Below are 120361 nucleotides of genomic sequence, written 5' to 3'. Positions count from 1 at the left end.
GACGGCTCGGCTCGCGGCGGACGGAACAGGGCGGCGCAGGCGCTGATCCAGTTCCACCACCTCAACAGAGAAGAGACCGTGCGCGCTCCTGCAGGGGCGGTCTGCTCCAGCCTAAGAGCAGAACTGACCGCCATGCGCGAGGCGTTCGCGGCTGTGGCCGGCCTGGAGGACGGGGAGTTGGCATCGACCAAGTCGGTCCGCCTCCTCACCGACTCAAGGTCTGGGCTCCAACTACTTGGCCGCGGCCCAGCTAACCAGACCATGGCCCTGGCCGCCGAGGTGTGGAGGCTGCTGAGTGCTGAGCACCCTCACCGAGAACGGCACCGAGACGGTGCTCCAGTGGGTGCCAGGCCATGCCGGGCTGGACGGCAACGAAACCGCCGACCTCCTGGCTGGCGAGGCCACGGCGGGCGACCAAGACAGCGCACCGATCGACCTGTCGAGTGCGCGGGCCGCCGTCACGCGCCATGTCCGGGAGCTGTCGCGACAGAGGGCAACCGCTGCCCACCCGCACCCGGACCCCACGCCTGGCCACGACTCCCTGGCGCGCTGGGGTCGGTGACGCTGTCCCAGCTGAGGACCGGCACATCACCGCTGACCCGTGACACGCTCCACAAGATTGGCCCGGAAGCCGACGACGAATGCCCCGCGTGCGGGGAGCCCGACCGCGCGGCGCACCTACTGACCGATTGTCCGGCCTATGAGGCGGCCCGCCGCCGCCGCTGGGGTGTCGACCCTCGCCTGGTCGACGTCCTCGGCGGCCCGGCGACGAAGGTCGTCACCTTCATCGAGGATGTTGGGCGGACCGAGCCGCCGCTCGACCCGCCTGCGCCGCCGCCCCCCTGAGCGGGTTGGCAATGGGATGCAGAAGAAGAAGAAGAAGCAACTGCCAGCGCGCCACGGCGGCGAAGCCGAGTTCCGCCGCTGGACCGCCCGCGCAATGGCCAGCACAGACAAGAGACAACCGAATCACAACACCTACAATTACGTTATTATGGTATTGACATTGTTACAATTAACCCTGCTCTTTCGAGCGTGGATGCACGCTGAAATTGTCGCATAATTCCATGCAGCTTCCACCCTTCTGCAATACAAAGTTTGAATACAAAGTAGTCTTACAATAGGTTTAGAACTTATGTGCAGATTGTCGATGCTGGTTGACTTGATGATTGGAATTGTGTTTATCTGTTTATCTGTTTTGACTTAAATATATGGCCATGTACTATGGCCTACCTTGGGAAGTGTCTCTGATTTCAACAAAACATTTTTCATCAGGATACGCTGCAGGGTACATAGTACATACGTAGTGAAAATTTTGAGCATGTATGGGTGCGCATGTGGAGATGTAGACTGCGAATGAGACGGACTACGACGGTTTTTGAACCAATTAAATCTGATTGACAACATAATGTAGGATTAAAAACTGACTGTCAGAAGAATATTCACAGAATATTCACTTCACCCAGTACAACGAAAAGGGAAAGTCAGGAAACAGGCAGGGTACATCTCGAAGATCAATCAAATTGCAGGTGCCGATTGGTTATGGATCATTGTAGCTCAATGTACTGCCTTGTGCTGCTTTATTGATTGAAATTGCTTCCAGCTTGTATTGAAAGAAGTCATTATGGAAGAATTAAAAAGGTTCTTGAAAAATTTAAATACTTTGAATTGATATTTATGCAGAATTATACACCCGTATCATTCTTTACATGTCAATATTTGTATATTATCTAGCATATAAGAAAATAGTGGCCTCAAGTTTCTAGAAAATATCTGATTTTACTCTCAGAGCCACTGCAGATCCCTAAAAAGTTAGGAGCCGTCTTCATTATTGAATGTATAAACCCAAATAAATTATCACTGCTCAAAAGTGGAAGAAATGACAAATGAAATAAAGTTTTCCTACAGCGTTGCAATCCAGATTTCAAGATAGTGATGGGCGCACTAGAAAGCAAGTAAAAGTACTCCACAAGGCAAAAGTAAGGAACAAGAATATCCTTATACTGTTTCAGAATTCGGTAACAAACATTTTTTGTGTGTTTTAAATACCCGAACAAATCGATTCCAGAATCAGTCTTGATAATATTATATGGTTTTTGTATGGTGTTGGTGGTACTTGAATGACCAAAGTCAGTACATGTCCATCACCTTTCGATATTTCCGTGGTGCTCGTTCCCATTTCATAGCTGCTCACGGTGTTTTCTGCTGACGTCATATGGTGCTGCTCCACTAGCGCCACCATACGGCGTCAGCTGGCGAATTATCCAGTTAATACCAGAGCCCATTTACTGACGATACACATTAACTTGCACATCAACATACAATAAACTTACATGTAACGGAAGTTGGCACAGATTCAGCACAGATTCAGCACAGCACAGATTCGGTAGGGGGAAAAAAGGCCCCGGTAGAGGGAAACCTTTATGACCCGTTTCCCCCTAGAAATGACGTCACAAAGAGGTAAAAATGGGTATCAATCGAAAGCTCTCGTTTACCCAGACACAGTCCTGCAGGAAAATTCCACTTTTTTCCCATAGGAAAGTTTTTACGGGAAAATCAAAATTTTGGGTCAATGGGGGGTCCCCCCCGATTTCGTTCAAAATCGGCACACAGGTGCCCCACCACCAGCCGAGAAACTTTCCCCAAAACGGTCCCCGTTGCATTGACGTTTAAGGCCCTTAAAGCCCCGTAAACTCGTAAAAAATCCGTAAATTCGCCCTTGTACGGCCAAAAACGGGGCGCTATGGTGAAAATGGGTATCAATCGAAAGCTCTCGTTTACCCAGACACAGTCCTGCAGGAAAATTCCACTTTTTTCCCATAGGAAAGTTTTTACGGGAAAATCAAAATTTTGGGTCAATGGGGGTCCTCCCGATTTCGTTCAAAATCGGCACACAGGTGCCCCACCACCAGCCGAGAAACTTTCCCCAAAACGGTCCCCGTTGCATTGACGTTTAAGGCCCTTAAAGCCCCGTAAACTCGTAAAAAATCCGTAAATTCGCCCTTGTACGGCCAAAAACGGGGCGCTAGGGTAAAAATGGGTATCAATCGAAAGCTCTCGTTTACCCAGACACAGTCCTGCAGGAAAATTCCACTTTTTCCCATAAGAAAGTTTTTACGGGAAAATCAAAATTTCGGGTCAATGGGGGGTCCCCCCCGATTTCGTTCAAAATCGGCACACAGGTGCCCCACCACCAGCCGAGAAACTTTCCCCAAAAGGGTCCCCGTTGCATTGACGTTTAAGGCCCGTAAAGCCCCCTAGACTCGTAAAATATCCGTAAAATCGCCTTTGTACGGACAAAAAAGTGGTGCTATGGTAAAAATGGGTATCAATCGAAAGCTCTCGTTTACCCAGACACAGTCCTGCAGGAAAATTCCACTTTTTTCCCATAGGAAAGTTTTTACGGGAAAATCAAAATTTTGGGTCAATGGGGGGTCCCCCCCGATTTCGTTCAAAATCGGCACACAGGTGCCCCACCACCAGCCGAGAAACTTTCCCTAAAACGGTCCCCGTTGCATTGACGTTTAAGGCCCTTAAAGACCCGTAAACTCGTAAAAAATCCGTAAATTCGACCTTGTACGGCCAAAAACGGGGCGCTAGGGTAAAAATGGGTATCAATCGAAAGCTCTCGTTTACCCAGACACAGTCCTGCAGGAAAATTCCACTTTTTCCCATAGGAAAGTTTTTACGGGAAAATCAAAATTTTGGGTCAATGGGGGGTCCCCCCCCCGATTTCGTTCAAAATCGGCACACAGGTGCCCCACCACCAGCCGAGAAACTTTCCCCAAAACGGTCCCCGTTGCATTGACGTTTAAGGCCCGTAAAGCCCCCTAGACTCGTAAAATATCCGTAAAATCGCCTTTGTACGGACAAAAAAGTGGTGCTATGGTAAATGGGTATCAATCGAAAGCTCTCGTTTACCCAGACACAGTCCTGCAGGAAAATTTCACTTTTTCCTCATAGGAAAGTTTTTACGGGAAAATCAAAATTTTGGGTCAATGGGGGGTCCCCCCCGATTTCGTTCAAAATCGGCACACAGGTGCCCCACCACCAGCCGAGAAACTTTCCCCAAAACGGTCCCCGTTGCATTGACGTTTAAGGCCCTTAAAGCCCCGTAAACTCGTAAAAAATCCGTAAATTCGCCCTTGTACGGCCAAAAACGGGGCGCTATGGTGAAAATGGGTATCAATCGAAAGCTCTCGTTTACCCAGACACAGTCCTGCAGGAAAATTCCACTTTTTTCCCATAGGAAAGTTTTTACGGGAAAATCAAAATTTTGGGTCAATGGGGGGTCCTCCCGATTTCGTTCAAAATCGGCACACAGGTGCCCCACCACCAGCCGAGAAACTTTCCCCAAAACGGTCCCCGTTGCATTGACGTTTAAGGCCCTTAAAGCCCCGTAAACTCGTAAAAAATCCGTAAATTCGCCCTTGTACGGCCAAAAACGGGGCGCTAGGGTAAAAATGGGTATCAATCGAAAGCTCTCGTTTACCCAGACACAGTCCTGCAGGAAAATTCCACTTTTTCCAATAGGAAAGTTTTTACGGGAAAATCAAAATTTCGGGTCAATGGGGGGTCCCCCCCGATTTCGTTCAAAATCGGCACACAGGTGCCCCACCACCAGCCGAGAAACTTTCCCCAAAAGGGTCCCCGTTGGATTGACGTTTAAGGCCCGTAAAGCCCCCTAGACTCGTAAAATATCCGTAAAATCGCCTTTGTACGGACAAAAAAGTGGTGCTATGGTAAAAATGGGTATCAATCGAAAGCTCTCGTTTACCCAGACACAGTCCTGCAGGAAAATTCCACTTTTTTCCCATAGGAAAGTTTTTACGGGAAAATCAAAATTTTGGGTCAATGGGGGGTCCCCCCCCGATTTCGTTCAAAATCGGCACACAGGTGCCCCACCACCAGCCGAGAAACTTTCCCCAAAACGGTCCCCGTTGCATTGACGTTTAAGGCCCGTAAAGCCCCCTAGACTCGTAAAATATCCGTAAAATCGCCTTTGTACGGACAAAAAAGTGGTGCTATGGTAAAAATGGGTATCAATCGAAAGCTCTCGTTTACCCAGACACAGTCCTGCAGGAAAATTCCACTTTTTTCCCATAGGAAAGTTTTTACGGGAAAATCAAAATTTTGGGTCAATGGGGGGTCCCCCCCCGATTTCGTTCAAAATCGGCACACAGGTGCCCCACCACCAGCCGAGAAACTTTCCCCAAAACGGTCCCCGTTGCATTGACGTTTAAGGCCCGTAAAGCCCCCTAGACTCGTAAAATATCCGTAAAATCGCCTTTGTACGGACAAAAAAGTGGTGCTATGGTAAAAATGGGTATCAATCGAAAGCTCTCGTTTACCCAGACACAGTCCTGCAGGAAAATTCCACTTTTTTTCCCATAGGAAAGTTTTTACGGGAAAATCAAAATTTTGGGTCAATGGGGGGGTCCCCCCCGATTTCGTTCAAAATCGGCACACAGGTGCCCCACCACCAGCCGAGAAACTTTCCCTAAAACGGTCCCCGTTGCATTGACGTTTAAGGCCCTTAAAGCCCCGTAAACTCGTAAAAAATCCGTAAATCCGCCCTTGTACGGCCAAAAACGGGGCGCTAGGGTAAAAATGGGTATCAATCGAAAGCTCTCGTTTACCCAGACACAGTCCTGCAGGAAAATTCCACTTTTTCCCATAGGAAAGTTTGTACGGGAAAATCAAAATTTCGGGTCAATGGGGGGTCCCCCCCGATTTCGTTCAAAATCGGCACACAGGTGCCCCACCACCAGCCGAGAAACTTTCCCCAAAACGGTCCCCGTTGCATTGACGTTTAAGGCCCGTAAAGCCCCCTAGACTCGTAAAATATCCGTAAAATCGCCTTTGTACGGACAAAAAAGTGGTGCTATGGTAAAATGGGTATCAATCGAAAGCTCTCGTTTACCCAGACACAGTCCTGCAGGAAAATTCCACTTTTTTCCCATAGGAAAGTTTTTACGGGAAAATCAAAATTTTGGGTCAATGGGGGTCCCCCCCGATTTCGTTCAAAATCGGCACACAGGTGCCCCACCACCAGCCGAGAAACTTTCCCCAAAACGGTCCCCGTTGCATTGACGTTTAAGGCCCTTAAAGCCCCGTAAACTCGTAAAAAATCCGTAAATTCGCCCTTGTACGGCCAAAAACGGGGCGCTAGGGTAAAAATGGGTATCAATCGAAAGCTCTCGTTAACCCAGACACAGTCCTGCAGGAAAATTCCACTTTTTCCCATAGGAAAGTTTTTACGGGAAAATCAAAATTTCGGGTCAATGGGGGGTCCCCCCCGATTTCGTTCAAAATCGGCACACAGGTGCCCCACCACCAGCCGAGAAACTTTCCCCAAAACGGTCCCGTTGCATTGACGTTTAAGGCCCGTAAAGCCCCCTAGACTCGTAAAATATCCGTAAAATCGCCTTTGTACGGACAAAAAAGTGGTGCTATGGTAAAAATGGGTATCAATCGAAAGCTCTCGTTTACCCAGACACAGTCCTGCAGGAAAATTCCACTTTTTCCCATAGGAAAGTTTTTACGGGAAAATCAAAATTTTGGGTCAATGGGGGGTCCCCCCCGATTTCGTTCAAAATCGGCACACAGGTGCCCCACCACCAGCCGAGAAACTTTCCCCAAAACGGTACCCGTTGCATTGACGTTTAAGGCCCTTAAAGCCCCGTAAACTCGTAAAAAATCCGTAAATTCGCCCTTGTACGGCCAAAAACGGGGCGCTAGGGTAAAAATGGGTATCAATCGAAAGCTCTCGTTTACCCAGACACAGTCGTGCAGGAAAATTCCACTTTTTCCCCATAGGAAAGTTTTTACGGGAAAATCAAAATTTCGGGTCAATGGGGGGTCCCCCCGATTTCGTTCAAAATCGGCACACAGGTGCTTCACCACCAGCCGAGAAACTTTCCCCAAAACGGTCCCCGTTGCATTGACGTTTAAGGCCCGTAAAGCCCCCTAGACTCGTAAAATATCCGTAAAATCGCCTTTGTACGGACAAAAAAGTGGTGCTATGGTAAAAATGGGTATCAATCGAAAGCTCTCGTTTACCCAGACACAGTCCTGCAGGAAAATTCCACTTTTTTCCCATAGGAAAGTTTTTACGGGAAAATCAAAATTTTGGGTCAATTGGGGGTCCCCCCCGATTTCGTTCAAAATCGGCACACAGGTGCCCCACCACCAGCCGAGAAACTTTCCCCAAAACGGTCCCCGTTGCATTGACGTTTAAGGCCCTTAAAGCCCCGTAAACTCGTAAAAAATCCGTAAATTCGCCCTTGTACGGCCAAAAACGGGGCGCTATGGTGAAAATGGGTATCAATCGAAAGCTCTCGTTTACCCAGACACAGTCCTGCAGGAAAATTCCACTTTTTCCCCATCAGAAAGTTTTTACGGGAAAATCAAAATTTTGGGTCAATGGGGGGTCCCCCCGATTTCGTTCAAAATCGGCACACAGGTGCCCCACCACCAGCCGAGAAACTTTCCCCAAAACGGTCCCCGTTGCATTGACGTTTAAGGCCCGTAAAGCCCCCTAGACTCGTAAAATATCCGTAAAATCGCCTTTGTACGGACAAAAACGGGGCACTAGGGTAAAAATGGGTATCAATCGAAAGCTCTCGTTTACCCAGACACATTCCTGCAGGAAAATTCCACTTTTTCCCATAGGAAAGTTTTTACGGGAAAATCAAAATTTCGGGTCAATGGGGGGTCCCCCCCGATTTCGTTCAAAATCGGCACACAGGTGCCCCACCACCAGCCGAGAAACTTTCCCCAAAACAGTCCCCGTTGCATTGACGTTTAAGGCCCGTAAAGCCCCCTAGACTCGTAAAATATCCGTAAAATCGCCTTTGTACGGACAAAAAAGTGGTGCTATGGTAAAAATGGGTATCAATCGAAAGCTCTCGTTTACCCAGACACAGTCCTGCAGGAAAATTCCACTTATTTCCCATAGGAAAGTTTGTACGGGAAAATCAAAATTTTGGGTCAATGGGGGGTCCCCCCCGATTTCGTTCAAAATCGGCACACAGGTGCCCCACCACCAGCCGAGAAACTTTCCCTAAAACGGTCCCCGTTGCATTGACGTTTAAGGCCCTTAAAGCCCCCTAGACTCGTAAAATATCCGTAAAATCGCCTTTGTACGGACAAAAAAGTGGTGCTATGGTAAAAATGGGTATCAATCGAAAGCTCTCGTTTACCCAGACACAGTCCTGCAGGAAAATTCCACTTTTTTCCCATAGGAAAGTTTTTACGGGAAAATCAAAATTTGGGTCAATGGGGGGTCCCCTCCGATTTCGTTCAAAATCGGCACACAGGTGCCCCACCACCAGCCGAGAAACTTTCCCCAAAAAGGTCCCCGTTGCATTGACGTTTAAGGCCCTTAAAGCCCCGTAAACTCGTAAAAAAATCCGTAAATTCGCCCTTGTACGGCCAAAAACGGGGCGCTAGGGTAAAAATGGGTATCAATCGAAAGCTCTCGTTTACCCAGACACACAGTCCTGCAGGAAAATTCCACTTTTTCCCCATAGGAAAGTTTTTACGGGAAAATCAAAATTTCGGGTCAATGGGGGGTCCCCCCGATTTCGTTCAAAATCGGCACACAGGTGCCCCACCACCAGCCGAGAAACTTTCCCCAAAACGGTCCCCGTTGCATTGACGTTTAAGGCCCTTAAAGCCCCGTAAACTCGTAAAAAATCCGTAAATTCGCCCTTGTACGGCCAAAAACGGGGCGCTAGGGTAAAAATGGGTATCAATCGAAAGCTCTTGTTTACCCAGACACAGTCCTGCAGGAAAATTCCACTTTTTCCCCATAGGAAAGTTTTTAAGGGAAAATAAAAATTTCGGGTCAATGGGGGGTCCCCCCCCGATTTCGTTTTAAATCGGCACACAGGTGCCCCACCACCAGCCGAGAAACTTCCCCCAAAACGGTCCCCGTTGCATTGACGTTTAAGGCCCGTAAAGCCCCCTAGACTCGTAAAATATCCGTAAAATCGCCTTTGTACGGACAAAAAAGTGGTGCTATGGTAAAAATGGGTATCAATCGAAAGCTCTCGTTTACCCAGACACAGTCCTGCAGGAAAATTTCACTTTTTCCCCATAGGAAAGTTTTTACGGGAAAATAAAAACTTTCCTATGGGGAAAAAGTGAAATTTTCCTGCAGGACTGTGTCTGGGGAAACGAGAGCTTTCGATTGATACCCATTTTTACCCTAGCGCCCCGTTTTTGGCCGTACAAGGGCGAATTTACGGATTTTTTACGAGTTAACGGGGCTTTAAGGGCCTTAAACGTCAATGCAACGGGGACCGTTTTGGGGAAAGTTTCTCGGCTGGTGGTGGGGCACCTGTGTGCCGATTTTGAACGAAATCGGGGGGGACCCCCCATTGACCCAAAATTTTGATTTTCCCGTAAAAACTTTCCTATGGGAAAAAAGTGGAATTTTCCTGCAGGACTGTGTCTGGGTAAACGAGAGCTTTCGATTGATACCCATTTTTACCATAGCACCACTTTTTTGTCTGTACAAAGGCGATTTTACGGATATTTTACGAGTCTAGGGGGCTTTACGGGCCTTAAACGTCAATGCAACGGGGACCGTTTTAGGGAAAGTTTCTCGGCTGGTGGTGGGGCACCTGTGTGCCGATTTTGAAACGAAATCGGGGGGACCCCCCATTGACCCGAAATTTTTATTTTCCCTTAAAAACTTTCCTATGGGGAAAAAGTGTAATTTTCCTGCAGGACTGTGTCTGGGTAAACGAGAGCTTTCGATTGATACCCATTTTTACCCTAGCGCCCCGTTTTTGGCCGTACAAGGGCGAATTTACGGATTTTTTACGAGTTACGGGGCTTTAAGGGCCTTAAACGTCAATGCAACGGGGACCGTTTTGGGGAAAGTTTCTCGGCTGGTGGTGGGGCACCTGTGTGCCGATTTTGAACGAAATCGGGGGGACCCCCCATTGACCCGAAATTTTGATTTTCCCGTAAAAACTTTCCTATGGGGAAAAAGTGGAATTTTCCTGCAGGACTGTGTCTGGGTAAACGAGAGCTTTCGATTGATACCCATTTTTACCCTAGCGCCCCGTTTTTGGCCGTACAAGGGCGAATTTACGGATTTTTTACGAGTTTACGGGGCTTTAAGGGCCTTAAACGTCAATGCAACGGGGACCGTTTTGGGGAAAGTTTCTCGGCTGGTGGTGGGGCACCTGTGTGCCGATTTTGAACGAAATCGGGGGGACCCCCCATTGACCCGAAATTTTGATTTTCCCGTAAAAACTTTCCTATGGGGAAAAAGTGGAATTTTCCTGCAGGACTGTGTCTGGGTAAACGAGAGCTTTCGATTGATACCCATTTTTACCCTAGCGCCCCGTTTTTGGCCGTACAAGGGCGAATTTACGGATTTTTTACGAGTTTACGGGGCTTTAAGGGCCTTAAACGTCAATGCAACGGGGACCGTTTTGGGGAAAGTTTCTCGGCTGGTGGTGGGGCACCTGTGTGCCGATTTTGAACGAAATCGGGGGGGACCCCCCATTGACCCGAAAATTTTGATTTTCCCGTAAAAACTTTCCTATGGGGAAAAAAGTGGAATTTTCCTGCAGGACTGTGTCTGGGTAAACGAGAGCTTTCGATTGATACCCATTTTTACCCTAGCGCCCCGTTTTTGGCCGTACAAGGGCGAATTTACGGATTTTTTACGAGTTTACGGGGCTTTAAGGGCCTTAAACGTCAATGCAACGGGGACCGTTTTGGGGAAAGTTTCTCGGCTGGTGGTGGGGCACCTGTGTGCCGATTTTGAACGAAATCGGGGGGGACCCCCCATTGACCCGAAATTTTGATTTTCCCGTAAAAACTTTCCTATGGGGAAAAAGTGGAATTTTCCTGCAGGACTGTGTCTGGGTAAACGAGAGCTTTCGATTGATACCCATTTTTACCCTAGCGCCCCGTTTTTGGCCGTACAAGGGCGAATTTACGGATTTTTTACGAGTTTACGGGGCTTTAAGGGCCTTAAACGTCAATGCAACGGGGACCGTTTTGGGGAAAGTTTCTCGGCTGGTGGTGGGGCACCTGTGTGCCGATTTTGAACGAAATCGGGGGGGACCCCCCATTGACCCGAAATTTTGATTTTCCCGTAAAAACTTTCCTATGGGGAAAAAGTGGAATTTTCCTGCAGGACTGTGTCTGGGTAAACGAGAGCTTTCGATTGATACCCATTTTTACCCTAGCGCCCCGTTTTTGGCCGTACAAGGGCGAATTTACGGATTTTTTACGAGTTTACGGGGCTTTAAGGGCCTTAAACGTCAATGCAACGGGGACCGTTTTGGGGAAAGTTTCTCGGCTGGTGGTGGGGCACCTGTGTGCCGATTTTGAACGAAATCGGGGGGGACCCCCCATTGACCCGAAATTTTGATTTTCCCGTAAAAACTTTCCTATGGGGAAAAAGTGGAATTTTCCTGCAGGACTGTGTCTGGGTAAACGAGAGCTTTCGATTGATACCCATTTTTACCCTAGCGCCCCGTTTTTTGGCCGTACAAGGGCGAATTTACGGATTTTTACGAGTTTACGGGGCTTTAAGGGCCTTAAACGTCAATGCAACGGGGACCGTTTTGGGGAAAGTTTCTCGGCTGGTGGTGGGGCACCTGTGTGCCGATTTTGAACGAAATCGGGGGGGACCCCCCATTGACCCGAAATTTTGATTTTCCCGTAAAAACTTTCCTATGGGGAAAAAGTGGAATTTTCCTGCAGGACTGTGTCTGGGTAAACGAGAGCTTTCGATTGATACCCATTTTTACCCTAGCGCCCCGTTTTTGGCCGTACAAGGGCGAATTTACGGATTTTTTACGAGTTTACGGGGCTTTAAGGGCCTTAAACGTCAATGCAACGGGGACCGTTTTGGGGAAAGTTTCTCGGCTGGTGGTGGGGCACCTGTGTGCCGATTTTGAACGAAATCGGGGGGGACCCCCCATTGACCCAAAATTTTGATTTTCCCGTAAAAACTTTCCTATGGGGAAAAAGTGGAATTTTCCTGCAGGACTGTGTCTGGGTAAACGAGAGCTTTCGATTGATACCCATTTTTACCCTAGCGCCCCGTTTTTGGCCGTACAAGGGCGAATTTACGGATATTTTTACGAGTTTACGGGGGCTTTAAGGGCCTTAAACGTCAATGCAACGGGGACCGTTTTGGGGAAAGTTTCTCGGCTGGTGGTGGGGCACCTGTGTGCCGATTTTGAACGAAATCGGGGGGGACCCCCCATTGACCCGAAATTTTGATTTTCCCGTAAAAACTTTCCTATGGGGAAAAAGTGGAATTTTCCTGCAGGACTGTGTCTGGGTAAACGAGAGCTTTCGATTGATACCCATTTTACCCTAGCGCCCCGTTTTTGGCCGTACAAGGGCGAATTTACGGATTTTTTACGAGTTTACGGGGCTTTAAGGGCCTTAAACGTCAATGCAACGGGGACCGTTTTGGGGAAAGTTTCTCGGCTGGTGGTGGGGCACCTGTGTGCCGATTTTGAACGAAATCGGGGGGGACCCCCCATTGACCCAAAATTTTGATTTTCCCGTAAAAACTTTCCTATGGGGAAAAAGTGGAATTTTCCTGCAGGACTGTGTCTGGGTAAACGAGAGCTTTCGATTGATACCCATTTTTACCCTAGCGCCCCGTTTTTGGCCGTACAAGGGCGAATTTACGGATTTTTTACGAGTTACGGGGCTTTAAGGGCCTTAAACGTCAATGCAACGGGGACCGTTTTGGGGAAAGTTTCTCGGCTGGTGGTGGGGCACCTGTGTGCCGATTTTGAACGAAATCGGGGGGGACCCCCCATTGACCCAAAATTTTGATTTTCCCGTAAAAACTTTCCTATGGGGAAAAAGTGGAATTTTCCTGCAGGACTGTGTCTGGGTAAACGAGAGCTTTCGATTGATACCCATTTTTACCATAGCACCACTTTTTTGTCCGTACAAAGGCGATTTTACGGATATTTTACGAGTCTAGGGGGCTTTAAGGGCCTTAAACGTCAATGCAACGGGGACCGTTTTGGGGAAAGTTTCTCGGCTGGTGGTGGGGCACCTGTGTGCCGATTTTGAACGAAATCGGGGGGGACCCCCATTGACCCGAAATTTTGATTTTCCCGTAAAAACTTTCCTATGGGGAAAAAGTGGAATTTTCCTGCAGGACTGTGTCTGGGTAAACGAGAGCTTTCGATTGATACCCATTTTTACCCTAGCGCCCCGTTTTTGGCCGTACAAGGGCGAATTTACGGATTTTTTACGAGTTTACGGGGCTTTAAGGGCCTTAAACGTCAATGCAACGGGGACCGTTTTGGGGAAAGTTTCTCGGCTGGTGGTGGGGCACCTGTGTGCCGATTTTGAACGAAATCGGGGGGGGACCCCCCATTGACCCAAAATTTTGATTTTCCCGTAAAAACTTTCCTATGGGGAAAAAGTGGAATTTTTCCTGCAGGACTGTGTCTGGGTAAACGAGAGCTTTCGATTGATACCCATTTTTACCATAGCACCCCGTTTTTTGTCCGTACAAAGGCGATTTTACGGATATTTTACGAGTTTAGGGGGCTTTAAGGGCCTTAAACGTCAATGCAACGGGGACCGTTTTGGGGAAAGTTTCTCGGCTGGTGGTGGGGCACCTGTGTGCCGATTTTGAACGAAATCGGGGGGGACCCCCCATTGACCCGAAATTTTGATTTTCCCGTAAAAACTTTCCTATGGGGAAAAAGTGGAATTTTCCTGCAGGACTGTGTCTGGGTAAACGAGAGCTTTCGATTGATACCCATTTTTACCCTAGCGCCCCGTTTTTGGCCGTACAAGGGCGAATTTACGGATTTTTTACGAGTTTACGGGGCTTTAAGGGCCTTAAACGTCAATGCAACGGGGACCGTTTTGGGGAAAGTTTCTCGGCTGGTGGTGGGGCACCTGTGTGCCGATTTTGAACGAAATCGGGGGGGACCCCCCATTGACCCAAAATTTTGATTTTCCCGTAAAAACTTTCCTATGGGGAAAAAGTGGAATTTCCTGCAGGACTGTGTCTGGGTAAACGAGAGCTTTCGATTGATACCCATTTTTACCCTAGCGCCCCGTTTTTGGCCGTACAAGGGCGAATTTACGGATTTTTTACGAGTTTACGGGGCTTTAAGGGCCTTAAACGTCAATGCAACGGGGACCGTTTTGGGGAAAGTTTCTCGGCTGGTGGTGGGGCACCTGTGTGCCGATTTTGAACGAAATCGGGGGGGACCCCCCATTGACCCAAAATTTTGATTTTCCCGTAAAAACTTTCCTATGGGGAAAAAAGTGGAATTTTCCTGCAGGACTGTGTCTGGGTAAACGAGAGCTTTCGATTGATACCCATTTTTACCATAGCACCACTTTTTGTCCGTACAAAGGCGATTTTACGGATATTTTACGAGTCTAGGGGGCTTTACGGGCCTTAAACGTCAATGCAACGGGGACCGTTTTGGGGAAAGTTTCTCGGCTGGTGGTGGGGCACCTGTGTGCCGATTTTGAACGAAATCGGGGGGGACCCCCCATTGACCCGAAATTTTGATTTTCCCGTAAAAACTTTCCTATGGGGAAAAAGTGTACTTTTCCTGCAGGACTGTGTCTGGGTAAACGAGAGCTTTCGATTGATACCCATTTTTACCCTAGCGCCCCGTTTTTGGCCGTACAAGGGCGAATTTACGGATTTTTTACGAGTTTACGGGGCTTTAAGGGCCTTAAACGTCAATGCAACGGGGACCGTTTTGGGGAAAGTTTCTCGGCTGGTGGTGGGGCACCTGTGTGCCGATTTTGAACGAAATCGGGGGGGACCCCCCATTGACCCGAAATTTTGATTTTCCCGTAAAAACTTTCCTATGGGGAAAAAAGTGGACTTTTCCTGCAGGACTGTGTCTGGGTAAACGAGAGCTTTCGATTGATACCCATTTTTACCCTAGCGCCCCGTTTTTTGGCCGTACAAGGGCGAATTTACGGATTTTTTACGAGTTTACGGGGCTTTAAGGGCCTTAAACGTCAATGCAACGGGGACCGTTTTGGGGAAAGTTTCTCGGCTGGTGGTGGGGCACCTGTGTGCCGATTTTGAACGAAATCGGGGGGGACCCCCCATTGACCCAAAATTTTGATTTTCCCGTAAAAACTTTCCTATGGGGAAAAAAGTGGAATTTTCCTGCAGGACTGTATCTGGGTAAACGAGAGCTTTCGATTGATACCCATTTTTACCATAGCACCACTTTTTTGTCCGTACAAAGGCGATTTTACGGATATTTTACGAGTCTAGGGGGCTTTACGGGCCTTAAACGTCAATGCAACGGGGACCGTTTTTGGGGAAAGTTTCTCGGCTGGTGGTGGGGCACCTGTGTGCCGATTTTGAACGAAATCGGGGGGGACCCCCCATTGACCCGAAATTTTGATTTTCCCGTAAAAACTTTCCTATGGGGAAAAAGTGGACTTTTCCTGCAGGACTGTGTCTGGGTAAACGGGAGCTTTCGATTGATACCCATTTTTACCCTAGCGCCCCGTTTTTGGCCGTACAAGGGCGAATTTACGGATTTTTTACGAGTTTACGGGGCTTTAAGGGCCTTAAACGTCAATGCAACGGGGACCGTTTTGGGGAAAGTTTCTCGGCTGGTGGTGGGGCACCTGTGTGCCGATTTTGAACGAAATCGGGGGGGACCCCCCATTGACCCAAAATTTTGATTTTCCCGTAAAAACTTTCCTATGGGGAAAAAGTGGACTTTTCCTGCAGGACTGTATCTGGGTAAACGAGAGCTTTCGATTGATACCCATTTTTACCCTAGCGTCCCGTTTTTGGCCGTACAAGGGCGAATTTACGGATTTTTTACGAGTTTACGGGGCTTTAAGGGCCTTAAACGTCAATGCAACGGGGACCGTTTTGGGGAAAGTTTCTCGGCTGGTGGTGGGGCACCTGTGTGCCGATTTTGAACGAAATCGGGGGGGGACCCCCCATTGACCCAAAATTTTGATTTTCCCGTAAAAACTTTCCTATGGGGAAAAAGTGGAATTTTTCCTGCAGGACTGTATCTGGGTAAACGGAAGCTTTCGATTGATACCCATTTTTACCATAGCACCACTTTTTTGTCCGTACAAAGGCGATTTTACGGATATTTTACGAGTCTAGGGGGCTTTACGGGCCTTAAACGTCAATGCAACGGGGACCGTTTTGGGGAAAGTTTCTCGGCTGGTGGTGGGGCACCTGTGTGCCGATTTTGAACGAAATCGGGGGGGACCCCCATTGACCCGAAATTTTGATTTTCCCGTAAAAACTTTCCTATGGGGAAAAAGTGGACTTTTCCTGCAGGACTGTGTCTGGGTAAACGAGAGCTTTCGATTGATACCCATTGTTACCCTAGCGCCCCGTTTTTGGCCGTACAAGGGCGAATTTACGGATTTTTTACGAGTTTACGGGGCTTTAAGGGCCTTAAACGTCAATGCAACGGGGACCGTTTTGGGGAAAGTTTCTCGGCTGGTGGTGGGGCACCTGTGTGCCGATTTTGAACGAAATCGGGGGGGACCCCCCATTGACCCAAAATTTTGATTTTCCCGTAAAAACTTTCCTATGGGAAAAAAGTGGAATATTCCTGCAGGACTGTGTCTGGGTAAACGAGAGCTTTCGATTGATACCCATTTTTACCCTAGCGCCCCGTTTTTGGCCGTACAAGGGCGAATTTACTGATTTTTTACGAGTTTACGGGGCTTTAAGGGCCTTAAACGTCAATGCAACGGGGACCGTTTTGGGGAAAGTTTCTCGGCTGGTGGTGGGGCACCTGTGTGCCGATTTTGAACGAAATCGGGGGGGACCCCCCATTGACCCAAAATTTTGATTTTCCCGTAAAAACTTTCCTATGGGGAAAAAGTGGAATTTTCCTGCAGGACTGTATCTGGGTAAACGAGAGCTTTCGATTGATACCCATTTTTACCATAGCACCACTCTTTTGTCCGTACAAAGGCGATTTTACGGATATTTTACGAGTCTAGGGGGCTTTACGGGCCTTAAACGTCAATGCAACGGGGACCGTTTTGGGGAAAGTTTCTCGGCTGGTGGTGGGGCACCTGTGTGCCGATTTTGAACGAAATCGGGGGGGACCCCCCATTGACCCAAAATTTTGATTTTCCCGTAAAAACTTTCCTATGGGGAAAAAGTGGAATTTTCCTGCAGGACTGTATCTGGGTAAACGAGAGCTTTCGATTGATACCCATTTTTACCATAGCACCACTCTTTTGGTCCGTACAAAGGCGAATTTTACGGATATTTTACGAGTCTACGGGGCTTTACGGGCCTTAAACGTCAATGCAACGGGGACCGTTTTGGGGAAAGTTTCTCGGCTGGTGGTGGGGCACCTGTGTGCCGATTTTGAACGAAATCGGGGGGACCCCCCATTGAACCGAAATTTGATTTTCCCGTAAAAACTTTCCTATGGGGAAAAAGTGGACTTTTCCTGCAGGACTGTGTCTGGGTAAACGAGAGCTTTCGATTGATACCCATTTTTACCCTAGCGCCCCGTTTTTGGCCGTACAAGGGCGAATTTACGGTATTTTTACGAGTTTACGGGGCTTTAAGGGCCTTAAACGTCAATGCAACGGGGACCGTTTTGGGGAAAGTTTCTCGGCTGGTGGTGGGGCACCTGTGTGCCGATTTTGAACGAAATCGGGGGGGACCCCCATTGACCCAAAATTTTGATTTTCCCGTAAAAACTTTCCTATGGGGAAAAAGTGGACTTTTTCTGCAGGACTGTATCTGGGTAAACGAGAGCTTTCGATTGATACCCATTTTTTCCATAGCACCACTTTTTTGTCCGTACAAAGGCGATTTTACGGATATTTTACGAGTCTAGGGGGCTTTACGGGCCTTAAACGTCAATGCAACGGGGACCGTTTTTGGGAAAGTTTCTCGGCTGGTGGTGGGGCACCTGTGTGCCGATTTTGAACGAAATCGGGGGGGACCCCCCATTGACCCGAAATTTTGATTTTCCCGTAAAAACTTTCCTATGGGGAAAAAGTGGACTTTTCCTGCAGGACTGTGTCTGGGTAAACGGGAGCTTTCGATTGATACCCATTTTTACCCTAGCGCCCCGTTTTTGGCCGTACAAGGGCGAATTTACGGATTTTTTACGAGTTTACGGGGCTTTAAGGGCCTTAAACGTCAATGCAACGGGGACCGTTTTGGGGAAAGTTTCTCGGCTGGTGGTGGGGCACCTGTGTGCCGATTTTGAACGAAATCGGGGGGGACCCCCCATTGACCCAAAATTTTGATTTTCCCGTAAAAACTTTCCTATGGGGAAAAGTGGACTTTTTCTGCAGGACTGTATCTGGGTAAACGAGAGCTTTCGATTGATACCCATTTTTACCCTAGCGTCCCGTTTTTGGCCGTACAAGGGCGAATTTACGGATTTTTTACGAGTTTACGGGGCTTTAAGGGCCTTAAACGTCAATGCAACGGGGACCGTTTTGGGGAAAGTTTCTCGGCTGGTGGTGGGGCACCTGTGTGCCGATTTTGAACGAAATTGGGGGGGACCCCCCATTGACCCAAAATTTTGATTTTCCCGTAAAAACTTTCCTATGGGGAAAAAGTGGAATTTTTCTGCAGGACTGTATCTGGGTAAACGGAAGCTTTCGATTGATACCCATTTTTACCATAGCACCACTTTTTTGTCCGTACAAAGGCGATTTTACGGATATTTTACGAGTCTAGGGGGCTTTACGGGCCTTAAACGTCAATGCAACGGGGACCGTTTTGGGGAAAGTTTCTCGGCTGGTGGTGGGGCACCTGTGTGCCGATTTTGAACGAAATCGGGGGGACCCCCATTGACCCGAAATTTTGATTTTCCCGTAAAAACTTTCCTATGGGGAAAAAGTGGACTTTTCCTGCAGGACTGTGTCTGGGTAAACGAGAGCTTTCGATTGATACCCATTGTTACCCTAGCGCCCCGTTTTTGGCCGTACAAGGGCGAATTTACGGATTTTTTACGAGTTTACGGGGCTTTAAGGGCCTTAAACGTCAATGCAACGGGGACCGTTTTGGGGAAAGTTTCTCGGCTGGTGGTGGGGCACCTGTGTGCCGATTTTGAACGAAATCGGGGGGGACCCCCCATTGACCCAAAATTTTGATTTTCCCGTAAAAACTTTCCTATGGGAAAAAGTGGAATATTCCTGCAGGACTGTGTCTGGGTAAACGAGAGCTTTCGATTGATACCCATTTTTACCCTAGCGCCCCGTTTTTGGCCGTACAAGGGCGAATTTACTGATTTTTTACGAGTTTACGGGGCTTTAAGGGCCTTAAACGTCAATGCAACGGGGACCGTTTTGGGGAAAGTTTCTCGGCTGGTGGTGGGGCACCTGTGTGCCGATTTTGAACGAAATCGGGGGGGACCCCCCATTGACCCAAAATTTTGATTTTCCCGTAAAAACTTTCCTATGGGGAAAAAGTGGAATTTTCCTGCAGGACTGTATCTGGGTAAACGAGAGCTTTCGATTGATACCCATTTTTACCATAGCACCACTCTTTTGTCCGTACAAAGGCGATTTTACGGATATTTTACGAGTCTAGGGGGCTTTACGGGCCTTAAACGTCAATGCAACGGGGACCGTTTTGGGGAAAGTTTCTCGGCTGGTGGTGGGGCACCTGTGTGCCGATTTTGAACGAAATCGGGGGGGACCCCCATTGACCCGAAATTTTGATTTTCCCGTAAAAACTTTCCTATGGGGAAAAAGTGGACTTTTCCTGCAGGACTGTGTCTGGGTAAACGAGAGCTTTCGATTGATACCCATTGTTACCCTAGCGCCCCGTTTTTGGCCGTACAAGGGCGAATTTACGGATTTTTTACGAGTTTACGGGGCTTTAAGGGCCTTAAACGTCAATGCAACGGGGACCGTTTTGGGGAAAGTTTCTCGGCTGGTGGTGGGGCACCTGTGTGCCGATTTTGAACGAAATCGGGGGGGACCCCCCATTGACCCAAAATTTTGATTTTCCCGTAAAAACTTTCCTATGGGGAAAAAGTGGAATTTTCCTGCAGGACTGTATCTGGGTAAACGAGAGCTTTCGATTGATACCCATTTTTACCCTAGCGCCCCGTTTTTGGCCGTACAAGGGCGAATTTACTGATTTTTTACGAGTTTACGGGGCTTTAAGGGCCTTAAACGTCAATGCAACGGGGACCGTTTTGGGGAAAGTTTCTCGGCTGGTGGTGGGGCACCTGTGTGCCGATTTTGAACGAAATCGGGGGGGACCCCCCATTGACCCGAAATTTTGATTTTCCCGTAAAAACTTTCCTATGGGGAAAAAGTGGACTTTTCCTGCAGGACTGTGTCTGGGTAAACGAGGGCTTTCGATTGATACCCATTGTTACCCTAGCGCCCCGTTTTTGGCCGTACAAGGGCGAATTTACGGATTTTTTACGAGTTTACGGGGCTTTAAGGGCCTTAAACGTCAATGCAACGGGGACCGTTTTGGGGAAAGTTTCTCGGCTGGTGGTGGGGCACCTGTGTGCCGATTTTGAACGAAATCGGGGGGGACCCCCCATTGACCCAAAATTTTGATTTTCCCGTAAAAACTTTCCTATGAGAAAAAAGTGGAATATTCCTGCAGGACTGTGTCTGGGTAAACGAGAGCTTTCGATTGATACCCATTTTTACCCTAGCGCCCCGTTTTTGGCCGTACAAGGGCGAATTTACTGATTTTTTACGAGTTTACGGGGCTTTAAGGGCCTTAAACGTCAATGCAACGGGGACCGTTTTGGGGAAAGTTTCTCGGCTGGTGGTGGGGCACCTGTGTGCCGATTTTGAACGAAATCGGGGGGGACCCCCCATTGACCCAAAATTTTGATTTTCCCGTAAAAACTTTCCTATGGGGAAAAAGTGGAATTTTCCTGCAGGACTGTATCTGGGTAAACGAGAGCTTTCGATTGATACCCATTTTTACCATAGCACCACTCTTTTGTCCGTACAAAGGCGATTTTACGGATATTTTACGAGTCTAGGGGGCTTTACGGGCCTTAAACGTCAATGCAACGGGGACCGTTTTGGGGAAAGTTTCTCGGCTGGTGGTGGGGCACCTGTGTGCCGATTTTGAACGAAATCGGGGGGGACCCCGTATTGACCCGAAATTTTGATTTTCCCGTAAAAACTTTCCTATGGGGAAAAAGTGTTCTTTTCCTGCAGGACTGTGTCTGGGTAAACGAGAGCTTTCGATTGATACCCATTTTTACCCTAGCGCCCCGTTTTTGGCCGTACAAGGGCGAATTTACGGATTTTTTACGAGTTTACGGGGCTTTAAGGGCCTTAAACGTCAATGCAACGGGGACCGTTTTGGGGAAAGTTTCTCGGCTGGTGGTGGGGCACCTGTGTGCCGATTTTGAACGAAATTGGGGGGGGACCCCCCATTGACCCAAAATTTTGATTTTCCCGTAAAAACTTTCCTATGGGGAAAAAGTGGAATTTTTCTGCAGGACTGTATCTGGGTAAACGGAAGCTTTCGATTGATACCCATTTTTACCATAGCACCACTTTTTTGTCCGTACAAAGGCGATTTTACGGATATTTTACGAGTCTAGGGGGCTTTACGGGCCTTAAACGTCAATGCAACGGGGACCGTTTTGGGGAAAGTTTCTCGGCTGGTGGTGGGGCACCTGTGTGCCGATTTTGAACGAAATCGGGGGGGACCCCCATTGACCCGAAATTTTGATTTTCCCGTAAAAACTTTCCTATGGGGAAAAAGTGGACTTTTCCTGCAGGACTGTGTCTGGGTAAACGAGAGCTTTCGATTGATACCCATTGTTACCCTAGCGCCCCGTTTTTGGCCGTACAAGGGCGAATTTACGGATTTTTTTACGAGTTTACGGGGCTTTAAGGGCCTTAAACGTCAATGCAACGGGGACCGTTTTGGGGAAAGTTTCTCGGCTGGTGGTGAGGCACCTGTGTGCCGATTTTGAACGAAATCGGGGGGGACCCCCCATTGACCCAAAATTTTGATTTTCCCGTAAAAACTTTCCTATGGGAAAAAAGTGGAACATTCCTGCAGGACTGTGTCTGGGTAAACGAGAGCTTTCGATTGATACCCATTTTTACCCTAGCGCCCCGTTTTTGGCCGTACTAGGGCGAATTTACTGATTTTTTACGAGTTTACGGGGCTTTAAGGGCCTTAAACGTCAATGCAACGGGGACCGTTTTGGGGAAAGTTTCTCGGCTGGTGGTGGGGCACCTGTGTGCCGATTTTGAACGAAATCGGGGGGGACCCCCCATTGACCCAAAATTTTGATTTTCCCGTAAAAACTTTCCTATGGGGAAAAAGTGGAATTTTCCTGCAGGACTGTATCTGGGTAAACGAGAGCTTTCGATTGATACCCATTTTTACCATAGCACCACTCTTTTGTCCGTACAAAGGCGATTTTACGGATATTTTACGAGTCTAGGGGGCTTTACGGGCCTTAAACGTCAATGCAACGGGGACCGTTTTGGGGAAAGTTTCTCGGCTGGTGGTGGGGCACCTGTGTGCCGATTTTGAACGAAATCGGGGGGGACCCCCCATTGACCCGAAATTTTGATTTTCCCGTAAAAACTTTCCTATGGGGAAAAAGTGTTCTTTTCCTGCAGGACTGTGTCTGGGTAAACGAGAGCTTTCGATTGATACCCATTTTTACCCTAGCGCCCCGTTTTTGGCCGTACAAGGGCGAATTTACGGATTTTTTACGAGTTTACGGGGCTTTAAGGGCCTTAAACGTCAATGCAACGGGGACCGTTTTGGGGAAAGTTTCTCGGCTGGTGGTGGGGCACCTGTGTGCCGATTTTGAACGAAATCGGGGGGACCCCCCATTGAACCGAAATTTTGATTTTCCCGTAAAAACTTTCCTATGGGGAAAAAGTGGACTTTTCCTGCAGGACTGTGTCTGGGTAAACGAGAGCTTTCGATTGATACCCATTTTTACCCTAGCGCCCCGTTTTTGGCCGTACAAGGGCGAATTTACGGATTTTTTACGAGTTTACGGGGCTTTAAGGGCCTTAAACGTCAATGCAACGGGGACCGTTTTGGGGAAAGTTTCTCGGCTGGTGGTGGGGCACCTGTGTGCCGATTTTGAACGAAATCGGGGGGGACCCCCATTGACCCAAAATTTTGATTTTCCCGTAAAAACTTTCCTATGGGGAAAAAGTGGACTTTTTCTGCAGGACTGTATCTGGGTAAACGAGAGCTTTCGATTGATACCCATTTTTACCATAGCACCACTTTTTTGTCCGTACAAAGGCGATTTTACGGATATTTTACGAGTCTAGGGGGCTTTACGGGCCTTAAACGTCAATGCAACGGGGACCGTTTTTGGGAAAGTTTCTCGGCTGGTGGTGGGGCACCTGTGTGCCGATTTTGAACGAAATCGGGGGGGACCCCCCATTGACCCGAAATTTTGATTTTCCCGTAAAAACTTTCCTATGGGGAAAAAGTGGACTTTTCCTGCATGACTGTGTCTGGGTAAACGGGAGCTTTCGATTGATACCCATTTTTACCCTAGCGCCCCGTTTTTGGCCGTACAAGGGCGAATTTACGGATTTTTTACGAGTTTACGGGGCTTTAAGGGCCTTAAACGTCAATGCAACGGGGACCGTTTTGGGGAAAGTTTCTCGGCTGGTGGTGGGGCACCTGTGTGCCGATTTTGAACGAAATCGGGGGGGACCCCCCATTGACCCAAAATTTTGATTTTCCCGTAAAAACTTTCCTATGGGGAAAAAGTGGACTTTTTCTGCAGGACTGTATCTGGGTAAACGAGAGCTTTCGATTGATACCCATTTTTACCCTAGCGTCCCGTTTTTGGCCGTACAAGGGCGAATTTACGGATTTTTTACGAGTTTACGGGGCTTTAAGGGCCTTAAACGTCAATGCAACGGGGACCGTTTTGGGGAAAGTTTCTCGGCTGGTGGTGGGGCACCTGTGTGCCGATTTTGAACGAAATTGGGGGGGGACCCCCCATTGACCCAAAATTTTGATTTTCCCGTAAAAACTTTCCTATGGGGAAAAAGTGGAATTTTTCTGCAGGACTGTATCTGGGTAAACGGAAGCTTTCGATTGATACCCATTTTTACCATAGCACCACTTTTTTGTCCGTACAAAGGCGATTTTACGGATATTTTACGAGTCTAGGGGGCTTTACGGGCCTTAAACGTCAATGCAACGGGGACCGTTTTGGGGAAAGTTTCTCGGCTGGTGGTGGGGCACCTGTGTGCCGATTTTGAACGAAATCGGGGGGGACCCCCATTGACCCGAAATTTTGATTTTCCCGTAAAAACTTTCCTATGGGGAAAAAGTGGACTTTTCCTGCAGGACTGTGTCTGGGTAAACGAGAGCTTTCGATTGATACCCATTGTTACCCTAGCGCCCCGTTTTTGGCCGTACAAGGGCGAATTTACGGATTTTTTACGAGTTTACGGGGCTTTAAGGGCCTTAAACGTCAATGCAACGGGGACCGTTTTGGGGAAAGTTTCTCGGCTGGTGGTGGGGCACCTGTGTGCCGATTTTGAACGAAATCGGGGGGGACCCCCCATTGACCCAAAATTTTGATTTTCCCGTAAAAACTTTCCTATGGGAAAAAAGTGGAATATTCCTGCAGGACTGTGTCTGGGTAAACGAGAGCTTTCGATTGATACCCATTTTTACCCTAGCGCCCCGTTTTTGGCCGTACAAGGGCGAATTTACTGATTTTTTACGAGTTTACGGGGCTTTAAGGGCCTTAAACGTCAATGCAACGGGGACCGTTTTGGGGAAAGTTTCTCGGCTGGTGGTGGGGCACCTGTGTGCCGATTTTGAACGAAATCGGGGGGGACCCCCCATTGACCCAAAATTTTGATTTTCCCGTAAAAACTTTCCTATGGGGAAAAAGTGGAATTTTCCTGCAGGACTGTATCTGGGTAAACGAGAGCTTTCGATTGATACCCATTTTTACCATAGCACCACTCTTTTGTCCGTACAAAGGCGATTTTACGGATATTTTACGAGTCTAGGGGGCTTTACGGGCCTTAAACGTCAATGCAACGGGGACCGTTTTGGGGAAAGTTTCTCGGCTGGTGGTGGGGCACCTGTGTGCCGATTTTGAACGAAATCGGGGGGGACCCCCCATTGACCCAAAATTTTGATTTTCCCGTAAAAACTTTCCTATGGGGAAAAAGTGGAATTTTCCTGCAGGACTGTATCTGGGTAAACGAGAGCTTTCGATTGATACCCATTTTTACCATAGCACCACTCTTTTGTCCGTACAAAGGCGATTTTACGGATATTTTACGAGTCTAGGGGGCTTTACGGGCCTTAAACGTCAATGCAACGGGGACCGTTTTGGGGAAAGTTTCTCGGCTGGTGGTGGGGCACCTGTGTGCCGATTTTGAACGAAATCGGGGGGACCCCCCATTGAACCGAAATTTTGATTTTCCCGTAAAAACTTTCCTATGGGGAAAAAGTGGACTTTTCCTGCAGGACTGTGTCTGGGTAAACGAGAGCTTTCGATTGATACCCATTTTTACCCTAGCGCCCCGTTTTTGGCCGTACAAGGGCGAATTTACGGTATTTTTACGAGTTTACGGGGCTTTAAGGGCCTTAAACGTCAATGCAACGGGGACCGTTTTGGGGAAAGTTTCTCGGCTGGTGGTGGGGCACCTGTGTGCCGATTTTGAACGAAATCGGGGGGGACCCCCCATTGACCCAAAATTTTGATTTTCCCGTAAAAACTTTCCTATGGGGAAAAAGTGGACTTTTTCTGCAGGACTGTATCTGGGTAAACGAGAGCTTTCGATTGATACCCATTTTTTCCATAGCACCACTTTTTTGTCCGTACAAAGGCGATTTTACGGATATTTTACGAGTCTAGGGGGCTTTACGGGCCTTAAACGTCAATGCAACGGGGACCGTTTTTGGGAAAGTTTCTCGGCTGGTGGTGGGGCACCTGTGTGCCGATTTTGAACGAAATCGGGGGGGACCCCCCATTGACCCGAAATTTTGATTTTCCCGTAAAAACTTTCCTATGGGAAAAAAGTGGACTTTTCCTGCAGGACTGTGTCTGGGTAAACGGGAGCTTTCGATTGATACCCATTTTTACCCTAGCGCCCCGTTTTTGGCCGTACAAGGGCGAATTTACGGATTTTTTACGAGTTTACGGGGCTTTAAGGGCCTTAAACGTCAATGCAACGGGGACCGTTTTGGGGAAAGTTTCTCGGCTGGTGGTGGGGCACCTGTGTGCCGATTTTGAACGAAATCGGGGGGGACCCCCCATTGACCCAAAATTTTGATTTTCCCGTAAAAACTTTCCTATGGGGAAAAGTGGACTTTTTCTGCAGGACTGTATCTGGGTAAACGAGAGCTTTCGATTGATACCCATTTTTACCCTAGCGTCCCGTTTTTGGCCGTACAAGGGCGAATTTACGGATTTTTTACGAGTTTACGGGGCTTTAAGGGCCTTAAACGTCAATGCAACGGGGACCGTTTTGGGGAAAGTTTCTCGGCTGGTGGTGGGGCACCTGTGTGCCGATTTTGAACGAAATTGGGGGGGACCCCCCATTGACCCAAAATTTTGATTTTCCCGTAAAAACTTTCCTATGGGGAAAAAGTGGAATTTTTCTGCAGGACTGTATCTGGGTAAACGGAAGCTTTCGATTGATACCCATTTTTACCATAGCACCACTTTTTTGTCCGTACAAAGGCGATTTTACGGATATTTTACGAGTCTAGGGGGCTTTACGGGCCTTAAACGTCAATGCAACGGGGACCGTTTTGGGGAAAGTTTCTCGGCTGGTGGTGGGGCACCTGTGTGCCGATTTTGAACGAAATCGGGGGGACCCCCATTGACCCGAAATTTTGATTTTCCCGTAAAAACTTTCCTATGGGGAAAAAGTGGACTTTTCCTGCAGGACTGTGTCTGGGTAAACGAGAGCTTTCGATTGATACCCATTGTTACCCTAGCGCCCCGTTTTTGGCCGTACAAGGGCGAATTTACGGATTTTTTACGAGTTTACGGGGCTTTAAGGGCCTTAAACGTCAATGCAACGGGGACCGTTTTGGGGAAAGTTTCTCGGCTGGTGGTGGGGCACCTGTGTGCCGATTTTGAACGAAATCGGGGGGGACCCCCCATTGACCCAAAATTTTGATTTTCCCGTAAAAACTTTCCTATGGGAAAAAAGTGGAATTTTCCTGCAGGACTGTGTCTGGGTAAACGAGAGCTTTCGATTGATACCCATTTTTACCTGTTTGTGACGTCATTTCTAGGGGAAAACGGGTCATAAAGGTTTCCCTCTACCCGGGCCTTTTTTCCCCCTACCGAATCTGTGCTGTGCTGAATCTGTGCTGAATCTGTGCCAACTTCCGTTACATGTCGAGGTCGGAATTTCCAAATACGCGTGGTGCGTCGGGCCGCGCGCTCTGACTTCGGCCAAGAAAAATGCGTCAGCTGATCATTGTCATTTCTGCCACTTGCGTGTGGTGAAATGGGGTCATAACTTATAAGACGGCTTTTTCATATCAATTATTTTACATAAAATCATATTTCAAACCATAAATAATGTTCGACAGCCAAATAAAAGAAACAATACAATACGGGCTTACAGTTTAAGGCTCGACATTGTGTTGTCTACGATTAGACAGCTGATAACTCATTCCCGTACGTCGTATGGTCGTAACGCATATTTACGTCTGGACAACGAGTTGCGTTGGAGAGGCCGGAAATAGTGGCGATTTCAGGACCGCAAGAATGGACCGTCATTGGAATGATTCTTTTTTAAACCGTGCACTGTTTTCGGCCGGAATTTAATAATTACTACAAAACATTTTGTAATTACGTTTCCACCAAGAATGAATGCCATCAGGGCTAATTTTTTACTACTTTCTTATTTTGTCAAGAAGCATATAGTGCTGTCATATTGCAGTTTTAGCGCGTTTGTTACAAAATATGAAGCGAAAAGCGTCAGTGTATATCAATATCAATATTGTTCACTATTTCATTTGTGCCTTCATGTCAGTATTGAAGGTGGATCATTAAATTTTCAACGCAGTTTACAAACAAGCATTTGGTCTTTCTCGTACATAAGCAGTGGCTAAGAAAAGGTTGATCAATCCTGAAGTTCAGTCATCGTACCTCAACTTAGCAGCAAGATCCCCAAGGACAGAGGATATAATATATTGTATACATGTCCTGTAAATCAAAACAAACAAGCATTTGGTCTTTCTTGTATATAAGCAGTGGCTAAGAAAAGGTTGATCAATCCTGAAGTTCAGTCATCGTACCTCAACTTAGCAGCAAGATCCCCAAGGGCAGAGGATATATTGTATACCTGTCCTGTTAATCAAAACATTTTTGTGCCTGCAAAGGCTTAAGTTATCTGTGGTGTGTTCGGACTTTGGAGTTAGGCTATATGGCCATTTTTGTTGTATGTTTATGTGGAGATTGAATATAACTGACACTGTGCTTGTTTGTATACTTACTATCGTCAAACAGGGAACAGCACATTCACATAACATACTCACCTAGCACCTAACTCATAGCTGTACCCTGCAGGATCTGTACTTGTTCATGTCTCGAGCATTAACAAAGCACTTAAGTAGCTTAGTAATCATTTCCACATTTTCTGAGCATCTAACATGACATACAGCAGTGCTGAGCAGCTTCAGAGAAGAAACACTTTAAATGCACAGACTCACACTAGCCACCCAATGAGCCAATTCCTCAGTTGACTGTTTCCCTGGATGCAGCTTGGCAATGTGAGCTAACTTTTGGCAAGTTGAAGGTTAGCAGGTAAGATTGAGTTAGGGTGAGTACTGAGTACCTATCTATAACTGGGTGCTACTGCTATGCAGGTCTTGGGTAGGCTGCAAATATGTACGTGATGATTGAGGTTAGGTCAGCTGTCAGGTTAGTCAGGTATGCTCATTGCTCAGGTCACATTTTTATGGACACTTGGCAAATTAAAAAAAAAAACTAACAATCTAATCTAAGCTAACCTGACTAAACATACACAACTACTGACTATAGGAACTAAGCACCTACCTACTTGTGCCTACATCTCATACCATGTCAAAGTAGAGTTCCTTGGTGGAAGATTACCATCAGTACTTTTTATCCCAACCCTGTGATGAAAACTAATACTTCTAAGCTCTGAGTCAGTACTTGCCATCCACAGGAAGAAACGCTGAGGCTGAGAGCTTTGCCATTGTATATTGGACCAATAATCACTATCACGAATGACTATGAAGTATGAACACATTATATGATCACATCGTTGCATGGATTGTCACATTGACAATTTTACTACAATCCTTTTTCAAGAAATACAGTGATGATTAACATCAAAATCAACATAAAGTGGATTTAGTGATCCAAGCTTTCTCCTCCAGTAGCAATGGAATGATCGCATGTTTCATTTGCCAGCCAGAGTACCTGATGCACATTATACAATCTGCATAGCATCTAAGCATACTGCATAGTAAAACTGCCCAAGTCCATTCATTCTAGATTTCTAACTTGATAGTTAGCACTAATTTATCTTGCTGTTGTAAGTTATCATTCAATATTCATACCAATACATGAATATGCGCTCATCAGTCAACATTTTCTGGCATGATCCTGCTCAGCGTGCTCTTCAGTATTGCTCCAAGGTCTGCAATATTATAGCTTGTTTTTGGCCAATAAGCTCTTTTAATTTAACTTTTTCTTGCTGATATATGAGCCCGATCAACTTTCGTTTATCAACCAAAATTTCATAACCTGTTCAACTTTGACTTGATATCAATATTGATATTGCTCAGGAGGTGCGCCTCAGGAGTCAGGACCTCTGTCAGCCTCCTGGATACTTCAGATTGTTTTCAGTCAACATGCTTCTTATATATGATATAAGTCAATCTTAAGGGATTCAAAACATCCAACAAAACGACGTACAAGAGTAAGAAAACCACCAGATAAACTAAAAATGGCCTTGGAACAGAGCCAAGTGGTGCTCCATTTGTTTGTTTACAATGATTGTAGTGCTGATGTATTTTTAGGACTCTGAACGTCGGCTTATAAAAAAATGAAACGTTTTTACAAACGTTGTAAGGCAAGTAATATTTATCTGAAAGAACTAAAATATTCAAAAGCCAAACACTATGAAATACATGAATCGGAACGAAAAAGTAACCCAAAAATCCAGCCTAATCACCGGCTCCTAAAACTGCAACAAAATCAGCACTTTTCCCCGCAACTCGTTGTCCAGACGTAAATATGCTCGTAACACTATAATGACCTTTGCTTATTGTCACAAGTGCGCCGCATTCGCGATTGTTGCCCGACGCCTGTTTGCAGGTGAGCCCACTACAGTTGTTATACATATCTAAAAACCGAAAAACTTTTAGGCGAAAAAGGCACTATTCCAGGCCCATTTTTGATTTTTTTTGCGATATTAGGTAAAAACAGAAGCTTCTTATCCTAGGAAAAATAAAATGGGAAATCTTTCAAAGGTGGCACACTACCTTTAAGGTACAAATCGTTGTGCATGTAACTTGTAAGGGGTATTTGTGCATTGTGTTCCTTGCAGATATCGTTTCGGTCATATCAAAGCACTCTCAATAACATAATCCTGTTTCCTGTGTATCTCCACTCAACCGAAGAGCCTGCAGAGCTGTCTCAGGAGCTTACCGAAACCAACCACAGGGACTTGGGATTCCGACACACCAACAAGGGCGAGTTTCTCGCACCTGTGGCCAGGGTGTTCGACCTTACTGCAGACGGACTAGCCACGTGTCTCAGCCGGGAGTCGGCCGGTATGGCACGGCCAAAGAGCAGCCATCCAGATTAGATCATTATGTAAGTGCCAGAAGTCACGGGATGCAACCGCCCGACATTCTTGCGGTGGACGCCTACCAACGGCACCCGGACTGGATTCAATTTGAATGTGAACTAAGCACGATCGCACCTTTGATTTGTGCCACAAAAGGTGAATGAAGTACGAATTGACTGAGGAAGAGAATGGTAGCATGTATGAATGATTAAGTCGAAACATAATAAGATGTCAACTCGACTTTATTTGATACATATAGCTATTTACCTAGATATTCATGCTTAGAAGTTATAAATGTTCTATGATCAGCCAAAACTAGATGAAGGAGGTCAAGCGGGCAGGGTCGTATCGGGTCGTGTCGGGTCGGGTGGTCGGAGGTCAGGAAAGGGGGCCTGTGCTGGGGCGAGGACGGTATCGCGTAGGGCCCTCCTTAGGCAGTGTGTGAGCACACCCACAGCCGGCGATTGGCGTCCGTTTGAACACATTCCCACGGTCGAGTTGCAGTCACGACGAATCGCCCCACTATCACAACTTCGTGACTATTCAGATCACATCTTTTACAAGACCGGCCCCCATCAATGGTCACAAACCCATGTCAAAGCATGTCTCCGAGTATATTCTCGAACAATCGCACGTCAGAGTTAGTGTTGGCACCCGTATTTGGTGCCGCGCGATGCGGTCACAGCCACACGAGGGGGGATGAAGGAGGGGGGGGGGGTGATCACGTGATCCGATCACGCGCAGCTCAGAGGCCGCCCCGAGAACACCTGAACAGCAGAACAAGAACAGACCACACGGGTTGGGTGAACAGAAGGAACCCGTGAGGGCGCGTTAGGTGGGCAAACGTGATATTATGATGTGGCGATGTGAACAGCAAGTGCCACTTCAATACAACACTATTTCACTAACTAATGCATAGTGGAACACACAGGTTTTAATCACGCATTGGTTTGAAGCTCGTCAGTTGAACATGGACAATTTGTATCCCGGTGAGCTGGTGTTAAAAAACATTTATGAGCGTAATCAGTTCCAGTCACAATCAGTGGATATCAGTATGGTCCACAGACACAATCGGAGCTCACGTCAGCTCAGATCTGGAGATATTTACATTATTTACCACATATTTTGTCGAATCTGGCGATATTTATCACTGACTCCGTCAGGTCTGGCGATATTTATCATCACCACACAAGCACAAAGTGTGTGCTGGGAAAAAACAATGATGCAACTATGGATTAAAACATACCGTTCATACACGAGTGCAGCCAACTGACAGCAAATCATTCACACAGACAACTCTCACTACACAATGAACCGATGTAGCTGCTGCTGTTATTGAATGCTGAATTTCCAGGCATCCATACAGCGTACCAGCAGCTGGCACGCCCAGAGTTTGAAATGCGCTGCCTCAAGTGAAGACCATCACGAACTATCAATATGGCTAAGGTGGTTAAGGTTACAAGAAATATCACGGTGATAATGAACTTCATTCGACTCTTTGGCGAGTGAAAGAGGCGATATGCGGGCCAGCAGGTCAGCAACTGCAGATTTCTACATTCACAGACATATGACACAGAATACCGATGCACTAAACACAGCAGTTTCTTTACCCTGTTAGAAGGAATTGGTGGCTGAGCGTTTAGGGTACATCGGATCTTTGGACAACACCCTAAAACAATGAGCCCATTCAGGACTGCTTAGCAAAGCCTCGGTCGACCCACGATCATCGAAAGATCCATGTTAAAGCTCTTGGCGATTTACGATTAAATACAGCATTACAAGTTTGACAGTAAGGCCTTTTCAGGTTTGTTAATGAGCAGCGGAATATCCTAAAGGCCAACATTCACCAACAATCATCTGATCCCCTGTGGAAGTTTCGACATGGCACCATGTGAATCTTTCAATAGAAAACGACAAAATTTACTTTCAGCGGCGACGCCACCTTCCCGCCATAAAACCGTGAATTCTGTAACTTGAACTTCTCATATTGCTATCTCATTTATCGAACTATTCAACATGATCACAATCCAACCCACTCCTAAGTCGAGTTAACTATTTCACGGCGGATATCACAAAATTAATCATACCTGCTAGAGAGCAACACCGCAAAACTTCACCTTTTAGCATCCGTGGGTGCATCTCGTGGATGTGCCGGGTCAGAATTAGCTCCTACTCTTTCCTTCCTCACATTTCCTGCAACCGGTCCTCTTTCTGGTCACGTCCCAAATCACGCCATGCCAAGCTATCATTGTCCGCCAGCGCTGGCCACTCGACCCAGCCGACCTCTGACCTTTCACAACTGACCTCTGCTGACCTGCGACCTCCCGGGTCACCAGGTACGCGTCCGCACTTCGCCCCGCTTCACTGTCACTCTCCAACAACAGCTTTGGCGAACCTGCCCCATCGTCAAACAGTCTGCGCTGACCTTCTATATGACCCTGTGACCTCAGCTGACCTCTGACCTCGTCTGACCTTGACGGTGACCCCGAGTGACCCGCGGCGCTCTCAGGCGGTGTCCAGCCGGATAGTACGCAGTTTGTGGCAGTCGGCCAGCACACAGGCGGCTTCGTTCGAGCCGCCACAGTAGCGGGACGACGAGAACACAGTCAGGAGGCGGCCCTTCTGCTGCAGCTGAGAAACGGATACAGACATAGTGTGAGGCGCGGAACAGACACTGCGAGCTAAGGGAAGGACACAGACACACTGTGAAATGTGAGCTGAAGGACGGGTACTGTTAGTGTGGAACGGTCAACGACACTGTGAGATAAGGAACGGGGACAGCACACAGTCAGTTGTGGGACAGACAAAGTCGCAATGTCGGCTGTAAGGCAGACACAGACACTGCAAGCTACATATAAGAACGGAACTATTAACAAACACACGCCTTTACAATACAGGCCTCCTGTCTTGTCTCCGGGCGACGCAGAAACGCCGGCCCCTGACAAGTAAATTATGAAGGAACGGGAGAAAATAAGGCCAGGAACACCAGATACTCGGTAAAGACCTCGGCCGAAACATGCCTGTGTGGGGAAATTAAATAATCATGAATTGTTTAAAATGCAGATTATAACGGCTGCAACGTCCTTCAAGGCTACCGTCCACAATCTGACGAAAAATCACTTTATAGTCGCTGGCTCCCTAAAAATCGCAGGTCCGCCAGCTACCACACCAAGCCCACACGAACGCTGCTGAAAAGAAATCCACGCCACAGCCGGGAGCTTAGCCGAACGGCCGGCCCAGGCCGGCACCACGAGGAAAATCCCGCATCCTTCCGCCTCGGTTTGAACGAACACCGGCGGCGCCCGGCGGCGGCCGGCGACGACCTTGCCATTCGCCGTGTCGCCGGCTCCGACATTCCCCAACAGCTTAGCACGTGACATCACCGGCGGACCACTCCCTTCGGGCGCCGCCACTGACGCACGGCGAGACGACACAGACGGGGGGCACGGCGCCTTACTGGGGAGGGTAGCGGACTATCCCAAGGCGGGAGAATCTCCGCCACCCGACGGAGGGGGTCGGCCGGTGGAAATTCCAGCGGGGAGAGGTCGGGTGGCACTCAGCGATGAGCGGGTGGCACCAAGCGAGGTCACTCGGCACTCAGCGAGCATTCCATTGACGTCACTATCAGCAGACGGCGGCAGCGGTACCGCCTCCGACAGGCGACATCGTCGCCGATATACCCGCACCGCCCCAATCAATAAAACATGGCACGGCAGAGGGCTGTGTCAGCGGTAGAGGCAGCCGAATTAGTAATTGTGGTGCTGTCGGGTGCTCCCAGGATACGGACGGTCGGCATGCGGTAGGCTATGTGATTTTTTTTTTTAATAAATGATCGTAGGTTTAAGGCAAGACAAAGTGCAGCTCCGTTCGGCTCAGATAGGTAGATTTGTGATAAGGCACGGCCAGACTCTGTATTATCGAGTCCTGTATTGTTAGGGATGCAGTGAACTATAGCGTCTATCACATGGCGACTGTTTTGAAGTCAATGCCACATTGCTACATCATTCAGGCACGAAAGAATGCCTAGGCTTCCAAGCTACACTTAGCTTTGGTGATGAGGTCAGAGCGGGATGAAGCGAACAACCTTGCCAAGGTTACATGGGCGAAAACCAACACGATCCCACAAAATCCTCTCACGCAAAACTCCACTGTTGCCTCTTAGCTGTTTGATATCCACTACACGAAACCAGGAAAACGCCGGCAAGATCAAACCTCCAACACATTCATTTCCATCGAATGGGTATGATCTCCTGGCGTCCACTGCCGGCTGGCGTGAAAACCTCCCGATTTGGCGGACGGTGGGCGGTGCGGCTACCTCTGGAGCATAGCGAAGCGGTTCGATCGGCCGCCTGATAGGCGTCCAGAGCTGTTTGGCTGCCCGGTTTCCGACTCGGCGCGGCCACAATCGCAGGGAGGATCGCTGGAGGAATTCGGCACAGGTTTTCGGTTGAGGCAGGGAGCGACCTGTCAAGGTGTTTGGTGAAGGGTAAGGTGGGTCGCAGCTCGCAAAGTAGGCGCAAGGCTGTACGTTCGGATGGTAAGTATATGAAAGTGGAGAGACCTGTTTCTGCGAGACCTGCACCCTATTCAGCCGCATACAGAACTAAGGTAAAATAAGACATTCATTATCATTAATCTGATTTGAGAACCTCACAAACCGGTTCAATTCTCTTGTTTGTCACAAGCTTCTGCGAGCTACTTACAAGCGACGCATCGGCTTCCTCGGAACCCGACTCGTTAGCAGTAATTTAGAGCTACCGGACCCCACGCACCACTGGTCTGCTCCCTGCACTCAGCATCCTTGACGCTCCACTCTTCTGCATCCACAATCTCTGAGCACTACACAGCAGCCACCGCAGCGCTGGCCACGCAGAGAACAAGTGGGTAGCCGCTACCAGGTCAATACAACATCCATCGGCACCTGCCGCCGCTACCTGCGCACCAAAGCCAACACTTAAACACGTCCCTTACCTTAAGCATCCCTCCCCATGACACCCACCTGCACTCTGAGGCACAATCTGTCCCAGCTCGTGCATCTGTCCAAATATTCTGTCCCAATCTGTCCCTCACCCTCTGTGCACCCACCTGAAAGCCGGCCTGCTGCACCTCGTGCGCTCGCACCACGTGTGAGAGCTCGTTGCGGGCCAGGAACCGGTCGAGGCCCTCGCTGCTGAACATGTGTGCGGTGCCGCGACGGTAGTTGTCGATAAAGCCGTCGTTTTCCCGCAGCTCGTCCAGGGTCTCAGAGCTGACCGCGCCCATACTGCCGGGACAGGGCGCGGGTTGTAATGAGTGTTTTACGGGCTAATTTCAATAGATGACCGCACCAAAAGTGAGCCACAAGCAGCAGATTTCAACGAACTATGAGAATCAGTGCAAGACGAGCGGACGAGTGGTCATGGCAAACGGAAAACACACAGTTGGAGGTGCCGGGGTTTGAACCCGGGGCCTCTCACATGCGAAGCGAGCGCTCTACCACTGAGCTACACCCCCGATGACGCACGGGGGGCATGACACAGAATACCACCGAGAACTACAGACGCTTCCGGTGAGCATCACTGCCAGTACAGCACAATCTTGCGCGCCACGGCTTCTACAACGACCCTTCATCGCAGACAGGCACCCTCTTCTTCCTCGTTCTCGTCCGCGGCGCCAGCCCTCACCTGATGGGGTCGTTCCACATGATCTCCCAGGCCAGCGGGCTCTGCGTCTCGGGACGCGGCAGCGGGCACGGGATTCGGTTGATGGCCGATATCTTCCCGCCGTCGATGGTTGGGGGAGGGATGCCGCCGTGCACGCAGAATATCTGAGAACGGAATCCACACCAAGGGATGAGGTCATTTTACCAAGCCGTCGGCCGCATCAACTGCGACAACATACGCATCGATCTAGAATCTAAACAAAATCTCAAAAGTCAAAGCACAGTCCCTCGCCAATGGCACCCACACCGGTCTCTGAGGTTTTCACATTTCCCGCCTACCTCAAAACACTCTAGACACGTCGTACCTTGTTGTCGATGACTGCTGCCAGCGGCATGGCGTCGAAACACTCGTTGACGGCCTCCCACACCTCCGGGCCGGTGATCTTGCCGAACTTGGTGATACACTCCCTGGTGACAGACAGGAGTAGAAATGGTAAATTCGTGGCAATTATATGGGGCATTGGGTTTTCTTTGGCGCTCGGGAGATATAAGGACGGTCGGTTTGAGCGGTCGGGGACATAGCCAATGAGTGGGGCAGGGCGAGAGCGCGAAAGCAAATGCTTCATCGAACACTTCATGCTACAGCTCACCGTAATTCTACCGATTTCATTGCTGTCATTGCATATCATGATCAGTGATCATGTCGAACAAGTAAAAAACGCCGGTCAAATTGACAAGTCAATGCTGGGATGTCCCATTTTGACACTGCATTGGAGAGATTATAACACCTGGTTGTTGGCCACTCACTTTTGAAAGGTGAAAGTCTGCTGAATCTCGCGGACCTCGTGATTTCCCCGCAGCAGGTGGAACTTGTTGGGGCAGAGTAGCTTCTGCGAGAACAGGTAAGCCACTACCTGACAGAACAGGAGGTAGAGGTTAGAGACAGTCTACGAGAACAGGTAGAGTAGGACGCTACCTGACAAATACGAGATAGAGCTTAGAAACGGTCTACGAGAACAGGTCGACCATGACCGTCTAAAGGACAAGAGGGAGAGGTTAGTCAGTCTGATCCTTTATGAATAACACGGAACCGTTATCACAAATATCTTCACGCAAAATATCCATTCCGACACATGACTGATGACATTAACCGCATCCGCAAACATTTCCTGCTTTCTCAATCAGTTCTCCGATCGCAGCATACACGCCTGACGCCTCAGTGCGTCATACTTCGATCTGATTAATCTCATACCTCTCCATACCCACGTGCCCTACCTCGACGCCGTGGGCGCCTCGGTCCACGTAGTCCCCCAGGAACAGGAAGCTGGCGGGCGTGAGCAGCGGCCCCAGGCGCCACAGCGACTTCTCGAAGCACACCAGATCCTCGAAGTTGCCGTGGATGTCACCTATCACGAGAGACGGAGGACTCAGAGTCAGAGGCTGGGACAGGGGCGGCAAACTAGGTGGGTACACGAATGGGCGATATGCTCCAAAAAAGTTTGACCATTCGTTACCGCAGGCGAATCAAGAAAGGTGAATTTCTTCGACAACACGATCGTTTACGAACTTCCTTTTTTTATTTTATACCTTGCTTTAACTTTTGATGGCTTACTGCACACGACCTAGAAAGTTGGGCAAAGTCAAGTGGAACAAAGAGTCGAAATATTGTTGATATTGATGTATATTGCATGACTTATCAGGCGAATCTGAAGTGCCATGCGGTCCAGGTCAGCGCACGTACCGAGTATGTAGCAGGGCGACTTGAGCTGCAGCAGTCGCGGCTCCTGCACCAGGATGTCCCTGACCAGATGGCAGATCTGCAGCAGACACTTGGCCAGCACCGACCGGTCCACCTGAACGAGAGACAGAGGACGGGAGAGCGGTCATACGACAATCCGAGACACTTGGCCAGCACCGATTGATCCACCTGAACGGGAGACGGGGGGAAGAACGGTCATACGATCATCCGAGCTCAGCAGCCAGCCGAAGTACAACCAAAATAGGTGGATAAGTACTCAGACTCATTATGATCACTAGAACTGCGCAGCCTCCTGCTTCCCGTATCAGCGAGTGATTCTATGAGTTCACCAGCGGAAGCTCAGAATCAAAATAAATAGCCAACCGGATACCTCATTCCGCTAGTGAACAGCTGCAGTCATTCGTCGTCCGCATCCTTTTATTAGCAAAAGGCCACTTCCCTCACCAAAAGAGCATAACTCTCTCGCATTTCTTTGCATTAATTGCTCTTCCAATTGCACTCCCACTTCCCCTGTGTAAATCCCCCGCTCTCACGTTTCCCCAGTGGAAGGGCTCCTTGGCGGCGTGTTTTCCGGCGGCTTGGTCGGTCCTCACGGGACGCTCGAAGTACCGCAGCCCGTTCAGCATCTCGTTGGGCTGAGACTTCTGGTTGAAGCTGTCCACAGACGAGATGCGCTCCCAGCGAGAGCGTTTGTTGAGCCGGGCAGACGCTGAGATGGTGGACGAGTCTGATGGGGGACAGGGAAAGGGTGAAGTGGGCGGGTATGTGGGTAGAATGAGATGGGAAGGTGGAGGCGAAAATACATTATTTCAAGGCTGTTAAAGATTCATTTAGTGCAGAATTAATGGCAAATAGCACATAGCGATCGCTTCGGGTAAGTTATACATGGAATTACACATGATACCCATGAAATATGAGACGCATATGACATGAAATACTTAATTGTTTAAGAACGGAATAATATGTGAAGCTATATCAAAGTAACGTGTACAATGGTTGAAGCACAAGTTGTCGAAACCTCTACTAACTGATGGTGCCCTAACTGAAAAGGTGACCCTTGCATTACTATTATAAATACCAATACTGCGAAGAACTATGAAGCTACTATAGAATCAACAGGAATCACCTAGATATCCTGCAGGCAATCAACATAAGCCGAATTATGTCATGGCCGACTTCGGCGTACACGACGTGTTCGGAGAATATTTCGACTGTATAAGTGTATGCTGAATTACCTACTAACTAAAAGGTACGCATACTTCGATGCGACAATGATTGTGCTTTCTTTTATAAAAAAAGTGGAACATCTTGCCTACCTCAAGATACTGCTCTCGACTACAACGACCGTCTAAAAGAACAGCTGAGCTAGGTATTCCAAGAGGGCTAACTACTAGATAATCACTAAAGGTTACAGGTCTTTGAGCCGAGCTAAGACGCTGCCCAAGGATGCGACAGTGCCCACTGACCGTTCTTCGTTCTCACACTTCCCAGCGACAAGCTCTCGAACCACGGATCTGGACCAGTGGTGGCGAATCAATATATGTATAATGTCATGCATACGGGAACAGGTTGCCAAACACTGAGACACGCCGGTGGAGATGCAGATACATGTTGATAATTTGATGCAGATAAAGCGCTCTTTAGAAACAGAAGGCAATGAATGAGAACATATCGCACACAATCAGGAAACAAATGCAACAAAGGAAAACATTCAAACATTGAGAAGCGTACATATGTTACCAGTAAAACGCCTTTTGGGCGAAGAACGAGCGAGCGAGATAGTGAGTCCTGCACGTGCGGAAGGGCGAGAGGGTACTTCCAACGGGCTTGTGCAAAGCACCCTTCTAACCGGTCGCTAGCCGAGCGCCAAATTTGAACGCAATCGGCCCAGCCGTTCCTGAGATCTGGAAGCGGCATTCTGCACGCGCGCACGTGCAAACGGGGTCCAAACTGACTTTTGCACGGAACCCTACTAACTGGTCCCCAACCGTGTACCAAATTTGAGCGCAATCGGCCCAGCCGTTCTCGAGATCTGGGAACGCCCCCTGCACGTGCGCACGTGCAGTAGCACCCTAACCGCAACACATGGGAATGCATTGCCTGGTGATTGCCTACCTGTATGCCAAGTTTCAGCGAAATCGCCCCAGTAATTACCGAGTTATTGAAATGGGAACAAATTTGGCACCTCTTCTTTTTGCATTTTGCACGTGCAGTGGGGGTCACTCACATAGAGCAAGTGTCCGACCATTGGTAGAAGGGATGCAGCTACCCTACAAAAATTACCGCAAGACAATCGCCCAAGCGGCTGCTGAGATATGGGCCTCTCAAAATCACTACTTTTGCAAAACAGCTTGAACACCCTTGACATTTCACGTGGCACGTGCCACGACGGTCACTGATATGTATCAAAAGTAGTCAATTACGGGGTAGAAGGGTACCCAGCAAAAAAGACCGCAGGCTAATCGGTCCAGCGGTTGCTGAGATATAAGCCTCTCAAAAGCGTTACAGGCCGGGCCGGGCCGGGCCGCTCATACTGAGATTTTCCGTTATATTGAAAAGACTCGCTTCGCTCGCTGCGCTCGCTCGTAATAACATCATGATCCATGACTCAAACAACATGCGCTGTATAATTAAAATGAACCATACAAAGCTGTCAAGTGTCAATGCGTCTTTTGAAAGCGAAAATACGCAGTCTCGCAAGGTGACTGCCTTCATGTCCCATAGGGCATTGATGGTGCCTACCTTTGATGTCCCAGAGGGCGTTGATAGCCTAGGTGTCTGACTGCCCATTAGGCAGTCAACATATGTAGTGACAAAGTGCCTACCAGGGCATTGATGGTGCGCCTACCTTCCATGCCCCAAAGGGCGTTGATGTGCAGGAGTGCGCCTACTGACTTCTGCCAATCTTCCATGTCTCAGAGAGCGTCGATAGGTGCCGGACTGCCTAGTAGTCAACACAATGCCCTGCTACCTACCTTCCATGTCCCAGAGGGCAGAGTTCTACCTTCCGTGTCCCAGAGGGCGTTGATAGGACCACCTGACCATCTGCCTCCCATGTCCCAGAGGGCAGGCTGAATACCTTCCGTGTCCCAGAAGGCGTTGATGGGTGTTCATTACTGCCTACCTTCCATGTCCCAGAGGGCGTTGATGTCCAGCAGCGTCCCGGTGCGCCGGACCCGGACAGAGTGCGTGGCCAGCTCGTACTCTGTTCCCTCGGAGCCGGCCGACGGACTGAAGAACGGGCCGTCCGCCGAGACTGACGGTCAGGGGGAGAAGGGCGGTCAACAGATGGGGCTTTGGCGCTCGAGGGGTTATTGAAGGCTTAGATGATAGAGTAACAAATGTTCAGTGTTCATGGAGCTCCAGCACAATTTGCAGTAAACCAGGTTGAAGTTGACAGTACACACTCTGCTTCACGTCTGTTTCCTCAACTCAGCTAACAATTCACACCACCTCCCTGCCTTATCCATACTCACCTTCCTCGAGTTTCTCGGGTCCGTCTGTGACGTGAAGCGGTGACCGGTCAAACATGACGGACGGACGGGGGGAGACCCGTCCGCCGGCCGGAGAGCCGGGCCGGTCCGCAGCGCTGCAGGGACGGAGTGGTGTGTCAGAGGTCCGAGTACAGCTGGCGGCATGATGCCCCCTTGCCCAATACACGTAAAATGAGCGCCCAACGCACGTAACACAAAGTTTATCGCAGTACAATTATACACGGATATGCCGATAATTTTTACATTAAAGTAATGTAGCTCAAAATAAGGAAACACATTTCCTTGTCCCTTACCTAATCCAATCCCCCACACCCACCCACCCTCACACCGGCCTCCCCTGCTCCACCAAAGACCCATCCACGACATACCTCTGACGCTGTTTGAGGAAGGCGCTGACCGACTGGGGCGACCGCAGCAGCAGCGAGGTACCTCGGAACTTCAGCTGGCCGACTCCCGTCAGAAACTCGGTCAGCGTCAGATACTCGCTCGACTCGGCGCCAAACACCCTGCGGGAGAGGGGACAGGGTGTCATTCATTGCACCAAATATCCTACTGGGGAGAAGAAGGAGCTCGGCCAGCGTAAGGTAACTAGTAACTCGCTAGATTCGGCGCCAAACACCCCGGGGGAAGGGGAAGGCTAGGTATTCACTGCACCCAATACTGTACGGGTGGGTCGTGCTGTGTCAGGACGTAATCATTCACACCACACCGAAGGAGGACAACATTTTGCACGTTACCTACCCCCAATGACCGATTTTCCTCACCTCCCGAGTCACATATCGCATACCCCGTCGATTGCTAACAACACGGAACGGATGTTCGTCGCACTACCCCCATATCGTCACTTATTCCAGGAACACCCTGGAACACTTTAACCCTCGCAAGGCCGGGGCCTTTTTCATAACGCCGGCGAGGTAGAAGAAACCATCTCACTTGCTCAATGCCCCCTCCCTCTGTCGACACCGACCAGGTAATCACGTTCTCACTTGGCACTCTGCTCGGTGACCAGCATCAGCTCCTCCTTGTTCACGCTCTGGCCCTTGAAGCGGCGGATGTCGCTGACGATCTGCCGGAACTCGGAAAACTCCAGCCGGCCGTCGTTATCCTTGTCGTAGTAACTGCGAGAATAGAAAGGTGTGATATAAGGCATTTTTTGAACGGAGGCGTATTTTGAAATGGTCGTGTCGCAGAAAAGAAAGCACACATTAAATTGTTGTTGAGTAATTGCCGAAGTACTTCGCGTGGGGACGTTTTACCGAGGTTTTCGACCAAGTCAAAGGAGGGAATATGGAAGATGCAGAGAACAATGTTGACCGAGTACGGGCGACATGCTGCATGGCATATCGATGACACCAACATCAACAGTGAATATGCAGGCTAATTCTAAGGAAGGACACAACACACAGACCAATTACACCCGGAAGCACATCCTGCCGCACTTCCTACTCAGCTCCCTCTTCAAAAACGTGTACTTCACACTTCAGAGTTCTCCCCGTCATCGGCAGGGGTTCGCAGAGTCCATCAGACCACTCCCAGCTCCCCAATCCCTCGGCGCCCCCCCCCCCCCCCTACCCTCGTCACCCTCACCGTCCTCGTGCTCACCGGAAGATGTAGCGGCAGCGTATCTCTGCCGGCGGGCCGCCGTGCTGGGTACACGGCTCCAGCGCCGCCAGGCCGAACAGCAAGTCACGGTAGGTCAGAGCGCCGCGGCTCTGAGAGTCCAGACTCCTGGAGACAGGTCACACAGGGTCACCGGCAGGCGGCAGGTCATGGTACGTCAGAGCCCGCCGCGACCCTGCGAATCTAGACTCCTGGAAATGGGTCAGAAAGAAAAAATAACAAAGGTCATCGGTTTTGGACAATAATAACACGGCAGCCAATCATGATTCAGCGATTAATTACGGGAAAAATCGAGCATAACCCATTCATCCATTGCAAAGCTTTACCTGATTGGGCACTGCCGAGCTATGCCACCCCCACGGAACAACTAGCCCACCTGAACAGGTCCTTGTGCGTCGCCTGCTCCCAGCCCAGACTCTGCACCAGGTCCGAGAACCGAGAGAAGTTCATGAACAGGCACGGGAAGCAGCGGCGGACAAACTCTTCGTACAGCAGACCTTGCTCTGGGAACAGCCAGGCCGGAGAGGTGATGCGTAACGAAACAGAACCGAAACAAATATCGGCGATTTCGATAAAAATTAAGATGTTGACCAAAGCATATTTTCTAGCGTTTTGGAAGAGGCAATATCTTATATCAGAACAAAATATGTGAAACTGCAGAAGACTGCCGTGCACGTCTCAGTCTTTACTGATCGATCGCTAAGCTATGGACACACGGCGAAACGACGATGCAAACAGTCAGATCCCGATCGCTCCGCTCACCGACTTTATGACCGACCATACCAAAGCCTACGCCCATGATTACCGAGTTTCAGGAGCTGGGCAGCCTCCAGCAGCGCCTCATGCGGCAGCTTCACCGCCCTGTCCTCCGGCAGGACGTAGATGTAGCTGCCGCCCTTCTCGTCCAAGGCGACGTCTCCAGAGCCTCCGGCGGCGGCATCGCTGGCACCCGTCTGCCGCGCCTCGGCCAGCTGGATGTAGTCCAGCACCTCGGGACTGGCCATCAGCTGGCCCTCGGTGACCGAGGCGCGGGCCTGCGCGGCCGTCAGCCACCGTAGGCCGGGCTTGGCCTGGAGCCAGGATGGGTCGGAAACATCAGTGCGATGACTGCTTTTCAGCAAGTTTAGCATTCAAAGTAGGAATACTAAGCTGATCTGAACTTTGAGCTGGAGGCTGACAATTAAACCAATTTCCTTAGACCTTAAGATATCTGATTGAATAAAGCAAAGAAAATCATTTCATAAAACAACAAAGGCAAAAAAAAAATATGTGACAAAGCATAACATGAAGCTGATGGGCTATCAAATTATCATGAAAATGAATAGGCCAGTTTTCAGGAATTGCTATCACAGTAGGTATAAATATGAGCAAGATTATTCATAGAAATAAGAAGTACCTATTTTTTAAGCATTCTTGATAGCTAACTCATTCCTTGCATTGGTATTACTCAACAGCAGATCACTTCTGCATGCCTGTGTACCTTTGTTCTGTTTTTGATCTTGGCATTGATTGGCATGTAGAAGATGACATGGCTGATAGCTCTGGACAAGCATGGGATGAAGAACCTCTGAATTTTCAGTAGATGTGGACTTATATCACAGGAACCAGCAACCTGTAACATACAGAGCACTGTCAACTACACATATGTTTTCCAATTGCACCTGATCATTTAGTCACATGAGAAAAATAACTACTGATGGATAATTTATCTAAAGCAACAATTCAATCAAAGTTATTGTTCTAAAATCTAGAAAGACTTCAAAAGTACAGAGGCCAGTTTTATCAACAGAAAAATAGCTGCCTGCCAAAATTTTTTGCCTAAAGATCCCTTCACATACAGAGCATAAACATGATGGGCATGTAAGCAGATAGGGCTTAACCATGTGTGAAGCGGTCTTTGGGCAATAAATTCTGGCAGGCGACTATTCTTCTGTTTCTATCGTCCCAATGTCATGTCATTCATCAATTCAACCATTCAATCCCATCCTACAACAAAAAAGAAGGAACTTATACCTCGCTAAGTTTGCTTTGCATGACCTTGTTCCATGTATTCAATGCTACGGTGGTTGGCCCACCCGGAAGGAAGGTTCCGTGCGGCACCTCCCTCTCTTGCATGTTCTTGAACAAATATGTCTTATCTTCAGGATTAAAAAGTAAAAGAGAAACATGATCATTCTGTAGGTTGGAAGTGAACGTCCATGCTTCTCCCACAGCCATCTCATTTCTTGAGTTTATTCCTCTGATTTGATTCACGACAAACAACCGTGAACCGAGACCGTGTGAGTGTTGTGACCTCAACCGGTAACTAACAGCTTCAGTTTTAGTTCAGTCCATGGGTATTTATAAAAGCGGCAAACGCTTCACATCATGACTTCACCATTAAACTGCTATTTCACTGGTGCACTGTGAATGTTGCATCCTCAAATGACAATTTATTGGGCGGTAAGACGACTTATCTCTATCCATCAACGCCGCGGCGCGCCCTATGCAAGGCCCTATGCCCTATGAATGAAAATGTTTGTTTACATCTCAAGGTATTATGTTTACCAAATGTGTTCAAAATCGTATCTGCTCAGCTGTTGCTGATGCGCCACTTTACCACTTTTCGGTTTACAGAGCCTTGATCTTACGATTGGAACAGTTTTTTTCTGTTTTTATTTTCATGGAAATTGAAAGAAAAATGATTTTTATTTCAAAAAATTTTCGCTAAAAATGATAGTCTGATTTTTAATTAGAGTGGCAGTATTTTTCGCTTGACCGTTTTTCTAAGCTGTCGAAAAACTTCGATGTCAAACCCGTGTGGATTATGAATACATGTTGCATTTTCTTTTTCTGGAACTTTGGATATACTAATGTCCGCCATTGTAAGAAAATACAGAAAATAAGTTGAAGCCATTGAAAGCGGGTCACACTGACCCATTACTACTACACAAGGACGATAAGCTTTGGCATGGTCGACGACGTTGAACCTCGCACTGCGCACATAACTGCATCTTTCAGTCAAGTTCAAGTCCATCCGATAGAAAATGTTACTTTGGTAAATTGTTGCCGGTCAGTTGTTCGAGTTTAGGTAGAAAGTTTAGTATGTAGGTACTCGGTAGATTAGCCAAAGAGTAGCCTAGAGTACTTTTTTCCCTGCCTAAAATGCATGTAACATCAGCATTTTTTTGAACAAATATCGTAAATAAAGCACTTTACAGCCATTTTGAAATAAATTTTATTTTATACACTCAAGAAATGGTGGTTCTTGTCTTACTGCTGATAAGTACTTGTTTCAAAGTCACATGCGCCATTTTGAGTATTGACGTCAAAATCGGCGTCGCGCATTTCCGGCGCGTGGAAATCGTGATTGCGCTGGGCGTGGGTTAGGTTGGGTTGTTTGTATTTAGGGCCTTGGTTTGACCTTGTACCGTTTTTTCTTCTCTAAAACCTTGCTAACCTCGAAGAGTCTATATCAGTGGTAGACAAAGCGAGCTGCATTGGAATGGGGAACATTTAGTTGGCGTGTGAACGTGACCCATGAATGCGTAGGTGCGAGCCTGCATTTCGTCTCAGTCTCTTTGGTAGGTGAAGGTGTTTTCGTTTTTTATATTATGATGCATGCTAATTTTTAACACAATGGAAATTTGATTAGGCATTTTCTGAAGACCCTGGCAATTGGCATTGACTTGATTCTACTTAAATAATCATTGTTGACCTTAATGACCTAACAACAATTGTGATTGGGTAGGTTACAGGTATTTAAGCACAATGAATGATAATGCAAAGGTAATGCCATTGTTGCAAGGTCAAAGTTGTAAATTCTTATTGACCTTTTCCTTGCAAAGTCAGGGTTTGCATGTGCCGACATAGGTTTCAATGGTCACATTTGCTCCACGTATTTTCAGAGCTGCTGTCATGGATGAGGGGCAGAATTTCTGTCTCCAATGGAACAGCTACCAGACAAGTGTCACAAGTCTCTTCAATGACTTGAGGCGAGATGGGGAGCTGGTCGATGTGACTTTGTGTGCTCAAGGCCAGCAAATCAAAGTACACAGAATGATGCTTTCAGCTTGCAGTCCTTACTTCAGGGATGTTCTTAAGGTGAGCTAAGAACATTTTAGCTGTGATGGCAAATGGATTTTAGTGAATAAGCACTGTGGTTGAGCTTGGAAAAGTTAATTGCTTTGATGCTTTGCAGTCTGCAGATAAGACTGACAAAATTGTTACACTCAAATTTCTAAGCTATATCCTGAAAGTTGTTAGGTCATCTAATACTGCTCTTTTTCATGAGTTGTGCTTGCATGGCTGCCTCTCTGCATACAGATTATCAATCCTCATGTAAGCAAAACTATTTCCATATCAACATTGTTTTGATTTCTTAATGTGCAACATGACCTCTCTTTCAGGGTAACCTTGGAACACATCCAGTGTTTTTCATGCGTGATATATCATTCAAAGACTTGTCAAACATTGTGGAGTTTATGTACCGAGGAAAAGTGAATGTGGCGCAGAGTGAGCTGGGCTCCTTTCTGAAGACTGCTGAGACCCTGCAGGTCAGGGGTCTGACAGGAGATGACGAGCCAGCACAGCCAGAGGTGAGGCACACTGCAATGTTCAGTTAAAGATGGTGAACTGAAAAAATTCCACAAGCCTGAAATAATTTCATGTCATGTTTTTGATACACCATTTTGAGTTAGCATGTGAGTTAACCATTTTGAGTTAACATGTGATGATATTAAAAACAGATATAAAAGAAGACCAAGACTTATATTGACTTGTTGTTTTTCAGCCCCCAAAGAAAACCAAGACCTCAACCCCGTCGGCGCCGCCCCCTCCGCGGTTATCTCCGGAGCCGCCGCGGCACCGAGCAGCGCCCCAGCCGCCGCCGCCGCCTCCCCCGCCGCCCCTGGCTGCGGCGCCGCCCTCCAAGCGGCCGCTGTCGCCGCCGCCGACCTCCTCCGGCGAGCACGCGCTGCTGACGCCCAAGCGGCCGCGCAGCGTGGACCAGCCGGCGCCGGCGGCGGCCCCGGAGGCGGCGCTGCCGCGGCCCGGCTCCGAGCCGCTCTCGGTCAAGGAGGAGCCGCTGGTGCTGGAGGACGGTGACGACTCGTACCACGGCGGTGGCGGCGAGAACAGCTCCGGCAGCGGCGGCGTTATGCCGCTGCTCGGTGACTCGGACGCGCCGCACATGGGCTTCCTGACAGGGACGCCCACCCATCCTCAAGCACATGAGTTCCAGGACGAAGGTCAGTGCCTGAAAGGGGGCGGGGGATGGGAGCGACAGATAGCGGAAAACGGGTCAGGGCAGAGGTGAAACAATGGGATTGTTACTCGTGCACGGAAGAAGTAACTTATCGCGTATAGTTACTGGCTAGACCTTAAAGATCTTGCACATCTGCTGCCCTTTGATTTTATTGTCGTTGTAACTCATTGATTTTCCAAGTCCCATCGGGCTTCACATTCGTGTCTGTGTTCACAGATCTATTAGCGGCAGTCGCCGGTCCATCGGGCTTCCCTTCACAAGACCTCTCGGATAGTTCCACACCAGGTAGGTCGAGCTCCCATACTCCGAACGCGACCAGCCGCCCCGGCCTCCCTGCTCGACGATCTGCTGCCTGAAACACCGTAACATTCAAACTTTGTCTTTTATCGCCGGACCTCTGGTACCCTTTGTATTTGTCAATTGTATTTACCTCGGCCATGTGCAGAACTCAGTGTTCCAACCGAGAATGGGTAATTCGGTAACTATGTTTTTCTAGTATCTAAAATATTGCGATGGGCATATCCCATTTTAATTTTTATTCGAAATTAATTTTTCAGTTTTTTTTTTCGGTTACATTCTCTCCTCCGTCGACTCACCCCCATTCTGAGGACCTGCCAGGATATAAAGCAGCGATCAGACGAGCACGGTAGCCGGGGTCGGGCTGGGGCATGGACGGATCCGTCAAATGGCACCGTCGCGTCTCTCTCTCTCTCTCTCTCTCTCTCTCTCTCTCTCTCTCTCTCTCTCTCTCTCTCTCTCTCTCTCTCTCTCTCTCTCTCTCTCTCTCTCTCTCCCTCTCCCTCTCCCTCTCCCTCTCCCTCTCCCTCTCCCTCTCCCTCTCCCCCTCCCTCTCCCTCTCTCTCTCCTCCCCTCCCTTTCCCTCTCCATCTCCCTCTCCCTCTCCCTCTCCCTCTCCCTCTCCCTCTCCCTCTCCCTCTCCCTCTCCCTCTCCATCTCCATCTCCTCCCTCCCCTTCGCGCTTTCCCTCTCTCTCCCTCTCTCCATCCCCCTTCCTCTTGCTTTCTCCTGTCTGTCTCTCTCTCCCTCCGTCTTTTTTTCCTTGTTTGCTGATCGTGTAAACCTTTCCAAAGCTGCCTTCAATACCCTGCTCCCTTCTGCCCCCCACTGACATCTGTTCCCGGTTATCCAACTGGTCGGCCGGTCGGCTGGTTCTCTAACGACATTATCGATCTTACCTGGAAATCGGACGGTGACGTCATAGTCTGACGCCGCCTGGCAACATGGTACAAATGATCAACTGGTGTTCCTAATTCAGAGTGATCTTGTAGCGTAACTACGAGCCAATTTATTTTTACTCGGCAATCCTGAGGGATATCCTCATGGATTACCAGGACCTTGAAAACCATTTGGGTAGATTTTTCCGATGGTTTTTAAACTCGGCAAAAAAGCAAAAGCAAACAACAAAGAGTATGAATAGCCATATCATCCTACTTCATTGTTAACTCCTCATCCTCGTGTTCACCGTAATATCTAACCGAAGTTATTACTTTTCACCGGAAAAACAATCACCACATATTCAGTGAAAAAATGACGCAGATACTATATTTTAATCAACTTCTTCCACACCTTTATGCCAAATGTGTCTCTCTCCTCCCTCCGTCTCTCCTGTCCCTCTATCTGGTGTCCATTTGACGGCTGCCGGACATACCACCACTGTCTGTTTGTGCGTGCCGCCGCTCTCCGGGTCGCAGCGGTGTCTGTGTCCGTGTCCGTCGGCGGGGGCGTGCCTCGGTCCCCTCACGTGGTCTGTCGTGTCACGTGGACACCGTGCCTGTTTGGCTTCTCAGACTGGCTCGAGTTGGTCTCTGATAGCTGTCTTTCATACTGCAAAGCTTACTGTAATAGGCACCAAAATAATAAGTAGTGAAAAGTTCCTTGCTAAAATGTTTTCGATTTAGTGTAATTCTGAAATACTTGCACGCTTTACAAGACCGTGTCTGATAATCTGATACCCGGCGCTGGACCGGCATTGGACCCCCGCACGCTCCTGCCGCCGGACGGTACCTATGTGGGTGGGCGCCACCATGGCACAACAGATGGGATCGCTCAATGATCGCTTCGACACACTCCAGTGCCTCCTTCAGTGGCATTGTTTTCGGGTTCGTCCCACCGAAGCGTCAGGTGATAACATTTCAGCCTGAGTTGTAGTTTATGATTACGAAGTATGTTTACCGTCGAAATTTCAACTGAACTTCTATGGCTGACGTTATAAAGGTCATGTCTGCTGAATCTAATTTAGAGCAGCGTCAGTTGACTTATCGTTTTTATGTGCTACCCTTTTAGTGCCATGGTGGTGCTCACATTCGTGTTTGGCTGCTTGAAAGGGAGTTATGGCTTTGGGCTCACCAGTTTTGTTTTGTCATACCAACGAGGTTAATTACTTTTTTCTTATGAGTCTTACGTGGGCTGCTCGGGCCTCAGAGCAGCCCACGTCTAAGATTGCTCTTACCTTTTCGCGGCCAAAAAGTACAATGTCTTTAAAAGGGCGCTTCATGTCATTTACCCCATGGCCACTGATTGTCATGAAGTCTAACACTTATCTGCTAAAAATCACACCAAGCTTCATGCCGAGCCGTCATTCCGTTTCGGGCAGCCGTCCATTGGTGTATGTGTGTCTGTCTGTGTTTGTGCGTGTGTCGGCGGGCGGCGGCGGCGGCGGCGGTGGCGGGCCGGCAGGCTCCGTGCCGGCTGGGACCGCGCGCGGCCCCGCCCCCCGCCGGACCGGACCGGACCGGACCGGACGGTCCGGCAGACGGCTCGCCGCGCACTCGCCGCGACACGGGAGCAGTCGCACCGGGTCGGGACGCGCGGATAGTGCGGGGAACGGGATGGGAAGCGCCGCGCGACGCACGGGTGAAGAAGCAAGCATATAGCGATACAGCGCGTCGTGGAATTAAAACAAAAGCCCGTGGAGGCTATACGCTACCGTGCAGTGAGAACTGGCGAATGCGCCATCCAGCTACTGAGCAGTTATATAACGAGGAAATGTTACATAGCAAATGTTAAAAAAACACGTTTGCTAACTAATATGCAGATAGGGAGGGGTAAGGATGCTTCCAATGGCAGACCTCTACTTACTGCATACAGAGGCTTATGCTCCAATTTATACCGCCTCCAAACAAATGCTCTCATTATGAACAAGAAGGATTCTAAATAGCTTATATACTTGCATTTGAAGATGTATTAGATTTACATGCATTGGTCGTTCTGCATGCTTATCTCAGACATTTTTTACCCGATTATTTATGAACAAAACTTCTAATTAAGCACCGATGTTGTGTATGAGCATCCCTCCAGTATGTCTCCAGTTGGATTGAAATACCTCGCATGAGTGATTTCTACCAGCGTCTGAATGCTACACAGTTTCTTTGGGACTGCACTTCCATAACATCTATTGAGTGGCGGTATATTGCTGGTGACCTTAGTAGCGCCGCTATAGCCCTCCGTAGTCTGTGTCCTCGCAGCCATCTCCACTCGGTAGTTTCAGCTCGTGTCTGTGCCGTCCGTATTCCGCCCGGTCAGCCGTCATCCGCCGCCGCCGCCGCCGCCGTCATCTCGTCATCCGCTGACGGCCGGCCGTGGTCCCCAGGTGGGCGCCCGTCCGCGGCGGCCGCCCCCGCCACCGCCGCGCGGTCCGTGGTGCGGTCCCGCACCGGCCAGGAGTTCCACGTGCTCAGGATTCGGCCGCCGGCGCCCACACTGGCCACCCAGGCGCCAACGCTGGCGCGCGCCCTGGCCACCGCGCCGCCCCGAGTGAGGACACTCAGGGTGGTGACACCACAGTCATCGGCGCCGGCGAGCCGCGCGAGCCCTGTGGCGTGGCGGTCACCGGCTCCTGCCACGTCGTCTGCGACCACAGCACTGCTGGCACACCTAGATAGACTAGGCCGGCAGCAGCCTCACGACCTGCGGCCGCGCTGCCCGCCGCCGGCGCCGGCACCGCGACCCCCAGCGACCTCCCCCGGGCCGTCTGGCGCGCGGTACAGCACCCTGATCAGCCGGCTGGCCAGTGCGCTGGCCAGCCCGGTTTGGCCGCCGGCACCCGCCGGGTCGGCGCGCCAGGCACCGCGGCTACCGATGGTGACCGTACACAGTGCGGTCACCACTGAGCCCGCGCCGCCAGTGTCTACCGCGGCTCCGCCGCAGTCGCCGCCCGGCGTACCCACGTCCCAGCAGCCGGGTGGGAAGGTGCTGCGGGCGCTGCTGACCGGCAGACCCCCTCCTCCACCTCCGGCGGTACCGACAGCCTCCCGTCAGACTCCGCCGACACCGCCGTCACCGGCGGGACTGTCCACCGGCCAGGGTCGGGTGCTGGACCGGCAGGTCGAGCCGGCGACCGGCGGGCAGCGGATCAGCGAGCGCGAGCTCACACCAGACGGCCAGATCCGCACCGTGCAGCGGTACCGGTGCTCGCTGTGCAAGACCTCCGTGGCCTGGGGCAGTCGGTCGCACCACCGCGCCACCCACGACGGCCGCACCACCTGCTCCGGCTGCGGCCGGGTCTGCACCTCCATCTACCAGCGCAAACTGCACGAGGAGACGTGCCAGCCGCTGCTGGCGGTGGGCGGCGCCGAGCCGGGCACGTCGGCTGCCAGACGACCATCGCCGGCCGTCTCTGAGGACGGCGCAGCGCCGCGCGACGGACAAAACACCCTGCACGTACAGCTGCGGGTGAAACAGGAGCCCGGTGCCGACTGGGACAGCTCCAGTGACTCGTCAGCGGCAGCGGCAGCGGTGGCGGCGGCAGCGGGTGCTCCTATACAGCCTCACGTGTCAGTGGCTGCGGACGGTGATCAGCGAGCGGCCTCTCCCGTCGACCCTTTGCCTCTCTTGGATATGGATCTCAAGTTAGAGACTAGCGTGAAAGTTGAGCCGATGGAGGAAGAAGAATACTCGAAGGACTTCTTCACTGAGACGCCCGGTGGTCATGATGAGGTGTCGTTTGATCAGAACGACCACTCAGTTGATCGGAATGAGATTCCAGTCGGCTCACTGGGAAGTGCTACCACGCCGGCTGTGGCGGCAGGCGAGCCTCAGCCAGCCACTCCGACTGATGTGGGTGATAGGGACTTCAGCAACCAGGAGCGGTCGAACTTGGAGGTTCTACCATCCATGGCGTTACCCGGAGCATCGAATTCTGACGAGTTGCCGGGTCGGGGTGCGCTCGACGGCGCAGGGGCTTCCTTGGAGACCGAAACACACGAGCAGGCTTCCGCGGTAACAGAGACACGAGGGGGCTTCCATGGAGACAGTGGTACGCGAGCAGGCGGTGAGGGAGACGGAGACGAAAACTGAGACTGAGACTGAGACTGAGACGAAGACCGAGACTGAGACGGAGACAAGTCAGGGTTTTGGTCCAACCGAGAGCGTGGGCGCAACTACAGAGGAACACCCCTACCAATCTACAGATAATCTGGATGCGATGTAGGAGTGCCTGCGTCGGATCGATTGACAGGTATAGATAGAGTTCAGCGCAGCAAAGAACCACTAGGGCGGATACAAGGGTATGAGGAGCGTTCAATACGAAGTAAATACGTTATTGATTTGAGAAGACGGGTGCATTTTTTGTACATTGGTGTCGGTAGGGGAAACATAACATGCGATTGGTTCTTGGGGAGCACTGTTATGTTCATGTGTCAACATATTTTGTTGGCACAGATTCGAGAAGGATCTCGTTTTTTTTGCATGAGTTGTGCTCTTGCTTCCACGCGTTTCCATGTGTCGTAGGCACAGGGTCGAGAAGGCTTTCTTTTAGCTGAACTCAGTGATGCTGAGTTACCTTCCATGTTAAGGCTGTCGGGGTGCATGCGGTTTTACCCCTTGTCCCTAATTAATACCTTGGGGCTCAGTTTTTCTCGTAGGTATCTCTGGTTATCCTTTCACGCTTCATGTTGAAGTTTGAATGCTACTATATTGGTTTGAGTAATGCCACCATTACTTTGTGGTGTTGGCAACCTACCAAATCGAACTGAATCGTGTATTTAGACAGCTATGAAAATAACTGTTATTTTCTTAATACTTTTGGGTCCCGAACAAGCAAATGTGTGGATTATGCTCTGGTTTTGGGATTTCTTGTAACATATTGTAATAAATTGCACAATGCATTTTGATACGTTTGTTTGATCTGCTTTGTGCCATTGTTAGAAGCAAACCTTTCAAACGTATCGCAGTGTCTGAGGAAAGTGTCTCCGCTTCTCCCGTCAATTGGCAATTAGTGATGGACTCCCGTCCGGTGAGGGCCGGTGGGGGGTGGGGGGGGGGGGGGGCTTTGCCGCGAGTTCTGTCGGTGACTACTGGGCGCACGCCGGTCAAATCGATCGTAGACGCGGGCTGCAGAGTCACTTCGCTGACCGGCACTCGGTCGACGGGGGTGGGGTGGGGGGGGGGGGGTGTACTGTGCAGGGGTGAACACTGAACAGAGGTGTTTTGTGCAAGATCACTTTACTGCTAAAGGGTTTTGTGGGGTGCGGTGCGGGTGCATTACCACTCACTTGGGAAAACCGGTGGAAGGGTGCTTGGCAGATAAAGGCGGAACTCGTATGATGCTCAGTAAAAGTATTTACCCCTTTTGCTATCGGATGGGGTAACACAACCTCGTAACACGGATAGGTATTGCTGAAGAGACTTATCCTCACTTGAATTTGTATGAATGGACGGGTTGAATTCTCTGGTCGATCGGCGGTGTTAGAGCTAGGGTCAGTCAGAACCGTCTGACCCGGCGGGGCTTCTATAGCCCGTCTGAGGTCGGTGGGTCAGACCTCCGTGTCCGACCCCGGTGGGTGGGCTGCGCCGGTGGCCGGTGTCGCGCGGCCGTCAGCTGACCGTGCGCCGCCTGCCTCCAGGGGGCCGGCCGTGCGACCAGCTGTCGGCCGTGCGTGACGCCACCGGCGCGCTCCGCTACCAGTGTCCCATCTGCGGCAAACTGGTCACCTGGAGCAACCGCTCGCACCACAAGGCCATCCACCGCGGCCTGACCACGTGCCACCAGTGCGGCAACGTGTTCGGCTCGCGCCGGCTGTTGCGGCACCACCGCTGCCGCGCGGCGGCGGCGGCGACAGCTGCAGCTGCCGGGGAGCAGCCGGCGCCGCTCCAGCAGCTCGGAATGGGACAGCCGCCGCAGCAGCAGCAGCAACTGGGAATGGGACTGTCCGGAATGAACAGTCCTCAGCCGTGACTCGGGAGAGGACGGGGAGGGAGGTGCAGCTTACAATGCAGCTTATAGACGGCGGGGCGGTGTTTTCACGATGGGCCCTTTTTGGTAGCTTATGATCTGTTCATTGGATTTGATTTGGTCAAGGCGTCGTACTTTTTCCGATATGTGATGGAAAGGGTACCCGATCACGGTTTCCAAACCATGACCCATTCTTGCACGTGGTTGTATAAAGCAATGTACGACATTTTGTCGTTGATGTAGCTTCTTACATTTGTTCCTTGTAGATCTGGGTATTTCGGTTGTTAGTATCACACATTTAATAAAGATGACGACGATACTCAATTCTGCTTTTTGACTTGGCCTGACTGAAGCTCTAAAACAACCCTGGCTCGACCTTTTTAGTGTTCGTGTTTCAATCAGCTTAAAACTCGCTCAGCGGTTCTTATTACGAAGTGACCTGGTGAAATGGATCGGTCACCGCTGTGAAATGAAGTGTTTTGTAGCAGTGATGAAGCATCAGTCAGCCTGAACTGAACCGTTCATACGAACCAGCTACTGGGGAATGGTACCTGCCGTTTCGCCCCTTTTTCTGTCATCTGTGGCGTCGGCAGAGTTCGTATTGCATTTATCGGTGATTTGTGGTGAAGAGCAACAGAAACGGCCCGGACTGGAAGGCTGAAGCGGTCGGCAATGGTACGTAATATGTGTAAATTGTGTCAAGTCATGGGCGCTAAATGACCTTGGTAGTCGGCGCGCTCTATAGCCCCAATAAACAAACACAACTTTTTTAAGTTTTCTTAGGAAATTGTCACCTTCAAGCTCACGCTTTCCCTGATACATTCATCCAAATATAGTTACATTCACATCACAGATTAACAGTTAGCCATCCTTCATCTCCCTTCGACATCCTTGAATTGACAATGAATTGTTCAGCAGTCAGTACGAAACTTTGTAAATTACGGACTCGCTCTATGAAAAAGTAAAGGAAACGAAAGGTCGTCTTCTGCCTAAGAGGGACGCTTCTAGCAATTACAGTGTCGTTGCGGTGAAGCCAAAGTAGAATGCTACGAACACTGGCGTAACATTCAACCACGCGTCGCCACGCGATTCATTCAGCCCACAAAACCGTGATGGACGGGTGCGGACGGCGTCGGTAGCGATGTCGATGGCAGGCCGACGGTCAGGTCACAGGTGGGCGAACCTCAGGGTGGGCAATACGCGGCGGCCGCTGGTGACGGAAGTGGCAGAGGTGCCGGTGACACTCGGTTAGCTCCGATGCCGACAATGACGCCAACGCTGCCCGTCTTGCGGTTTTACCCCTTGTCCCTAATTAATGTGGCCGTGGTGGTTTTACGGCTGGTGGTGACGCGCGGTATGCTGGTGACGCCAGTGACGGTGACGCGGCCCTGTGCGCCGTGGTGGTTTTACGGCCGGTGGCGTCTGGTGACGCGCGGTATGCTGGTGACGCCAGTGACGGTGACGCGGCCCTGTGCGCTGTGCCGACAGGTGCGTTGGTCGATGACGAGATGCGTCACCAGCTGCTGACGGCTGACGGCCGAATCCTGTACGTGTGTCCAATGGCCGGCTGCCGGGAGCGCGTGCTCTGGTCGCACCGCTCGCACCACCGAGCCGTGCACAGCGGCCGCGCCAGCTGCACGCGCTGCGGCAGGAGCTTCGTCAACGTGGCCAGCCTCTGGCGCCACCGGATGAACTGTAAAATGGGACCGGTCGTGTAGCGGGCGATGGGTGACCCGCGGCGAGTGGCGAAAGGCCCGTGGCTAAAGGCATGCGTCTTGTGGCGCACGGTACGTGGCGAGTGGCGAGAGACACGTGTCTCGTGGCCCGTGGTACGTGGCGAGTGCACGCAACCCGTGGCTAGTGGTCGTGGCGAGTGCAGGTTGAATCCAGTGGACCTGCCGTCGGATAAAACATGAGTGCTATGAACACGCCGAGGACGTGGTGGTGAGGCTGAAATGTGACCAAAAAGGCTTTACAAACGTGCGAAAGATGCGATAACAGAGGCCAGTCTTCTGAGTTTCGAGGACTTGATTACAGATAATATGACAAGATGGAAGCCGTGAGATGTGCGATGAGGTTTTGCTTTGAGTTTGGCTAAGCCATTAATTCGCATGGAGTAGAGAAAAAGTTCAATGGGTTCCAAGGATTGCTTTTCAGACTTATTGAAAGCTGAGGGACGTGCTGATGGCTTTGGTGGTGGTCAAGTTCGTGAAAGTTTTAGTTTTGACGAGCGTAAGTGCAGAAGTGTATCTGCGATGCGCATTACATGGTGCCCTCCTACACCTGTAAGATTTTATGAAGGTCGCCGACACTTCTGTTATCTGTATGACTCACAATTATCCCAGTTGTTTATTGTGCCAGTCTCGAATGCGGACCCGAGTACAATAAATCCATGCTTTATCATTGACGCATTGCGGCAACTGTTTTCTCGGGAAACGGATAAGACCGGTGGAATCCAAGGAAAACAACAGACACGCCAATGGACGCTTCGCCAGCCCGCTTGCACTCCTGGTTGCTAGCTGGGTCCGAACCCCCGCTACAGTACCCAGCCGTCCGCCACCGCCGCCCGCCGCCTGTCGTCGAGCCCGTCGGCCCGGCCTGACGCCGAGCCCTGCTGTGCCGACAGGCGGCGGCGGCGGCGGCAGTCCGGTGGCGTGGCCGGCCGCCGGCGGCGACACGGCTCACCGCGAGGTGACCGGGTCGGGCGCCGTGCTCTACCGCTGCCCCCTCTGTCAGAAGGCCGTCACGTGGACGCGCCGCTCGCACCACAAGGCCGTCCACCGCGGACAGACCACGTGCGCCGACTGCGGCCGGGTGATGGCGTGTCTCCAGAGCTACGCCAGCCACCGGCAGAGGTGCAGCGCCCGGCTGCTGGCCGCGGACCCGGCGCGTCTGCCGCACACTCCGCCAGATCCCGCCCCGCTGCGGCCTCTGACACTGGCCGCCAACGGCCGGCCGACCTGGCTGACCTCGCACATTCAGGCGGCGACCTCTGGCGCTCCGGTGATGACCCCGCCGCGCGCGGCGGCGTCTCGTGACCCCGGAGCTGACCTTTGACCTCCGGGCGTCCGGTGATGATCTCTGACCCCGGAGCCGCGATTAGAGAGCGTCTGTGACCTCTGACCTGTGAGGGCTGAGAGCGGGGTGAAGAGGTCGGTGAAAAGGTCAGAGGTGTGAGGCAGTGACCGCTTTGGGTCAGGAGACTCAATGGATTGGCTTCGCTTTGACCGAGCTTCCAGTTCCTAGCTTACAAACTGAGCTGAAATCCGCCAGGACAGTTGCACTGATGCCTTTTAGCTGTCTTAGTTGTTTAGTTGCGTTTTAGTATTGCAGCATTGAATATACCTACCTTTTTCGATGTGCTTTTTGGTTTATGAATGAATTGCTACGGCGAGTTCCCACACTTGACACTTACGGCATCAGATTTTGAAAGTTTTTTTTTGCCATTGTTAGTGGCGTAAAGAGAACGTGACTGATTCTTCGCCTGGCAAGACGGCTATGCATCGTAATATTGTTGTGGAGTCCGTAGGCATAGGTGCAAAATACACCTGACACAGGGAAACCTTGATCAAATTAAAGAAGCGCACCACTATTTGCTGCGTTAGTTGTGTTTGAACGCTCAGAAAGTGGTGTCTTGAAACCATGCCATTCCGCGCCTCAAACAAAAACATCGTTCGGTTGAACTGAGCCGACCCCGCTGCCAGCCGAATCACCCCGCCGGGCGCGAGCCGCGCGGCGCCCTTGTCTGGGCCGGGCTCTGATCAATAACCCAGGAGCAGCTGCCGCGGTGGGGCGGCTCCCCAGCTGCCGAGCGGCGGCCGCCGGTTCTCCCGCCCGTCTATCGCCCGACGAGTGGGAAGCCAGGCAGAGGAGCCACTTCACATGGCGCCGGCGCTGCCCGCCGCAGCCGGCCTCACAGGGCTACGGCCTGGCTCGGCCGAGTGTAGGGTGCCTCTCAGACACTCAGCTCGGCGGAACGCCACTCGGTCCAACCGGTATGGGTGGAGTTGCCGGCCAGCGCCACCAGGGCGGCGCCACCTGCGCGACGGCCGGCTTTGCTGTCTGTCGTTGTCGCCGCTGGGTATGGAACAAAAACGACAGACGTGGACTGTTGGTGCGGCGCGAGGGACGCAGGGACGCCGATCCCCAGGGACGGAGGGAGGGGAGGGACGCGCCTTTGTGCGGCGAAAGCAGGGAGGGGAGGGGAGTGCGGAGGGGATTTAGGGGAGACGGGCCGGCCGACCCTGGTCTCATACAGTAGTGACGGGCTGGAACGGCTCTGACGTAGCTGGTCGCGGTGCATCGGCAACCGTTTTCATACTGTAGGGAGGGAAAAGGAATCATTTCTGAAACTAAACCTTCAATCGGCACAGGTATCGACAAGAAAGAACACATTGCCCGGGTCAAGACTGAATTGAAATGTTTTGTTCTCCATCACGCAGCGCTTCAGAGCGAACGAGTGATTATCTGAATTGATTCCATCGGGCTGGGACGTTTCATGGTCGGCTAACCAACAGCTTATTCAATCAACGACATATCGCATTGAAGTCCATTGAGTTAAGGCTGGCTCTGACAGGCTTGCTGACGGCGAGAGATTCGAGGGCTGACTTGCCGTTCATGACGCCAACGTCAGTCCAGTATGGTGATATTGATGCTGCCGTCAGTGAGGTCCGTTGGTTTATGACGCTGCCGTCCGCGCCGTCCGCTAGATTATGATGCCGATGTCGGTGCCGTCCAGTGGCCTAAGACGCCGCCTTTTGTGCCGTCCGCTGGCAGCTGGTGACGGCACCCCGTGTGCCGCAGGTGGCCGGTCGGAGGTGCCTCCTGGTCCTGCGCGCGCCACGGACCGCCATCACCAGGAGGTGACCGCCACGGGCGCGCTGCTCTATCGGTGTCCCGTCTGCCACAAGGCGGTCTCGTGGACGGCGCGCTCCCACCACAAGGCCGTCCACTCGGGGCGCACCGTGTGCCCCCGCTGCGGCCGGCAACTGGCCTCGCTCAAGAGCTTCAACAAGCACAGGGAGAACTGCCGCGCGTCGGGCGATACGCTGGCCTGGGAGCAGGCGCCGCCGCCGGCACCCCCGGTCTCCGAGTACCCCGCCGAGTGGAGAGGGGCTGCCGGCCTCGGAGAGGAGAGGCACTAGGCACAGCCCCCGGAGTACCCCGCGGAGTGGAGAGGGGCTGCCGGCCTCGGAGAGGAGAGGCACTAGGCACAGCCCCCGGAGTACTCCATAGAGTGGAGGCGGACTCCCGGCCTCGGAGAGGAAAGGGACTAGGCGCGGCACCTTTTCCTAATGTGGTAGCTAGCTGACTGCTTGTGCAGTTAGGGAAGTGGAAGTCGAGTGAGCATCGTCGATTCAATGTCGCAGAGATTGGAACGACTTTGTGCAGTGACGGACACTTGTGGTAGCTGGTCAAATCCCTTGATCTTTTCAATCATGGGCGTGTTTTTATTTGATGTAGATAGTTATCTCTCAGTTGAGTCAACTCAGTTGATGATGTAATGCTGGCAAAGGCAGAGAGCGTCTTATCACACTGCTAGTGCCCATGTTACTGGCAGTGCCACTGTTTCAGGCATTGCACGATGCCATTGTGCAGCCCTGATTTGGAACTGACCGAGAAAAGACCATGCTGACTTTTACGAAGCGTATAGCTGTAGGTAATTAATACAGAATTAGATGCGTAAATGCGTAGTTTTTGTGTGGTTTGTAAGGTTTATTTATTTCAGGGCTATCTCTCTGATACAGTCGCCTCTGAAGTGGGAAGAGGGAGGGATACATAGTCACTTCGCGTTGGCTGGGCGTCGGGTATTCTGCGCACTTCTGTGACCGACGAGGTCAGCCGTCGCCGTACAGCCGCCGCCGCCTCCGCCACCGTCGCCGCCGGTAGGTACCCGCCAGGGTCGGTCAGAGGAGAAGAACTGCGGCCCCTCGGTAGCTCTGACGCGCCGCCCATGCTCTGCCGGCAGATGAGCGGCGTGGCGGCGGCGGCGGCGGCGGCATGTCGGCGCGATCCATTGGCCGCTGCTGGGAGTGCCCCCAGTGCGGCAAGACCATGAACTGGTACAACCGGTCGCACCACAAGGCGTTCCACGACGGGCGCACCACGTGCACCACGTGCGGCCGCGTGTTCACGCGCATCAATCAGTTGCGCGTGCACCGGCAGCGCGACCCGTGCGGCCTGCTGCCGTCACAGGGGCCCGGCCTGGCCGAACTGCCGGCCGACCTGACCTCTCGGCTCGGCCCGGCGGCAGGGCTGGACCCGGTGCCCTCAGCGGTGACCAGCGGGCCCCAGCGCGAGCCGCCGCCGCAGGCAGAGGCTGATCAGTTCGCTGATGTGAAGCCTGTGGTCGATGAGGATCATACAGTGGCGCCTACCGATCCGCGGCAATAGAGAGATGCGGAGATTCGGGTAGATGGGAACTGGGTAATACGGGCGATATTTTCAATGGACAGTATAATAGAAGTCAGTAGTAGGTTTCTTTGGGTGACGGGCGTATTCCTCAGCGAGATGTATTTTGTTTGTTCTATGGTCGTCACTCGTCGTCGGCTTTAAGGACTATCAGTGTACTCAGGCTACTTCAGCAACATCACATGAGGTAGTCGGTCGTGCGCAGATCTGACTGATCATCTGGAGGGAAAGCTCCAGATATAGGCTGATATTTCGACGGCAAGGATATGGGTTGTATCATAGACCTCTGTATGATAGACCTCTGTATACAGAGGTCTATGGTTGTATGTATGTTCTGTGGGAGAGCGTTGAAATAAGTATTCTTGGACGTTGTAGATTGTTAGATCCACCTGCCAGATGACTGCTCAACCGGCAAAAAACGTGATCTTGGATCATCAAAGCAACTCAAATGACGAGCCGCCAAGCATTGCGCAAATATACTGAATTAGTTATAATTTTGCGGGGACGTTTGACCATGAGTCAGCCTCACCTACAATACAAATCTCCGGACCACACAATACAACACGGTCTGTCCAGACTGAACTACCGGCTCCCGCCACCCACCCCCGCCGCCGCCGCCGCCGCCTATACCCGCTTCCGTCCCGTCCGAGGCCGGCCGCTGACGCCCGGCCGCTGTTGCAGGCGGCGGCGGCGGGCGGGTGGCGTGCCCCGTGTGCGGCCGCCAGTTCGCGGGCAGACGCACCCTGAACCGACACCTGGCGTTACACCGCGGTCTCACCGTGTGCCCGGTGTGCGGCGTGCATTACTCGACCCGGGCCAACCTGGTGCGTCACTGCCGCGCCGCCCACCCCGACCTCACGGCTGTGCTGTGACCGGGTCACCCTGACCGGCCGGTCGGTCATACTGTGACCCCATACCAGCGGGCCATACTGTGACTCGGGGTCACCCCCATACCAGCCTGTCATACTGTGACCAATCATCGCTCCTAACTCGAGTTAGCAGGACCTAGTCACCCAAAGATGTCTGTCTTTGGGCGACTAGCAACCGTATGCCGGGCAACACAAACCAGTCAGTGGCGCTCTCATGCCTTTTTGACCTGGTTCATATGCCGCTAATGTTATGATCGGAGTTCCCAAGCGACTGGCTTGCATTGTGTGTGGTCTGGAGTTGCGAATCATATAAGACGGACTGCTAATTATTGAGTGAGATGAAGCACAGTCGATGTGCGAAAACAGTTCAGGGCAGGCGGAGTTCGGGTTCCGTTGGGAATGAATGATCGCGTTTTACCGAGACTGTGTTTGATGCATTATCAATATTCAATGTCGCATACCAGTGATTTTCAGTTTTCTTCATATGTCTGCATTATGCCGTTCGTATGGAAACCGGATACTGACATGGCTATTGTTTTGAACCCCTTATGATTTGTGATCACCAGTAATTGCATACTTTATGAAACACAGAGCATTGCAAGCCGCAATAATAAAATGTTGAGATGCGTTTGCTTCTTATTATGTTTGTTTCAGTCGCAGTTTGGCAAATGGCAACATTTGGCCTAGATTCCGAAAAAAACATCGATTAGGCACTATTGATGATTATCTTTCTTCTGCTCACGAACTGCTAGCTAATTATTCGAAGTCTTCTGGTGTGGCTCACGAGTGGCATGTTTGAATGCCAAGATGGGTAGCAGATTCGTTATGACCCGGCTCCACTAGCGCTGCTCTCGCCCGACAAGGGGAATAGTAGTTCACGCATCGTACGCGTGGCGTCGCTAGCGTTGCATTGAGCATCCGAGATTCGGGACTGGGCAAGGAGCGATGTTATCCATCCTTCTTGCAAGTAGGTGATCGACATCTTTCTTGCCGTATGGACTGACACATTAGCATACTAGTGCGTTTTGATGGGATTATGATTACCACGGACTTTCCCAGAAAGTCTTATCGATGCCCTCACAATGTCAATGTCGCTCTGCAAGAAATGGTAGTCGAATTATCGTCAGACCCTCTCATGAAACCAAATGCACACCTGTACATCTGTCCGCCCTGGACTTCTGAGCGCTCTGTTCGGCTCCCGGTGCTGCCGCGGCCGCCGCTGCTCCTACTGAGCCTCCCTTCGTCTCGCCGCCGGTCTCGCCTGGCCCACTGTGTCGGCGGCTGGCTGGGTCTCCTCTCGTTCTCTCTGTGCCGGCGCTCGGCTGACGGCGGCCTCTCTGCGGCTGTTTCAGCGGCGGCCGGCGGCCTCGGCGGCGGGGATGGCGCACCGGCGGCGTTCCCGTGCCGCTACTGTGGCGCCCTGTTCAATCGCAAGCCCAACCTGCGCCGCCACGAGCAGATTCGCCACGAGGGCCGCCAGCCGGTGACGTGCCCCGTATGTGGCCGCTCGTACACCCGCTCCGATAACCTGAAGATACATATGAGGACGGTGCACCAGATGCGGGATGTGTGAGGTGGTGAGGATAGGTGAACTTTGAGGCTGAGCTGGACTCGGTGGTCGGGAGAAAAGGCTTGCGTTGGAAGGAAGGAGAGTGGAGAATAGTGTGAGGAGGTCGATTCGTAATGATTCCACGCCGGAGACGAAGGTGGCCGCCTTGGGTGAGTCAGTCTTACCCATGTGGACTTGAATTGGTCGTGGATGGATCAATCCCTGGTTCAGCTTTGTGGCATTTGACACGAACGTGTGATCTGGAGCTTGTGAGGAATGCGACGATGAATGCTTAGTCTGTAGACATTGCTGGGATTTTATTTTTGAAATTCTGGCTATGATTGAAGTGAACTAATCGGCGCAATGCGCTGAGAAAGGACTTAATGATCACTATGACTACCTACGTAGTTTGTTGCACCCAATGATTCAGATAAGAATCATGAAATCATTCGTATTGTCTCACCTTGTACATACGTAATTCACCTTGTCCTTTTTTGGGTGATCATCCAAATGCCATCTGTGTTCTGAAAGTATTGGGATGTGAGAGAAGTTCTTAGTCTACACCTTACCTGAGACGAAAATATTTTACGCCACAGTTGGTCGGTCAATTTTATCAGCGGCGAGATTACGTAAAGATTACGTGTAGGACGTAAAAGACAGGCACAGCAAACACACAAAGGGCTAAAATGGCCCTGGCAGTGGCGAGGGACAAAGCTGGATGCTTCCGCAAACCTCCAATCAGATGCGAATTTTCGCTAAGACGTCCTCCTGCCGCCACCGCCGCCGCCGCTGCCGCCCGGCCCTCTCCGTGAATTGCCGGCCTCACCCTCTCGACCCATGGGGCTTGTCTTCGCTCCCTTCCGTCACATTGAGCACGGCACACCGTGTTGCAGACTTCCCCTGCGACCTCTGCGGTGCTCGCTTCACCCTGGCGTACAACCGTGACCGCCACTTGCGCACGGTGCATGGGCCGGGTGGCGGCCAGTGCGGCTGCCCGTTCTGCGGCTGCGCCATCCGACGGCGCGACAACCTGTACGCACACGTGCGGCGTGTGCACGGGGTGGCGGCGCTGCAGCAGCTGCGTAGTGGAGAGGCCGACCCGCCGCCCCTGTCGGCTAGTCCACCGCCGCCCTGGCAGGACGGGATGCAGTAGCCGCCGGTGAACCCTCCATCGCAGGACGAGATGCAGTAGCCGCCGGTGAAGCCTCCATCGCTGCCTCGCCTGCCGCCGCGTTACCCAGATGAGGCGGTGATGCAGTGAGGGAGGGGCGGTGGAAAGGTGATGGACCGCAGCCGAGGGCGTGGATGATATCTCGAGCTTCCAGTCAGCGGTGTATGCGCGAGCTGATTGGCTGTGGCATGTGCTTTGAACGGGGTCGGCCTCCTTTCGTGTAAACGAGCAAATGAGCGGATTTTGTTTATCTTGAGCTTTTGCCAATCTTTTTGTGTGTAAGATGGCTTTGCAGGTTTGAATACAGCGACAGATGGTTGTTGCTTATGCTGGCGGAAAGGTGTGCTGTCGATCTCCGGACACTAAAGTTTATGCGCGATATTTTGAGGCTAGTGAAAAAACTCCGAAACTCCTGGATTGGATACACTGCATTCCTCCATCGCCGCCACAGGGCGAAATGTGAAAGCCTCGAGCCACGAGTGTCATGAAACTCGGTGCAGTGGGTCGCAGCACTACATATTATTCAATATTCACTTGCAGTTACGGCCGCTTCGCTCTGCTGCCCTGCGTCTCAGGACAGTCTGAATCCGAGACGGAATCATCTGCCGTGTTTTTAGGTTTTTCATGGTCGCGCGATCGAGGAGAGAAGCGGATTGCTTCTTTTACGCTACTCGTCAGCAATATAGGCGGTGACTGTTGTGTGAGGTCCCTGAACGCTTTTCTAATGTGAGGGTCGTACCTGATGTTTCCACGTGCTAATGGCGAGGCGACAGGGCTGGTGCGGCGCCGGCTCGGAGGTGAGAGTGGCGTGAAGCCTGTATTTCTGTGTTTTATATCGATGCTATGTCGCTCTCTGGGGGAAAAATTTAAGACGCTGCTAGTGCTGATAAATAAAAGACAACTGAAGTCATTTAAGTTGAGTGAAGGGGATTGCATTTATCGAATAGAGAATAGCCAAGGTAAAGCGTTCGCGTTTCCAATTGCCTTGATTTCTCCTTCGCCTGATGAAAGTTAACTAGTATGGATTGGCAAAGAAACAACTACATCACTCACAATCGCAAACCATCTAATATCGTTGTCCTAACTAAAAGATCGCCGATTCTTTGCCCTCCTTCGTTGCCCGTTGGGCCATATTCCCGGCGTTGGAGACGCCCGGCGACCACCCCGGCGGCTGACGCGGTGCACCTGTGTGCGGCGGTGGCTGTGAAGGCTCCCCGCGCTGCCGGCTGAGGTGCTGGACCTGTGTGCGGCGGTGCGGAGGTGCCGGCTGAAGTGCTGGACCTGTGTGCTGCGGTGGCGGAGGTGCCGGCTGACACGGTGTGCCTGTATGCCGGCAGGTGGGTCACCCTCGCTCGTGTGCCGCTACTGCGGAGCCGGGTTCACAAAGGCCTCGCACCGGTCGCGCCACGAGCGATGCGTCCACCTGCGTCAGGCTGAGCACACGTGCACCGTGTGTCACCGCGCCTTCTCCCGGCTGGACAACATGCGTGTCCACATGAAGAGGGTGCACGGCGTGACCCAGGACCCGTCCCGGTCGCCGGGGGCGCAGCTGGCCGGACTGTATCAGTGAGACGGCGCCGCGACACCGCCGCCGGGAGTGCAGAGGTAGTTAGGGAGAGGAGGCGTACTCGCTCGGCCCGGCGGCCGTCAGGGACCAGGGTCTGGGGGCCAAGGATGAGGCATAAAGCTAAGGCCTGAGGAAGGTGCGCAGTCCATGGCAGTGACAAAAGCGGTGATTGACTTATGTGACATGACTCTGCGTTCGGTTGGTGCGGATCAAATTTGAATGAGAGATGGATCGATTAAACGCGGATAAGAGGCAAATCAGCAATTGATCAAATGTGAATCAGACCTGGATCAGCGATCAGTTTGGGACATATGATCAATTTGTATGCGCACAAGAGACGTCGCGACTGGCTTGTGGCTGATTTTGGCCCGCTGAGGTTTATTTTACTATGAATCTGTAGGTATAGATCGCCGTGGACAACTCATTAGGTGTAGCGATGGGGCAAATGTGCGAGAGAGCTTTTAAAGAATTGCAGTCATTTTTCGTCGCCAGACATTGTCTTCAAGCTCATTGCATATAAAACATATCAACCATTGTTTGCTTATCGTTGAGCAGTTACTGCTTTTGCTGTCTGCCTTTAGTCTTTTGTATTGTTTTGTTTTAGCTGAATACTTCAGAATGATTTTGTCACAATTCATTATGCTAGTTATAACTTATAGCATATCATCTGTATTCGTCAGGGCTCAATGCCAAGCGCAGCTATTTGCGATTTATTCTTGATTAACTATAAGATACATTGGGATGATGATTGAGTGGAACTGTGTAAATATGTTTGGGAGATTCTTGGTAATAAAAAGGGCGTTCAGTGCTTCGTAAGATTTTTTCTTCATTATATTTACCTAGTAGATTTGACACGAGGAGAAAAATAATGCCTTGCTGGAGGATTTGGTCCCAAGTCCGCGTATGTATTGAAACTTTGACCAAAGCTTTGTGAAGTGAGCCGTCTGGTCGGCAGCCCATCGTTAGCGCGCTTTGGCAATTCATATTGATGCTGTGATAGACTTTATCCGCTTCTCCATCCCCGGGGAGAATGTGATAAACAATATGGAAAGTCGCACGTTTCTTTTAAAAATCATGCTACCAATCATCTGATCACGACGAACAGCTCTGCACACAACACAGTGAACGTAAGGTGCAGCACCCACCGCCATACGTTGGAGATTTGCTTGACGGTCGTGGGTGTTCTCCGAACGTCTACTTACAGCTTTCTCCATAGGTGGCGCTAGTATAAACGCCTGAAGGTATGCTGTACCGCATGGCTCGGAGCGGCCGTGCGGCGGGATTATGCTGACAAGTTCGAAAGGATCAAGGATGAAAGCGCGTTGAACTTCGGGACAATTTGGAGTCGTGATGTCGTGAAGGGTTAACCTTCCAGGCGGTGGGGGGGGGGGGCAATTTTTTGCCCCCCCTTTAGTTTTTTCGATATATCTCGAGAACCGCTGCGCCGATCGTCACCAAACTTTCAGTACCCTCCCGGGAGCAGCTAGCGCACATGGTGACCAAAATTTTTTCCAAAGGCTATGATAGGTTGGCCGCTAATGACGTCAGAGTGACGTCATTTTTGCCATTTTCGACCCAAAAAAAGGTTTCGCGGGAAGAGCTGTCAGGCCTACAGCTTTAGAGATACAGAAAAATGTTTCAGACATAAAAGGTGTAAAATTAAAAGGGCTACAAAACTGCTATTTCGATTTTTCGAATTTTTTGGATTTTGACCCCCAAAAATCAAAAATAGATTTTTTGAATATAATAGCCAAAAAATCAAAAAAGCTTTTTGAATTTCGAAAAAACCGGAATATATGTGATAGCCCCTACCGCCTTCTATCTACATACCAAATTTGAGATCGATACCTCTTTTTTTGGCCAAGTTATAGCGAAAAAACTGTTCAAAACTGATGACGTCAAATTTTCAAACTCAATTTTTAGCAATTCTAGACCTCGTAGAGCAAAACAAAGACCACCATTAGACTCCCCGTGACGAGCTGCATCGAATCGATACCCATTTTATGCATAAATATCAACTTTAAAATTTGACCTTTTTTGACCTGACCTTGACCTGACCTCCACCAGAAAGTGACCCAAACCGTACCTGATGGTCTTATAACCAACACCATTGAGTTGGAAATGAAAAACTGGCCATAAAACATGCATCGCATAACCTTAGTAAAGTTGGGCTCATGTGGTGACCCTTGGTGACCTTTGGTGACCTGACCTGTGACCTGATCTGGTATGACCAGTGACCTCTAATAGCAACATATGTACTAGACAACTGACGCCTTATCGCTGATTTTCGACAAAATGCGTTTTACTCGGTGTTATAGCGCTTTCCCTAGAAGCCCCGTGAACGGTGAAACATTTTATCTTTGACCTGACCTGTGACGTCATCGGTGACCCCGAGGTCAATGAAATTTGGTTTCCCCCGACAAATTTGACAGGGCTATCGAACACCGTTTGAATTTTCCGGATCCGTCCAGTAGTTTCGGAGATACGGGGGGGGGGCAAAAAAGTGCCCCCCCCCCACCGCGCGGAAGGTGGCTGGTAGGCCCACCGCCTGCCGGGTTAAAATGTCTTTGTTGTTGCGGCAACAGCATCGATTTATTGCTTATTTTGGAGTGAGGGATCCCCCGAACACAAGATAAAATCTGGCTGCAAGAGGTTACTGAGTGTCATTAAAATGCGTGAGATGCATCTTAAAATCAACAAAAATTCAAAAAGATAAAGAAAGAAAGAAAAACAAGAAAGAGGAAACAAACGAAAATGGCGTAGGCAAACTTCGAAACAATTGAACACGAAACTATGAAATTGAAGTGCGAAAACGATCGAACGATAACGAAAACGAAACGAAAACGATCGAAGGAAGCGAAAGAAATTCGAACGAAGTGACGCCGATTCAAGCGATCGAGAATCGCTTCAGATGAATTCTATGTATAATTTGTGAGATGATCGCCAGTATAAATTAAGAGTTGAAATGTGTTTGGTGTTTGATTCGTATCGAACGCAACGCCATTTAGATCCTGTATGGCAATAACAGTTTCGAAGTGCCCATTTACGTGAACTAAAGATATTCACAGCAAGATTGTCAAGTGACAAACTCCCAAGATTCAGAAGAGAATGATATTGTGATCAAACACGATTGCCTGATTTGCTACATTTTGTTTTACCGAGCCACAAGCGGCATCTTGTTGATTTTACTAAGGATATTAAGTTCACATGTATCAAGAATGCAATGATTTGTCTGGCTACCTATGGTCTGCACAGGAGGTAAGGTCTTGAAACGAGCACAAGAAGAAACCATTGTGAATTGACATTACGGCTACAGGCGTCCATATCCGATCAGACTGTGTTTCACCCTGTGCTTCGTCCCGTGGGTTGTCCAGAGGTGTTAGTCATTAAGTCTACCTAAATTAATTGTGAAAATTTCGGTAGTAGGTATTATGGAGGGGCTGAAGGTTGCAGAACTTAAAACAATCTTAAGGTCTCGGGGTATAAGTTGTAAAGGCAATAAGGAAACACTTCTAAAACGATTATGCGACGCCCTAGAGATACGCACTTCTGCGTCTCAATCAGAGCATGTTGCAATTCAGCCAGATGATAGTGCATCCCAGATTAGATCTACTGTCTCAAATCGGTCCTCTAGTTGTAATTCAGCCAATTCTGAACTTAGGCGCGCAGAACAAGCAGCTGATAGGGCTGCACTTGTTGAAAAAATGCGATCTTTGAGAGATAAACAATATATCGAGAGTAAAATAGCCGAACTTCGTCACGGGCAGGAATTATTAGAACTTCAGTCAACCATAAATGAGTTAGCTGCAAGGGAGCAGGCGTTTCAGGCTTATACGAGTCAAAATGGCGGCGTAAGCCCAGCACCAGCGAGCCAACCACATACACAGTGCCCAATTCAACAGTCACACATAACGCAGACAGATAAAGCCCTCGGCTCACAGCCCAGCCTCCATTTACCGCTGAACGAACGGCATCTAAAAGGTTCTCGAGATGATGTGCATTCTGAGCTGAAGGCAGAAAGAGAAAGAACGGCAGCATTGATGCGTCTTCCTCCTATAGAAATTACGAAATTTGGCGGTGACATTACTCAGTTTGCACAATTTATTCGCAGTTTTGAGATGAAGATTGCGTCTAAGCTAGAAGACGACAGTGAAAAGTTGCATTATCTAGAACAAAATTTGGTTAGTGGAAGCAAACCGCACACTATCGTTGCCAGTTGTATGTATATTGAGGATGGCTATGAGCAGGCAATGCAAATTCTACGCAAACGTTATGGTCAACCGAGCACTATTGCAGCGGCGTTCATGGATAAAATTAATGACGAAGAACGGATGGAATTTGAAAATGGTGAAGATTTGGACAAATTTGCGCTTCTTCTGATGAGCTGTAAAAATGCATTGGGAAGTGCATGCCATTTAATTAGTGATCCGCGAACGTTACGGAATATTACAGAAAAACTCCCCAGCTCACTTCTAAATAGATGGCGCAGGCGTGTTGATGATCTCGAAGAAATTCATGGGCGCTCCGCAGTTTTTGAAGACCTAGTCGAATTTGTCATGAAAGAGGCGAGAGTCGCTACAAACGCATCTTTTGGGCAGCACATGTACGATGGCAGTCGAGGAAACGGTAAGAAGCAAATTAATGGATCATTTTCTATGGAACAAAATCAAGAGTCACTAGTGTCAGCGACACAAGCACATGATTATTCGGCATGTTTGTTTTGCGGGGACAACTCGCATTACCTCCCCGAGTGTGCTAAGCTGAAGGAAATGTCTACAGAAGAAAAGAAGTCATTTGTGATGAGAAACTCGCTTTGCTTTGGGTGTCTTCGCAGAGGTCACAGGCGAACTTTGTGCCGGAGACCGGCAAGATGTCGCACGTGCAATCGAAGTCATCCAACTGCTTTACACGAACACGATGGTCCAGGGAATCTGCGAGGCGTGCCGCCTCAAGAACAGCCGGGAACACAAGGCGAAGCTGATGGGGCTAAGGTCACTTCGTGTCGCATTTCAACGGGAAGTCAGAAGTGTGGAGCCATTTTACCCATTGTGGCTGTAAAGGCTAAGAGTGCATCAGGCCACTGCACAACGTTCGCCTTTCTCGATAGCGGGTCGACGCACTCATTCATATCCACGTCACTTATGCACAAGCTTAATTTAGGACATTTGCCCGGTCGCCAGCTGACACTGACGACAGTGGATCGGGCCGTTTCCGTACCGACTCAAGTAGTGGCTGGCCTGTCTATTACGGATTTGGAGGGCGAAAATCATCTGTCATTACCAGTACTATATACACTACCAAACTTACCAGTTGAAGCAGGCCAGTTTCCCAAAGCAGAAGATTTGGAGGAGTGGGATCATTTGCAGGATATCGTTTTACCCCAACCAGAAATTTCAGAAGTTGGTTTGCTGTTGGGTGCTAATGCGTTTTTGGCAATGGAGCCATTAAGGGTTATCCCAAGTGTCAATGGTAGCCCGTATGCGACGCTGACCAGATTCGGATGGGTAATATGTGGTTTGAATCAGACGGCAGGCCCACCTGACGTTACAACGGTTTGCAAGACAACTGTCACTGAAGGTGAATCTCTGGAAGAAATGAGCAAGTCATCAAACAACCATAAATACGCGGAACATTTGCATTGCACGAAAAGAGAGTTGTCCGCCGCGGATCGTTTGTGGATGAGGAAGGTGGAAAGTTCTGTTGCGTACAAAGGTGGTCAGTACAACGTGCCTCTGCACTTAACGGACGATCATGTCAAATTACCGAACATTCTTTATTTTGTGATTTTAGTGATTTTATTTTGTACAATTGTATCTTGCGTTGGAGAAGAACGATTACAGAATGCTGACCTTGCTTATAACGCGAAACATCGCATCATAATGTTGTCCCATGAGAAGAACACAGAGATGCTCATGCAAGACGTGCACAAAAGGCTGGGACACGCTGGACGGCAACACGTTTTGGCTGATGTGCAAGATGTAATGTGGCTCTTGGAAAGAAATGCCACGGTACGAAGGGGTTTGAGCACGTGTTTGTTTTGCAAGCGAAGATATCATTCGTCTTTGGGAAGACTTTTAGAAGGCATGACAACCTGCACATCAATGAAAAACGAGACTTTGGTGACTTTCATGTGCAAAGTTGAGGCAATTATAAACAGCAGACCACTGACACCAGTTTCCACTGATCACCTTCACACTGAGCCACTTTCTCCAAACCTCCTGCTACTCGCTGGTGCAGGGTACGACCTCGTTCCCGTCAATCTTTTTGACAAAACAGACAGCAACAGTCGTAAGAGATGGAAGCAGGCAGCTTATTACGCGGATATGTTTTGGAAACGCTGGCGGGCCGAATATTTGCCATTGCTCCAGGCTAGGCCACACCATTTAAGTAGAGCTAAGCCAAATTTAGGTGTGGGCGATATTGTGGTAGTGGTTGACGAAAGCGTCCCACGAGGTCAATGGCCATTGGGTCGAGTACTTAGGGTGAAACACAGCGCTGATGGATTGGTTCGCTCTGTGGAACTGCAAGTCCGGGGCACAACGCTGCAGCGCCCAGTGACGAAGATTGTGAAACTGATCTGACAGTATATGACAAGGTTGAAACCTCAGGGACAGAGGTTTCAAGGGGAGGGTGTTGTTGCGGCAACAGCATCGATTTATTGCTTATTTTGGAGTGAGGGATCCCCCGAACACAAGATAAAATCTGGCTGCAAGAGGTTACTGAGTGTCATTAAAATGCGTGAGATGCATCTTAAAATCAACAAAAATTCAAAAAGATAAAGAAAGAAAGAAAAACAAGAAAGAGGAAACAAACGAAAATGGCGTAGGCAAACTTCGAAACAATTGAACACGAAACTATGAAATTGAAGTGCGAAAACGATCGAACGATAACGAAAACGAAACGAAAACAATCGAAGGAAGCGAAAGAAATTCGAACGAAGTGACGCCGATTCAAGCGATCGAGAATCGCTTCAGATGAATTCTATGTATAATTTGTGAGATGATCGCCAGTATAAATTAAGAGTTGAAATGTGTTTGGTGTTTGATTCGTATCGAACGCAACGCCATTTAGATCCTGTATGGCAATAACAGTCTTAGTTTATCATGGTAATAATCGATAACACCACGCGCTGGCGTCTAGCGTCAGTGTCGTAGTCAACACACGCCGTCGCGCTTGCGCTCCAATTATGCGGGGCGTATAGCTGTCTCACTTCGTTCGCGGGCGGCTAGTTAACCTCAACTAATGTATTTTAACAAATGATACAAAACAAAAACACACCAATCAAATGATAGAATTAAAAAACATAAATCTTAAATTAAGACACCACTCCGCTGGCTGACGCGCCCGGGCGTGTTTCACAGGTGGCTCGCTGGCGTGTCGTTACTGCGGCGCCACGTTCACGCAGGCCGTGCACCGGGTGCGTCACGAGCGGTGTGTCCACGAGCGGAGCGTCACCTTTCCGTGTCCGGTGTGTGGCCGCCGCTTCTCGCGTCAGGATAACCTGCGCGTTCACGTGCGCCGGGTGCACGGCACTGAGCTGGGACCGCCGGTGGACGGCGCGCCGCCGCCGCCGCGATGAGCGCAGGTGCAGAGGGGAGTGATGTGGTTAGATTGTCGCGAAGATGTGGCGAAGACGATTGACAGGACGGTGTTGAGAGTCCAAAGGCGTCCGGAATAGACGGGAGTGGTGCATGGTTCGAGGTGTGTTTCCGAGAGGAGGGAAACTTGTAGCAGCGATCAGTCGAGTGCGTGGACATGCTGAAACTTATTTGGTTTGATTGGAAAGCGTTTAGTAAAATGTTGCTTTGGATTAAGAAAAGGAAACCTATTGTAAAATAATGTTTGTCCCAAGGCCCTCTATTCTCTACCTGTTTGTCCACCTCTTGTTTTTAGATATAGTATGCCTATTTTCTGGCATATTTCGGCGACACTATTACTATCGCTGGTCGTCGAATGAGGTCGAGAAGTAATTAATGGGAACATTGTGCTGTTTTCGTATTTTTCTATCGGCGCTGGGGAAGTTTCCCTTTTTCAACGCTGGAGGGGAAGAAGCTGGGCTAGATGAGGATACAGGAGCTGTAACTGTGAATTTTTCTGAGCTTGTCTGTAGGTTACCAATAAACATGTCAAACCAATCGCAATAATTTAATTGTTGAGAGATATTTGGACCTCAGACAGATGGTGACCCAAATTATTTTGTTTATCAGATATGAACTTGATGCAATGTCCCAAGAAATCGATGTCTCTCGGCTTACTAAATCCGTGCCGTCTCGAAGCTGTGCTTCATTTCAAATTGCCGCTCTAGATACGCAGAAGCCCTTTTCTCTCCCACTCCTGGCTTTTTCTTTCGCCGCCGTCTCGGTCTCGAGCCCTAACGGCCTCTGGGACCGCCACAGCCACTGCTGACGGTCACACTGCCGCAGCCCGCCGGCCCGCCGCCAACCACCGGCCTGCCACAAAGCGCCGGCCTCTGGACAGCCCGCACCGCCGCTGATATGGTCATACTGTCCAAACTCTAAAGCCCACCGGCCTGCCGCAAACCGCCGGCCGCTCGACAGCCCACCGCTGACGGTCATACTGTCCAAGCTCTAAAGCCCGCCGGCCTGCCGCAGCCCGCCGGCCGCTGGACAGCCCGCCGCTGACGGCCGCGTCCTGTTCGCAGGTGCCGCGTACCAGTGTCGCTACTGCGGCCTAGAGTTCTCCCAGGCGTCGCACAAAACGCGTCACGAGCGCAGCGTTCACGAGCGCCAGCAAGCGTACCCCTGTCCCGAGTGTAACCGTCCGTTTTGGCGGCGAGACAACCTGCGCGTGCACCTCAACAGGTGCCACGGCATCATCGATCTCTGACCGCCAGCCGGTCAGACGAACGGCCTGAGGGGCGCGCGGTGTGGCGAGCAGGGATGGGGCTTGTAGGAGAGATCATGTGATTTTGTAAGTACTTCTGATAGTTATAATCAACGCCGTGAAGTTCTGGCCAAATACTTTTTACTGTCGGGTGACTGTTTCTTGGTGTATGCGTTTGATACCTAACTGACTGTATTTTACTCATCTAGTTTCCAATAAATGTCCCACGCTGCTTCAATCGTTGTCTTTATATGGGAATAAATACTATAGCAAGCTCTGAACCAAGCAATTATATCGAATATGGGAACATTATGGCGCTCGAATAGCGAAGGCAACCGCCGTCCGCCTCCGAGACGAAATATACCCGCTGAGCTAGTTCTGCCAATAGCCAGCCCACGGTCCCGCTGTCTGCTGAGAGCGCCGTCTCACTGACACTGCCGTGGAGCTAATTCCGCTGGGCCGGTGGCACTGTCCGCTCAGCCGCTGGCTCTGTCTCCGCGTCGGTCCTATCCGCTGAGCCGCGACGGCCGCCGCCGTCGTGCCCGCCCGGTCCGCTCAGCCGCCGGCCGTTGTCTGTCTCCGCGCCGGCCCTGCCCGCTGAACAGCCGGTCCATCCGCTGACCGCCGGCCGGCCCTGTCCGCAGGTGACTCGGTCAAGTGTCGGTTCTGCGGTCTGGCGTTCTCTCAGGTGTCGCACCGGCTGCGCCACGAGCGGTGCGTCCACGAGCGCCAGCGGCCGTTCCCGTGCCCGTTCTGTGGCCGGCCCTTCTCGCGCCAGGACAGTCTGCGGGTGCACATTCGCCGGCGGCATGGCGCGTCCGAGCAGTGGGCGCCTCCGCCCGAAACCGCTCCCGCCCCCGCCCCCGCCCCGGCGGCGGGCGATAGGGCCCATTCAGATAATGTTGACGCTCGGGCTTACAATGCTGGACCGCAGACGCAATAGTGGCAGCGATAAACGGCGAGAGAGGAACGAAACAGTGAGGAATGACCCAGAGAGGGATGTTTTAAAGGAGGAGCACGATGGGCTGTGAGCGTTGGATTTCTAGGATCAATCGAAGTCGATGCTTGGGTGTTAGAGACTCAGCTTGCTTTTTGGCCTGGTGCGGCTTTCTTAGCCAAGATTCGTCCATTAGGTGCCAAGTATTGTTGGGAGACTTGTTAGATTATGGCTTATCTATGCCGTAGGTGTGAATAATTTATGTGCATTTGTAAAGCTGCTGGTCATAAATATGTACAGTGCATGAAGCTTACACTATTCGTCGTGCGGATACATACTGTCTGCGCTTTCGCGAACATTGTAATAAATGTGCTTTTCTGCATAGCTCGATGCATAGATTGGTAAATAAACAATATAGGAACAGATGGGTTCATCTGATGCGGCCGAATACGGCCAGAGCTCGGTGTGATTGAAGTAAAAGGCATAAACGGCTCTCTTACACTTATTAGGATATTAAATATCCATCACATATGGGCATCTTCATGGGCAGCTGATGCTAGCTTATGTGTGAAAATGGAATATGTTTTGGTGCCTCCGGCGTTCCAACTTTAGGCTGAATTGAGTGTTCGAAGTTCAGGCTCTGGCTGTTGTGCCGATATGATGCTGACTAACCTCTCAGTCCCCGTGGGCATTTATCTATTGAATATTTAATCGATGATCGGGATCTGGTAGCGCTGGTTAAGAAAAGCCGAGTAAATTGTTCGCTGTTAAACGTTATCTTGTTAGGATATGCCTACTTTTCTGTCGTTCAGAAAAAAGTGATGCATGTACTATCGCATTCGTTATTGGATACGGAATATGGTCACATGGTGAGCTTAGATCATAAATGCTTAGGAATAACCGCAGGTACTGATGGAACAACTGCGTTTTCAAAACTAGCGTAATTAGACGGCCTTATTCAAGAGGACTATCCAACAAAAGATCCACAAAAGTATTATGAGCTTATATGCGCCACGACCGCCGCCACCGCCTCCGCCGCCACTGCACCGCCTCCGCCACCGCCGCCCCACTCATGGGCACGCGCTCACAGCCGCCGCAGTCGGCAGGAGCCCAGTCGGCGGCGCTCGCTAACAGCCGCCCCTGTTGACAGGTGGCAGCGCCCTGGCGTGCCGCTACTGCGGTGTCCGCTTCTCACAGAGCTCGCACAGAGTCCGCCACGAGCGCTGTGTGCACGAGCGACAGAAGGCGTTCAGCTGTCCCGTATGCGGCCGCACCTTCTCACGGCAAGACAACATGCGAGACCACATGAGGCGTCGGCACGACTTCAAACAGCCGTCCGCCGACGCGAGCGGCACGGGCGGGCAGACCCCGGACTGAGGCGGGCAGACCCCGGACTGAGGCGGGCAGACCCCGGACTGAGGCGGGCAGACCCCGGACTGAGAGCGGTACCGGCGGGCGGACCCCGGACTGAGGCGGGCACGGGCGGGCAGACCCCGGACTGAGAGCGGTACCGGCGGGCAGACCCCGGACTGAGGCGGCACGGGCTGACCTGCTTAGGGCGAGCTGGACGAGCGCTGGCCCAGAGGGAGTTGGATGAACGTCGGCTAACGGCTCGGAGGCGGGCCGGTTGGTGCAGGCTGAGAATGGGGCGGTGCTGGCGAAGGGCGAAGCTCGCCGACTGAACGGAAGGCTTGGGGGGGGGGGGACTGGCAAGCGCGGGTGAGGTGAACGGTTGATGGTGGCGGATATAAGGCGGAAAAGCGGGACAGGGTGTATGCAGGTAGTAGTATTGAGAGGGGTAGGGTTTGCTTGGGCGTGAAATGAAACGAGTGAAACGAGTGTCTGGTGTTGTGAGGAAGCCAAGTTTACATCTAGCTTCGTAGTTTGGTACGATTAAATATGATAATTTGGATAATCATCATTGAACGGTTGTGGCCGAAAAAAAACATTTATTTTTCCGCCGTAGGTATGAAGGTTTCAGTGAGACGACTACCCAGACACCAGCTTCTTTAGCTGTGATGTTCTTCACTTCTAGATAATTATTGATACGTAGACAGCACGTAACTTCTCTCAGCATTTTGCGTTATGTCTAGGCCAACTCAGTATAAAGCGGATGATATTTGCATGGAGTAGAGTCATTAATCTGTTGTAAGAGTGAACTCAAATTTACGGCTCAAAAAATTAGTGCGAACATGTTTTACCCGATTCCTTTTTTACGAAATGCATGATAAAACAGCCAGGATCGATTAAAACTATGGACAGCTAATTCTTTCGCCGTTCCTCGCCACTGCCGCCGCCGCCGCCACCGCCACCGCCCAAGCCGCTACAGCTGCCGCCTTACCCGCGCTGCTGAGTGTGCTTCTGGTCTATCTGAGCCGCCGCCGTCCGCCCTCTGAGCGACCACCGGCGCCGCCCGCCCTCCCTGCCCGCAGGGAGCCGGCCGGCCAGCTTCCCGTGCCAGTTCTGCGGCGTCAGCTTCACCATGAACTGGCTGCGCCGCCGCCACGAGCGCTCCGTCCACCAGGAGGTCAGCGAGCACGTCTGCTTCGTGTGCCGCAAGGCCTACTCGCGCAAGGACTCGCTGAAGGAGCATGTGAAGAAGTTCCACGGCATGGAGGTGGCTTCCATGCCTCCTCCTATGGGGCCGTTCTGAGTGGCGCTCCGGCGACGTCAGAGGTCAGGGTGGGTCACGGTGATGCCGGTGAGGTCAGAGGTCGGGTCACGGCTGGGCGGAGTGGATGAAGGGAGGAGTGCGGTCGAGTGGTGGCGAACCGGCGGAGTGAGTGCTCTGGGGGCAGTGTGTCGGACCGGATGGATTTGAACTGCAGTGGCATTGAACTTGGCTCTGGGTCACACTGATAGTGAAAGGTGTGAAATTCCGGTGAGGGCAAAGCGACTCTGAATAGTGACTGAAAGACAGTGCCGATGTGCGTAGTTGCTGCTGCAGCGTGACTCTATCGTCCTCCCTTCTTCTATGGATGGATGAAACTCGCTGTTATGAGCTGTGACCAGTGTGTTGCGGTGATAGGGCGCTGAAAGGTTCTTTTTGATGTCTCCAATCATTGTTGTATATGAGCTATGCGGTATCATGCATCCCCTGTTTTGTATATTGATTTTCCTACGCTCTGATATTTGTAGATGCATCATGTGTTTTGTAGGCATTGCATCAGCGTCCTTGCAGTGCACTGCAAGGACCGCTGATTAGATACGATAACCCAGGCTCAACATTTACCTTTTCCATACAAATTGTCGTCTTTGTCGCTAGCACCGGATTCTTTTTATGCCGGGCCGGTCATCATCTTTGTCTTCATTTGGCGAATTACCTAACGGCAATTTTGTTTGCGATAAGCACTGCACTTCTCGCCATTCGTCGCAGGATCGTCACTTTTGTTTTTCCGCTGATATGTAAACGTATTTCGCTGTTCGTAATATGGTCGGCGCTGTTGGAAAATACACGGTCTATACACGAGCGTAAAATCAACTTTTTGTTATCTATTTATTTTTTCCAAATAAGCCAACATGCTTCCCTGTACAATTCAGCGAATTGGTTGTGCCTTTCATATTGTTTCGGAACGTATGTAGTCTACTTGAGTAGGAGCACTTCAACTTGGGGTTGTATAGCGGCATCGATTTTGGGTAAAAGTTTATTATCGGGATGAATAAAAAGGAGAATATCAATTAAGATATCGTCTTTGACCAAATCATCAATGGAGCATCTGCGCCATCATGGCCTCGAGGTCGCAGCGGTGGTGATTAACTTGGATATATCTCTACGGGAGCTTGTCTGGCCTGGCCTGGCCTGACTGAGCAGAGAGCCACGCTAGGCCCGAGAGGACTGTGCCGCCATCTACCCGCGATACGTTTAAGCTTTCGGTTAAAATTATTACCGGTGAACCGGGCGCGGGCAAGATCGGATGGTGGGTCGATGGTGTCATTCGCAACAAGCACCAATTCGCAATTCAAGTTGCAAATTCGCAACATGGTGGCACTCGCGCACAAAGTCACCTATTCGCCACGCTAGGCCCGAGAGGACTGTGCCGCCATCTACCCGCGATACGTTTAAGCTTTCGGTTAAAATTATTACCGGTGAACCGGGCGCGGGCAAGATCGGATGGTGCAGCCCGATGGTGTCATTCACAACAAGCGCCGCTTATCGTGGCACCAGGGCCCAAAACCACCCATTCTTCCATTTGACCTAAATTTCTAAAGAAAAACTTGATTGACCTGTGATGAACTCGGTGACCTGCGCTGGTCCGCCATACCGTGACCTCTCCGACCGCCGCCGGCGCCGCCCTGACGTCTCCGTCCCGCCCCGCCCCCGTCGTCTCCGCAGCGCCGTACCCGCCGCCTCCGCCGCCGACTGCCGGGCGCTCCGACGGCCGGTCTCGAACCGGTCCGCTCAGCAATATCAGCGGCAGCAGCGGCCCGTACCTCTGCACTTACTGCGGGGTCGGCTTCTCCCTCAACTGGCTGCGCACGAGACACGAGAAATGCGTGCACGAGAAGCGCAGTAGCACTATGTGCCCTATCTGCCATAAGGTGTTCACTCGCGGCGACAACATGCGTGAACATGTGAGGCGGGTCCATCAGAGGCCGGTGTGAGTCGCGAGAGGGTACGATACAATACGTGGCACGGGGTGCTGAGGAACGAAATGGCACGTGATATGGACATTGTGGGGACACGCGTTGGGGAAACGACACGGCACGCGGCGTGAACGAGGGCGGCGTGAGTTCCGGAACAGCCGGAGCTGAATTTCGGTCGGCCAGGGTTCGAGTGTTCTGTGGTAGCGGCATTGTGAGCGCGCCATGTGGGTGGTCAACAAGCATGCTGTTGATATGTACGAAAGGCGTTGTGTTGTGATGTTATTGTCTAGCGAGCAAAAGCACCTCAGCGGCTTTTTATGCGGCTTAGCTGTTTTTTTATGTTTTACAGGTAGCATAACTGTCGTAAACGGTATGGCTGTACATATTGTAATGCCAGTGCACTGCTTGTGAGCATTTACTTGTGAGTATTTTTTTTTTATAGTAAAGCGCTCGGTGACACGCCTTATGAATTTCGTACTTTGTAGCCCACACATTCTAGGCTTCTCCATTAGTTTTTAGGTGATGTCGAATGTTTCTCAGCGATGAGACTAGCAAACCGCCCATTAAGTTGAACCTTATGCCCTATGTATTTATGTTTGTGTCGTATCAAGCTATGCGATATTGTGTATGTACTCTTTCTCTTGCTCTAACGGTCGTTCTTTCGGTGTCTCGTACCCTCTTTCGCTCGATTAGTTTTTCCTCCCGCTTTCAGCTTTTTATTTAAGATTATTGTTTTTTCACTGTACAGGGTGTCTCAAAAGTTCGTTCACAGGTACCAGCCATGCTTTTTTGTCAATAATTCTGAATCAACAAGAAATTAACAGTCGAAATTTTGCATGGGCATTGGTGACAACCTTCCTCAAGCAGTCTCATTGTTTTCAAGTGCATTCGACCCTTCATGAGCTCACAAAAAGGGTTCACCTCTGACCATGGGTCAGGCACGAAAATGTAGGTTGCAAAGTCGGGTATGTTGTGAAACTCTCTGTTTCAGGAGTAATGGGAATGGTTAAGTCGGAAATGACACATGGCTAAGTGTCGGCGAGGATGAGTGCAACATGATGATCATCTCATAAAAACGGTGGCTAAAATTTTTGAAGGACGAAACCATGCGAGACTAACGGCGTTTTGAACGACTCTCGCACGACAGCAGACTCGTGTTCCGGAAAGCAGCTGAAAATGCGCTCATAACTATTGAAAACTGGCAAGAAGGTCACAGACAGAGGTTACCCATTTTCAAAAAGTGCAGGTCATCGTAAAATAAAGACAAATTATAATTTAAAATTGTTTATAATATCTATAACGCTAATTTTTGGGGACAATAACACAAAAATCGTCAATGCCAGGGACACCTGACCCTCCAAAAGTGTCAGTTATTGTAAAATTTTATCTAACGAAGTTTCAAGAGGCAGATCTGCAGCGAATAATTTTCTTTTAAACACAAAATCCCGATAAAACCACACGATGGACAGGTTTGGGCCGTTTACAAAGCAGAACATCTCCCGAGGAAAACAGTCCGCAACCGAGCGAAGGTCTTGGCATGGGGAATGACGAGCGCTTGGAATTTGCAAAATTTGCACAATGTGTCTGAGAAACAGATGTCCGACACATTCTGCTACCATATGATGCGAAAAATTTGCTCCTGGCACTTCCCGTTTGTTCAGGACTGGGGTCGTTTTGAAAAGGAAAATGGCGCTTGGGATGTCGGCACCAGTCATTCATGAAGGAGTTAGCGCCAGAGAATGCCTACAAAATACTCAAGAATGGTGTCGATGCAAGCTGTCGGCTTTCAGGGAAAATCAGATGTTGCCGGGGAGCTAGTCAAAACTAAATCCGACGCAGAAACTGCAGGGGATTCCCCTGCAAGAGCTTGAAAGCTGGTAACCTTTTATCAGCCTCCGGCAGCTGACGGAGCAACAAAAATCGGTATGGGCAAATATTTTTGGAGATACAGCAAAGGGGTTGGTTTCCAACCTTCTTAATCAGTTGTCAAAGCATGCATATTTGTCTAGTGTACACACAGACACCAAAACCTTATACTTTTGGCCGGTTCTTATATGCTTTATTGGCATGGGAAATGTGTGAACGAACTTTTGAGACACCCTGTAGTAAGTAATTCTCGCCAAGCCGGATCTCGTTGCACTGATTGATGTCACACAATTTTGTGGTAGCTGTCTAAATTACTGTTCGTCTGATGTGTGCATTGGGTCATTGTGGAATAAAACTTCTTGAGAATTTCGCGATTTTATGAACCTAATTTAATTGAGCATTCTGCGTTGGCGTTAAATAATGGGTTTATTGAGTAAGATATACTATACCTATTGTTGTAGACCAAAGACGAAATACACATCGCTTTTTTCTAAAGATTGGTCGGTTTTATGGCTGCATTATCAAGACGTTTGGTATATGCGCTGGCCGTTCTCATTCTATTCGATGCTACTTATACTTTATACTTTTCTATAAATTGCTTAACTTTCCGTCTGAACATTGGACGCTTGGTTAAACAAGATGTCTTTAAAAGCAATGAATAGTAGGTAATGATAACATAGAGATCTTATACATGTATATAATGTATATAAGATATATTCATATATAAATGTATATAAGATCTCTATGATTGATAAGACTTAAAACTGCCCAGGCCTCCCACATAGCAAAGAGACATACAGAACGATCGATGGCAACACAAGTCAAATTCCTGTATGTTTGATGCAGTCTTGCAATGCAATCCAGCCATCCAAGAAACTTTGCGCGAGACGTTTTCTTGGATGGTTTTCTTGGATAGCTTGATTTCATCGAGGGCTTCTGTTTTAAAGAAAATTTGTAAGCTTTGCTGAACTGTTAAGTTATTAGAACTGCCAGTATTTCAGTATCTAACGTGTAGTTATTGCTACTGTATTTTATTTATGCATATTTCGGCCTTTTTTAAGCAGACAACGAATGATATTAAGAAACATACAGGAAATAATATCGACTCTACCGCGACGAAATATTTCTATCTCGAATTTTCAAAGAATTTCATGCACTCGGCCAAGGCCTCGTGCATGAAATCCTTTGAAAACTCTCGATAGAAATATTTCGTTTTCGCGGTATCGTCCAAGAATGTATATTATTTGCCATCGATAACAATAAACGATCGATGTTGCCATCGATCTTAAAACATTTAATGGAGACACTCCACCACCAATCCCATCGCCGAAAGTGTTATTAAATTTCTGCATTTTTATTTATTCAGAAGAAGGTCTGCCGCGCGTCCCTGACTGCTAAGTGTTCACCCCCCGCTGTCCGGTTCGCCCACAGACCCACTGCAGCAGAAGATTGACCGGCTGATCCAGCAGAACGAGGACGTGCTCCGGAACCTGAAGGACACTGCCGGGTCCGGAACCCCGGAGCCGGACCCGGAGCAGACCTCCGGCCCAGTCCGGACCCGGCGCGCCTTCAACGAGCTCAACGAGTGGATCCACAGGGATCCCGACTACGCCAGAACGCTGGTCAGTAGCGCTGATAGGATAAACCCACACTACACCATGCCTTTTCCGCCGTGGATTTAGGTCTCTCAATGTCATATTTCTCGTGGAGTTAAGTTCTTATCCCGCGCCCCGTAGGGGGGGGGGGCCGAAACGGCCCCCCCTGTCCTTTTCGGTCGATATCTCCTAAACGGCTGGAGATATCGCCACCAAACTTTCAGGACCCCTCCGGGCATCAATTTTACACATTGTGACCAAACATTTTTCCAGAGGCTATGATAGGTTGGCCACAAATGACGTCAGAGTGACGTCATGTTCTGTCATTTTCAACCGAAAAAAGACCTTCGCGAGAAAACCTGTCACGCCTACAGCTTTGAAGATACAGAAAAATGATCAAGACATAAAAGGTGTAGAATTGACAAGGTTACAAAACTGCTATCTCGGATTTTTGAAATTTTGGAGTTTTGACCCCCAAAAATAAAAAAAGCATGTTTTTGGATATATTAGCCAAAAAATCCAAAAAGTTTTTTGAGTTTCGAAAAAACCGGAATATATGTGATAGTACCTACCGTCTTCTATCTAAATACCAAATTTCAGATCGATACCTCGTCTTTTGGCCAAGTTATAGCGAAAAAACTGTTCAAAAATGATGACGTCAAATTTTCAAACTCAATTTTTGGCAATTCTAGACCTCGTAGAGTAAAACAAAGACCACCATTAGACTCCCCGTGACGAGCTGCATCGAATCGATACCCATTTTATGCAAAAATATCAACTTTGAAATTTGACCTAATTTGACCTGACCTTGACCTGACCTTCACCAAAACGTGACCTAGGCTGGCCCCAAAGGCTGCCTAACCCACATAATCGCATTTGTCATGTAAAATGGACCATAAAACATGTATCACACGACACTTTCATATTGTGACCCCCGGTGACCTGACCTCGCTGTGACCTGACCTGGTATCAGTGACCTCAGATAGCAAAGTATGTGTTTGACGAACAATGTACCATCGATGGTTATCAATAAATTACCAATTTACTCGATTTCACAACACATTTCTTGAAATGCCTGTGAACGGTGAAAATCTGACCTTTGACCTGACCTGTGACGTCATCGGTTTGACCTAGGTCAATGAAATTTGGTCACAAGGTAGTTCCCGGGTGGGGCTATCGAACGCCGTTTAAATTTTGAAAATCGGACGGTAACTTTCCGAGATCTTAGGGGGGGGGGGCCGAAACGGCCCCCCCCCCCTACGGGTGGTAGGGTCCGCCGGTAGCCCTACGGGGCGCGGGTTATGGTGGTGAGAAAATGATGCCACCGGTCATTTTAAGGCTGGCAGACGCGGCGAATCGTCAGAATGATATGCGTGCTTTCCTGGAACTGGCCACTGTTATGTGATACTTGCTACTACTGACACTGTGTATGGTACGAACTTGTTGCTACCAACCTGCCTGTTACCGTCTCAGCATCTACGCACGCCTCTTCCCCACGAAACTTCTCAACGTTATCGTTACTAACCCATTGATGTTTGGACAGATAAATCCTAATCATGTGTAAACTTACAAAACTTCATTATTCTTATTCATAAAAGTTAAAGGGTCTCTTATAAATTTTTGAAGGCAGCTGCTACTCATTTACCTTACAATTCTAAAATCATCAATCATTTTTACGCTGCACGTGCGTCTGCGCCCCCAGTCGGAGGCGCTGTCTCGTGTAACGGGCGACAGTCCCCGACAGCGCGTGCGCAACATGCTGGCCAGCGTGGCCACCATACTCGTCCTGAACGACTACACGCTGCGGGGATCGTCCGGCAAGCGCTCCTTCGTCTCCACACCCATCTACAGACTCATCACTGGTGAGTGGTGGTGGTGGGGGGGGGGGGGGGGCGGGGGCGTTTTGATTGCACATTGTGACATTTTTGCGACATAAATATGCAGCTAGCGACGCTTACGGTTCCGAGGTCTATGCTTCGTTCTAATAACATCAGTGGACCTATGGATACAATTGTCCATCAATGCTCAAACGTGCTTCAATTTCACCCCTCAAATCTAGGGAATTACAATGGAAGCTTCTTTCTACTCGGATCTTTTGTTCCACATCTGCAATCTCTTTGAATCTATAGAAACATAAAACGGCACAATGCCCCACCGTCAAATGCCCGTGCTGACCTCAGCTGACCTTAGCCTTCTGAACTGACCTTCTGTCTGATCGTTCAGCCGCTGCCCGAGACGTCAACCGCCGGATTATCGACTCGGAGATTCACAACGTTCTGCGATACGGTACCTTCAGCCCACGAGCCATGCGATGAGCCGCATCCGCGAGCGAGTGAACACGAACTCGGCTGTTCGCCGGTTGTCATGGGGATCGGCTGTCAGCGTAGACGGGGTGGACTATGGACGAAGGCACCCGTCGCAGCTTATCTCGAGAAGAGTGTTTATTTGTTCATATGCCCAAAAGAATATCGGTTGGACGTTTAATAACGGTCATAAGGATTAGCTTACGCTGTAGGTAGTCGTGTTCAGTTTTTGTCTACCGTCTATTCCCACTTCTTGTGTCTCTCAAAAGCCCGGTGCAGTGCCCCACCTTCCCATCCTTTCACCGCCTGTGACGTCAGGGTGACGTCACACCCCACTCCAGACGCCGCCAGCCGGGCGTGGCCGTCACGCCCGCTCCGCGTGACGTGACGGTAGTAGAACAGAGCCGTGATAGTCTAGTGGTTAGGACCCTGCGTTGTGGCCGCAGTAACCCCGGTTCGAATCCGGGTCACGGCATTGGCAATGGTTTTGAAACCAAGACTCACGAGATCTCAGGAGGGCATCTTACGGATGAAGTGCAACTATGAACTATCTAACATGGAAACGCCAGGAGTAGCCACACCGTCCGATCCCGAAATTTCGTGCTGTAGATAATCTCGAAACCCTTGAGGGCTGCTGTTCCAAGTGATTATTTCGGATGAAGTGTAAAAATTGGCCTAATACACACTTGTAAAAACAACGTCTGGGTAGGTACCGATGGCATTCACAAACTGATCGTCTCTAAATCCCAATTCATCGTACAAATAAACCATTATTCCCCCGTGCAACATTATTCATGGCGAATGGTATCTCACCATAACGTATTTATAGTCACCGTGGTATTTTCGTGAGCTCTAAACTAAGAGTTCCCTTCATACCTATCCACTGGCCTGAACGGTCCCTCCTGCACTATCCCGGGCTCCGCAGTCTCCCGGTCTGCGCGGGATCGTCCCTGTTTGGCTATGTGCCGTCGTCCTTTGGAGCCTCACCGGCGTCGACGATTTCAAGTGCTGGATGTGACACAAGCCCTCGACGTGCCACAACTAGCACTGGCCGTTAAATGTTCGATTTGGCTTGGTGTAAGTGTGTTACGGCGCGTAACCTTTGGCTATGTATAAATGTAAAACTAGTCACTAAGGGGTCGATTTGTGTTTGGCAGCCGGTGCCTTATGAACCCGATGGTCACCAGTGCTTAGCTCAGTGCTTACTTTTGTATGTAATTAGTGTGATTTGAGCAAAGTAATGCGACCTGAAGATGAGGCTGCATTGGCACTGTGGAATGTGGATAAGCATTTGAGGTTTTTTTTTTGTACATAAGTTCATGTCTGTGTGTAGAAGAACGTATGTATTATTTGAATTGAACATTTGGTACACATTGCAAAACGTTACGTGTCAGGTGTAAATTAAACCCAGTTCTGCTGATGAATACATCTTTTCCGTTTAGTTCTTGCATCGTATGTGATACCTAACAAGGATTTATGGATTCAAGTCTGTGTTTTGAAAGCTATACCTATCGTTGATTTATTCTTTTCTTACGCTTATTTCATGATATATTTCCGAAACTGACTAGGATAGAGTGAAAAATTAGTTCATCGAAAATAAAGTACGTTATACGAATGTAAACTTGCTTACTACCACAAAATCTGCCTAAGAATAGAATAGCACGGGCATTGTTGCCAGCTTTTTTGCCAGTTTCGTTTTTACTTACATGAAAAGAAATCGTCCATATTTCAACCTTTTATTTGACATTGAAATTATGTCACTTTTGCCGTCTCGTCCTTATTTACAACTTAATTATGTCGAAGTCGTTTTTCACAACACACGCAGATACGACCATCGATAACACACATACACACATGTAGCCAGACACACAACCCTACGTGGAGCACAAACACGCACCAAACACATATTGCACTTTTCACCTCTTCCAGAGTTTTTGGCGAGCACTTTACGTGATCTAGCATGGCCTCACATGCCACTCACCACGGTAATATCGACTGATGGCTTTGACCAGTGTAACCCCACTCTGAGCACCAGTTCGCCCCGGCAGTGGTTTCCTTACAACCCATTCCGGACTCTCCGGTTCCTGGGGCGGACTTTGTTCCGCAGTTTCCCGTCCCTGTTTCGGTGCCTCCCCCGCCTTCTCCTTCTTCTCCTCCTCCTCCGCCGCGTGGGGATGACATTAGAGTCGGAGTCGACGAGGCCCATGACGCTGCTGCCGACGCCACCGACGATGTCGATGTTAGCCAGGGTGGCGTACAGTGATCCGATGCCGGCGGGCCGCTGCGGCCGACAGCGCGGGTTGAACCGGAGCCGGGCTGAGCGGCCAGAGGTCAAAGGCAGGTCCTCGCCGCAGAACACGAACCTGCGGGACAAATACCGATATCTGGTGTAAGATTGGGGACAGCACTAGCAGACATGGGAATGTCCAGGCATTTAGAGGCACTGATTTGAACTACATTTTAGTTTGCTTTACATTTACAGTAGATACTGAGCACTAAACTGCAGAAACTCGCTTTTTTAGTTGATTAATTTGCCAAAGAGCTTATGACTAGTGGATTTCCTGGTAAATAAGCTAAACTTGGTTGGGTACCTGTTCCTTCCCTCACTCTCTTAAAAGTCGTCCATTCCGTCATCGTTGGTTCCCATGGTCTGTTCTCGACAAACCTTTTCCCGCTCCTGCCCGAGCTAAGCGTCCCTTTCCCTGGTCTTTCTCGAACTCGCCGTTCCCCGATCCCTCCCAAACACACCGTTCCCTGGTCTCCATATGCACGGCCACCACTCGGTTGACGTGTATCATGGGCCGCGAGAGCAGCCTCCATGTCAGCGGGTTCAGCAGGAACGAGGAGTGAGACCACTCGAGGTCAATGGCCAGCGGCGCGCCCGTCAGCGACACGGCGCTCACGTGCACGTACTTCTGACCCGGCTCGAAATACTGGTCACTGCAACACGGCAAACAGAAAACGGAGGGTAGGGCAGTGGTCAGTTTCTAGGAATTACTTAGCGACATTTGTTAGGGATAAGGGAGGCATATTAGATCTTCATTTTTCGAAAGTGATACGAGCTCTGCAGAGAATGGAAACAAATGAAATTCAGTAGACGCCAACTCTACAACGATAATATATCTATTACGGTACCTTTTTCGCAGAGCATATTTGTCGTTACGCTCTTCACCAAGCCTCGAGGGTTCTGTCTGTCTGTCTGTGTATTTAGTATTGCCTCTCGGGCCTCATGTGTCCTGGAGCCGGTGTATTTTATTTCCCCCTCTTATCCCCAAACCGGTGTATTTTATTTCCCTCACCTATCCCCAAGCCGGTGCCAGTCGGTGACGTTGCTGGCGCTGTGGAAGCGCAGTTTGAAGGCGCCCATGTCTCCTCCGTGACGGACGGCAGCCGCCACATCGGACAGGAACACCGTCACCCGGTAGTGGCGCCCTGCAGTGACGGGACAGAGGTCACAGAGGTGTCTAGCCGTGCTCACCAATATCAGTTTTCCAAGTATTAAACACAGCACTAATTTGGTACCGTGGGATTGGAACAAATAATTCACTTGTCTGATCATAACGGCTAACATCTCAAGGCTTGAATGCAAACAGGGTCACTGGAAAGATAAGGCCTGCATGGGGCGAGTGCAACACAAGGCACTTACAACAGCAGGCAACTCAGGCAAGTGCGCTACGGGCACTGACGGTTGGAGTTGAGTCATTGCAGTAGTAAGCCAAGCGGACCTCGGAGGGGCATTATGAAAGTTCTCTAAATTGCCTCCTCATAATGCCTCTGCTTCAGCCAGCCGTCTACTCACGGCAGAAGGGCACGTCGTTTCCGGTCAGCAGGTAGAAGGTGCGCGCGCCCAGCGGTCGGCCCAGCAGGTCGACCCTCTCGCGGTTCAGCAGCCGCATGCGGGCGCGGTCCACTGAGGTCAGGTTGGCGTCTGCGTGGTAACCCAGTCGGTGGCAGTTGCTGAGTTTTGGAGAGCACAGGCCGCACTCGCCCGCTGCATACTGCTCGTAACTGTCGAGATTGGATGAGACAGATGGGGTATTATTTGGACGGCTCAGCTGCAGTAGCGTGCAGCGACAGCAGCAGGTTACTAAATCATAAATTACAGTTTATAGTGGACATAGAACAAACGTGCTAAAAAGAGCTAAATCACACACAAGCGTTTGGCTACAGTACACATGTCGTAAATTGACCTCTATTTTGCATCAATTTTACAGGTTCCGGAGAAAAGGGCAATGAACGGAGCACTCAATGATATTCTAGTCACTTCTTCCTCTTAACCACGGCATGTACCAAATATGCAAGCATCTACTGTCACCATTAACAGCTGCCTATGACACTCAGATGACTGCAGGGCACTCCACCGGCACCCACCTGTTACACTCGATGGCCAGGAACGGACAGTCGCTGTTGATGGACTCGGTGAAAAACTCGTACGCACGGAGGTGGTTACAGCCAATGAACCGTCTCAAACCTGCCAATAGTGCACAAAATAACGAATTAATGACAACTTATTAATGACAAAAACGTACGTATATGACTCTACGAGAACGTTGAACCCTCCAAGTTACAGTGCAATGCAATTCATTCAAGACACAAAAGAAGCGTGGTGCATGTATGTGCATTGTGCAAACAGTAATAAGCGCGGGCAATGATAATGTCAACAAAAGATATGAAGCTTCACCTCACCGTATATGAGGCTTCCCTCTTCCTTTTTGATGGCGTCTAAGACGCTGGTTCCACAGCCCGGCTGCTTCTTGCCTCCGTTTGGGAAGAAGTCCATGTGGCCGATGGGCTGGTGCAGCCCCAGTCCTGTCGCAAAACGGAATGTCGATGTTCTTCTCATCAACATAATGCGCACGAACACATCCCTCAAGGACAGCTCTGTAGACTGTAACGCATTTATAACCTCATATTAGTCCGTTTCAGGACGTTTTTATATGTTTAATTTTCAATGTCCGTGAAGTTGGCGACGTCGCCAGCGACTTTTCCAGCGACGAGCACCGATTTTAGCCAAAACCTCGTCCAAGGTCAATTGGACCATGAGGATCACGAAAATCGAACCCATTCACCCCTAAACCTTGACCTAAATATTGTCCGATCTTCAAAATTTTGGCACCAAAATGTAGCGCGTGCAAAGTTCTAGCCGCACATCGAAAACCATTTTCATCAAGGTCAAACTTCAAGGTCAAATTCAAGGTCAAAGAACGGGGAACTTTAAAAATGCTACGTCACCAGCGACTTTTCCAGCGACGAGCACCGATTATAGCCAAAACCTCGTCCAAGGTCAATTGGACCATGAGGATCACGAAAATCGAACCCATTCACCCCTAAACCTTGACCTTCAAGGTCAAATTCAAGGTCAAAGGACGGGGAACTGAAAAAGTGCCACTAAATATTGTCCGATTTTCAAAATTTTGGCACCAAAATGTAGCACGTGCAAAGTTCTAGCCGCACATCGAAAACCATTTTCATCAAGGTCAAACTTCAAGGTCAAATTCAAGGTCAAAGGACGGGGAACTGAAAAAGTGCCACTAAATATTGTCCGATTTTCAAAATTTTGGCACCAAAATGTAGTGCGTGCAAAGTTCTAGCCGCACATCGAAAACAATTTTCATCAAGGTCAAACTTCAAGGTCAAATTCAAGGTCAAAGGACGGGGAACTGAAAAAGTGCCACTGGATATTGTCCGATCTTCAAAATTTTGGCACCAAAATGTAGCGCGTGCAAAGTTCTAGCCGCACATCGAAAACCATTTTCATCAAGGTCAAACTTCAAGGTCAAATTCAAGGTCAAAGGACGGGGAACTGAAAAAGTGCCACTAGATATTGTCCGATCTTCAAAATTTTGGCACCAAAATGTAGCGCGTGCAAAGTTCTAGCCGCACATCGAAAACCATTTTCATCAAGGTCAAACTTCACGGTCAAATTCAAGGTCAAAGAACGGGAAACTTTAAAAATGCTACGTCACCAGCGACTTTTCCAGCGACGAGCACCGATTTTAGCCAAAACCTCGTCCAAGGTCAATTGGACCATGAGGATCACGAAAATCGAACCCATTCACCCCTAAACCTTGACCTTCAAGGTCAAATTCAAGGTCAAAGGACGGGGAACTGAAAAAGTGCCACTAAATATTGTCGGATATTCAAAATTTTGACACCAAAATGTAGCGCGTGCAAAGTTCTAGCCGCACATCGAAAACCATTTTCATCAAGGTCAAACTTCAAGGTCAAATTCAAGGTCAAAGGACGGGGAACTGAAAAAGTGCCACTAAATATTGTCCGATATTCAAAATTTTGACACCAAAATGTAGCGCGTGCAAAGTTCTAGCCGCACATCGAAAACCATTTTCATCAAGGTCAAACTTCAAGGTCAAATTCAAGGTCAAAGGACGGGGAACTGAAAAAGTGCCACTAGATATTGTCCGATCTTCAAAATTTTGGCACCAAAATGTAGCGCGTGCAAAGTTCTAGCCGCACATCGAAAACCATTTTCATCAAGGTCAAACTTCAAGGTCAAATTCAAGGTCAAAGGACGGGGAACTGAAAAAGTGCCACTAAATATTGTCCGATCTTCAAAATTTTGGCACCAAAATGTAGCGCGTGCAAAGTTCTAGCCGCACATCGAAAACCATTTTCATCAAGGTCAAACTTCAAGGTCAAATTCAAGGTCAAAGGACGGGGAACTGAAAAAGTGCCACTAAATATTGTCCGAGCTTCAAAATTTTGGCACCAAAATGTAGCGCGTGCAAAGTTCTAGCCGCACATCGAAAACCATTTTCATCAAGGTCAAACTTCAAGGTCAAATTCAAGGTCAAAGAACGGGGAACTTTAAAAATGCTACGTCACCAGCGACTTTTCCAGCGACGAGCACCGATTTTAGCCAAAACCTCGTCCAAGGTCAATTGGACCATGAGGATCACGAAAATCGAACCCATTCACCCCTAAACCTTGACCTTCAAGGTCAAATTCAAGGTCAAAGGACGGGGAACTGAAAAAGTGCCACTAAATATTGTCCGATTTTCAAAATTTTGGCACCAAAATGTAGCACGTGCAAAGTTCTAGCCGCACATCGAAAACCATTTTCATCAAGGTCAAACTTCAAGGTCAAATTCAAGGTCAAAGGACGGGGAACTGAAAAAGTGCCACTAAATATTGTCCGATTTTCAAAATTTTGGCACCAAAATGTAGTGCGTGCAAAGTTCTAGCCGCACATCGAAAACAATTTTCATCAAGGTCAAACTTCAAGGTCAAATTCAAGGTCAAAGGACGGGGAACTGAAAAAGTGCCACTGGATATTGTCCGATCTTCAAAATTTTGGCACCAAAATGTAGCGCGTGCAAAGTTCTAGCCGCACATCGAAAACCATTTTCATCAAGGTCAAACTTCAAGGTCAAATTCAAGGTCAAAGGACGGGGAACTGAAAAAGTGCCACTAGATATTGTCCGATCTTCAAAATTTTGGCACCAAAATGTAGCGCGTGCAAAGTTCTAGCCGCACATCGAAAACCATTTTCATCAAGGTCAAACTTCACGGTCAAATTCAAGGTCAAAGAACGGGAAACTTTAAAAATGCTACGTCACCAGCGACTTTTCCAGCGACGAGCACCGATTTTAGCCAAAACCTCGTCCAAGGTCAATTGGACCATGAGGATCACGAAAATCGAACCCATTCACCCCTAAACCTTGACCTTCAAGGTCAAATTCAAGGTCAAAGGACGGGGAACTGAAAAAGTGCCACTAAATATTGTCGGATATTCAAAATTTTGACACCAAAATGTAGCGCGTGCAAAGTTCTAGCCGCACATCGAAAACCATTTTCATCAAGGTCAAACTTCAAGGTCAAATTCAAGGTCAAAGGACGGGGAACTGAAAAAGTGCCACTAAATATTGTCCGATATTCAAAATTTTGACACCAAAATGTAGCGCGTGCAAAGTTCTAGCCGCACATCGAAAACCATTTTCATCAAGGTCAAACTTCAAGGTCAAATTCAAGGTCAAAGGACGGGGAACTGAAAAAGTGCCACTAGATATTGTCCGATCTTCAAAATTTTGGCACCAAAATGTAGCGCGTGCAAAGTTCTAGCCGCACATCGAAAACCATTTTCATCAAGGTCAAACTTCAAGGTCAAATTCAAGGTCAAAGGACGGGGAACTGAAAAAGTGCCACTAAATATTGTCCGATCTTCAAAATTTTGGCACCAAAATGTAGCGCGTGCAAAGTTCTAGCCGCACATCGAAAACCATTTTCATCAAGGTCAAACTTCAAGGTCAAATTCAAGGTCAAAGGACGGGGAACTGAAAAAGTGCCACTAAATATTGTCCGAGCTTCAAAATTTTGGCACCAAAATGTAGCGCATGCAAAGTTCTAGCCGCACATCGAAAACCATTTTCATCAAGGTCAAACTTCAAGGTCAAATTCAAGGTCAAAGAACGGGGAACTTTAAAAATGCTACGTCACCAGCGACTTTTCCAGCGACGAGCACCGATTTTAGCCAAAACCTCGTCCAAGGTCAATTGGACCATGAGGATCACGAAAATCGAACCCATTCACCCCTAAACCTTGACCTTCAAGGTCAAATTCAAGGTCAAAGGACGGGGAACTGAAAAAGTGCCACTAAATATTGTCCGATTTTCAAAATTTTGGCACCAAAATGTAGCACGTGCAAAGTTCTAGCCGCACATCGAAAACCATTTTCATCAAGGTCAAACTTCAAGGTCAAATTCAAGGTCAAAGGACGGGGAACTGAAAAAGTGCCACTAAATATTGTCCGATTTTCAAAATTTTGGCACCAAAATGTAGCGCGTGCAAAGTTCTAGCCGCACATCGAAAACAATTTTCATCAAGGTCAAACTTCAAGGTCAAATTCAAGGTCAAAGGACGGGGAACTGAAAAAGTGCCACTGGATATTGTCCGATCTTCAAAATTTTGGCACCAAAATGTAGCGCGTGCAAAGTTCTAGCCGCACATCGAAAACCATTTTCATCAAGGTCAAAATTCAAGGTCAAATTCAAGGTCAAAGGACGGGGAACTGAAAAAGTGCCACTAGATATTGTCCGATCTTCAAAATTTTGGCACCAAAATGTAGCGCGTGCAAAGTTCTAGCCGCACATCGAAAACCATTTTCATCCAGGTCAAACTTCAAGGTCAAATTCAAGGTCAAAGGACGGGGAACTGAAAAAGTGCCACTAAATATTGTTCGATCTTCAAAATTTTGGCACCAAAATGTAGCGCGTGCAAAGTTCTAGCCGCACATCGAAAACCATTTTCATCAAGGTCAAACTTCAAGGTCAAATTCAAGGTCAAAGGACGGGGAACTGAAAAGGTGCCACTAAATATTGTCCGATCTTCAAAATTTTGGCACCAAAATGTAGCGCGTGCAAAGTTCTAGCCGCACATCGAAAACCATTTTCATCAAGGTCAAACTTCACGGTCAAATTCAAGGTCAAAGAACGGGAAACTTTAAAAATGCTACGTCACCAGCGACTTTTCCAGCGACGAGCACCGATTTTAGCCAAAACCTCGTCCAAGGTCAATTGGACCATGAGGATCACGAAAATCGAACCCATTCACCCCTAAACCTTGACCTTCAAGGTCAAATTCAAGGTCAAAGGACGGGGAACTGAAAAAGTGCCACTAAATATTGTCCGATATTCAAAATTTTGACACCAAAATGTAGCGCGTGCAAAGTTCTAGCCGCACATCGAAAACCATTTTCATCAAGGTCAAACTTCAAGGTCAAATTCAAGGTCAAAGGACGGGGAACTGAAAAAGTGCCACTAGATATTGTCCGATCTTCAAAATTTTGGCACCAAAATGTAGCGCGTGCAAAGTTCTAGCCGCACATCGAAAACCATTTTCATCAAGGTCAAACTTCAAGGTCAAATTCAAGGTCAAAGGACGGGGAACTGAAAAAGTGCCACTAAATATTGTCCAATTTTCAAAATTTTGGCACCAAAATGTAGCGCGTGCAAAGTTCTAGCCGCACATCGAAAACCATTTTCATCAAGGTCAAACTTCAAGGTCAAATTCAAGGTCAAAGGACGGGGAACTGAAAAAGTGCCACTATATATTGTCCGATATTCAAAATTTTGGCACCAAAATGTAGCGCGTGCAAAGTTCTAGCCGCACATCGAAAACCATTTTCATCAAGGTCAAACTTCAAGGTCAAATTCAAGGTCAAAGGACGGGGAACTGAAAAAGTGCCACTAGATATTGTCCGATCTTCAAAATTTTGGCACCAAAATGTAGCGCGTGCAAAGTTCTAGCCGCACATCGAAAACCATTTTCATCAAGGTCAAACTTCAAGGTCAAATTCAAGGTCAAAGGACGGGGAACTGAAAAAGTGCCACTGGATATTGTCCGATCTTCAAAATTTTGGCACCAAAATGTAGCGCGTGCAAAGTTCTAGCCGCACATCGAAAACCATTTTCATCAAGGTCAAACTTCAAGGTCAAATTCAAGGTCAAAGGACGGGGAACTGAAAAAGTGCCACTGGATATTGTCATATCTTCAAAATTTTGGCACCAAAATGTAGCGCGTGCAAAGTTCTAGCCGCACATCGAAAACCATTTTCATCAAGGTCAAACTTCAAGGTCAAATTCAAGGTCAAAGGACGGGGAACTGAAAAAGTGCCACTAGATATTGTCCGATCTTCAAAATTTTGGCACCAAAATGTAGCGCGTGCAAAGTTCTAGCCGCACATCGAAAACCATTTTCATCAAGGTCAAACTTCAAGGTCAAATTCAAGGTCAAAGGACAGGGAACTGAAAATTTTTGAGCTTGAATTTGACCTTGAAGTTTGACCTTGATGAAAATGGTTTTCGATGTGCGGCTAGAACTTTGCACGCGCTACATTTTGGTGCCAAAATTTTGAAAATCGGACAATATTTAGTGGCACTTTTTCAGTTCCCCGTCCTTTGACCTTGAATTTGACCTTGAAGTTTGACCTTGATGAAAATGGTTTTCGATGTGCGGCTAGAACTTTGCACGCGCTACATTTTGGTGCCAAAATTTTGAAAATCGGACAATATTTAGTGGCACTTTTTCAGTTCCCCGTCCTTTGACCTTGAATTTGACCTTGAAGTTTGACCTTGATGAAAATGGTTTTCGATGTGCGGCTAGAACTTTGCACGCGCTACATTTTGGTGCCAAAATTTTGAAGATCGGACAATATCTAGTGGCACTTTTTCAGTTCCCCGTCCTTTGACCTTGAATTTGACCTTGAAGTTTGACCTTGATGAAAATGGTTTTCGATGTGCGGCTAGAACTTTGCACGCGCTACATTTTGGTGCCAAAATTTTGAAGATCGGACAATATTTAGTGGCACTTTTTCAGTTCCCCGTCCTTTGACCTTGAATTTGACCTTGAAGTTTGACCTTGATGAAAATGGTTTTCGATGTGCGGCTAGAACTTTGCACGCGCTACATTTTGGTGCCAAAATTTTGAAAATCGGACAATATCTAGTGGCACTTTTTCAGTTCCCCGTCATTTGACCTTTAATTTGACCTTGAAGTTTGACCTTGATGAAAATGGTTTTCGATGTGCGGCTAGAACTTTGCACGCGCTACATTTTGTTGCCAAAATTTTGAATATCGGACAATATTTAGTGGCACTTTTTCAGTTCCCCGTCCTTTGACCTTGAATTTGACCTTGAAGTTTGACCTTGATGAAAATGGTTTTCGATGTGCGGCTAGAACTTTGCACGCGCTACATTTTGGTGCCAAAATTTTGAAAATTGGACAATATTTAGTGGCACTTTTCAGTTCCCCGTCCTTTGACCTTGAATTTGACCTTGAAGTTTGACCTTGATGAAAATGGTTTTCGATGTGCGGCTAGAACTTTGCACGCGCTACATTTTGGTGCCAAAATTTTGAAAATCGGACAATATTTAGTGGCACTTTTTCAGTTCCCCGTCCTTTGACCTTGAATTTGACCTTGAAGTTTGACCTTGATGAAAATGGTTTTCGATGTGCGGCTAGAACTTTGCACGCACTACATTTTGGTGCCAAAATTTTGAAGATCGGACAATATTTAGTGGCACTTTTTCAGTTCCCCGTCCTTTGACCTTGAATTTGACCTTGAAGGTCAAGGTTTAGGGGTGAATGGGTTCGATTTTCGTGATCCTCATGGTCCATTTGACCTTGGAAGAGGTTTTGGTTAAAATCGGTGCTCGTCGCTGGAAAAGTCGCTGGCGACGTCGCCAACTTCACGGACTATAATTTTCATGAGTAGTTGATGTTTTTTGCCGAAACTGATTTTAGTAAAACGTGACGGTTACCGTCTATTCGTTTTAGAATTGATCCGTTTAGTGGCAATCCTACGAGCGTGAACATCCATTATATTTACACAATCCATAAGTAGATATGCGAATGTCGAGAATCGGTAAATGATAAAAAAAAACGTACACACATTTTATTCACACATAGCCCCCTACCTCCGGATATGAGCGGCCCACTATCGGTGTGTATGACGTCCACGAAGTCGGCGTCGGTCGGGTTCAGTCGCACCACAGGGTCCGTGTTCTCAAAGTGCGGCTCGGCAGGGTCCAGGCCGGTGATCCGCCCCAGCCTCATGCTGCTCTTGTGGAGGAAGTCGCCCACGTATCCGGCCAGGTGGGCCCCCAGACTGTGACCGATGACGTGCATCTGATTGGACGGCGTGCCGTGCAGCTTCTGAGGTCACAAATATGATCGACCAAATTAGAATTAGGTGCAGTATACTGGGGTATTAAAACATTATCCATGACATGATCATCAAAAGACAATAGACACATCTTTGTCAATTCTAAATGCACCGTCTAATTCGGTCAAAGTTCCGTTGCTCGCCATCACTTTTTATTAACATCGATACGTCAAAATACAATACTCACGTGTAATATTTGTATGAATCGTCCGACGATGGCTCCGACGAGTCGTATGTTGGCCACGGCCTGTGTGTAGGGCGGTCCGGAGCCGCCCACCCAGTCTACAACCAGCACGTTCATCGGCTGGTGGTCCAGCAGCGCCGCCACCATTCTCTGTCGGCGGCAGACGGGGTCACCGTCAGGGCAAGATCATGGTACTGGGTCAGGGTCGGGTGAACGGATAAGGGTCTGCTTTATTATTCTCTGTTGGTGGTAGCAACGGGGTCAGTGTCACTGTCAAGGCCATCGTCCCAGCTAGGCTAGCTAGGCAGCTAGGCATCATTCAGCATGGCTCTTCATATCATCCGTCTGGAGATGTCAACCTTTGCTCAGTATATTGACGTGAGTCGCGCCTGTGCAGTGATCCAATAAATGCGTCATCTTCTAATTTATACCATCGTGTGACCGGATATGTCGTGGGATGTAACTCAATTAATTGAAACCTAGACCGCGTGGGACGTTTTAATGGAGCTGTAACTGATGAGTTATTGATATGAAAACTATTCCTTTCCATTTCCTTCGCTCACTCAACCACGAAGTTGGTGAGAACTGAGGTTTGTGAAGCGTAAAACGCTTCTGGAAATCAATTTTAGTGAGATTTCAATGCTTCAAGTATAAACTGATTTCCATCTAGGTATGGCTTCCCAAAATTATTTTACTGTCGCGGGAGACCTGTATCTCAATTCCCGGGTCCGATCAAATTGTCTTCTATTTTCTCGAATTTCGTTCCGGACACCTGAGGCGACGTCTGGGTTCACCAGCTACACCTTTTTGCGTTGTTCGATGGCCAATCAGCAAAACCCATTCGTCCGATCAGCACATAGGTGGCGCCAGTGAGAGGCATTCCGGCAAAACCTTCAGCATATGGGCAAAACGGAATGCTGATCCCACTCCACAGTTCGTCAGTTGGTATTACCATCGCTATTCGCCATAACTGATTGAGTTCCGGCAAAACCTTTGACGATTTGGATAAATGCTTCGTCTTTCGTTAATATCCCTTCGTCGTTCACCAAAACATCCCCATGCTAATTTCGGCATTCCTCATAACATTTCGTCAAAACTAAAAACAGATCGCCCCTTTACAGAGAAGTATAAATATGACCGGGTTTATACGTGCAGTGCGAGGCATAGGTGGCGAAACTCGTAGACCATTGATCTACATAAAAATCGGTAGCGTTCATGAGCGCCATAGGTACAATGTAGATGGACGTAGCTGACATGTTATCGGCTGATTGAAGAATGGACAGGCAACATAGCAACAGGCTGGATAAGTTAACCCCACCTCAAACACCAAGGAACAGGCAACAGGCTGGATAAGTCAGCCCCGCCCCAAAAACCAAGGTGTCCGGCCGGCAGGGCCCGGCTTGCCATCTGTCAGCCATTCCCTCGCGAGTCCGACCGGCGCGGCCGCCCGAGGCGTTGTCCCATGACATCGCACGGGCAGTGACGCGCTAATGACGGCCGACTTCGTGGTTTGTATCGAAGCGTTTAGGAGTCCGACGCTCAAGAATCTACATGCCTACTCGGTATGGCGCCGGCAGTCTCCTCGTAGCTATGGTATAACTGCCTTTTTCGGAATTCAATGGTTAATTGGTTGCAAATTGCGCTGGAACTGTCATAAGCCTCATCCCTGAATGCGTGATTAACGTTGAACATTGAATATGGCTAGATAAGCACTACATCATTGACATTTTGATCATTGACGAAAGTTTTAAATAAACAGTCATTGTTTACGCACAGTACCGATGAATTTTGCACATCGACTAACCATTTTGTGAAATGTCGAAGCATTATGACAATCTGACAAAGTGTTTTGCCTATGACGAACATTGTGCTCAATGACAAAGAGTTATGCAGAATGGTTAAATGGAGTCCAGCCTGTTTTGCCGACCGTCTAACAGTGATGCACATCGCCGATGGGTTATTCTGAATGACGCTTGTCCAAACTGATGCCGAAATGGTTATGACGATTGGCCATCGAACAACGCAAAAAGGTGTATTAGATAGATGACCGTGTGCTCGTATGTCTTGCTCCAAGCCCTCGGGCGAGGTCAGGCCTGCGCAGCTAGCTGGTTGGCTCGGCCAGTCCGGCGCGAGCGACCGAGGCCAGGGTCGCGGTGGGCGGCGGGTTGAAACGGCCGGCTCAGTGCAGTTGGGTCTCGTGGTGATTTAGAGCTTCTTTGTCAAGTGATGCGCTTCTGTTTCCATCCTTGCGAGCGTCTGACCATTTGTGGCACCATGGCAAGACTCATCGCTGGCGGTTTGCTGACGTCTCCGGGTGTTTTTCTGTTCCGGTCGCGCGGCATAATCGGTGGAAAACGCCTCGTCTACACTCTCCTCAGACGCCCTCGACCAGGTAAGTGTGTCGCGCTGTTCGAGTCTTGTCGCTCTGTCACTACGGATGTTATTCACTCGTTAAATCGCTCTGTTGCTGTATACCACCGGTGAACACTGGTGCCCGAGTACACACACTGGCGATCGTTTGGCTCGCCTGACCGGGGCTTGCCAGTGCTCGACTCCTATCACGGTCAGTCGGTCACGTGCCATTTTTTATGAGCTAATAGACACTTTGGGGCTAATATTTTTGGGACTAATCTAATATCTTTAATAGGGGAAGTTGGGGGAACGCCGAAGACTTTTTTTCTGACGCCCGTAGCACGCAAGGTAGACAACATACGCTATTCTTGTTGGCGTCATTCGAGAGGCCAGTCTTTTGCCTTTCAAACATACCAGGCGCATTTGATGAATTCGCATACCGTTAAGCGCACAAACTAAAAATATCAAAGAAGTGACTTTTTCGGCGTTGCCCCGGACTGCGGGGAAAGCCGAAAATGGGAGAAATGATCTACGGGGAATGCCGACATTGATGTTTTGCCATTTTATCTCAAACTTTATCCAGAATTCATCAAAGCTGACACACGTTTCAAGAGCTTGAGGACGCGGTGCACACTGGAAGTTATAATTGTGTGATATAATAAGAAAATGCCAGGTAAATCATTCCTTATAGGTAACAGGCCGTTGTGTCGGTTGAAAGTGTAATTTGTGTGACTAAAAATACGCGTTGCTATTCTACAGCAGTAAAGTCCACGTAGCGTGCTTTTAACACGTGCGTAATCGCACGTTTTCGGCATTACCCCAGCCAGCCATACTTTCATTTGCAGGCCCATAACTTTTCAACGTGCTGTATAAATTTCAAATAGGCAGCACACTTATGCAAAGACATGCTAAAGATTACTTGACCGAATTGGCCAGACAAACGGTAGCATAATGAGTAAGAAATGCAGCTTCAAAGGCGCATGTAGTACAAGGGAAACGTACCTTGAAAACGCTCTTGGCGCCCTCACAGTCGAAGTATTCCGAATGACGACTCGTAACAAACATGCGATAATTGTAGTCACTTAAGCTTCAGAGCATCACTGACAGGTGGCATCCATGTCTTACGGTTTTCGAAATATCTCGAATTTCGGCTTTGCCCCAACTCCGGCATTGCCCCAACTTCCCCTATCTAATGTCTAATAATCTAATACCTTTGGGGCTAAGTTTATGGAATAAATTGATGCAAAGTCGTGAAGCAGGTGTTGGCTTATGACTGGTACCTATTGATAATGATAATGATAGGACTAATAATTGGACTTATAATGTCATGCACTGACTGCACCAGACTGAGTGACTAACTAACTGACCGACTGATTGACTGACACAGTCTGCTTCATCAGAGTGTGTAAATCGTTGGCGTCTGATGCACGTCGTCGAACCGATGATGGCATACAAATATGCATACCTACTGATGTATTTAAGCAGTACGCCTTCCAGCTACTATCCATACATTTATCGGTTAAATTAAGTGCATGATCTTACCTTGATCCAGCGCTTTTCTCCCGAGTCCAAGTAGCCGTGCACTATGAACTTGACAGGCGCGTCAGCCATGAATGACGACGACTGAATGGATTCGATGTCATGGTCGTACATCCGCTGAAACATGATTGCAGCTGTAAGCATTTCATCCTATTTCAATTGCTAGGGTGATGCATGATACGGTGACGTATTGCCGTGCTGTATGATATCATTTGTTGGAATGCGGTGTCATATGTCGATATTGATTGGTTGATCGATTGATTGAAGAGAGAGAGAGAGAGAGAGAGAGAGAGAGAGAGAGAGAGAGAGAGAGAGAGAGGGAGAGAGAGATGGAGAGAGAGAGAGAGAGAGAGAGAGAGAGAGAGAGAGAGAGAGAGAGAGAGAGAGAGAGAGAGAGAGAGAGAGAGAGAGAGAGAGAGAGAGAGAGAGAGAGAGAGAGAGAGAGAGAGAGAGAGAGAGAGAGAGAGAGAGAGAGAGATCATTGAATCTTTCGAAACACAACATATCGAAGCACCAAGCAAATGAAACAAGAGCTGCGCACGGAGTTTAAATATATCTCCGTATATGAAACGTTCACGCCTTATTTGTTTCACCACTCTGTACCTCACACGGAGTTACAGTGAGGAGATGCAGTAACTCACCTGACATTCTGTCGGGTTCTCGGGCGTGAACAGACAGAATTTGACGTTGAGCGTCTTCGGAGACTGGGGTAGCACACTGATGGGTCGCGACAGTGAGATCCATTCATTTGTGATGGCGAAACAGCCGTACACGCCGTAGCATTGCTTGATCAGGGCTGGAATAGATACATGCAGTCATATTACCCTTTACTTTCAGGAGACTCTGTGGGACATTCGGAGCTTGATGCATAACTGGCGAGTGGAAGCGTCGTGCCCGTGCTCCCCAGCCTGTGCTGTGGAGTGTGGTCTGTGGTTCCGCTCGCGCTGCTATCAATTTGTGCTCTCGACTTTCGAAGTCGCCGATCTGCGGTATCGATGTCGCCGACCGGAGGTTCCAGCATCGGCTTTTAGCCTCATCACTGGCAGTGTTTTTTTCTGTAACTGACCTGATTGTGGTCTCAATATCCGTGATCTATGATTTTATGACCATCCATTATCCATGGTGTGGTAGTCATCGACCTGCAGTTCAATTACAACTGATGCCCCCCCCCCCCCCCCATTGACTTCTGTGATGTCCCGCCACTGACCTATGTCCTTTTGGTGCCCCGGCACTACCCTAATGTCTCTCACCACCGACCTGCGCACCCTCCACTGACCTCTACCCCTCCCCACTGACTCCTGGTCTCCCCGGCACTAACCTGTCGTCTCGTTGTCGCCGAGCTGAATGCTGCGCGGCACCGCCCTCAGGAACAGCTGCCCTCTGCTCAGGGTGATTGTGAATAGGGTGATGCCGTACACCAGCAGCAGACTGGAAATGCCTGCCGCCACCATTGGTGCCAGCACCGCCTGCAAACACACAGTCACACAGAGTTACACCAGCAGCAGACTCGAAATGCCTGCCGCCACCATTGCAATGCTGGCGACAGTCACCAATGCAATGGTGACAGCACCGCCTGAAAAATACACACAGTCACAGTCACACAAACACATCATCATATTATTCGCTTCATGAAGGCCACATGGCATGTAGTGGTATGGTGCACCCTTGTGCACTGCACACCTTTCTTATGGCGCTTCTTGCAGAGCACGCTTTTTTGTGGCAATCCCTACAGTGTACGTACAAGTCAGATTGACTGCAGATGCGGCGGTCTTCAACGGCAATACTTTGATCAAACTGCATTCGTGCGAATTCCTTCCCTTTTTCAATGTTATGCTACCATTGACATGCATGAGATCAGAATCAGATGAGCATTGAGCAGCGATATAACATAACTGTATAAGATAATTTTGTACGCTATAACGATTCACTTTAATCGTAAGGTGTCATAGCCCAGCTCGAACTGCCTCAAGGCTCGCTATATTTGCTCCCTAAGGCGAGACGTCATGTTATCATGGGCAGTAGTCACATCAATGGCTGGCGAAATCACATACCGAGGCGAAATCACATACCGTGACCGCCTCAGTATGCGGACAATGGACAGTTGCAACTGTCCATTGTCCAACTTATGGGAACACGCTAACCGTTCAGCATTTAACCCGCGCGGGGCTGGGGTCTCCAGCCGAACGCGCGGGGCTGGGGGGGGGGGGGGGTAAATTTTACCCCCCCCCCTGTTATCTCCCGAACTAATGGTCCGATTTGGAAAATTCGAACGCCAATCGAAAGATCTCATCACGAACAACTAAAAACATGTACTTAATTTAAAGTTTGAGGTCAAGGTCAAGGTCAGGTCAAGGGTAAAAATTGCAAGTTTCTACAGTATCGGCCTTGCACCGTAGTTGCCGAAGAATGGAGTCATGGACTGAGACTGATTGCCCAAAACGTGTTCTTAGGCTACCAAGACAATATTCGTTGCCTGCAATATCATTCAGAGGTCAAGGTCAAGGTCAGGTCAGGTCAGGTCACCAAAAACAAAATATAGAAAAGGGCACGTGCGACACATGTTTTATGGGTCATTTTACTCATAAAATTCAATAGGCACACTCAATAAGTGATATGGACCACCTCTGGATGAATTTCAGGTCGAGGTCAGGTCAAGGTCAGGTCAAGTGAGGTCAAATTTTGAAGTTGGTTGGTAAGGCCTAACAAGGTGTGTATCTGATGCAGTTTTTCACGGCGAATCGAATGGTGCTATTTTTGTTTCCGTACGAGGTCTAGAACTTCCAAAAAAAATCATTTTTTCAAATTTTTTGTGTGTCGTGACGTCATAAAAGTTTGAATAACTCCCACATTTCTGAACTGATTCTTCTAAAAATTGGTATGTAGGTGCACATAGACCACTTCTCTGACATATATTCCGGTTTTTTTCGATACACTCAAAATTTTGGATTTTATAACTATTTTCCCAAAAAAGTCAGTTTTTTGAAGAAAAAAAATTTGGGCCAAAATCCAACATTTTCAAAAACCGAGATAGCCATTTGATAGACAAAGTAAAAAGATGTATAACCTTTTTTGTTACGTCTTGATTCCTTTAAAAATGAAGATGTTAGCGGCGTTTGAAATTTTGCCGTTTTTGAGGCGAAAATGGCGAACATGACGTCACTAAAACGTCAATTTCTCAAAAAAATTTCCGACGGATTTCGCTAAAATTTTCGGGGAACGTGTCAAATTGATGTAAGAAAAGGTACTGAAAGTTTGGCGCCTGCAAAAATTCGCGAGGGGGGGGGGTAAAATTTACCCCCCCCCCCAGCCCCGCGCGGGTTAAGTTTATCGCACAGTTATGGGCGCTGGAAATTCCCTGGTTATGCGGTAGGCATTAGCAAGAAACTTTGTTTGGGACTATTTTGGCTGATTCAAATCCACCCGTCAAAAATGAATTAACCAAACTAATAAAACGTATTTTGCCTACTTTTTTTTTGTTACTGTGGCTAGCTTTATGTTGACGATATCAGTAAAAAAGTCAAAGATACCAGTAAAAAAGCCGATCAGCAGAGATCTTCGGTAAACATTTTATTAGCTTGACAACGATAGAAGACGTAATGATTTAACCACAATTTGTTATAAATAGGGGAGAGCGGGGTCAAATGTAACACGGGGCAATTGTAACAGTGTTAATAATTCATAAACTTACCAATAGAATGCGCTAATGTTAAGACCGAAAATGCGTAATTCTATACTGCCTTTCCCAACGGAGTTTGAAGCGAAAGTGCCGGGTATGTCGACGGCTGTGCACAGTAATGTGTTTTTGAGTGCATTTTATAAATTTTTATACCGTTATATTTGATTAGCTCATTTCCGCCATTGAAAAGATATCGACTTCAGACTTTGTGTAAGCGTTGCCAGGCTTGTTGTCCATAAATTGAAAGCATTAAATGCTGTACATGCAACATCTTTATGCGCCAGTTTCGTCTAAAATATGTCAAGGCGCGACGGGGACAATTGTAACATTTTTGCAGGGGTCAAATATAACAGGCTATAGGTCAGTGGCCATTATGTCAAAGTCGTCAAATTTTCAAGGGAGATGAAACATTGCTAGAATTAAGAGAGCTGTAAGTTTTGTCGCAATCGGCAGCTTTTTACGCGATTTAGGCTGGAGACTTCCACACGCGGGTAAGTCGCGTGTAAGTGGTTTGCGGGTAAGTTGGCGTTTATCTCGCGTTTAAGTCGGCGGGTAACTTTGCCCGGAGACTTCCATCTGCGGGTAAATAGTTTGTTTGCTAAGTTAGCGAACGAACTTACACGCGAGCCACCCCATGTATTAAGTTCGCGGGTATCTTTTCGGTGGTGCTTTTTTTGGTCCTTAGGGGGTTTCAAAAGTTTATTTCTGTGCAAATTTTATGTGCAAGTGATAGACAATAGTCCAATAATCTAGTTCTGGCTTTTTCAGCCAGTTAGGCCTAGCCGTTCGGCTGCTAAGATTAGACGAATTTGAGGTCACCTTTTCATAGTACTGAGGCCAGTTTTACCAACAGAAAAATAGGCAATAGCCGCCTGGCGGAATTTTTCGCCTAAAGGCTGATTCACATACGGATCGAGAGCGGTAAAGCCCTATCCGCTTACGTGCTTATCGCGTTTACACTCCGTATGTGAAACGGTCTTTAGGCAAAAAATTCCGCCAGGTGGCTATTTTTCTGTTGGTTAAACTGGCCTCTGTGCTTGTTGAGGGGTTACAAATTACGTATTTCATCACTGCAAGTATCCAGATGTTTTCAACAAGTCATACATGAGTAATCAGAGCAATATTTGAGTTGACAGAATTGAGGATGTAGGACTCAAATTTTCAAATACGGAGGGATTAGTCTATTTCCATCGCGCCTATCTCCTTGCCACCAGCTGCTATTTCGTAATCTTCGGGATAGTCAGATGGGATTCGTATCGCATCCGAAATAATGTGATCGTCGAGCCAGCCGGCTAGTGTCGGGCCCCTGTCGTCGCCCTTCGCGTTACGTGTCAGTGGGGCGAGGACCAGCTCAGTGGAAGCAATACGAGTGTCCGGTCAACAACCATGGACAGGAAGAAGAGGAGCAGAAATTTCAGTAGTAATGACATGCATTTGTTAGCCGATGTCATGAAAACTGAAGTAAAAGTCATCGAAAATAAGCGACACGATGGAAGGAGTAATGAAGAACGAAAACGGTCTTGGAAGAACATTGTTACGGCCTGTAATGCAAGGTCAGAAGAAAAATGGGACTAGAAACAGCTGACACAGCTCTGGAGAGATATGAAAAGGACGGCCAAAAAGAACCATTAGCGGTTTAAACGGCAGCAAATGGGCACTGGTGGTGGACCGGATCCTGCGCAGTTGGAACGTCAGCCACCCCCGCGACACGCACATATTAAACTGATCACTCGGTGATAATTGTTCTTTGTGTGGCATTTAATTGGACACCGACGACGCCTCACCGGTGAAGTGACGGGGCGGGGGTGAGGACGGGGGGTGACGGAGACGAACCGACGAGGGCAGACGAGTAATATGAGATACGGCTATTGCAAGATCATGCAGTAGACTGGCGGTCGGCCATACAGAGTGAAATAACACAAGGCGATTAGCATTATTGATGCTGATTGGCACGGCTTCAAACGCTGTTCTGGTTAGGTTAATGCATCACCACATCCCATTGTTACGGCTGTACTCATTGCATGTGTAAAAACGGTGATTGGGGGCCACCGGTCCCATAAATAACGGAATTACGCACTTGTTCATTGGACCAGCTGATCGCCGCATCCCGATCAGCTGATCGGGAAGCCCTTTAACCCTCGCCCCGTTGGGGGGGGGGCATTTTGGCCCCCCCTGTGGTTTTTCCTGAATAGCAAGAAAACGGCGGCGCGCAGCGCCGCCAAATTTTCAGTACCTTCCCGGGCATCAATTTGACACCTTCACACCAAATTTCAAGTCTTAGGTCACCTTAGGTCAGGAGTTATTGAGGTCAAACTGAGGTCATGTTCGAGCAAAAATGGGCAAAAACATGCAATCTTGAAACGCTCACCAAATCTACAGTTATCAAGCAATTTCAAAGTTCTTTATATGGTCTAGTAGACAAAAAGCGGCGCTGCAAAACTGCTATCTCGGATTTTCAAAATTTTTGGTTTTTGACCAAAAAAATTCAAAAAATTGATTTTTTTAGAAAAACTTTGAAAAAATCCAAAAATTTTCCGAATTTCGAAAAAAACCGGAATATATGTGATAGTGCCAGCGCTCTTCTATATACATACCAAATTTCAGAATGATATCTCGTTTTTTGGCCAAGTTATAGCGAAAAAACTGTTCAAAAATGATGACGTCAAATTTTTGAACTCAATTTTTAGCAATTCTAGACCACTTACGGCAAAACAAAGACCACCATTGAACTCCCCGTGACGAGCTGCATCGATTCGATACCCATTTTATGCAAAAATATTAACTTTGAAATTTGACCTAATTTGACCTGACCTTGACCTGACCTTGACCTGACCTTGACCAAAACGTGATCTAAGCTGGCCCCAAAGGCTGCCTGACCCATATAATCGCATTTTTCATGTAAAATGGACCATAAAACATGTATCACACGACACTTTCATATTGTGACCCCCCCGTGACCTGACCTCTGTGACCTGACCTGGTATCAGTGACCTCAAATAGCAAAATATGTGTTTGAAGAACATTTCCCCATCGATGATTTTCAATGAAATGCATTTTACTCGATTTTACAACGCATTTCTTGAAGTGCCTGTAAACGGTGAAAATTGGACCTTTGACCTGACCTGTGACGTCATCGGTTTGACCTAGGTCAATAAAATTGGGTCACAAGGTAGTTCCCCGTTGGGGCTATCCAACGCCGTTTACCGCTTGTCGCTATGTTGCGTGGTTCTCGAGATCTTAGGGGGGGGGGGGCCAAAATGGCCCCCCCCCAACCGGGCGCGTTGCTCGGCAGAGCCCAACGGGGCGCGGGTTAAACTGGCGTGTAAGTCGGCATTTAAATACTTACACGCGTGTAGCTACCCACCAGTTAACCGCGGATGGAGGTCCCCGGGTAAAAGTTGGTGGGCAGCTACACGCGTGTAAGGAAGTTAGCCACCAAAATAAACGCGAGTTAACCGCAAACTGGAAGTCTCCAGCCTTATTTGCGAAAAACCGAGGGAGAGGAGGTCCATCCAACCCTGTATAAGTGCGAGGTTTTAAGCCTTTTTTCCTGAGAAGAACCGTCTCTAACAAGTGTGGGAAGATGAACAAGTGTTCAATACTTTTGTTAAATCAAAGTTTTGGGAAAAATTGTGTTGCTGTAGCCTGTAAATTAGCATGTTACAATTGTCCCCGGGTGGTGTTACTTTTGACCCCGTATCTGGGGTGAATTGTAACAGATGAATTGACTTTTTCGGACAACAATTTTGACCCAAAAAATAAGTTATTTCGGAAATGTTTAACAGCATTTTAAAGACAAAACATCATAGTTTCTGAAAATAAAAGAAAAAGTTTTATAACTGCAAACGTGTTTGCACCAGATGATAAAAATGCAAAAAATGTTACAATTAACCCCGTTCTCCCCCTACCTACCTACAAATAATTAACAAATAACAAGGGCTTTATTCACACACCACCTGCGTCGCAGAGATTCCTCAGCACTGACGTTGCACGGCACACATACCACACTGCCTCCAGCTGCTGTGGATCTGTTTACGTCGCCCTCCAGTGGCGATTGATTTGACCTTGTCGTTATTGGCGGGTGGTGTAACGCCCTCTCGGCTCTGTGGCGTGATATACCCGCTGAATGGCGCCGCCCGGCCCGGTTCCTCGTGGTGACCTCTCTCTGAGGTCGAGAGGCCTGCCCTGTTACCGGGGACTGTCTGATCAGAACGTTCCGGTGGCCTCGCTGGTGGTCGGTTTATCGCGAATTGGCAGACTGGGAGCTGGTTGTTGATAAAAACTAATGCTAACGTTCGTCGTAAACAGGCGTGATTCAGCGTGCTTGGAATCCTTCTGTGTGAGGTACCCAAGGGAGACCTAAATCTTCTGTTTTCACCCACGCAATGATATTTGTCATTTGAGTTGCTTGATAATTACCATGAACTACCAGTATAACGCCTTATAGGGCGACAAACGGAGCGAGCGAGAGGGTGAGCCTTGCACGTGCGAAATTGTGAGGGGGTACCTACAACTGACTTGTGCACGGCACCTTTCTAACCGGTCTCTAGCAAAGTTGCCAAATATGAGCGCAAATCGGCCTAGCCGTTCTCGAGACCTGGAAGTGGCACCCTGCACGTGCGCACGTGCAAAATGGGTCCTAACTGACTTTTGCACGGCACACTACTAACCGGTCCCTAACCATGTACCAAATTCAGCGCAATCGGTTCAGCCGTTCTCGAGATATGGAATCGACCCCTGCACGTGCACACGTGCAGCAGCACCCCAACTGTGGCATATGGATATGCAATGCCTAGTGGGTGCCTACCTACATGCCAACGTTCAGCGCAATTGGCCCAGTAGTTACCGGCATGTTGTAATTGTTACAAAACTGACACCTCTTCGTTTTGCACGTGGCACGTGCATAAGGCGTCACCCACATGCATCGGGAGTAGTCCAATACTTGGTAGAAGGAATGAAGCTACCCTACAAAAATTACCGCATGTAAATCGATTAAGTGGTTGCTGAGATATAAGCCTCGCAAAAGCGTTACAGGCCGGGCCGGGCCGCTCATACTGAGATTTTTCCGTTATATGGTAAAGACTACGCCCGCTTTGCTCGTTCCGTAATGAACGATTTGCGCACTTACTTTCTGCGACACTTTTGGATGTTAACTCGATGTTTGTCAACTTGCGCTTCGGATGTGCGTGGCGGCCGGGTCCTTCCCGAGTAGTTTTGGGCATTGGTGTGCGACTGAGCCGTCAAGAGGCCCGCTGATTATGGCCTTTACAGAAAATTCTTTAAAATGCTATCGTTAGTATTTACATCGCTTGATGAGAAGCTTGCAAATGCCCTCAGATGACACTCTTTATGTGACCTCAAAGAACTCATAACCTTCACAATGACTTTGAGCAAGCTTCTGCTCAGGATCTTCGAGATCCAGGTCATTCAGGCCTTCGTTTCGGTCAGTTAATTGACATTCCCGGAATTTTTTTCCGTCTATGATGGTCAGCCTGCCCACCGTGCGCCGGGTCTGTCTGCCAGTTTCACCGGGCCAGTGAACCGCGGCAGCCGGCGGCGGGTAGCGGCAGCGGCACATGGGAACTGGATCTCCGTCTCGCCGGCCCGCCGCCGTTACCGGCCGGGCCGGCACGTGCCGGCCGGCTCCGTCTCCCTGCGTGAGCGGATCGCTGCTCACGCACGCAGCCGTACACACGCGCGGCCGAACAGACCTACAGGCCGCCATCAGTCGAAGACACCGGCTGACGGCACTTTCACCGGGCGCCGCTCCAGTTACTGGCACCGACAGGCGAAACGGCCGCCGTCCCAGGAGGCTCGAACCAGTTTATAAATCAGGAGGACGACAGCTCACCATGAAAATAACAGCCAACGTCCTTCGAAACTGCACCATATTTTACGAAAAATTGACCCCGCTGACTATCTACAGTTTTCTTTGGCCGAAGCCAAATGTTCCCCGGGACCATTTTATGGCATCCGCTCCGGACCTTGTATGGTCCAAGTCCTTTCTTTGGGTCCGTGTGGAGGGGAGAGGAGAGGAGAGGAAGGCAGGAGAGAGGGAAGAAGGAGGTCGGGTTTCGGACCGGTCATGGCCGCTGTCCCGCTGTGCCAGTTCGCTCCGCCGCCGGCAGACGACCTTCCAAGGCAGTCGGCTGGCTGGGGACGGACGGACGGAGCGGCGTACGGCTGGGGACGGACGGTGTGGTGGAGAGCGGGAACACCGTCACTATTCAGATACATTGTTTCATTATACGTGCTAAACCATTTATAGTTATTAACCTCACGCTTACCTTTTGGCCTTACAAGGTCGAGTAGGAACTAGGATAAATGCAGCCTTGGCATATTGGCATTGCCTAAAGTTGAAATAAAGTTGAAAGAAGTTGACGCTAACGCTGAATAAACGTTTAGGTCTGCAAATTTAAACAAAACAATCATTGACCTTATTCTGGAAGGGTTTCATTAAATCATTAATAGGTGATAAACAAAACCCTCTCATTACCAGAACCTAATGAATAAAACATCTAAGTAGCATTTAATGCACAATTTCCATGCTATTAATTTCACATGCGTTATTTGATCATGCGATCAGTGAACTGACATTGACATTGGCCTCGATATTGCACCTTTGTCCGACTCTTTAGATATTCATCAAAACAACGGCGCAGGCTGGACATACTAACTTGAATGCTATACTACATTTTATTTGTGAGTCACGTAGTACCTCTGTATTACAATGTGCTGCAGAAAGCCCCCAAAAGGGCAGTGTAGGATGGAGCGTCAGCGCTCGTGGCCCGTAGCACAGTAGGACGAACGATGATGCGCCTGGATTCGCTGTTCCAAGGTTATTCAAAGATGTTTCATATTTTGTCATAGGGAAATGACATTTCTCGTGACAACAGTTTGAAGTGAGCGAAAGTTTTATCTTATAGAACAAAAATATTTCCATTTTTATCAGCACAACTTTAATTCCTTTTCCGTTCTGTGTCGTCCATTGTGAATGAATCATGAAAGTTGGGCAGCGAAGCTTTGGTTCTAAAGGAGTCGATTACAGTCACAAACCAACAGAGGCCTATAGTCTGCCTATTATCTTGCAAACTGCTAAAGTTCGATGTTTTAAATACGGTATCCCCGCCTTACCCTCATGTGGGGCCCGCCGTTGGTGGGTCCTCTGTCCGATGCTCTCCGGTCGACGGCTGCGCGGCAGACACAGAGAGCGCTCTGCCGCCGGCGACACCAGCGCGCGCTCGACCCTGCCGTGTCCCGACTGTTTACACTGGCGTTCGCAGGCCATTGGTGCCCTCCGCAGGCCATTGGTGCCGCTGGTGGTGTGATGGTGCAGGCCCGAGGTATGGGTGCACGCGCTCAGACTGGTGTACCCGGGAAGGGCGAACAGGACAGGACAGGACAGGACATGAGCGCGGACGGGACAGAAGATCAGACAGAGAGCCACAGAGAGGGTGGAAATAGCTGATTGTGATTTGACGGAAAAGCAAGTCGGACGGAGAGGCCAGCAGATTGGAAAGGTGATAGTCGGCAACAGTTCATGACTCACGAGGACAGGTCAGGAAAGACAGCCAGCGAAATGTCCGACGTGCGCCAGATTTTCCGAGCATAGCCCGTGTCGGACAAACCACAGACCGCCGTCTATACAGGACTTACACTGCACTGGGGACAGAGGACAGCCGCCGGCCCACTAACCCTGCCTGAGCGCGGCAGATCACTGCGGCTCTCTCACATGCCGTCTGACATCCGACAGCAGTGTTTGACATCTGCAGGGAAGCTGGGATAGGAAATCCCTGGCTTCTCAGGAAATAACCGGCCGAAACCAAAACAGTCAGATGCTAATTCCACGTGAAATCTGCATATGAAATGGAATACCAAATGAAAGAAAGATGGGGTGATTCCTTCGTACCCCGAGGCAAGTCGTACAAAAAAGACGTTTGCGATTATAATCGCCTAAAAAAACTGGCATGAAACTGCTATTTAATTATAGTTCTTTTGATTTCAAGCGATAATAGAAACTCGACAGAATTTTCTCAGTTGCTCGAGGTTTGTTGTTATCTCGTAAATGTACAAAAAAAAAAAACGTGACAATCGAGCGAAAAGCGAGGTAAAACATCCACACAACAGTCCTACGGATTGCGGGTCTACGGTTGGACGGTTAACTACGGATGAAAAAGATGAAGGCAGCCCGTGTGATCCTTATCTGTTCATTAGAAACAAAACAAGCATACAGACCCGTTGAGTTTGTCGACTAACACGAATGCATATTGCATACTGAGTAGGAAGAAGCAGATAAGTGCTTCCCTCGAGCGTTGAAAGTGGGGGCAGTCACCGAAGAATCAAATCGATAGGGGAGAGGCGCTTTAGGTGAACAATCCTTTCTTAATGAATTTGTATAGCAGAGGACATAAAGTCCCTACTCTTGTTGCACTGTCCGTAAACATAACTGGTGTTCCCTGTTCATCAGTCTCCAGCATCCTAAACTCCCCTAACCCCTCCCGAGCCAGGCACCCAATCCGTTATGCTGGATTCACGGGCGCCTGGCCTGGATCGCGGCCGGCTGCTGGTGAAGAGCACCAGCTCAGGGTGACTGGCAGTCTCTCTGGTCTGCCGGGCGGCCTGACCGACTGAGTCTGCCGACTGGAAATCCAGGTGGCACCGTGCAACAGCCGCACGGCGCCGCTCCGGGTGTGGATCGGCAACTATTCCAACTCCGGTATGGGGGAGCACTGCAGAAATCCCAGCGCTGTTGGCTGTGCTCATGAGGCTCTTCTAGCACCGCTATGCGCTCTGGTCCAGCGGAGCACTAAAAGGCTACTGGATGCAGTTTACTGACCACTTTATTGGTACAAATTGAAAGAACGTGTCGCCAGAAGAAAGATGACACAGCGCTTAAAATGACACCATTTCGATCATTTTTCAATTGCGTCAGAGTGTTCTGTCAGGTGTGCGATGACGGTAGAAAACGGCAGAAAATGGTAGAGAGGAGGGACGGTATCGGTGGGAGCGGGACAGATGGAGCGCACCTCTCACTGGTACGGCCGTTGCGCCATAAAAAGACCTGGCTTCAAGCATGTCACGCACCGCTTTGGGTCGCTATATCGAAATACCATGCCTCTAATACGGTCACCGTCGCTGAGTTGGGCAACCGAGCCAGGTCATTCCAAATCGGCGTCATTGCGGCCAAATCACGGCGCAACGCGAACGCGATTCGGGCTGCCAGATAATTGGGACTGCTGTTGAGAGCATTTGATCTTCAGCCTTGAATACGACTTTTGATTCCTCTTTGATCAAAATAGAACAGTTTTATATGTAAAAAGTATGCATAAATAACCTTATGCTCATTCTTTGCACTTTTTTGTTTGGGAGTGTTTATAATGTCTTTCGTCCAAGAGAGGCGCATTTCAATTTTCTCCCATTGACTTATAATGGGGAGGTCGCAAAATTGACCTAACCTTAGTTCATCGATATCAAAATTCTGAGATATACATTTTGTACATGTATTGCTCTTAGCAATCGCTGAAACTTTCAAAGCGATCGGTCAATCGTGTTGCTATGGCAGATATTGAAACTTTGTATGAGGTGAGTTCACTTCAAGTGACCTGGTGACCTGACCTTAAATGACCTTGGTCTGAAATTTTCACATGTGTAGAATTGATGTATGCCGTTTTTGAGATATTCGCGAAAAACCACAGCGGGGTGTTCAAACACCCCCCAGCAGGGCGCGGGTTAATAAACGTAAATCCTCTAGGCATTTGCATGGGGGATAATCTGTATTTTTATATGAGTTATGCTGCCAAATGAGTAGATCGTAATAAAGTATTAAATAGGAACAATGAGAAGCAGTGGAATTGATTTTCATACGAGAGGTCACTGTAAGTATCGCTTCAATAAAAGAGGATTGACATAGCTGTTGTAAAGGGCTTCACTAAAAAACGCCTTCGAAAGATAAAGCAAGGCCATTGACTATTCCCACATCAATCAGTCAGAGCACTGAGCACGCCATCAATTTCTGACTGAGGTGAAACCCGAAAACACACATTCCTGCTCTGGGGTTCGGCGTCCGACTGAGCTGCTCGTCACCGACCCGCGGCGTCCGACTGAGCGGCTCGTCACCTACCCACGGCGTCACCCATTCGTGTCCGAACGGAACGGCACGGTTTCTTCACGGAAATCTCCGAATCATGTAATTATATTAGAGTGAAAGCTGCATTATTCTACGCATGTTAATATAATTATCCTTAATGATCATTCTCAGACCGCTGACTATGTGCAGCGTATCCCATGTCTCTTATGCTGCGCTGCATCGTTTCATTGGCGCACAACTTTTCTGGTAATATTCCCACACGTAATGAGATTCGTTCAAAAATCACTGACAAGACTTATTTAGAAACAATCTCGTGCCTGAAAAGTTTTCGCTTGTTTCAAGAGGGTGACACTACACATAATGCACAATGGTACAATCCAAGAATCTTGATGACCTTGACCTGACGAGTGACACAACCCTGTCCCATATCACCACGATCACACATTCAGGGGATAGCTGGGGAGGAGGGAGAGAACGCCGCGCGCTCTTCTAACGGCAGAAGAGACACTTCCAAGACCCAGATCGCATGATGGGTAACGTTTTGTGCTGGCAACAGAAGAAATGTCCTACTCTAGATACGAACTTTATGGGATTAAGTGAGCAGATGTTTTGCAGGGAGGCCGTTGACCTGGTTTGCCATTTTCGTGGTCAATTTGGTTAGATTCCAGCGCATCTCCAGACAGACAACAACACTAATGCATTCTGATGGCTCCTAAATGTGTGGGTAAATAATTGGTCGTGGAAAATGTGGGTCCTAATGTTAAATGTACCCATATTTTAGCAGCAATGTTCCCGAGGCCGACGCCCCAGCGCCATCGCGGGAACACTCACCTCATTAGCTGAGACATGATCCACGGGAGTGTCGGGTCGGCCCGTCAGGCGGTCCGGCAGCGGCGCCGGCCGCGGCAGCACGCGCTTCTCACCGGCACCGACGGCACACTGGCGCCTCTCCACTGCCGCTGCCGACAGGACACAGGTGACCGCACCGGTGCGTCCAGGGGTGGCCGACCCGCCGTCATGAGCGACTCGGCAGGGGTGGCCGACCTTCTAGTGTCGGTTGTAGCGGATCACTGACTGTTCCCGGCGGGTCGGCAGCCTCACGACTATGACCCGATCACGAGCCACGTCAGCGTGATGTTTGGTAACACATTGCGCGAAAATCGTGCGGTAGTGTTGCTGAGGCAAGCCCGCTACGCTGTGCGGCCAGCGAGTATAGTATAGCTTGTGCTCAATCATCCGGCTCCAGTGTTCACTGTCGTTAGTGTAGCGTGCTACTCAAGCGCGGCATGCTTCTGTGGATTATATTTGTAACGGGTAGGTGACAACCGACTTATCAGTTGTTCTGACGGGAGATGACTCCCAAAAGTGACAACTGACAAGATTGAAGTGTCCTACATACACATTACACAATACATAGGTAGATTGATAATGAATGTCTAAACAGCATTAGTTGCCGACAGCTTTGATTCACCAAATGTCACTGTTCAACTTACTCCAACAGAACACAATACCTACCTAAATAAAAAGTAGATATGAGTCGAATCCGATTCGTTAGACGAGTCGAATCGCAAAATACAATCAATGAATTGTATATTAATTGCTTTATTTCTGTTACTTAAATAAAGTGAACTGAACTGAACCGAATTTATCCCTCGCGGGGCCGGGGGGGGGGCGTTTCCCCCTGGCGAATATTTGCGATAGCTCCCGAACGCTTAGGGATAGGGAAGCGAAACTTTTAGTACCTTTTCTCCCATCAATTTGACATTTCTCAAGTAAAAAATTTGGACCTAGTCCCCTTGATGACGTCACAGGGTCGATTTTTTTTATAGACCCCTGCACGGCAAACTTTGGCGTCACAGACGCGAACTTCAAATGGCTGCTAAAATAGAGTTTTAGAGATCAAGACAAATTACGAGCACGGTTGTATAGAGTTTGACCTAGTGAAGAATAAAAAAAATTGGTGGCCTGAGGTCAGAGGTCAGGTCAATGACCTCGAAATGTGGTTTTAGTTTTTCGCAAATAACTTCGACAAAAATGACCCTAGAGCTAAGGCAGTGGTACCATCGCATTCGCCTTGTCAAGCCGCGTCGAATGATACATATTTTGTTTGGAAAAGGTCAAGCTTTATGTTCACCTCATGTGACCTCGAATGACCCTTAATTGACACATGAAATGTCGTTTATGATGGATTTGTGCCCGCTGATCACGAATCTGGCATATTTTCCTCTAATCCTTCATTACATTTTCGGAATCCTCAGATTCTCTTCTTTCGTTGACACCCAATTTTGCCGGTTTTATGCATCCTGCCGTCCTCTAGAACGCTTACTTTGAGATCACTACACATGTGCCGGGTTTTTGCCTTTGACCTTGACCTCTGACCTCGAAAATTGGCCTGAAGTCAAAAATGTTAGG

General features: G+C 49.0%; 4 protein-coding genes and 2 non-coding genes across 27 annotated transcripts; 3 read left to right on the top strand and 3 right to left on the bottom strand.

Annotated features, from left to right (window-relative positions):
* Positions 1 to 31381: 31381 nt before the first annotated feature.
* Positions 31382 to 45820, bottom strand: LOC122368658 (serine/threonine-protein phosphatase BSL1-like). Of its 4 annotated transcripts, none has more exons than XM_043342831.1 (18): positions 45376 to 45809; positions 44781 to 44912; positions 44106 to 44370; positions 43677 to 43803; positions 43283 to 43408; positions 42667 to 42798; positions 42049 to 42186; positions 41663 to 41775; positions 41311 to 41442; positions 39653 to 39700; positions 38720 to 38913; positions 38169 to 38280; positions 37703 to 37833; positions 37235 to 37341; positions 36793 to 36895; positions 36450 to 36592; positions 35872 to 36049; positions 31382 to 33417 (listed from the first exon to the last, which is right to left on the bottom strand). In XM_043342831.1, the coding sequence occupies exons 1-18, from the start codon at positions 45520 to 45522 to the stop codon at positions 33292 to 33294; spliced, it is 2454 nt and encodes an 817-aa protein (XP_043198766.1). In that variant the 5' UTR covers positions 45523 to 45809; the 3' UTR covers positions 31382 to 33291. The 4 variants fall into 4 exon arrangements, with proteins under 4 accessions (XP_043198766.1, XP_043198765.1, XP_043198770.1 ...); XM_043342830.1 differs by having other exon boundaries at positions 45314 to 45791; XM_043342835.1 differs by lacking the exon at positions 39653 to 39700 and having other exon boundaries at positions 45376 to 45820.
* Positions 36208 to 36279, bottom strand: Trnaa-cgc. The gene has a single exon. It is a non-coding gene; the product is annotated as a tRNA-Ala (tRNA).
* Positions 45821 to 46606: 786 nt separating the features above from the next.
* LOC122368654 (protein tramtrack, beta isoform-like) lies at positions 46607 to 88874 on the top strand. Of its 17 annotated transcripts, XM_043342814.1 has the most exons (8): positions 46607 to 46863; positions 47188 to 47383; positions 47689 to 47877; positions 48072 to 48528; positions 48762 to 48830; positions 84967 to 85157; positions 86833 to 86992; positions 87354 to 88874. In XM_043342814.1, exons 2-8 carry the CDS (start codon positions 47198 to 47200, stop codon positions 87443 to 87445), a joined length of 1344 nt encoding a protein of 447 aa, XP_043198749.1. In that variant the 5' UTR covers positions 46607 to 46863; positions 47188 to 47197; the 3' UTR covers positions 87446 to 88874. The 17 variants fall into 17 exon arrangements, with proteins under 17 accessions (XP_043198749.1, XP_043198762.1, XP_043198758.1 ...); XM_043342827.1 differs by lacking the exons at positions 84967 to 85157; positions 86833 to 86992; positions 87354 to 88874 and adding an exon at positions 78236 to 80377; XM_043342823.1 differs by lacking the exons at positions 84967 to 85157; positions 86833 to 86992; positions 87354 to 88874 and adding an exon at positions 55409 to 56505.
* Positions 70570 to 74337, top strand: LOC122368657. The gene is made up of 2 exons (XM_043342829.1): positions 70570 to 70741; positions 72653 to 74337. Exons 1-2 carry the CDS (start codon positions 70736 to 70738, stop codon positions 73883 to 73885), a joined length of 1239 nt encoding a protein of 412 aa, XP_043198764.1. The 5' UTR covers positions 70570 to 70735; the 3' UTR covers positions 73886 to 74337.
* On the top strand, positions 87837 to 87908 carry Trnah-gug. Its single transcript has one exon. It is a non-coding gene; the product is annotated as a tRNA-His (tRNA).
* Positions 88875 to 89155: 281 nt separating the features above from the next.
* On the bottom strand, positions 89156 to 118900 carry LOC122368653 (pancreatic triacylglycerol lipase-like). Of its 3 annotated transcripts, none has more exons than XM_043342810.1 (12): positions 118781 to 118900; positions 105505 to 105652; positions 104828 to 104982; positions 104190 to 104303; positions 100299 to 100445; positions 99864 to 100101; positions 92120 to 92242; positions 91805 to 91904; positions 91233 to 91441; positions 90733 to 90865; positions 90182 to 90373; positions 89156 to 89796 (listed from the first exon to the last, which is right to left on the bottom strand). In XM_043342810.1, the coding sequence occupies exons 2-12, from the start codon at positions 105635 to 105637 to the stop codon at positions 89490 to 89492; spliced, it is 1851 nt and encodes a 616-aa protein (XP_043198745.1). In that variant the 5' UTR covers positions 105638 to 105652; positions 118781 to 118900; the 3' UTR covers positions 89156 to 89489. The 3 variants fall into 3 exon arrangements, with proteins under 3 accessions (XP_043198745.1, XP_043198743.1, XP_043198744.1); XM_043342808.1 differs by lacking the exon at positions 118781 to 118900 and adding an exon at positions 114997 to 115583; XM_043342809.1 differs by lacking the exon at positions 118781 to 118900 and adding an exon at positions 115519 to 115540.
* Positions 118901 to 120361: the final 1461 nt, after the last annotated feature.

Source organism: Amphibalanus amphitrite, unplaced genomic scaffold (assembly GCF_019059575.1).
Source record: "Amphibalanus amphitrite isolate SeventyFive unplaced genomic scaffold, NRLGWU_Aamphi_draft 000965F_arrow, whole genome shotgun sequence".
Lineage (NCBI taxonomy): Eukaryota > Metazoa > Arthropoda > Thecostraca > Balanomorpha > Balanidae > Amphibalanus > Amphibalanus amphitrite.
Note: the sequence above shows the minus strand (reverse complement) of the source record. Positions and strands in the feature narration are given on the sequence as shown.

What these genes read in the sequence shown, in the direction of transcription:
- LOC122368658 (XM_043342830.1), bottom strand. Translation starts at nt 45,517, where the DNA reads ATGGCTGTGGGAGAAGCATGGACGTTCACTTCCAACCTACAGAATGAT. An exon ending in ACCCGAGAAACTCGAGGAAG is followed by an intron (nt 41,443 to 41,662) that starts GTGAGTATGGAT and finishes CCTGACCGTCAG; the next exon opens with TCTCGGCGGACGGCCCGTTC. An exon ending in ATGTGGAACGACCCCATCAG is followed by an intron (nt 36,050 to 36,449) that starts GTGAGGGCTGGC and finishes CTGTCCCGGCAG; the next exon opens with TATGGGCGCGGTCAGCTCTG.
- LOC122368654 (XM_043342811.1), top strand. Translation starts at nt 47,198, where the DNA reads ATGGATGAGGGGCAGAATTTCTGTCTCCAATGGAACAGCTACCAGACA. An exon ending in ACTTCAGGGATGTTCTTAAG is followed by an intron (nt 47,384 to 47,688) that starts GTGAGCTAAGAA and finishes CCTCTCTTTCAG; the next exon opens with GGTAACCTTGGAACACATCC. An exon ending in CTCGGATAGTTCCACACCAG is followed by an intron (nt 48,831 to 52,155) that starts GTAGGTCGAGCT and finishes CGTGGTCCCCAG; the next exon opens with GTGGGCGCCCGTCCGCGGCG.
- LOC122368653 (XM_043342808.1), bottom strand. Translation starts at nt 115,170, where the DNA reads ATGGCCTGCGGAGGGCACCAATGGCCTGCGAACGCCAGTGTAAACAGT. An exon ending in GATTCATACAAATATTACAC is followed by an intron (nt 100,102 to 100,298) that starts GTGAGTATTGTA and finishes TTGTGACCTCAG; the next exon opens with AAGCTGCACGGCACGCCGTC. An exon ending in TGGGCCGCTCATATCCGGAG is followed by an intron (nt 92,243 to 99,863) that starts GTAGGGGGCTAT and finishes GTTTTGCGACAG; the next exon opens with GACTGGGGCTGCACCAGCCC.